Source organism: Phyllostomus hastatus, unplaced genomic scaffold (genome assembly GCF_019186645.2).
Source record: "Phyllostomus hastatus isolate PE091 unplaced genomic scaffold, TTU_PhHast_1.1 phas_scaffold_501, whole genome shotgun sequence".
Taxonomy (NCBI): Eukaryota; Metazoa; Chordata; class Mammalia; order Chiroptera; family Phyllostomidae; genus Phyllostomus; species Phyllostomus hastatus.
The window spans coordinates 46,754,836-46,870,314 of NW_025334033.1; the positions used below are offsets into that span (position 1 = coordinate 46,754,836).

The window sequence follows — 115,479 nt, forward strand, 5'->3', positions numbered from 1 at the left end:
ACTTACTTTGAGTAGTGCTGATTGTGGACGGTCTCCGGACGGCAGGCAACAAGACTGGGGATGCAGGGAGGAAACAGAATTGTTTTCATCCATTTTTCTCACACAGAAATAATAGCCCAAACACACTCACCACGCAGATCTGCAAAGCTCCAGGACACCAGCACTGAGATGCATGGTGCCCAGGGAACGAAAAAGGTAGACATGCTTTTTTGTCTCATGTCTTACATATTTGGCTAAGTTTCTAGAACAATGACTCCATTTAAATATTCTGGTCTCAGAAAGTGAGGTTGCTCTTAATCCCTCACAGATTAAAATTTTGAAGGAAAACTACTGGTCCCATAACTTTCCTTTGTGCAAAGATCTGTGACCTTGTGATGACCATTTTTGTGTTTTGTGACTGAAGAGGCGGTGCTAGGAGGGAACTGGCTCCTAAAACCCTCCTCAGCACGCAGGAGCTCTGAGGAACGGGAAGGGAGGGTACAAATGACCAGCTGGGAATTTTTACCCCTGATTTGGACTGACTCCCTAGGGAGAGAGGTTGAAATCCGTGCGCATAGTGGAGCCTGAGAAGTGTCTTTCCTGGGGCAATTCCTACATTATGGGCCGACTGACCATCTCAGCAAAGCTCAGGACAGTCATATCACTGCAGGTCTCCTGAAGAGAAGGTGGTTTCATTTCATTTATTTATTTTTAGAGAGAAGGGAAGGGAGGGAGAAAGACAGGGAGAGAAACATCGATGTGTAAGAGATACATCAATTGGTTGCCTCTCACACGCTCCCAGCTGGGGACCTGGCCTGCAACCCACGCGTGTGCCCTGACTGGGAATCAAACTTGTGACCTTTTGGTTCACAGGTTGGCATTCAATCCACTGAGCCACACAAGCCAGGGCATTTTTATTTTTATTTTTTAATATTTCATTTATCTATTTTTGGAGTGGCTTCATTTTAAAGAACTCACTGCAAGGTTACCCTGCAGCCCCATGCCCAAGGGGGCCTCTTTTCACACAATAGACGGGCACCATCATTAATTAGTCTTCTGCAAAGAAATAATTTGTATATAATGTGACTCCGTTTGTCCTTATTTTGGTTTTTCTTAAGTTCTAATTTCCCATAACTGGCTTTTCTTAAAGTGTAGGCCATACTTCTGCTGGACAGGCCAGAACTCTGCGTGCACAGCCCCAGCATGTCGCAGGAAGGACAGTCACTGGGAGGAGACATGGTGCCCGGTGCTCCCGCAACCCACTGCCACTCCTTTCCCTTCACAGGCCTCTGGTCTGCAAATTCTAGCTCAGAGGCACAGCTCCTGTGGCTGGCTTTACTTGGAAGTATTCAGGACAGAAAGAGAACCCAGCATTTTACAACACTGAGCTTCATTTCAAGTGCCACTTTCTTGTAGATGCTGAGAGGGAACGGACTAGGACGAAGAGATAGATGACATCTTTGGAGGAGTCGTCAGGGCCTCTCTACTGCCACTTGTCCTCAAAATTTTGCATAATACCAGCATTGTGGACATCAGGTCAGCGGTCAGCAGGTCACTGGCCCTGAAAGAAGACACAGTTATGATGACAATAACAGCTCTCTTCATCCAGTGCCAGTGGCCTGCTTTATATGTATTTTTACTAATCCACACAGTAATACTGCAAGATAAGCCTCATCTCAACTTTGTGTATGAGGCAATTCAGGTTCCGGAGCCTGTCCTGTGTCACAAAGCAGAGATTTACCTGAGCCTCTCCGGCTCTTCAGGCCACCTTCTTTCTGCTGCTCGAGGCGACCCTGGGCCCCCACTTTTCAGCCCACCACAGAGCTCACCTCTCCCTGACTCACTACTTCCACTATTCTGGGGCCACTGGGCTCTGACTCAGAGCACAAGGGAAGGGGGTTTCTTGGCATTAGGAAGGTACACAGGGCTCAGCTGGAATAAATATGCTAGTTCCCTCTCTGCTGGGATGGAGGGGGAACAGCAGTAGCAGAAGTGCCCAGAAGTGGGCAGGAAAGGCCGAAGGGGCATGAGGTTACAAGAGGCTGCTTCTCAGTCTCACCCTCTGAGCCTGCTGCCGCTCACAGAACAGGGTCCGTAGTGTGTCCTCAGGGGGGGAGGAACGAGCAGCTGAAGCATGCCTGGAAAACCGGGCAGCTGGACCTCTCCTAGCCCTTGAAGTGACACTGAGGACCGAGAAGAAGGAGGTCTCTGTGACTGTGGGCTCAGCAGGGGTCGGTGTCACGGATGGTTTCCCTCTCCCTCTGCCTTTGCAACAACCTGGGCTCCCGAGCCTGACTGCTCATGGGGCTTAGCAGGTTGGTCAGAGAGGGGAAAGGAAGGAACACTGGGGAGGGGAAGGTGCAAAGCTCTGGGGAGCATCCCTAGCGCACTTGGCGTGGGGGGCAGGGACTGGGAGTTCCACTTGATGGAGCTTGTGAGGCAGTGATGCGCACCTGAGCGGGTCATGCCTCCCACAACTCTGGGTGGTGCCATTCAAGTAGACTACCAGGCACACCATGGGCTGCAGAAGCATAGGAGTGGAATTGGCCCTAGGCACCTCCTAGAGATCATCTTAGAAAGGCTTATCATTACTCTAGATTTGATGGCGGGATACCTGGAGATTAAGTCCCATCCAGGAACCGAAGAGGTCATCTGCTGTTGTGAAGTGAGCTGCTACTCCTAGCAAGGGCCTGGCCAGAGATCTCCTTTCTGGTTGTCAAAACCTTGTCCTTGGCTTTCTAGGCACCCAGGGCTGAAGGGCCAGCGTCCTTGATATATCACTGCATCAGCATCCCAAAAGCCAATCCCAATTAAACACAAAGTCTAAGTGGTTTCTCTGGACACAATAGCTGATTCTCTTGAATGAAGACATAGGTTGGCCTCTCAGCCCTGCTGTTCCAATAATTCCCAACTCTTGTGAATTTGACTTCTTTCCGGAGGAGATTCCAGAGGCAGGCTTGCTGTTGGTCCTCTGCCTTTTTGGGCTCCCATCCTCTTCCTGAGTCTCCGTCACCCCTGTTGTCCAGTACACCAAGTTCAAGATCAACCTTGCCAACCCCTCCCTCCCCCCTTCTGAGGGGAACCCAAGAACTCACTTTTCCCTGAATTCTTCATTGCACACGTGTTCACCTGAAGGACGGAGGGCTGAAAAACAGTGTAGGTGTTTAGCAGGCAGGGGGGCTAAACATCTCCCTTCAGGGATACCTCAAGTATACCTGCCAATCTTAGGAGGAAGTGAGCTGCCGACCGTACTCTGAATCAGGAGAGAGGTCAGTGGGTCAGATGTGGCCACTGACTGGGCTCCGCTGGCCTCACAAGAAATAAGAGCACCCTGATTCCGCAGGAACCCAAGCCTGGGACACCCTCACCGGTCTCTCCACAGAAGGACACGCTGGGGGAGGTGTGGGGTTTGGATTCTGGCCTGAGCAGGACCGATTTGCCTTTGTGCCAGTCCTTGCCCCTGCAGTCGGCCAGACCTGGAATGAGACAGTCTCCACCAGCTGTTCTACCTACTGGGGCTGGGCCCGCGGCTGTCACATTGGCACTGACCAGCCTTCCACAGCAATGCTCAACTTGGCAGTCCTTGCCCGTGAATTCCAACCCAGGCAGCTGCTTGAGGAACAAAGTGCTGGGAGTCTCCTTTGGACAGGGAAGTTGAAAACAGATAATGATAAAGGGATCTGAGCTGTAAGCTGTTTCTCAGAGCTGGTTCAGGAGAGAGATCTTACCAGCACCTTGTAGCCAAGGAGAGCACGGCATTGTGAACCAGTTTTCTTGGGCCTGCAACCAGGCAGATTCCACTCAAATTTATTCCTTCCTCTTCTGGTCCTTACAGTTTGAAAGGTCTTCCGTTGTTGAGTCCCTGTCTTCCTAAAACCTGATGACCTTAGCTCCTGCCCTCTGGTCCCCTTTTTTCTTGCAGTTTCCCGGGTGTTGATTGGTCCTCTCTGAAAGTCCTCCAAGGGATTTATTGACAACTCCTGGTGCTGAAACATCAGGACAGCCAGCATTCGGCAACCAGAGTTGCTGAAAGGTACAGGGACAAGTCACTCGTTCATCTTCGTGTAGGTCCCATGGCTGATTTTGTGAGGATGGTCCAAGCTCAGCTGGCCGTTTTTCCTTTGCATAAAGCTTTTCCCTCACGCCCTGCCTCCTCACATGCCATTTTCAGTCCCTTGTGACTGCTGGGTGAGGAGTCATGCTGGGTGAGGGTGGGGAGATCAAGGTAAGCACCACCCCTCCCCCAATTAAACCACATCTAGGAACAGCAAGATGTGAGGAGAGCACTAGCCTTAAAAGCCAGAGTCAGCCACTATCTGGCCGTGGGCTCTCCATCTCTAAAAGGGGCTGGACTGGATGATGTAGCTAACCACCCCCACCTCCTTCAGGAGGTCAAAAGGCTAAATTAGGCGTGAGCTCATCTATGACCTCCCAGTCTCCCTGACCCTTGCGCTGGCTTCCCTTCCTGGCAGATGTTTTTACTTGAAAAGCTGGTTCTCCCGAGTATAATTCCATTGCCTCGGTTCCATCAGCAATTCAAAACCTCCCTCTCTTGTATGTCTCTGCCTGCCCTCTCCAAGTGCCACGAATGTGCTCTTGGATCTCTATCCCAGATCTGTCCTGAGGGTTTAGTGGGCTGGGATGAACTCTGACCCTTTTCCCCTTAGCTAAGCCCAACATTGCAAAACATTTCTCACACACACACACACACACACACACACACACACACACACCCCCCAATCCTGCATGGAAAACTCTGGTCAAAACTTTCCTTCAGCACAACACAGAGCATTTCCGTGGCTTGCCACTCTGCTTCTCAGGGCTGGCCCAACTCCAGATGGGGGATTTCAGCTCAGAAGGCCAGAAAGGCTTGCTGTCCCAGCTCTGAGGTCTGGGTCATCTCCAGCACCACCATATTAAGACTACAGTTTACCACTCCTCCCCCAGCCACTGCAGACTTGCTGCCTAAGCAAGGATCTGCAAGGCCCCACTCAGCCAGGACTGTTTTCTCTTTCTTTTTTTTTTTCAAGTTCCCAGCTCTGTCTTTAGATAGTTGGCTCCCCAGTTGGAGTTGGTGTCCAAGGCTCCAAACTCAGCTTTAGTCAAGTCCACTCTGATGGGGATAATTGACTTTTTCCCCTGTGGTTTCAGATTAAGGTTTGCTAATAGTCAATCCTTCCTCCGTAGAACTTTCTATATTCCTTGGCAGACCCCATCCAAGAACGTCTTTTACGTGGTGTGCACGTTGCTGTCAACAAGCAATGAGACCCAGAAAGAGAGGATGTGCTAATGAAGCCAACACCAGTGCTTTCTGGTCCCTCCCTTCACACTGTGCCAAGACAGGCATTCTTTCCCCGTACTACAGATGAACTCGGGGCTCTAAACTGTTACACGCTTGCCAAAGACCATGGCTCACAGACTGGTTCTGGTGGGCACTGTGGAGGTATCCCGAGAAGGCATCTAGACAGCCCATGGAATGGGAAAAATCAGATTTTAGAGTTAAGAGGGACCTTCGCATTTCAGTTTCCAAGAATTTGAATAATTTGCCCAAGACTCATGTAGCTACTCCACTGAAGAGCCAGTATAGAATTCATTACTTTTGCTGGTACAAAGCTATTGCTAGCCTATTTGCAGGTCTCTCTTAGGAGGAAGAAAAAAGAAGTCAGCCTTAAAAACTTAAGGTAGGGTCTTGGAGAGACTAAAAATGTTAGAAAACATTGATCTGAGCCTTGGCTGTGTAGCTAAGTTGGTTGTAACATCATCAGGATGTGCAAGGTTGCCAGTTCGATTCTCAGTCAGGGCACATACAAGAGTCAACCAATGAATGCTAAGTAAGTGGAACAACAAATCTGTCTTGCTCTCTGCCCCTTCTTCTCTCTAAAATCAATAAAGAAAAATAAATAGGGATAACTGTAACTGAACAATGAAAAAAGACAAAAAATAATAATATAAAAGGAGGAAACATTGACTCTGAGATATGAGGAGAATATAAACAAAAATGGTGCTAGGGGTGGGCCCCAAATGGCATGACCTCCCCAGGAAGCCGAGTTGGGAGTCTGTTTCCCCGTGAAAGCCCATGCCAATCACCAACAACCACGCACTCACTTGTTTAGGTCTATCTTTAAGTGTGCTGGTGTTCGGGTGATTATGTGATCATTACTTAATGGAATTTATGCATTCAAGAAAAGAGAATTTCTCCCAAACCAATCTGCATTTTTATTGATGTGCAATATTGTAAATTCAGGCTTTTACTTGGGGATTGTGGAGTGTTGGTGACCAAGTGTTTCAGATGCCAGCCCGCACCATGTTCAATGCCAACCCTATGGATCTGGAAAGCTGTCAAACCACCTCGCATTGAATTTCTTCCATTGTGGTCTTCCTCATCTCCTTCCCTCCCAGTTTCCCTATGCCATAAGAATGTCTCTCATGCCCAAGAATCCTGGGTTTGCACCCAGATTTCTTAGTATTTTACTGACTTTCTCTGGTGTGGGGCACTAACAAAGCCACATAGTGGGAGACTTGCAAGCTAGTGTTCTGTACTGCAGCTGAAATATTCCATTAGCTCATGGCTCTGGGCTCCAGAAAGAAGTCATTTCCCAACTTCAGTAATTTGAAATGCTAGATATCCCACTTCCTTCCAGCGGGACGTCTCACAGATAAGCACAGCCGGACCCTGAAGCACTGCTTGAGTAAAACCTGACGAGTGACGGAAATTGAGCAACTCCCCCTGCTTGCTCCTGGCCACAGGAGCGCTGGCCCCATGTTTACCTTTGTCCCGAAACCTCCATTTTCAGAAGCATTTTACCACCTTTGTCCTAACAGTAAAATGCAACTAGGGTACCAATGGCTCAGATTTTCTTTTCTCACACACACTTTTCCTCTGTTGTGAGCAGAGAGCACTGTTCTTTGAAGAAATTCAAAGTCACTTCCAAGCTACTTGAGTTCATGTTATTTCACTCCAGAACGAGCACTCGAGGGCAACAAACGCGCACTCAGGCTGCAGCACACCTCCTGGGAGAACCACACACCTCGCCCAAAGCCATTACCCCGCTGCTGTGGGCAGGTCGGGACTCACCGAGCCTCTCTTCACTGGAGTACCTCCGCCCTGGCACAGTGTCCGGCTCAGGGCGTAAGGTAAGGACAGGCTTTCTTTGGAAGGTCTGTTTTCCTCACAAGAGTCTTGGTTGGTAAGAATTTCTCAGTAAACTGAAGGAGGCAGCTTTACAGGCAGGATATATAAAGTTTTGGTTTAATTATTATTATTATTATTTATTATTTATTATTATTTTTTTTAAGGAAACAGGTTTTCAGTGCCTGCCCGAGACAGCACAGGGAGAGCAATCTGATATTTGGGAACATCAGAACACATCATTTCTTTAGTGTGTCATGTTGCTGCACTGCCTTCCTCCCTCAGTTCCAGTTAATAAAAGGGTCAATGCCAGGATCTTGCAATCCCAAGACCATCTAAGCCTGGTAAAGGAGACCAAGTCGATGATACCTCTCCCGACCATACATTTTGTTGTCCAGATGTGACCTTTGTCCCAGTTCCAAAAGTGACAGTGACCACTGGCAGGGATGTGGAGTACCAGTTTGTCTTTTTGTCTTCGGCGTGGCTTTGAATTAAGTTTCTAACTAGGCAAGAATTAAAACAGGAAAGAAATGGAGGAGGAGAGGTGTCTAAGCAACGGAGTCTTCCCTGGCAGAGAAGAGGAGGCCGTGAGAAGCGAACAACAGGTTTATTTGCATACACACAGGGGAAGAGTTAGCATCGCTGGGTGGGCCTGTGAGGGGTAAGGCTTCAGCAGAGGAAGGCACCTTGACAAACAAGGGGCTCCCGGCTCAGTAAATCAAGCACAGTAGCAGCCTTCGTTTGCCCCTTGCCAACTACTCATTTAACTCATTTACCCGCTGCCCTAGAGACACAGGAATCACAAAACCAGGTGGAAAATAACGTGAAGAGAAACGGTTTTTTAGGTCTGGACCAGCCACTTGAAATTTTAGGTACAGGATGCAGAAAGAAACATAAGAGGCACTTCTGAGCAGCTCTCAATTTAATCAGTGCCACTGTCCTGCTAGTAAAAATACCCATCACACAAGAATCCGGGGATTAAATGTGCCTCCGAAGTCGGAACATCAATTCTGTAAGGGGTCGGACAAAGGGACCCTGGAAGTGGTTCCTGCTAGGTTTCCAGGACCATGACCACAGAAGACAGATTTCTGGAAATGAGAGCGGAGTGGCTACAGAGACAAGCATTTCTCAGCCTGCTCCTGTGGGGCCTATTTCCTGGCACGCCGATTCTGGGGTGCTGGGAAGAGTCTCTCCCGAGGATTAAAGGCATCCTTATTAAAAAATGATCTTTCTTGGATACTAAAGTTGAACCAGAATGAACCTTGACTTCTGAGTATCCAAATGAGATTAAGGCTGTTAACACGAAAAGAGTGAGTTCTGTATTTGGGAGCAGTAACTGCTAAGTGACTAGTTCACAAGAGAACTTGAACTATTTCTTTATTCTCCAGGAACATATGCAGATTATCCTCAGAGAAGTCAGGAAAGGATACCTTCTGATTAATTAAAACAGAAAGATTGGGTATGCTGGCTAGGAAGGGGAAGAGAAACACACACTGAATGATTGTATTTTTTTGTTTTTTTTTTTGTATATAAAGGATTAAAAAATTCCAATTTAATAAATTTTGGAAAAGCAAATGTAAAATGACTTGGGTTTATAAAACCAGAATTTACAATAATCTGTGAATAGTCAACAACAAATCATAAAACCATTTTGATTACAAATCCAAATAATTCTAATGGTTACAGAATCACTTTTCCCACTTCCCCCGTGAGATCACAGGTGTTAAATTGTAAGCACCCCCACCGCTACTCACACCCCTTCCTCTCCTTCTCCAAAGGCAGTGCTTTCGCACCCAAGTCACCTCACCCATACCGGCACCTCTTTCCCTTCCCAGAGCTTAGCAAAATGGTGTCTCCTTCTGGCTTAGGTCAACAACCTTCTTTCATAAATAACCTCTCTTCTCTCAGTGCCTATGTCCATCCCAGTCTTCCTTCTCCACAGGTTGTCTCCCCTTGGTCCCAGTCCCAGTAGGACAGGCCCTCCTCTGAAAGGATCAGTGAGGCCACACTGGTCACACCACGGGTCCTCCCTACGCCAGCGCCGGCCGGGCTGCCAGCTGGGCTCCCAACTCTCCGGCACCTCGGTGCCCAAGAAAGTTATGGCACTCTCCTCTCTCTCTCCCTCATTTCTTTGCCAGTATTCTGCCTTTTCATGACATCCACAAGATATCTGGTCATTCCTGGTTCTTCTTGTCCTGCACAACCCTCCACTGACAACCAAGTGACTGACTATCACTGCAATGCTGCGGATCTCCTGGTCTTTCCCTCCTCGCAATCTTTTATCTACCTCCATGAAACGAAGTCTCTCCTAGGAGCCAAGAGTCTTAAACCAGTGACCCCTCTTTCCACACCCTCTGCTTCCTGACAGACCTACTCAGTAAGGATCTGTTACTTCAGGATGCCCACTGCTCTGCAAGATCCGGTCAGAACACCACAGCCTCTGTCAACAGCAAGCCTGAGGGAAGATGCCAGGCCCGCCAATGCTCACCAATCACGTGGGGTTGAGTTAAATTAATATAGTACCATACTCTGTTCTTTACTATACCTCTTAACACACATATAACATCCCCTTTAGTAGTTTGAGCACAAAGCTCTTGAGAGCTGTCTTTTCCCCTTCTTTCAATACACTTAGACGCTACTGCATGTCACCAAGGAAGCGCCTGCAGGCCTTCTGGGTGCCTCTTAGAACTAAGCATCTAACTGGTTAAAGTGTTACCCACAACTAGTTACATTTTATGGCCTCCATACAGTACGTTTTGCGTTTTGCTGCGTTGCTCAATTTGCAATCAGTGAAATTTATCAGGGATCTATGTTCTCTTGAATCTGATCTTAAGTGCTAACCTCTCATCAGCATTACAAATGCTCCCCTTTCAGTCTGTCTACGTTAAATGCTCAATGTAGAAGTGCTACTGAGAGAAAACATGGAAGATTTCTTTAAGAAACGAACCATGCTTTCCTTTCCGGCACAGCCAATGGGCTGAAGGCCCGTTTCCGGTCTCCTCTCCAGTCTTTCGGCCCAGACCCACTACTCACTGGCGGCAGCACCGGCCTTTGCCGGCACTAGTCGTTACGGCCAGAACAGTGAAGACCAGAACACCTACGGCACGTAAACAAGGTGAGATGGCAAACAACACGGGTCCACAGACCCTTCTCTGATGGAGGATGAAGGAGAGGTCTGAAACAGCGAGCTCGTGCGTGCCCGTGCGCGCGCACACACAAGAACGAGTCCAACGTCTCAACAAGGGTTTACTTTAACAGAATCTGCGTGGGTGCCTATGCTTACGTTTTACTAGAAAGGAGTCACTTGGATTTTTCCCTTTCTTAACACAGCACAAGCCAATGGCCAACTAAACATCAGACCCATTGTTAAATAGAAGGGAGCAGCATCAGACACAAAATTCAGGCCCTGGTTTTATGTGCCTTTAATACTTTTTTTTTTCCTTTCCTTTGTGTTCACTAAACAGGCTTAAAATTTTTTTTTTGTAAAGCTCCTTTATGTAGCTTTTTTTCCCCTTTGTATTTATCATGTTTTTAATTTCTTCTCTGAGGAGGAATTCTCTGAATCTGTATCTTCCAATTCGACTCGGTGCCTTTTGAGGCCACTATGGCCACGAACAGCCCTGCTGCTGTCCACGCCTGGGGGGTCAGCGGGGTCCTCTCTCGTTCCAGCACTGGGGGTCTCACAGGCCATTTCAGACCCACAACAATCTTTGTGTAGGAGTGTCCCTGTCAGGGACAAGTTACGGTCAGTGTCTGAACACCCTGGGGAAGAGCAGGCCACTGCTTCCAGCTCCCCAAAGTTCTGTCCATTGTTGTGGAGGTGAGGCGGGCGGGGGTGTAAGCGTCCATTGTTGTGGTTAGCACAGATGGTTTCGAGGCTCCTCTCTTCACTGTCATCAGCCTGGGTCCTGGGACAGTTGCCAGTCTCACTGCTGAAAGTGGAGCCAGACGCCTTGGGGACAGGAGAAGAGGGCGGCTCCTCAGCCCGGCTGCTCAGGGCCTTGCTCAGGGCCTTCCCATTGAGCTTCTTGGTTTCATAAGAGTGTTCTATAGAGCCACCATTGTTAGTGTCCTGAGAGGTGTCCTCTGATGCCTCTGCCCAAGAGTGGCAGCTGTGCTCATGGCCTGGGGCAACGCTGGGATTTCTAGAAGTCTCTTCTTTCAAAGCATCCTTGTTCTGGCCTTCAGGGGGCAGGTCTTGGTTCCTCGGGGCCATGGCGGTGTTTAGACAGGCTTCCTTACTGGAAGAAGGGGCTGGGTTGTCCTTATGGCTGGTTCCTGCTCTCCCTTCATCTGCTTCCCCAGATACCAGGGAGCTCTCTCCATCTTTGTTTGAGTAGGAGATATAGGAATAGCGGAGCCACTTGTAAGCTTTATAAATCTTCCGCTCAACTGACTCTATGTCCGACGTTGGTGATGCCCGACTTGGCTGAACCTCCAGAGCAGAAGTGCTCCGCTCAGGGGAGGACGTGGGGGAGGAAGAGAGGTCATCCACTTTAATCTGGGGATAATCATAGTTGTCTTCGCCAATGTAGGTGTTGGAGGGCTTGGGTGGGGCGCTGGGCCTCTCTTCTCGGGGTGTCTTTTGTCGGCGCCGCATGGCATTCCGCTGCCGGGTGGATGCTCGGCGTTCATTCAGCTCCTCCTCGTCCTCAGAGCTGCTGGAGCTGCTAGAGCTGCTGGACTCATCTTCAGGGCTGGGAGACCGGGGACGGGGGAAGAGATCTGTGTCCAGTTCAACTTCACAGGCATTTTCTTCAGAATCAGACTCATTGGAAAGCGCCAGGAGGCGTTTGTCCTGGTAGCGCCGCAGGGCTGACAGGCGCTGCTGGCGAGAAGCAGCATCCTCGCACGTGGGTGGCGGCGGAGTTGCAGCCACTGTGTTTGTGGTGGTGACCCGCAGGGGCCCTAGGTGGAAGGCGCTGTCGGCAGACTCATCCACTGTGGGAGGAGGGGAGTGGGGCAGCGAGGCCGAGGACTCGGAGTCGGTGTAGCCCGAGCGCTCGCTGACCCCTGCGTGCAGCTGGAGGATGGTGCTCTCACTCAGGTCGCTGTCCGAGTCAGAGCTCCAGCCCTCGATCTCACGGCGCACCAGAGAGTCAAAGAAGGCCATCATCCGGGGGTCCTCCTGTACAGACTGGTTGGCGTAGTCATGCGACAGGCCACTCCCACTGTTCAGCACAAGGCTGATGTACTCTTCGTGGGTGTAGAGGCAGCGGGAATCATCCTCAATCCGACCGTCCAGGTCTCCGGTACATCCTGGCTGCTTGTAGGGGCTCCAGATCTGCACAGAAGGTGAAAACAAAACCAACAGAGCTGACTGGAAGGTACTGTAAAGCTGGTCATGATAAAGAGCACCAAGGCAGAGCTTCCCCAGGCCCTTCCTGTCATTTAGCCAGGACTTGCCAAGCAACTTTAGAAATACATTCTTTATCAGACTGGATTGTGTTGGGCACATACGAAATCCGAGGCTTCTAAAGCCAGATGTGGAAAAAAACATGGTCTGGAACACAGCATTAATCAGGAGACCTAAGTCCTGTCACTAGACCCAGGACAATTACACACCATCTACCCCACAACCTGCCCACCCTTTTAACTTCCTCTATCGGTAGTATGAAGGTTACAGTGAACCCCTTCATAATCTCAGAGGACAGAGGAGGATTTAACGATTGATCAACGTGTTCAAAACTCTCAGAAGACTGGAGCTGTGCAGAGAGGCACCACTTTGCCGAAGTGAAAACAGACCCAGCAGTCAGTCCTCTGCAACAGTTAATATTTCAGCCTGTAACTCCACTTCTCTCCAACTGCAAGATTTCTATTTTTAACTAATGGGAATCGCTTACTGGAGCTTGATGAGAATAGCCAACTGCCTACACTGCAGTTCCCTCTTGAACATACAGGCATCAGTTTCCCAGGAAACTGGGTTCTCTTAACCGGGGAGCTGCTGGCTTGCTCTCCAGCTCCTCTATCTCCACAGGAAGAGGCAGGACCTCCCTCCCCAAGGCCGCAGCTCCATCCCCTAACATCCCTCCACTCCATGGTCAGACACATGGGCTCACAGCCAAAATGGGGCTGAGCTAGGATTCAAACTCAGGCCTGTCTGAAGACAAAGCCCAACTTTACTAGTTGAATAAATTATACAAAAACCAAGAACAAGGTAATTAAGCTGTCACCGCAAATGAGTACGATTAGCTTCACCTGACTGCCAGACTGGTGCACAGAGCAGCACAAAAAAGCTTGGTTATAATCAGCCGGTAGCCATGGCAACTGAGATGCAATTCCAGGGGATTTTCTTGGCTGACAGGCTGGTGTCTATCTTTAGATGGCAACCAACCCAGAAAGCAGTGGCTCTTCATTCCCTACCCTCTATTAAGTCGATGGCTTCATTTCCCCAAAGCTAGCCAAGGACAAATTCACTTCCATGAATTCACTGAAGCCTGCTAACTCCATGCTTTACTTCAGCTCCTGGGTGGCAGCGCCTCTTTGGAGGATCCCAGTTCAAGAGGGGCTGAAGAAACCTTCTGGGTTAACTCTCTGCCAATTCCCAACTCAGATTCATTCTTCCTTCAACTTTGTGTCCTGCCCACAACTCCTCAGACGTACTCCCTTCGTCAGCTTCATCATCTCACCCAGAGGAGTTCTAATACAGTGTTGCTCCAACTTTGGAGCGCCCGAGAATCACCTGAAGAATAATTACAATGTCGACTCCTGGGCTCTACCCACCCTTAGAGACTCTGATTCTAAGTCATGGGTAGGTATCAGGGTTCTGCACTTAAAAAAATATATATATTTTATTGATTATGCTATTATAGTTGTCAATGAAGAACCCTGAAATGGGACAAGCACTCAAGGAATGAGTAAGTGGGGAGACCAACTTTTAAGAAACACTGGAATACAGTTAGTAGAAAATAAGTAGCTGAAAATAACGGATTTTCCTAAAGAGATTCTCAAATTCTTTGTGAGATTCAATGTTTGAGAAACACTTTTTAAAAATTTTTACGTATTTTCTAGAGAGAGGGAAACATTGATGTGTGAAAGAAACACCTATCAGTTGCCTCTCGCATGCCCCCAACCAGGGACCTGGCCCACAACCCAGGCAGGTGCCCTGACTGGGAACTGAACTCTCCCTTCACAGGCTGGTGCTCAATCCACTGAGCCACACCACCCAGGGCTGTCTGAGAAACATTTAAACATGGCCTTCAGCAATGAGCTCAAGCTATAAATGACTATCTCTGAGAACAGATGTCCAAGAAAATAGAAGTTCGGTGGCCTAGAAAGGAAAATGAAAAATGAGGGATCCTAAAGGCAAAGTCCTCAGGATGTTCTGTGGTCTTAGCCTATAGTCTGGGTCAAATCTGTCACTTCCCCAGTTTAAAAATGGCAAAATGTTACTAACCATGTAGTCTAACATGAAGCTAAATCTACATGTACTTCCCAGTAACTCAGAATTTGCTAACCCAAGGACAAAATATTAATGGCAAGATACCGGTCTAACCATCCAACAACCTAGTTTCTAGGTTCCCGTCTACTGCCCAGGGCCCTCCGTCTTCACGTCAGGAGTGAAAACCACAGCACTGAAAGCCAGCTTTTGTTCTGACTCTGGGATATATTCAGCTGAGGTCGACTTTCATTCCTGAAGCTGGGCGTCATGGAACAAAATGCTGGATCAGGAGGCAGGAGACTGGAGCGTGGGTTCCCACTCAGCTCCTGGTTAGCTAGTGACCTCGGGTGAAGCTCAGCTCCCTCATCTCAGCAGCGAATAAATGAGTGTTATCCACTCCTAAGGTTCAGAGCAAAACAAAACCCCCATTATAGATTGCCAGTCTTCTGGCCTCAAGAGCCTTGCCGCACAAAGCTGCGGGAGCAGGTACAGCAGAAAGAAACTCCAGCCCCACTACTTCACATGGCCCTGGGCAAATAACTTCACTCTTGAAAGTCTCCTTTCTCATCTGTAGAAATGAGAATCATTTCCACAGTCTATGCCAAAGCACCAATAAATGTGGTGCTTCTCTTTCATTTAGCAGCTGAATACCTCAAACAGGAGGTTTTAAAGCCATCCTCAAAGAGACTTTTGAACATCAGAAGTACTGACGGTCCCTGTTATGTCAGTCCTCCCTCATCCATAAAATAACAATTTCAAGCATTTGTGAAATTGTTTTTTTTAAAGATTTTATTTATTATCTTTAGAGAGAAAAGAAGGGAGAGCAAAAGAGAGGCAGAGAAACATTAATGTATAAGTGAGAGATATGTTGATCAGTCGCCTCTTGCATACCGCCAACTGGGGACCTGGCCTGCAACCCAGGCATGTGCCCTGACTGTGAATCAAACAGGCGACCTTTGGTCACAGGCCTGAGTTCAATCCACTGAGACACATCAGCCAGGGCAAACTGTTACTTTCTTTACAGGGAAAATTAACAACTCAGAAGTGAAGCAATCAAAATACAACTTCCTGTGATATGTTAAATGTATCAATAGCTAGACACGCCTCCCCATAGGGCAAGGTTCATGAGAAAAGAAGAGGGATGAGCAGCTCTCTCTCCAAGCCCACTGCAAAATTTAGCTCAAGAGGCTGCTGAGGAAAAGGATGCAGCTCAATTCTTATTCAAACATCATCAGAATGGAAAGCAATTAGGTAACAAGTGTTCTGATCTACACAGGTGACCATGACACGCTTGAGGGAGCAGCTCTAACGCCGTCTTCTCTTTGGACTATTGTAGAGCTGGCCAAAAAAATTAGGCTGTTTTTCCCGTAAGACGGCTCTAATAGGCACTTAGTTGTCTATAATTTCGTTTGAACCAGTTTTGTTAGATTGCACCGTGACAGGTGTCTTATCAGCATGCATTTTAAATAAACTTATCAAAATTGGTGAATTTTTGTGTAGCCATTTTAATACTGAAGATGAAAGAAAGTGACATTTTTGACATATTATGCTTTATTATTTCAAGAAAAATAAAAATGTAATTGAAATGCAAAAAAAAATTTGTGCAGTGTACGGAGAAGGTGCTGTGATTGATTGAACATGTCAAAAGGGGTTTGCAGAGTTTAGTGCTAGAGATTTCTTGCTGGACGATGCTCCACAGTTGGGTAGGCCAACTGAAGTTGGTAACGATCAAACTGAGACATTAATTGAGAACAATCAACGTTCTACCATGCGGGAGATAGCCAAATACTCAAAATATCCAAATCAAGAAAGTTATGGGTAAAAATGAAAAATATGTCTTTTATTTTACAGGAAAATCTAAACAGACATTTTGGCCGACCCAAACTTAACTTAGAAATATGTTTACCTACCAGGAAGAACTACGCAGATAAGGATCTAAACTGCTACTCAAGTGTTCTCTACATTCTGCAATCTGGCTTCTGTGACGGTCCGGACCCACCTCTGGCCTACCTTCCCAGCCTTATTTCTTAGCCCACCTCCCCCTTGGGCTCTTTACTTTGGCCAAACACAATCATTTCAGCCTAAACAGGTCCCACACTTTGCTGCTCCTGAGCATTTATTCATAAGCACAATTTGGAACACAGTAGGTAATCAATAAGTATTTGTTGGTTCAATGAAGTAATTATCTATTCACTCCATTTAGAATGTTCTTCCAACGTTACTCCTCTCCTTCCTTTTGTAGTCTTCATTCTGCAAAGTCTAGTTCAAATATTCCATACACCGAGATTATCCCAGATGGGAATTTTTTTTTTCTCTTCTCACAGCACTTTTTAAATGTCTTTTGTATGCCCTATTGCATTTTCCTTTACCTTTATTTCTTGTCTCTCCTACCAGATCATCAATTCCTGGGAAGACCTGCATTACCTTTCTTTGCCTTTGTGGTCCCCATAGGGACTAGCGCAAATAACATGCAGTAGTTCCATTGCACATATGGGGTGAATAAATATTGGTCTTTGAGAAAAAAATGTCAGCATTTGCCCTATCTTGCCTCCACTTATGTTTAACTACAAACTGAATCCCTGTTTTGGTAAGTGCAGGCATTCACGAGGATAGAAAACCAGTTCTGGGTGAGAAAGGCTGGCCCTGACAGCAGGGGCTCTTCGACTCTGGGCGAGAAAGGCAGCAGTAAAGGACAGGACAGGGAGACACGGTGGGGTGAAGTGGAGAGAGAGGCACAGAGAGAAAAGCAGGCGTCAGGCTAGACTAGACTAGAACATGGTGGGCTGACGCTCTCTGAGCCACTGATCCTCTCAGAAATAGCAAGTAGGAAAGTGACACTTATTAAAAGCCAGAAACTGAAAGGCACAGGTAATTCACAGGCTCTCTTCTGGTTGGCAAGTCATGGTTAGCACACTCACTTGACAGGTGGGAGACAGATTCAGAGAGCTGCCTCGGGGTACCAGCTGTACTGACTTAAGGTTTCAAATGGCTGAATGCGCCTTCTAGTGGGACAGGATTCAACCCTAGTAGAACCTGGAAGCAGTGAGCTCTATGGTTCAGTCTGAATAACCTCATAGAGAAAACACTTTCTTCTCTTTCTCCTCTGAGAACTTGGCTAGTTTCCAAACTATGACCTCTAGGGTAAAGACTCCAGTTGACTAAATAGTAATTGGGGAGACTCAGCGCAGAAGCATCCCAGAGCGCAGAATCAAGCAGGAATCTGTTTTCTAAAGGAGATGCCCAAGTGGAGCTCTCTGAGAAAGAGAATGACATCAACAGACCTGGAAAGGACATGTTACCATGCCAACCCAAAAGTCACAGGCCTAAGGAGGAGGGAAAGCAATGCAAGGGACAAAGCCAATTCACTGACTGCCCAAGTAAAGGACTGCTGGGATGATCCAATCCAGCAGGAACAGCAGGCTGCCTGCTTGCTGCCTTCCCGTTAGTGTGGTGAGGGTGGCAACACCCTGGGAAGCTAGAGCGCTACCCTAGCTCTACCTCTAATTAGCTGTGTAATTAACTCCAAACAGTTAATTTATAACATAAATATCATCAATAAAAAGAAAAAGTCAGTAAAAATGATCTACAAATCCTGTCCTAGCCTTACAAGGAAATGTGTGCAAATCATGAAAGTCACAAGACCAACAAAATCTAAATACAGGAAGCTAGAATAAGGACACATGGGCATACGGACCCATACGCTTAACGTTATGTTTCTGAAGGCTTTCTCTGCCTCAGATACAACCTGGCTTAACTCTGGGTTAAAAAAAAAAAAAGAGAGAGAGAGAGCAAAAGAAAATGAAAACTACCATATCATCACAAACCAATTTTCACTTCCCCCCTGAAATCTCCCTCAGGTTTTCAAGGCCATTTTAAGGCAGGGAAAAAGAAGAATTTTAACTTATGTAGAAAAGGGTGACTAGCAACCGAAATGTGAATAATGGGCAGTGAACCACCCTTCTGGGGTCTCTCAGTTTCCGGCTCTAAAAATATCCCTTGGCAGGGTTAAGTTCATTCAGTCGATGTGCAACTGATGTAAGTGGTTAGCCTCAATGGCAATCACACGCAGTTATTTTTTATTATGTCCTGAGACAATTTAGCTACGATCCTGGCAGTCACTTAGTTGCCTCTGTGTCATATTAGGACAGCAATTAATGCAAAGGGAACACTGAGTAACTGAGGGGATGGTGGCTTCTTAACCTCCAGATGAGGCTTAAAAAGCAGAACTTATCAGACTCGAGATCAAAGGCCATCGGAAATGCAGCAGCATACAGGTGTCTGGTTTCAAAGCCTGCCAACTGTTTTAAAAATGGTCCTGAGACACAGAGGAGAAGGAGGAGGTGATATGAAAACAGAGCGGAAAGTGATCTGAACCTATTGGCCCTGCGGTGATGCGGCCATGAGTAAAGAGGCTGCAGGAGGGTGCTCCCCAGGCCCAGGAAGGGTCCTAGAGCCCTATCTCTAGGGCTCCAAGGACAGAAAGGGAAGCCACTGTTTGTTCAAGCTGCACTGAGGTATTTGCCTGGGTTTGTCATGTGCCTGTGACAAACCTCTTCTGACCACCAGGAAGTTATCTTCCACCACTCAGCAGAAACAATTGCTGTTTCACACTGATGCTTTTTCAAAACCCAGTTCTTTAGAAAGGCCTATAAGTATCTTGTGAATTAATACTAACCAATATATTAGAATAAATGACAATACATTTTTCTTATATAAAAAAAAAAAAAAAAAGAAGGCCCTGAAAGGAGGGGTTTCAATCATTCCTTTTCAACATCAATTTTTCAATATTTTGTAATATGTGAAAATAATCGAGAATTTTGGTAGAAAATTAGTATGGTCAGATACGAAATCTATATACATTGTTTTGGTCTCTTCCAACAGTGAACTGTAATAATTTCTCTGAAAGGACAGAAGGGGAAGGTGCCTCACCTTGATAATCTTCTCTACGCCAGAAGAGCAGATCATGTAGGTGTGGGGGTTAAATCGAACCTGGTTGACGATAGACCGATGCCCTTTCAGCACCATGAAGGCTCCGTTGACCACCCTCCCGATGCCACCTGGGAAGACAGAGCAAAAATCAAATAATTAGACCAATAAAGCATATAGGTTCCCGTAATGGCAGGCAAACAGCTCTGAACAGGAGTCAAGATTTTTTTATTAACTATACCACCAGCAGAAAGCTTAATCTTACAGATAAAGTTGCTATGGAAAGAGGGGAGGTGAAACATCTCTCAGCATATGTGCTCTTACCAAGAGCCTTTATTTAGCCTTTAACCATTGCCCACGCCCACCCACTGTAATTCCATTGTCAATGAAGCTACAGCCACTTAAAACATTTCCCAAGATTTTGATACCAAGATAGAATCCAAGTGTTACCTTAGAAAATGCCAGTCATGAGCAAAAATGAGACTGAACTGCTTGGGAACAATTTGGTAGCTGAGCCAGGGACAAGCAGAACCGGAGCATATAATTACTTACATGCACAAAAACACCTCTAGTCCATTTGCCCTCAATTTCTATAATGCAGATAGCAAACAAAACAGCAAATATATAAAAATCACTGGGAAAATAGTGAAGAATCTTTCTTCTCTTATTTAAAAACTCTGGTAGCAGGGAAGAACTAAGGATAAAGGGAGGAGATTTGGGTCACTTTTATAATAAGCGTAGCCCAAATATTGAGAATTTGAGCGTGTGGGCCTTAAAGATACCATGTGTGGATTAAAATCAAAAGGCCACTTGATGGAAAGCCGTACTTTAAAGACCAATCTTGTAGGCTTTCTTCTGCAATGACTGAGAAAAGTACCAGAGGCCTGGAACCTGCAACACAGAAGAAGATGTCATCCTTCACGAACTTGGGAGAATCTCAAAGGGTCAGCCTCACTGGTAAGGACATCACAGTCACACAGAACACATCCACTCAAGTTCTGATCAAGGCTGCTTCTGAGCCACCATCCACAACAGCTCAATACACATATGCCAACCTGTGACCCTGGCAAACTGGCAAATACAATGCATTCGGACCCACACAAATCATGCTCACTTAATTAAGCAATAAATACCTTCTCAGTCCCTACAGGAGCATGGCACTACCAGGGCAAAGTATGGTGTGGGCTCCACATGCCACACCATCGTACAGGCTCCCAGCCCCACCTTGTTTAGATGTGCATTCCAAACATTTGTCATCTCAGTATTTGGGAGGAACATGGCCAGAACAAACAGCCCTTCTCCAGATATAATCGGGCTCTGAGGAAGGTGTCGTCTGCTTTAGGCATCCTGACAGAACTCTTCTTTTGCCTCAGTGAAGATATCCCTCTATTGTCATGTAAATATTTTAAAAAATCTAATAGCAAGGTTTCAGACTGTACTGACCTGTTTCTTGGCAGTGCCAACTTAGCTAATACTAGGTGTTTACTCTGCTTGGTGGGTGATAAAAATGTCCTTTGCCAACCACCTCCTCTAATATTTGACATGACTAATACTTGAATTATCCAAGATGGAAAATACATTTGAAGCTATTCATGTCTCAGCCCAATATCAAGTTTGCTGATAAGCTATAAAGGAAAAGAGAGTGACCAAGACATAGAACTGGTTTGTTTTTCACGAAGAAAAACAAAATCAGGAAAGGCAAAACACGGGGGTAGGATGACACAATGGGACCCCTAGGCAGGCTGAGTCCCCTGAGTTCCTAGGCTGGAGTGGGAGGGGGGAAGGTAACCCGAGTCTCTCAAAATAAAAGGGTCCCATGGGGATGTAAAATGGTTGTTTCAATGCAGGGATCTCACCACGCCCATGGAGTACCTTCAAGTCCATTTTTGTTCTATATGAGGTTGATTCAACAAATAGTATTTCTGCTCATGGACTCTTCTGAATTCTGCATTTTCTAACATCATACTCCTATCCATATCCTGCTTTGGGGTGGTCACTAGCAAAGAAACTTTGCGTTAAACTTAGAACAATCTCTTGTGCTTAATCCTACTCCCTCCAAGAAAAGGAATCTAAGTGATTCAGAGAATTTAAGCAACCGCTTCCATGTCATATAGCTAGTAAATGGCAGAGCCAGGACTTGAACCAGAGTCTGTTTGGCTATAATGTTTAATATCCTTTCCACTACATCGGTGGCCTGAAAAGTGAAAGGATTTGAATAGGAATGGAGTCAGAAGCTCATAACTGATTTCTAAACCTTTCTGGCATAACTGATTTCTAAATCTTTATCATACAGGTTGGTTTTCTGTAAGTCCTTAATTCAAATGAGTGAAGGGGCAGATTCTATCCAAACGTATCTGGAGTGCAAGCTCTGTAATATCACCATAGGACATTTCATCACACTAACAACACTGAGAGTAGACCATGAGAGTAGAACTGAATCTCTTGCGTACCTAGAACCTGGGGCCACAACGCCTAAACTAAGGCAGGTGCTCGGTAAGCACTTGAATGCACAGTGTTTCAGGGAGGGCAATTCTAGAATAAGTACCTCTGAAGGAAGACAAATAGAGGGTCCTATGTCTTAAAGAATCAGTTACAATACAACTAAAGTTTATCAACTGAACCAATCTTTCTGTCAAAGGTTACTTGGAACACAATTACAGTAACTTTCAGATCTCAAGAATAACTAGTTGAAGGGTATCAATGCTTGAAAATTCTAGGCCATGGAAAAATTGTTTTTGTTTCTATTGCTCTTTCATGCACTGCGACCTTCTTTGGTTTCTCTTCTTCTTCTTTTTTTTAGAAGTTTTTTTTTAAACTAATGACTTTTTAAAAAGATTTTATTTATTTATTTTTAGAGAGGGGAGGGAGGGAGAAAGAGAGAGAGAGAAACATCAATGTGCGGTTGCTGGGGGCCGTGGCCTGCAACCCAGGCATGTGCCCTGACTGGGAATCGAACCTGCGACACTATGGTTCGCAGCTCGCGCTCAATCCACTGAGCTACGCCAGCCAGGGTGGTTTCTCTTCTTGGTAGCAACTTTAATATAAGGTCTTTTCTCCTTTTTTCCACCCAAACTGGTAACTAGGAAATCTGAAAAAGAGGAGGAAGCCAATAGACTGAAGAGACTGATCGTGTAAACAGGCACAGGAAGAATTATTATTTCATTTGTTGAAGGTAACCAAGGCTATATACACAAATCACAGCAATGAAAGGGCTTCAGAGTAGTTCTCTATAGTTCCTTTCCTGGTTTCCAGGTTTCAACTGATTGAGTACAGCTGCTGCTATACAGTTTAGATACAATGACTTTTAAAGAATGAACTTTTATCAGCCCTGGAGGTTTGAGTAATCAGATAGACAGATTTCCTTATTCTGAAATGGCTAAAGGCAAAATGCCAGTTATCAGTAAGAACTCGGGGCCTACTCTCCTCCATTACTTAGCCAGACCCTGCCCATCAGCAGAAGGATCAAGCTGGGAGAAGTTAGGCAGAAGTTATTTCTTCACAAAACCAAATAACCTATATACTCGCTTGAGGATCATCTCTAAGACTGTAGCCAGGGGCCTGGTGAGGATCAAACCTCACCCCATGGTTTACTGAACAAAGTCACGACCTAATCACTAATAATGAGTGCCAGCGAATAAAACAGCACGCATCCAGGATAAAGGACCTTATTCGTCCTTGCGCTACCATTTATTTATACAGTTCTGTAACAAACCAATGGTCATTTCTCTGGGCCACCTGTCTGTCTGGCTAAGTCAAACATGTTAGCACTACTCTGCAGGTTTCTTTAATAAGTTAAGGCCAAAGTTTCCTTATCGCCACCTTTCCTCTGGTTCAGAAGGGATGCTAGGGAGGTGGGCAAGGCTATAAATCACTTTACCTACTCTACTGCAAAACTGCCAAAATAAAATTTTGAGGCAGCCTGGTAAGATAGATTCCAGCATCAGTGACTGACTCACTCACTCACTACCTTAGGGGGATCCCAGGAAACATACGGGACTTGGAGGAAACTCCTTGCTTAGAACCCCGAAAAAGACCTTTCTGAAAAGCCAAGGATAAATGTCCCCCCAGAGAAGACAAGGGGATAAGTGTATAGGTCCTCATTTCCCTTCCCTTCTTTACCTGTGCTCCTCTTTTCACAACATTCAGCCAGAGTTGTCCCCTCAGGCCTCTCAGGGGTCAGGACACCACTCTCATTTCTTGCCAACTTGTTACTTCTATCTTTCTCAATTTAATTTGCTTCAACAAAGTCCTCCAAGAATGACTGTTTTCAACTCAAAAATTAAAAGCAACCTGGTCACGATTTCCTGATGCCTTAGTCTAACGGCATCTTATCAATCCTGCTACAAAGTGGTCCTCAATGGCACTTGGGGCTACAGAACAGGACACTGCTCCCTATCTCCCCCAATCTAATCTATCAGGAACTCCTGATGGTTTTACCTTCAATGCATATCTAGACTCCAACCCTTACTACCTTGGCTCAAGCCACCACCACGACACAACTGTATTATACTATGTGACTCTCCTGCTGGTTCTCCTCATTTCTCTTTGGCAGCCCTGTTCCTGCCGTCTACCCTCAACTCAGTAGCTGGAGCGATGCCGTTAAAATCAGCCAGATCATGTCACTCCTCAACCCAGCATTCTCTAACGGCTCCCCACTTCACTCACAGTAAGAGCCCACATGACTGGACACCCTGTGCCCCATTTACTCTATACTTCAACCCCTACTCCTCTCCCACTCCCTCTCTCTGCTTCAACACACTGATTTCCCTTGTTTCTCATACACGCCAGGCCATCTTTACTTTAGAGTCTTTGTACTGGCTTTACCTGACATGTTCTCCCAGATTTCTGCATGGATAACTAATGTGACTTTCTCAATGAGGCCTATACTGAAAATCCTATCTAAAATTGCACTTCCCCGATCACGGCCCCGAATGCCACTTCCTATCCCCCTTATTCTGCTCTACGTTTCCTTTTCCATAGTACTTCTAACCTTTTAAACATACTATATAATTTATTGTGTTTATTGTTCACTGTCTGTTTTCTGCTCTAGAGTGCTTAAGCTCCATGTTGTCAGGGACTTTTGTTCTGCTGTTGTACCCCAGGCCTACAGAACATCATGCAGGTTTTCAATAACTGTTGGGTTGGCCAGAAAGCTTGTCTAGTTGTTTCTGTATGATGGCCCTAGTAATGCTTAGATGTCTTTACCTTCATTCAAAACAACTTTGTTATATATTGTGACAGCTGTCATATCAGTGTACATTTAAAAAAAACTTACAAAATTGGTGAATTTTTGTATGGCCATTTTAATATTGAAGATGGAGATATGAAACATTTTCTGCATTTATTATGCTTTATTATTATTATTTTAAAATATTTTACTTATTTACCTTTAGAGAGAGGGGAAGGGAGGGAGAGAAACAGCAATGTGTGAGAGATACGCTGATCAGTTGCTTTTCACATGCCTCCAACTGGGGAGCTGGCCGACAACCCAGGCATGTGCCCTGACTGGGAATCAAACTGGCAGGCTGGTGCTCAATCCACTCAGCCACACCAGCCAGGGCTATGCTTTATTATTTCAAGAAAGGCAAAAATGCAACTAAAATGCAAAAAAAATTTGTGCAGTATATGGAGAAGGTGCTGTGACTGATCAAATGTGTCAAAAATGGTTTGCAAAGTTTCGTGGCCCTATTGACATTTTGGCCAAGTAACTCTTTGCTGTGGAGCTGTCTTATGCATTGCAAGATGTTTAGCAGCACCCTTGTCCTCTATTCACTAGAAGCCAATAGTGGGAGATAGCTAACATATTCAAAATATCAATATCAACCAAGTTATTGGTGAAAATGAAAAATGTGTCTTCTATTTTATGGAAAAACTAAATAGACTTTTTGGCCAATCCAGTATCTGGTGAATGAATGAAAAGATGTGAGTTTAATAGACTGCAGAATATAAGCAAACAGGAAAAAACCCAGACTCTATTAGTGGGCTCTTATCCAACATGTGGGTTATATCTTTCTAAGTGTTTCTCTTTCTCCATCTTTCTGCTGTCCATTTGGAATTCCCCTCCCTCCCTCCCTCTTTCCCTCCCTCCCTCCCTTTCTCCTTCCATCCATTCTTTCTCTCTCTTCCTTGCTAGCATTTTTACTATAGTGAGAATAGAGAAATAAAGGGGCTAAAATCCTACCCCTGCTTCAAGGTCCTCTGAAATGCTAATTTCACGAAAACTTTACTGATACCCAAAGTCCTTTCAAGCCCTATCTTTTTTATGGGCCTTGGAACCCATTTTTAAATTTAGAGTACCATACACACATACACTTTTCTCACCCATCTTAAATTGGAAGTTCTTTGAAGGCAGAAAAGTGTTTACCTTTCAACTGCCCATATGGCTTTGCATAATGTTTTTTTAAAAATATTTTAGTGTTGTTTTATTACAGTTGTCCCAATTTTCCCCTCTTTGCCCTCCTCCCACAGTCAGTCCCCACCCTGCTGTCCATGTCCATGGGTCATTCATACATGTTCTTTGACTAACCCCTTCCCTTTCTTTCCATCGTTACCCCCGCCCCCTCTCCTCAGGCAGCCGTCAGACTGTTCCATGTTTCCATGCCTCTGATTCTGTCGTGCTCGCTAGTTTTTGTTTATTAGGTTCCTCTCAGTAAATAAACAAATGGAAGTAGATGCCCTCATCATTTTCTTTCAAACAAGTCTTGAATGAGAAGGCAAAAGCTGTTATCTACTGAAACAAGGTTTGTTAAGTGATCTTAAGGCAATTAATCTACTTCATTCCTAACTCCACTGGTAGAATTAAGAATCTACTGGTTTAAGAGTCAAGGGACTAGTGGCTACTTCCAGTCAAGATGGTGGCATAGGCAGCCATGGCCCGCCATTCCTCACAACCACATCAAAATTACAGCTAAAATATAGAACAACTATAACTCAGAACCATCAGAAATCGAGTTGAATGGAAGTCCGACAACCACAGATTTAAAGAAACCACTACTCTCCAGACTGGTATGAGGGGGCACAGACATGGAATGGGTTGGCCCCTCACCCACGTGTGGTGAATAAAAATTTGGGAGGGATATCTTGGTGGCAAGGAGTCCCAGCCGCACACCAAGACAACCTGCCCAGGGTTCCAGTGTCAGGAAGATACACAGGAAGATAAGTCCCCACTGGCTGCAAAAACCAGTGGGGACTGAATTGGAGAAAGAAACTGCTGAAGCCCCAAGCAGTTCCTCTAAAGAACCCATACCCAGACTCACCTACTCTGACTCACTCCCTCTGAGCTCCAGCACCAGAATAGCAGCTTGAAAGACACCAGTGGCATACAGGGAGAGACTGAAGTGTCTGGCATTGGGGCAAGCAGAGGCCATTGTTCCTTTGTTAAACCCTCCCCCAACAGACCTGGCAAGCTGGTGTCATATCTGAGACTCCATCAACCCGGCTAACACTGCTGGACCCGTCTTGGAGATCACCAGACACTCTGCCCCACCCAAGCTGCCTTTCCATATGAATGGTTTGTCTAGGCTCATGCTTCACATACAGGGGTATCCAACCCATGGCCTACATGTGGCCCAGGATGGCTATGAATGCAGCCCAACACAAATCATAAGTTTACTTAAAACCTTTTACTTGCCCATCAGTTTTTGTTAGTGTTGCATATTTAATGTGTGACCCAAGACAACGCTTCTTCTTCCAGTGTGGCCCAGAGACACCAAAAGGTTAGACACCCACCCCTGCTTCCTAAATCCTCTAAAACAAGCAGCAACTGCCCTCAGTGGGCCCCAGGCCCCACACTAGCAGCAGCCAGCCTAGAATCACAGCTTGGCTTCACCTGGGAATCTCCAAGGCCAGCACAAGTAGCAGCCATCTCAGATGGCTTTACATCTCAGGCAGGGTGGCCCCGGGCAGAACACAGGTGGAGGCTGACCTTGGCCTGCACCACCCTGGGAATCCCAGAGCCTTCATACTCAGTGAACAGCTACCAACCATGTTGAAGCACCACCTGCACAGCCGATCCTCCACGGAGGGCGGAGGTTGGTGGTCCGTGGTCACAGCCAGTTCTTACAGCTGACCGGCCTGGGTAAATCCCTCTCATTGATCTGCCAACCGCAACCAAGGCTCAGCTACAAAAGGAGGGTTTTCTCACTCCACACAAATGGTGCACCTTGAGTTTGGGTGATAGGGGAGGCTCTGGACCCTATAGGACCCTATAGGACACCTACTACATTAGACCACATTACCAAGACAGGAAGTCAAAGCAGTTCTACCTAATACATAGAAAACAAACACAGGGAGGCTGCCAAAACGAGGAGACAAAGAAATATGGCCTAAACGAAAGAACAGATCAAAACTCCAGAACAAGAGCTAACTAAGTGAAATGGAGCTAGGCAATCTAGCAGATGCAGAGTTTAAAACACTGGTTATGAGGATGCTCAAGGGTCTTAATAAGGACCTCAGCAGCATAAAAAAGACCCAGTCAGAAATGAACGATACACTAATTGAAATAAATAACATTATTGCAGGGAAACAACAGTGGAGTAGATGAAGCCGAAAATCAAATCAGTAATTTGGAACATAAAGAAGCAAAAAACAATGCAGAACAAAAAGAAAAAAGAATCCAAAGAAATGAGGATAGTATAAACACCCTTGGGACAACTTCAAGAGGTCCAACATTCACATCACAGGGGAGAACAGAAAGAGTAAGAAATTAGTAATCCATCTGAAAAAAAAATACTGAAAGAAAATTTCCCTAATTTGGGGAAGGAAATAGACATGCAAGTCCAGGAAGCACAGAGAGTCCCAAACAAGATGGATGCAAAGAGGCTCACTCCAAGACACATGATAATTAAAATGCCAAAGATGAAAGACAGAGAGAGAATTTTAAAAGCAGCAAGAGAAAATAAGTTAGTTACCCACAGGGGAGTTCCCATAAGATTATTAGCTGATTTTGAGAAATTAGCAGTTTCTCAAAAGAAACTTTGCAGGCTAGAAGGGATTGGCAAGAAATATTCAAAGTCATGAAATGCAGGTACCTACAGCCAAGATTGCTCTATCCAGCAAAGCTATCATTTAGAATCAAAGGGCAGATAAAGAGCTTCCCAGACAAGAAAAAACTAAAGGAGTTCATCATCACGACCAAGCCATTATTATATGAAATATCAAAGGGACTTACTTAAGAAAAAGATCAAAACTATTTACAACACAATGGCAAAAAATACAAATCTATCAACAATTGAATCTGAAAAACAAACTAAGCAAACAAGGTGGACAGAGACAGACTCAGGGATCCGGAGAGTGCTTTGATGGCTGCCAGAAGGGAGGGGACTGCTGGGGAATGGGTGAAGAGCTGAGGGGATTAAGAAGTAAAACAAGTGCTGGTGAAGTTATAGAGAAAAGGGAACCCTAGTGCACTGTTGGTGGAACGCAGACTGGTGCAGCCACTGTGGAAAACAGTATGGAATTTCCACAAAAAACTAAAAATGGAACTCCATTTTGATCTAGCAATTCCACTGCTGGGATTATACCCTAAGAATCCTGCAATACTAATTTAAAAGAACCTATGCACCCCTATGTTCATAGCAGCGTTACCTATAATAGCCAAATGCTGGAAATAGCCTAAATGCCCATCAGCAAAATAATGGATAAAAAAACTGGTACATTTACCCAATGAAACACTACACAGCAGAAAGAAAGAACTCCCACACTTGCGACAGCATGGATGGAACTGGAGAGTATTATGCTAAGTGAAATAAGCCAGGTGGTGAGAGACAAATACCATATGACCTCATCTACAAGTGGAACCTAATCAACAAAACAAATGAGCAAAAAAGAACCAGAGACATGGAAATAAAGAACAAACTGACATTGACAAGAGGTGGGTGGGAAAGGAGGGAAATATGATGTGCAAAGGACCCATGGACAAAGACAATGGGGTGGGGACTATTTTTGGGTGCAGGGGCTGGACAGGGCAGGGGAGAGCCCTGGGGGGGGGGGGGGCAATGCAGACAACTGTAACCAAACAACAATAAAAAAAATAAGTTAAAAAAATGAACAATGGTGGAGGGATTGCCTGAGGGAGTGGGTGCTGGGTGGAGGGAGGCAAAGAGGGAAAAATCAGGACAACTGTAATAGCATCATCAATAAAATATAATTTAAAAAAAAGAGTCAAGAGACTACCCCTGACCAGTGTGGCTCAGTTGGTTGGGCACTGTCTTGCAAAGCAAAGGGTTGCTGGTTCAATTCCTGGTCAGGGTACATACCCAGGCTGTGTACAAGAGGCAACCAGTCGATGTTTCTCTCCGCCTCTCTCTCCCTCCCTTCCCCTCTCTCTGAAAAATAAATAAAATCTTAAAAAAAAAGAGTCAAGGGACTACTCTTTTCCTTGCTGTCTCTAAAAGAGCTGTCTGAACACCCTTTAGCAATTTCAAAAGGCCCAAGTGAACAGTCCCAAGGTCTCCGAGTTTGAAACCATAGAGGGAAGTACAATCAGGGTACTGACAAGACGGAAGGAGCAGTGGCTGTCTCCTGGGGGTCACGGACCACTAAGAGTTAAGAAAAGCCAGATGGGATGGCCAATGCTGTTAGCAGAGCTCAAAGAGCTCCACAGACAGCAATGCTTAATTGCACAAAAAGTCAATTACACTAAGTTCTTCTTTCATCATCTGTACTTCACATGTCTTTGCAACCAACTACTTGTACCAATTAAAAACAGTTGTTCTCCTAATTACATGGGGGAAAAGCAGGTGCCCAGGCCTAACTCTCTGAAAGTCAGCACATGTGTAGAGAACGGGCAGAAACAGAGCATGCACACACATGCAGGCCCCTGAAAACGCACTTACAGCTGTTCCCAGCACACTGGCAGTGGGGGTGGCTGCAGTGACTTGGCAGTGAAACTGCACATTTTGCCCTCCGTTCAGGGAAACATTTGTCATATAACTTCCCCCCTCTTAAACTACGGAGTGGAGAGCAGCTTTCATACAAAAACAACATAACCGACCATTCACAAGGCACCAGAGAAAGGCAATGTCTTGCTCTAAGGAGTTTTTCAGAAGGAAGTTAAAAGGGAGAAGTTTTCTTAATAAGGAATAACAATCACTGAGTGGCTACTGAGTACCCTCACAATATCCCTAAGAAGGTAGACATTACTATTGATGTTGTTAATATTTTTATTTTACAAAGAAACAGAAATTTGGCGAGAATAATTTTTTTCAAAGCCTCCAACGAAAAGATGAATGGATCAAGAATTAAAAAAAAAGATTTTAGTTATTTATTTTTAGAGAGAGGGGAAGGGAGGGAGAAAGAGAGGGAGAGAAGCATTAATATATGGTTGTCTCTCGTGGACCCCACACTGGGCACCCGGCCTACAACCCAGGCATGTGCCCTGACTGGGAATCAAACCGATGACCCTTTGATTTGCAGGCTGACACTCAACCACTGAGCCACACCACCCAGGGTGGATCAGGAATTTAAACCCAGGCCTACCAACTCAATTACGACTCATGGTTCTTTCTATAAATAAGACAGCCTTTGAGTAGAGGCTCATCTCAGGGGAAGCAACTCTATCTGTGAAAACCCTAAAGCCCTTCCCAACAAGAATTAGGGGATGGGAAGGAGAAGGCAATATGAGTATTTTCCACAGACACCCATCTCCACCACACGTTGCCAAATCCATTACTTCCACCCTAAGTTACTAGGGAAAAAATGCTTTAGAAATATGGATCTATGGGCACCGGTCTTATTATATACTTAACAATAACAATGTCTTACATTTGAAAGCACACAATTTTAAGAAAGTTTCTAAAACTGTTAAATCATCTCATGATTTGAGGCAGTGCGGACAGAGGCAACTTTACAGAAGAAACTGAGGCTCAGACAACTGCTGTTAAATAACCTCCCTAGACTGAATCACTGAATCAACTAGTTGGTAGCAACACTGGACTTGAAACCAGGTATGATTTTAAGTCTAATGCTCCTTCCAATACACCACACTGACTCTATACATCACTGGCGATCTATTTATTTTACTTTCAGAATTGTCACATAAAAACAGATGCTCTTCCTACCTACTTCAGAGCTGTGAAACATATTCTGATGGGTTTTTTTCTTTGCCACAGCAAAACTGGCAGTTCTAGTCTTTCTTCTAATTTTTAAAGATATTTTTAGAAATATCTTATTTGACATCAACTAAATAGCAAGCCTTATCTTGCCAGGTAGCAAGTTCTACGATGGGTTTTAGATCTTACTTCTCAAAACGGTTTTCTCAGCCCACTAGGAAGCTCAATGAGAATTACTTAGCCAATTCTTTAAGTCAGTACTGTTTATACAATAAATACATTTCATCTGTCTTCTGTTTATATAATAAATAAAATTCATCCCTCTGGAGTGCATGTAGAAAAAAAAATCCTCCAGGGACTGTCAGTTTTTCTGAACAGAAGGGCGAAGAAGAAAAAGACACCCTTGCTTTTGGCCCACACTTAGGACTTCTCTCCATATAGTTCTCTCAGCATTTGGCGTACACTGTGAAGCACACAGCAGGCATTCAATAAATGTTGATTGCTTATCATCTGATTATGCGATTAAGGCATATAACAACAAACCAGTTTCCCTGTAGCAGACTGCCTTAGTACCTTCGGTTCAACTGACGTGCCTAGAGAGCAAACTCAGCCTCATTCCATACTGTTTACGCCAAAGAGACAGTAGATTAGATTAGAAATTTCCCGACAGACTTTTCATCATCTAAGCATTCAAAGGTAGAATCCAAGAACTACATCTAGCCCTCTTATGTTATGTTTGGCTTGCTGAACCTTGCCGAATATTTTTTGAACTATGAATTGCCAACATTGAAAAACAGAGATCACATATAAAAATGAGAAGTGCTAAGTATCCCTGAAGTCAGGATGAAGGGTAGGGCTGTAAACAGGATTAGTGAAAGGCTGTATAAAGAGCAGTTTCACCATCCCACCCCTCCCCCAGCACACAAAGCCAGGAAACTACCCCTTCCCCACACACAAGCAGAGGTGTAGGGGTTGCCAGCTGAAAGAGATATTGGACTGGGAACAACAGACACAGCTGGGGTGGGATTAAACAAAAACCTGTGTATACATGTGAGATCCATAGTTCTATTCCCCTATCTGGCTCTTGGTACCATAATTCAACTGCCAGGTAAATAAACTCCTGATAGAGATCAAAGATTGCTATTCAGGGGAACTGGCTGATTTCAATGGTAGAAAGCCAACAGACAACAGCCAAAACTGAAAATTCAAAAATATTATGTGTATGTTATAGGAAGAAAAAGAAACTGTTGCATTAAAAAGCTTTGTGTGTTATGTGATTTAAAATTATGTGCCTATATTACTTTAATAATAAAAATACTTAACTATAAAAATATTTAAATAAATTAAAAAAAAACAAGGAAGGATAGCAAAATGTATGAACAAGAAAAAAGACAAAAATGTGGGTAAGTTGTCATAATAGTGGCAGGAAGGCTGAAGCCTCAAATAAGCAAAGGTTTGTTAAAAATAACCCAAAAAGGTACTTTGGTTACATGCAGAGCAAGATGATGATCAAAGAGACAGCCTTACTGTGATAGACTGATGATGTAATTTTAAGGTTACACAGAGAAAACAAACCCTTCAACCACCAGTTAGTGAATCTACAAGAGAGATAATCATAAGGTCCTACCCTTGTGCACAACAAAAGCCAAGCACCAAGTAGGGGATGGGGATCCAGGACCAACCACAGCCCATGTGGAAACCAGTGGGTTTCCAGCCAACTCTACGTATAAGCGGTCATGGGTTCTGTGCCTTCCAAAAACAGCTCATGTGATCCTGAGTGTACTTTCTGAAACACATGTGGCACATTTAATTATCAAGGAACCAAAGATTTTCTCTGGTCTAGTCAGTCTACATCTGTTGAACTTATTCAGTTAATCCTTAAACAGAGGTAGAACAAATCTAGGAGAGAAACGAGTACATCTGGGAAACTGACAACTATTTTTTTTTTTTTTTGAAGTACCGCTAAATAAACTCGGGGCTGCTATCTCTGGAGATGGAGACAGGAACATGAGCGCTACCTTCACAGGAGTAAAAGGCTACTGGCGGAAGAACGAGAATAAGGCCCTTCCCAGTAAGCCACCAGTCGGAAAACTGTGGAGGCCCCTGACCTGGGCCTGACACCCATGCAGTACTTGAACACCACCTCTGTTCTCATCTGAGGAATTTTAAAGAGATTTGAAAACAAGCATAAAAAGTATAGCTTAATGAAGTTTTATGAGGTGAACACCCTCGTAACTAACACCCAGGCCAAGAAATGGAGTTTTCCTGGCCATTCAGACGCCCCTATGTGCCTCATTCCAGTTAAAACCCCTTCTGTCCCCCTAAAGTAACCATTATCCTGACTTCTATATTACTCACTTCTCTGCATTTTAACACATTTTTATTTATCCAGGTGTGCATTCCTGAGTACTTTAGTTTTGCCTGTTTTTTGTTTTGATATGTCTCTTAAGTGTCTTAAACAACAGGTTTCTTCCTGTCCATCCTTCCGTTCCATTAGAATATACCTGTTGAAGAACATGGGCCTAATGGTTGGACTCTGTGGGTTGTATCATCACAAACAGTACAATACGCCCCTTGACTTCTGCACTTTCTGCAAACTGAAAGGTGGGTCCTGAGATCTGATCAGATTCAGGTTGGTTTACTTCCCAAGACTAGGGGTAGTGCTGTTTTTTTCCATCAGGAGCCACACAATGTCTAATGGCCTCTCTTTTTGTGACATAATTCACTTCAGGTGTTCAATATCTAGATGCATTAATTCACTGAGGGCTTGTAAATGATTATGTTAAAATTCTATAATTTCTTTTTAAAAATGTCTTTGTTTTACTTACATTTTTGAAGGGTATTTTCCCTGGATATAGAATTGGGTCAGTTTGTTTTAATTCTTTAAGAACTTTAGACATATTCAATTACATTCTGACTTCCATAATTTGGCCACCAATCTTATTGTTGCTTATTTATAGGTAATTCATCCATCTCCTCAGGTTGCTTTTCGTCTTCTCATTATCTTTTGTTTTCAATAGTTTGACTTATGATGTGCCTAAGTGTGTTGTATTTCTCCTACTTGTTACTAAGTTTCTTGAATCTGAGAATTGGTGTATTTTATTTGTCTTGGAAAATTCTTTTATCTTCATATGTTGCTTCTGCTCGTTTTCTCTCTCATCCCTCTGGGACTTCAATTTCAATGTCAGATCACCTGTGTTCCGCTTGTCTCTCACACTCTGTTCTGCTCTTTCCACTCTTCTCATCGTTCTGCAATTTGGTTATCTTTTACTGGCTTGTCTTCTATTCACCACCAAACCTGTGCTCTGGAGGTTAAACCCATCCAACAAATTCTTAGCTCTAGACATTTTAGTTTTAGAATGTCTACATTTTGTTTCCTAAATAAATTCTAATTCTGTTGAAGTTCTCCATCTTTTCATCAATTTAGCCCATCTTTTCTTCTATTTTCTTTATCATATATATATTTAAAGTCCCTATCTGTTAACTTAAGTTTCTGCATAAAATTGTGGGTTAGCTTATACTTTTTTTTCCCCTCTCAATTACTGGTCACATTTTCATGCCTCATAATTTCTTATTGTTTTTTTTTTTTGGACAATGAGTATAAAAGAACAGTAACACTGAGTTGTCCCCCTCCAAATTTGTATGTTGAAGCCCTAAACCCCAATGCGACTATAGTTGAAGATGGAGCATTTAAGGATGTCTAATTAAGGTTAAATGAAGTCCTAAAGGTAGGATTCTAATCCAATAATACTGGTGACCTCATAAGGAGGAAGGGACATCAGGGACTTGTGTGCACAGAGAAAAGGCCATGTGAGAACAGTGAGATACAGCCATCTATAAGCCAAGGAGAACCCTCAGGAGAAATCAAACTTGCTGGCACCCTGATCTTGGACTTCTAGCGTCCAGAACTGTGAGAAAATATACTTCTGTTTTTTAAGTTACCCAGTCTGTGGGATTTTGTTATTGCAGCCCTTACAGACTAATTACAGGAACTAAGGTTGATTTCCTCCATACAGCAGCTACCCATTCCACTCTTGAGAAAATAAGGTAAACAGCTGATCATCTTCAATCCAATCAGTAGGAACTACTAGGTCAGGGCTGGGTTGCTTCTTTAGCTGCAATAAGTCTATTTCTGGTTTCAAAAGTAAGACCTGTAGAGTGCTAATGACGCCTCTTCCTCTAATTGGAGTCTGTATCCTAAGTACCAGGAGATGGCGGGATATTTCTTCACCTTTCTGGTCCAGCCCCATTCTCGAGTGCAGCCCTCTTGGGCTTTTGATGGAAAGTCTGGCAAGTCTTTGTTCTTCTCTGCTCAAAATGTTTTGTCCTTTGGAGGTTTTAAGCTTTGCTCTTTATCTTTCTTTTCCATGTAGCTTCAAAACCTGACCAATGCCCTGTGGGATTGTCTCCTAAGCATTGTACTGTGTTAGCCAAAAAGTTCATATGCCTTTTCCCATAAGATGGCTCTAGTAGTGCTTAGCTGTCTTTAACTTCATTCAAAACAATTTTGTTGGACTATATTGTGATAGCTGTCATATCAGTGTGCATTAAAAAAAGTTATCAAAATTGGTGAATTTTTGTGTAGTCATTTTAATACTGAAAATAGAAGAAAATATGCAACATTTTTGGCATATTATGCTCTATTATTTCCAGAAAGGTAAAAATGCAACGGAAATGCAAAAAACAAACAAAAAACGAAAACAAAAAAAGCAAAACAAAAACAAACCACCCAACAACAAAAAAACTTGTGCAGTGTATGGAGAAAATGACTGATCAAACATGTCAAAAGTGGTTTGTGAAGTTTCATGCTAGAGATTCCTTGCTGGATGATTCTCCACAGTTGGGAAGACCAGTTGAAGTTCATAACAATCAAATCAAGACACCAACTGAGAACAATCAATGTTCTATCATGCAGAAGATAGCCAACATACTCAAAATATCCAAATGAATAAAGTTATTAGTAAAAGTGAAAAATGTGTCATTTATTTTCTGGAAAAAACTAAACAGACTTTTTGGCCAACCCAATATTACTGTGGGAATTTCATTCTACCTTTCCGGCCCAGCCCCCTAGCAGCCAATGCAACCCCAGCACTAAGCAAATATGGCCACCAAAAACTGATTTCTTTCGACCCCAGCAGAGTCTGTTCGTGGCAGCCCAGTCTGCAGCCCATGCACGCATGCCCCTCAGAAAGAAAAGGGCCAGCACCTTGAGCTCAGCTAGGAAGGGCTCTTCTTCCCTCTTCAGAACTTTGGCTCTTCTAGCACACTTCTAGCTCTCTGGCATCTTAAATATGGCGTTTGTCATTTGATTTTGTAGTTATTGCAGTGGGAGCTACTTTCTACACCCTGTGTGGAACCTGAAGTCTAACATGTTCTTTCTTCAATAAAAATTTTACATTACTCCTTTTTCATCTCTGAAATAAAATTTCCACTTTATGCCTTAAAATTTCAACCTAATTTTTATGAAAACTCTATCATAGTTTCACCAACAAAAATATAAATACAAATTTAAATTTTTCTTTATACACTGTGACTTGAAGCTTCTAACTATTAAAACTTTAGTCTTGGATTAGCATTAACACTACAATTATTAATGGAACATAATTGATCAAAATAAACTTCTAGTAAAGTTTTATAAAAATTACATATAATGGCAGAAATTTATTATAAATTCATAAGATAAGGGAGAAATTATGAGGGGTTAATTTTGGCTCTGTGATTAAAGAATACTCCAGATATTCTGGCACCTTGTTGGGTTTTACACCTCAGGGCAATGCACCACGCTAAGGTTCAAAGAGTCAGAAATCTGTGGAGTATTTTTGATTTTCTGATTTTTGTTGTTTTGGGGCTTTTTTTTTTCCCTGTAAAGTGAGAGGACAAAGGGACACGGGAGATAGAAAAGGAGAATTGGTCCCCTCTTAGGAATGTTGATTTTGTGAAAGAATACATATGCAAATTAAGAATCTAGAAATGGATTCCTTTAAACCCGCTGTGCCTATACAACCCTTGGGAAGTCCAGGTACCCATTCCCCAGTGTTAATGTTGGAATGCTAAAGTAGCTACCAGGTGCTTGCCAATCCAGAGGTTACATAATCATCTACTGAGAAAATCAGCTGAACAGTAGCTCATACCCTAAGTCAGAACAGAAATAATAGGAAGAAGAAAATATCAGCAAGACTACTGCTAATTCTTCCCCCCTTCTCTGTTTATACAAATATGAGAAAGATTCCAGAGAACAGTCTTGGGAAAAGGGGGTTATCCACTTTCTATTTTAAAGACATGTTGACTTAATAATTAAAAGCTTTTCAAGATCTGGTAAAAGATACAATTAAGCCCAAAGATTATTTCTCAGCTAATCAACCTAGAATTTATGGGGGTTATGAGACTCAATGCAGAACTACCTCTGGTGCTAGAACATCACTTCTGGTTCACATAGGCGATGCTGCCCCATCTGGTTGTGCTTTCAAAGGTAAGCTGATTCACTCATGCTTTCCAAATTCCAGCAGGGGAAAGGCCTTTTGCAATGTGTTTAGTAACTAGACACAGCAATAGGATAGTTACACCAAAGGTGGGCCTCAACAAGTTTTGAAAGGCAAATGTAGGTAACAATATTGTTAACTCAGCACCAGGCAAGCCAACAACTTCCTTAAACTGAGCACTAGACACATTCTGTACAATATACATTTGGTACAGTCCTCTATAACTTTCCCAATGCCCATTTTCCAGTTTGATACCATGTATAACCCAGAACAGATGTCTATATTAAGCTGTCCTGAGAATAAAAAATATACATTTTTCTACCAGTAGAAAGCAACCAGTAACATGTTAGTAACATAACTAAGCATGTGAGGTCACTATTATTAAGAAGAGTAAAGAATGACCTGCCCTGGCCAGGTAGCTCAGTTTGGTTAGAGCATTGTTCCAATAAGCCAAGGTTGTGAGTTCCACCCCTGGTCAGGGCACATACAAGAATCAACCAATGAATTCATAAATAAGCGGAATAGCAAATTGATGCCTCTCTCTCTCAAAGCAAACAAATCTAAAAAATATATTTTTAAAAAAGAAGAATGATCCATGTTATTTGACACATCAGCTGGCCTGGATCCAAATTTATAGAAAGCTGCAAGGTTTTTTTCCAAAATACTTGTAAATGCAGAAATATTTCCTCATAATTTCTTTGATGTCTAGGGTTGGCCATCAGTCAGTCAAGAAGGAAAATTTCACTTTAGTTAACATCATCAGGGAGGCCAAAGGAAGAAGCCCTAACAGCTATTTGTAGAGCAATAAGCAGGGACATGCAGATAAATAATAAAGGAAAAGAATATAAAAGCAAGATAAAAAATTCCAGGTGTGAAACAGGAGAGAGAAAAATGGACATAGAGGGGATCTATGAAGTCTAAAACGAAATTTATGGAAGGAAAAAACTGAGCATCACTATGTCAGATATAGTTATGTATGCGGTTATAGTTAAATCTGGCTTCTAATTTTTATTTTAAAATTTCCTCCACTCATTCTTCTGATAAACGTCTTATTATGTTGGAAGAGAAACATCTTCCCCTGTTGCTACAGATCTGCCCCCTCAGAGCACAGCTCGCCGAAGGGCGGTGGCGACAGCAGCAGCAGCAGCAGCAGCAGCAGCAGCTTCGCACCCGGACATACTCACCCGCTTCGGGGTCGGCGGGGATCCTCCACATGTACAGATTGAAGTCATCGGAGCCTGAAAGGATATACTGTTGGGACAAAAAATTTATTATTTATATATCAACTGATTCATAATATATTTATATTTATTTACCTATACAGAGAATGTTTTTAAAAATAAACAAGACAAATGGAGATATACTCATAAGGTACCACACAGCAAACACTGTCTTAAAAGTGTTTGCCAATCAAAAGGCTCCTTTGCTGAAACTTAGCAACAAACCAACCCGATTCAAAATGGTTGAAGGGCTTGACCAGACATTTCTCCAAAGAAAATATACAAATGACCAATATACACATGAAAAGATGCTCAAAATCACTGATAACTGGGGAAATAAACATCAATACCACATGGAGATACCACTTCACACCCATTAGAATGGCTATTACCAAAAAACAAATGGAAAACAAGTGTTGGTGAGGATGTAGAGAAATTGGAACCCTTTTGCATTGCTGGTGGAAATACATAATGGTGTGCCCACTGTGGAACGCAGTATGGCAATTTCTCAAAAAGTTAAACATACAACTACCATAACCCAGCAGACTTAGGTAGGTGTATATCAAAGAATTGAAAGCAATGACTTGAGACATCTGTACACCAATGTTCGAAATAGCCAAAAAGTGGAAACAACCCAAATGTCTATGAATGCGTGAAGGAACAAAATGTAGCACATACATAAAATGAAATATTATTCAACACTAAAAAGGAAATTCTGACATATACTACAACATGGGTGAAACTTGAAGACATTACGCTAAATGAAAGAGGCTACATACAAAAGCAAATATTGTATGATTCAACTTATGTGAGGTACCTAACGTAGTCAAATTCAGAATAAGAATGCTAGTCGCCAAGGATTGGCGAGAGGGAGGAATAGGGCACTGCTGTGCAACAGGTATGGACTTTAGCTTGGGAAGACGAGAAAATTCTGGAGATGGAGAGTGGTGACAGGTACACAACAATGTACATTTACTTAATGCCCAAGAACTGAACACTTAAAGATGGTTATAATGGTAGGTTTTATGCTGTGTATATTTTACCATAACTTTTCAAAACAAAAATGTTTAAATACAGAGAAAAAAAAAAGAGCTTCCTAGAGATCTTTTACGCCAGACCAAGCATCTGAACTTCCCACCTGTCAGCTGACGTCTTTGAACGGGAAGCCACTGCCAACCCTGCCACGAGCCAGTGCCCGGGACATACGCAGTCCCTTTGTATGTGGCAGCTTTGAACTACTCAACCTCAAAAAGATAGGCTAGATGTATTCTAATTAGGACTAAAAAACACTAACAGCAACAGTGAGCAATTCTGAGAGCAAATAAGCCTTATTTACTTCCAAAGATTAACAAAAGTGTTCTACTTTAAGTTGAGGTCAGCATTACTACTGCTGTCTGGCTCCATCTGCTTATTTCCCTAGAAGAAGAAAGGCTTGTCATTTTCTAAAAAAATTTCTTAAGAAAGACACTGAACAATTTCAAAAAGTGCAAGTCCAACATATAAGCAACTAGATGCCTAATGTAAATACTTGACTAAATACTTCGTAAACATGAAAAATCAATTTGTCAGTCAGCAAGATACCTGAGAAAAGGAGGCAAAAAATAACAATGCACATTTAAAGATGATGAAAATCGTGTTCATAGGACTCAGCAAAAAGAACTGGTTCAGTTTCCTCATATGGCCACTTTTTCCTATGGTCTGAATGTGCCCCCCTCCAAATTCATGTGTGAAATCCTAACGCCCAATGTAATGCCATCAGGTGAGACCTTTGGGAGGTTATTAGGTCATGAAGGTGGAGCCCTTCTGAATGGGATTAGCATTCTTGTAAAGAAAACCCAGCAGAGCTTTCCAGCCCCCTCCTGGCATGTGAGGAAGTAGGGAGAAGCCAGCCCAACCAAGCTGGCACCCTGATCTTGGGCTTCCAGCCTCCAGAGCTGTGAGAAAGAAATTACTACTGTTTATAAGCCACCTAGTCTGTGGTATTTTGTTACAGCAGCTAGAACAGACTAAGACACACGTGGAGGCTCATTTAATTCTAAAATTCTATGATCACCCTGTGAAGGCATGGTAGAAGCCGGATCAGAGCTGAAGTCCCTAAGCTGCCAGCCTATGCTTACTTGGCAAATCACTACATAAACATGTTCAAGGCAAGGAGACTCAAAGACTAACCCTGTTATACTTCAATTAAAAAAGTTTCCTTAACAACAACAACCCTCCACTTGATTAAAAAAAATGAGAAAAGGACTTGAAAGATATTTTTCCAAAGAAGAAATATATAATGGCTACATATAAATGACCAATAAGCACATGCAAAGATGCCCCATGTCACTAATCACAAAGGAAATGCACATCAAAACCACAATGAAACACCACCTCACACTCATTAAGAGAAATACTGTGTAGCTCAGTTGGTTGGAGTATCTTCCTGATATGCCAAGGTTGTGGGTTCAATCCCTGGTCAGGGCACATACAAGAACGAATCAATGAATGCATAACTATGTGGAACAACAAATCAATGTATCTCTTTCTCAAATCAATGAATTAAAAAAATAAATTATAAAAACAACAAAACAAAACATAAAATAGGTCCTCAAAGAATTCTCTAAGACAGAGTTTCACACCTCTGTTCAGAGCAGCATTATTCACAACAGTCAAAAGGTGAAAGCAGCCCAAGTGTCCATCGGCAGATGAAATGTATAAAGAAAATGTGGCCTGTACATACAATGGAATATCATTCAGCCTTAAAAGGCAGGGAAATTCTGCCACACACTACAACATGGATGAATCTTGAACATTATGCTAAGCGAAATAAAAGTCACAAAAAGGCTGACACTGTACGAGAGCACTTATGAGGTTCCTACAGTAGTCAAACTCACGGAGGCTGAAAGTGGAACCGTGGTTGCCAAGGGCTGGGGGTAGGGTAGGGAGGAGAGTTCATGTTTAATGGTACGGAGTTTCAGTTCTACAAGAAGAAACACTTCTGGAGATGGATGGTGGTGATGGTTAATGAACAATGGGAATGTACTTAATACTATGAAACTGAACACTTAAAAATTTCTCCAAGAAAGAAAAAAAGAAACAAAAAAGAGGAATCCTCATTGCTCTGACCTGAATAACTCCCTGCAGTTTCCAACACTACACTGGCTGAAGTTAAGAAGCTGGAATTCAGAAGCCCAAGAGCTTTCCTCTGACAGCCAGTTTGGCAAAACCACCTACTAGTTGGGGGGAAAGATTCATTTTAACTAACCAAGCATTCATGCACCAGGCACTTGGGGCTTACAGTGACATACAATGTGATACCTGTGTTCCCAAAGAGCTGAAATCAAGTAGAAAATATGCATGTAGGTACACAACTACCATACCATGAAGCAGAAATTACTAGGTGCCTTTATGAGAAATAAGGTGCCTGGTGATTCACAAGAGGCGAGGATAGACAGATATGAGCACCGAGCCAGCCGCAGGTACAGTTGTGGTGCAAAGAGGGAAAAGGAGCCAAGGTAAAACGATGGTGCTCAGGCAGACGGCCGTTTTAAGGGGACAGAATGCATGGTGTAGCTCACTCCTCGATGCCTATTCATATCCCTCAGGCCTCACTGCTCTGTATGCTCCCCAGGACCTCCAACTGCCGATATCCAGGTCTCTTTTTGCCCCAAGGCTTCTCCACAGCCTAGCAGGCTGCTCTAGAGAATGAACATTTCTTGGGAACAGGCTCAACCAATGACTAGTATCCAACCAATATCCCAGCCGCCTTGTCCCAGGTGGAGTAACCCTGAAGTATGTCTTCTATACACCGCCCCCTCAAGATCAAACCCAACTGCCCACAGCAGTAGTTGGCTCACTAAAGCACTCTTCGTTTCCCTATCTCACATGTCCATTTCTCTACTACTTCCCACATTTCCAAATAAACAACTTGCACCTGAAAACTGAACCCAAATTAAGACACATGGGCAGGGTGCAAGGAGGAGTGGGAATTCTTTTATAAAACATAATATAAAAGAACTGTCCACTAATCATTTATATACATGCATATATGATAAATATTATTCAACAGCTTGACATTTCATGCTCTATGTTTAAAAGAGGCTATAAAACTTCATATAGAATTCCTGCTACCCTGCCCCCACAAAACTAAACAAACAAAAATAAATATTAGAAAAGAGTGAGCCAAGGGTGGGCTTACGGAGGTTTTACTATTTCATTGTGAAGGATCGGTGCTTTCCCACTCAGCTGTTCCCCAGGGAAAGCCATGAAAAAGGTAGAAGGGGACTGACTCCCAGATGGAACACTGACTCAGAAGACTGCCTTAGAAGGAAGAAAACTCCCACCGAGTTAAGGCCTTTTGGAGTTAATATGACAGCTCCTAAAATATGTAGAAAATGCATACAATGTCCAGGCTTCCTGTCAGGGATAAGGGCAACTGCTCACTCTCTCTTCCTCTTGGAACTACCACAAGGGAACAGTTCGGCATGATTCCAAGAAGAGGGTCTTGAGCCACTGCCGGCTAATCAGACCATTTAAGTGCTCACACACACTGGAATCACAAAACTGCCCTGAGGAATGCATTTATGACGTGTCATGGTTGTCTGCTGGGCCTCTTCCAGCTTTTAGAGTTGGCTTTCCAGGACAATGCTGACTATGGGAGACTGAAATAAATGAATCTGTTCCTTTACTCATTAAACAAATATTTATCAAATGTCAACTACATGTCGGGCACTGTTCCTGAAAAAGATATACAGAATTGATCAAAAAAGACCCTGTCTCTACCCTCGTGAAACTTAACTCACATTTTATTGGATGGAAAGAGAAAAAGAATTATATACATATATAACGTGAGTGAAGTGAGTAAAGGAAAAATAAAATAAAAAAGAATGCATATGTGTCCAGTGGTGGTAAGTGATACAGAGGAAAAAAGTAAATAGGAGGTTAAGGCATATAGGGAATGTAGGGGTGGTCAGTTCTGTTTTACTTTTTAAAAGATTTATTTATTTTGAGAGAGAGAAAAAGGGAGGTAGAAAGAAGCATCGATTAGTTGCCTCTTGCATGCCCCCAACTGGGGACCTGGCCCACAACCCAGGCATGCGCCCTGATCGGGAATGGAACCAGCAACCTTTGGATTCGCAGGCTGGGGCTCAGCCCATTGAGCCACACCAGCCAGGGCAGCTTCCGTTTTATATAGGGCAGTCACAGAAGGTCTCTCTGATAAAATGGCATTTTGAGCAGAGCCCTGAAGGAAATGACGGAGCAAGTTTGTGGCTATCTGGCAGAAGAATATTCCAGGAGAGGGAACAGAGTTCTGGGCTATTTTAAAACATAAGGTAGCCAAAAGAGCTCTTCTGTTCTCCCTCCCTCACTTCTTACTTTTTAAAGCTCTGTGGAAATAAAGATTATTTCAAGTGGGCTGAGTGCAGAGATACATTTAACATCATCAGAGCAGCTGAACAGATTCCTCTCTTCTAAAGCTGTGTTGGAAGGGTTCGTCTCCTCCCAGACTTGAGTTGGAACCTCCGGCTGAGGCCCTGCTAATGGTCAATGCTAACGGCATTGCAAGTCTTGATCAGCCATCTTACAAATATGTAAGTATTTGCTGTTGGGAGCAAGAAAACAAAGACCACATAGCACCAACACTCACCACTACCAAAGGAAATTCAAACTACGTAAGTATAACCAAATTCATAAAGCAATAACAATTTGAATTAACCAGAAAAATGAACTTAACCTCAAGCAGTGGAACTGGAGGTATAGGTTTCTCTCTTTCTTCCTTTTTTTCTTGGTATCCAATTTTATTTTATTTTTTAAAGATTTTACTTTGCCCTGGCTGGCATAGCTCAGTGGATTGAGCACGGGCTGGGAACCAAAGTGTCCCAGGTTCGATTCCCAGCCAGGGTACATTCCTGGGTTGCAGGCCAGAACCCCCAGCAACCGCACATTGATACCTCTCTCTCTCTCTCTCTCTCTCTCTCTCTCTCTCTCTCTCTCTCTCTCTCTCTCTCTCTCTCCCCCTCCCTCCCTTCCCTCTCTAAAAATAAATAAATAAAATCTTAAAAAAAAAAAAAAAAAGATTTTACTTTCTTTTTAGAGAGAGGGGAAGGGAGGAAGAGAGGGAGAGAAACATCAATGTGTGGTTGCCTCTTTCATGTCCCCCACTGGGGACCTGGCCCACAACCCAGGCATGCGCCCTGACTGGGAATCGAACCAGCAACCCTCTGGTTAGCAGGCTGGCACTCAATCCACTGAGCCACATCAGCCAGGGTGTGGTATCTAATTTTAGACAGTACCTGCACATTCTTACCCAGGCAATCCAGTGTTGGGTCTGCAGCTGACCTGGAGTAAAGGGCCTGCCTCTGGCCTAAATAACAGGAAGGCCCAGCAGCCAATAGCCCTTTATAAGTAGGTAAGCTAAAGAAACATAATCAGAAGAATGGCTGCCAGAAATTCTAAATTTAACATTCTTATTCCCTCTTGTGATGTAGGACTTCACAACCAACATTCACAATTAAAACACCACCATGAAAAAAAAAGTGAAGATTACTGTTCAGTTTGAGAAAAGCAAAAACTAAGTTAGATGATATTAAGATTGTGGCCTAGTGAAGTATGTGTCCTAGTGGGAATATGAATAATACATTACTTTTTCTTGGGTTTTTTTCTTTAATCTCATTCTTACCAGTAAAGGGCAAATCAAAAATTAAAAACTTACTTTACATGAGTCTTTTTAAAAAAAGACCTTATTTATTTATTTTTAGAGAAAGGGGAAGGGATGTTTCTAGAAACATCGATCAATCGAGGCAACTGGGGACCAGACCCGTAAGCTAGGCAGGTGCCCTGACCCGACCGAACCAGCAACCTTTCCTGTTGTGGAAAGATGCTCAACCAACCAGGCCTCACTGGTCAGGGTGCTTTACATGAGTCTTTTACCTTTATATCCTGAGACAAATAGTGCCGACCTCCAAAAAAAATGAGAAAGGAATGTTTTAGGTAGTCCATTAGACAATAGAAGTCCCATTTCCCAAAATGCTCTGGGTTGTAGGGTAGGGGAGAGGGGAGGAGACCCACAGGCTACTTAATATCTGAGATTGGAAGATATACTCAATTTTAATTTGATTTTGTGGTAAGATGGATGATATCAATGCAAAAATGAATATAAGTTGTTGTGTGGATCCACAGCATCCATAATCCTTCCCACCTGGAGACAAAGGTTAAAGGCTGGCCACACTCTGACCCACCTCAATTATTTTAAGTAATATTAGCCTGAGGCCAGGGCATTTTATCTAATCCACTGTCGGAAGGGAGATATTAGCTTGTTCAAGCATAGAGATAGAGCCACAACTGCTCCTCCCAACAGATTTAAAAAGGAACCACCACCAACACAAAACAAAAGATTACCGCATTAGCACTGGGTCACTTGTCTCATTTGCCCACATGTCCTCTGTCAATCCATGACCCATTATAGAAAAGTTACATCATACTCCCTAGTCTCTAGTAGATTGCTATAATATGCCTTGCACTGCCTCCAAGAATTCCTGTCCCTTTCCTCAACTGTCAGCAGTCTCAAAGTATACACACTTTTAAGAAAGACCTTTATTAGATGAACCCCCAGAGAAGCCCATGCTTCTAAATACTTTGTAGTCGTCCAGGAGTGTAAAATTTTCACCGGGAGATATGTCAGCCTCTTGGTTGCCTTCAAAGGGCCAAATTTTAATTGTAGGGCTATATAAATGTAACTCTTCCTTAACGGTTAAGTGAGAGCTCCGTGCTGCTGCCGAGTAGAAACAAGGTGCCAGGCTGGATAAAACAAGGTGGAGGGCCGGGTTTGGTCCTCAGGCCTTGTCTTTGCCACCTGTGTTGTAGTCACTGAAGTCACAAGAAAATCTTATCAACCTGAAGGTGCAAAAAAGGATCTAAATGTAGCCTGTCATAGCAAACTGTTTACTAAATAGAAGCTTGCTGGAAAAAAATACTTAATAGCCATATTCAAGCAAAGCAACTATTTCTCTCTCCCTAACACCTGTATTTAAACCTTAATGATTAAAACAATCCAAAGAAGGTACAAATTTGGAACACAGTTAACTCCCCATTAATTTTATTCTAAGGCTTCATTTGGCTTAGAAATATGGATATAACATTCAGGACTTCCGGCCAAGATGAGGTGTAGCTAGATACACTTTGTCTCCTCGCACAGCCAAAAGAACAACAAATTTAAAAACAAAACATAACCAGCCCTGGCTGGCTAGCTCAGTGGATTGAGCGCGGGCTGCAAACCAAAGTGTTGCAGGTTCGATTCCCAGTCAGGGCACATGCCTGGGTTGCAGGCCACAGCCCCCAGCAACTGCACATTGATGTCTCTCTTTCTCCCTCCCTTCCCTCTCTAAAAAATAAATAAATAAAATCTTAAAAAAAAAAAAACATAACCAAAACTGTCAGAAAATTGAACTTTATGGAAGTCTGACAACCAAGGAGTTAATAAGAAATATTCATTCAGACTGGGAGGAGGGGTGGAGACAGGCAGCTGGGAGGAGAAGACGTGTGGCAAGATGGTGGCTGGCAGACTGGGCCATCCCACATTTGTGCGCTGATAAATCAGGAGGAACAACTGGGGAAAAGGCACAGAAAATAAGAAGCACAAATGGTAGGTACAAGCCCTGGCCGGTGTGGCTCAGTGGATTGGGTGCCATCCTGCAAACCAGAGTTGCTGGTTTCATTCCCGACTAGGGCACATGCCTGCATTTCAGGCCAGGGCCCCAATAGAGAGTGAGTGAGAGGCAACCACACATTGATGTTTCTCTCCCTCTCTTTCTCCCTCCCTTCCCTTCTCCCTAAAAATAAAAAAATAAATAAAATCTTTTTAAAAATAGTAGGTACAAAATAGACAGGGGGTTAAGAATAGTATAGGAAATGGAGAAGCCACAGAACTTAAATGTACAGCCCATGGACATGAACTAAGTGGTCGGGGGAATGCTGGTGGGAGGAGTGGTGGAGGGTGGAGGAGAATAAAGGGAAGAAAAAAATGGGACAACTTGAGTGCGGGCTGCAAACCAAAGCATCACAGGTTCGATTCCCAGGCAGGGCACATTCCCGGGTTGCAGGCCACGGCCCCCAGCAACCGCACATTGATGTCTCTCTCCCTCTCCCTCCGCGTCCCTCTCTAAAAATAAATAAAATCTTAAAAAAAAAGAGGGACAACCTTAATAATATAATCAATAAAATATATTTAAAAACAGAAATACGGATGTGTTTCTTTATATATGTATATTTATATAATTCTCCCTATGCCCCCAAAATCCACATTAAAAAGAGGAAAAAGTTCTACAAGGCAGGGACTGGTCATCTACCTGTATAGTCCAAAAAATAACCCAGAATATGTCTTAACAGGCTCTTCACTCTCTCTCAGTATATGTCTGTGTGTAAGAGTGAGTGTGTGTATGCACTACATTTGATAATCGCCAACATCTGTTGATGGAAAAGGACCATATCAATCAGTTACTATTCACTCAGTACTGATCAACTAGTTCTCTCCAAGGCTCCTTGGATAATAATTAATTATTCTCCAGTAAATGGCATGCCTGTCTAATTAACGGTGCAGGCCCTGACAGAAAAACCAGATGGCTCTCTAGCCTAGATCAATAATAGCAGAGAGGCAGTAATTTAACATTTATATCAAACACAGCTCTTGTTTCTCCCTGACCTTTTGTCAGAAGGGGGGAAAAAGGTGACTGAACAATTTCCTGATGTGCTCTCTAGAGACTCTTCCAGAAAAAGGTTTGCCAACGGGTATATAAAATGACTTTAATCATATCATTTAGACCCACTGCCTGCCACAAATACCATCCAAAGCAATCAGGGAAATTTTTTTGGAAATGGCCCAAACCATAGACTTTATTCGTGGTAGGAAAAACAAGAATTCCACTGACTCCCAATAAAAGCACACAAACATGTTTCCCCATAAGATTAACACAATTTTTTGCATGTGAAATTACATGATTCTTGCTTCTTTGGACCATTTGCTATTTCAGTTCCATTAGGCCCCTGAAATTCTTTGATTTATTAAAATAACTAATCTTTATGGGTTCTGAGTAGGAAAAATTCTATTAATAATGAAATGCTCCATTAAAGACAGCCAGTAACAGTCAAATAATTAGTTAAGGAAAAGAAAATATTTTTAAAGATTCTATTTATTTATTTATTTATTTATTTATTTATCGAAAAGGAAAGGGAAGGAGAAAGAGAGGGAGAGAAATATCAATGTGTGGTTGCCTGTCACGTGTCCCCAACTGGGGACCCAGCCCGCAATCCAGGCATGTGCCCTGACTGGGAACCCTTTGGTTCACAGTCCTGCACTCAATCCACTGAGCTACACCAGCCAGGGTAGGAAAAATATTTTTTAACGTTCCAATCTCCAACGGCTGCATGTAACAAGGTAGTCTGCATTACTTAAACATAAATTTGTATTTGGTTAAACTCTTTTGGAAACCTTGGAAAGATGAAGGGCCACCAACCAAAAGGCCTTCAGCAATGAACATCTCCTTGTGGGCCTCGGCTTTCGTATGTGGAGACTGGGAAGTTGGGAGATGGTATCATTTCTCCTGGTCTTCACATGAGTATTTATACTTTTCATTCAAGCATAGGGGTATACCATTCAGAGGAAGAGATATTACTTACCTTTTCTGAAGATACCTGAAAAAAGGGCAAAGTGACCAAAAGTAAAATCTCTGAGGAGGATGGGGCAGGCAGGGCAGGAAAGGTTCTGTTCCCCTTCGTTAACATCTACTAGAGATTCTTAGCAAAGCCCAGGCTCCTTGCCAGGAACTATAGATTAAAGGAGAGCTGTCAGGTTGTATCACCAGATCTTATCAATTCTGTTTGCTCTCAAGAAGAAATCAGGTGCCTAGTGTTCCTTTCCAGCCAAACAGTTATAAGCCAGACCATGTCAAGGAGGTCTGCATACACTCCAACATGTTTTAATCTTTCTAAGTTCTAAAGCTGTATCAGCAAATGGACTAAAAGATGATAAAATTCATGAGTAAAATCTTAACTCAGGATTGCTAATACCTGAAACCCCTAGGTTTCAGAAATTCCATAAACTCCTTAATATTATATACAAAGCTAGTATACATTTTTATGAAATGTTCATAGCTTTCAAACTTTCAAAGAAGCTTGGGATTCATTAAGAGTTATAAATGACTGATTTCAAAAAGAAGCTATTTTCATGCTGCCTCTTCTTTATAAAATAAAGTCTCCTAAAACATTCACCTAAATAACACATACAACAAGGAATTCCTCTGCCACAACATTCTGTATTCAGATCTTCCTCACCAGCCCACGGAAGAGGCTATCACCACTTAATCAGCACAGCACAGGTGGTGGCGTGCCCATGAGGAAGAGGGTGCAATCACAGGCAAGACACCGAGTCTAGTCCTGTTCCTGCTGCTGATTGGATCTGCCATTTCAAACTACTGCAGGCCTCAATACCACATGGAAATAAAACCTGTCCAACTAAACCCAAAGGTCACTGGGAGCATTAATATAAAAGAAAGTGCTTTAAAAGCTAAAGGGCTAAAAAGATGACATAAAGGCAAGGAGAAGAAAAAATTAGCTTCAGTCGTAAAGCAAGTCATAGGATGGAACCTAAGGGTTGAGTTTCCCCCTATTACAAGTGTGCCTTTGCCCGGGATGGAGTGTCATCCCGTACACCAAAAGGGTGCAGGTTTGATTCCAGGTCAGGGCACATACCTAGATGCAGGTTCGATCCTCAGTAGAGGCACATGCGGGCCGCAACCAAACGTTTCTCTCTCACACTCGCTCACATGCATATGTTTCTCTCTCTCTCTCTCTCTCTCTCAAATCAACAAACATATCCTCAGGTAAAGATTTTTTAAAAAAGTGTGCCTTTATTTCAGATGAAGTACATATGGACTGCCAGGCCCCAAGTGAGAATAATAAGGACTGCATGGAGTTATAAAAAAGTAAAGTTGTAACTGTATAAGGTGCTTCACTGGCCTGGAGCACGCTTACTGGCGAATTCCTGAACCTTTGCTATACCCATACAACATCAACACAGAAAGGCTGAACGGTGATGTAATGTCTGAGGCCAGGCCATGGATTCAAGGCCTTTTTTTTTTTTGAATCACAGGGTATAAGTCAGCTCTTCTCTCCAGGGAATGAGATAGAATGATTTAATTATCAAGATTTCGGAGGCCTTGACATGAAGTTCAAAAGACCTGTACAAAGCAATCCACTTGGCTCAAATATCAGTGCTCAACTCTTTCAAGAAAATTTTATTATACTTTTCCATTCCTCTGTCAGCAAGATGTTGGGACAGGCACTCAGGAAGACTAAAGCTAGGCATTAGATGAAACTAAAGCAAGAGAAGATTTTAAAATTACCATGCTGTCCATTTCCAGGCAAAACATACCTGTTAGCCTGAAAGCCTTACTTCCCAGAAGCCTGAGCAGCTCTCCTGGACTCTCATAAGCTAGGACAACACCATTTGGAGAACTGTGGGAGGAAGGCAACAAAAGCCGAGTGCTGTCTTCCAAGTGTGTGCCAGAAAAGCTAGCAGGTGGAAAACTGGCCTTCTTTTTTAACCCTGGTAAGAGGTTAGCTCACTGAGTAATACAGAGGGGAGTGTGAAGCTTGGGAAAAAGAATGTACCCAAGTCAGACTTCAGGGGAGAAAACGAAAGAAAAAAAAGAAAGAAAAGTCCAAGTATGACAGAAAAGGAGAACCTTTGGGATCATGCAGACTCGAGAGAAAGGGATGCTCTTTTACTGCAAGATTCCTTACTACATACTCCAAGACAGAAGGTGAGCTGGCTAGAAACGAAGAAAGTTCAAGGCTTTGAGGGGGTGGGTGCTAATTAATTCTGTTTATGTCCAGTCAATCTCATATCCCTTATGTCACCTTATTTCATGATAGAAGTTATTAAACTTGAATAGTTAAAAAATTACACTAGAAATAAACAAACCATGTATTTTTAGCCAACAGCGGGGAAGACATCGTAGCTATATAGGGCTTGGAACAAAGTCTCAAACAGGGCACTGTCTGGCAGTCATGGGAATGTCTGCCACCGCAGCTGGCACCGAGGAGATGCGCAGTAACTATCTGCTTTCTTATTTTAAAAGACTGCGGTGGGGGGAGCACGTAGTTAGGAAGGGTTTAGTAGGAGACAGAAACAAAAAACTTGCCTCCGCTCACCGATGAATTAGTGACACAGATGAAACTACAATGAGAGAAAAACATCCTGCTGAAGCATGAAGTGTCAAACTCTTGGCTCTTGAGCAAAATAGGTATGTATAGATTTGGTTTATCTATACAATAAAGGATGAATTTCTTGCAATACTTAGAAATCAGGAAACCTCACATACAAATCTCTACTTCCAAGTTTTCCTTGGGAAAAAAAAAAAAAATCAGAGGCCCTCACAGCAACAATGGGCTAAAGCTGAGTCACAGCTTCAGGCAGGAGTCATTAAGATTTAGACAGGGTGGGCTCTCAACTTGGCCACAGTCCCCACCATTCCCTGTTATGCTTCTAGCCCAATTCCCTCATTTTTGCTGCTTGCCTTGTTACAGCTGGCATTAAGTTGTGGCTGTATAGTGCAAAGAAATCTCTACTGAGAGCTAAAAAATCTGGGTTCTAGTCCTGGATCAGTTACAAACTTGTATATGTATGTCTTAACTTGTGTACCTAACCTTTCTGAGCCTGTTTTCTCATCTGTAAAAGGAAGGTTTATACAAAATGATCTCTAATAGTTCTATAATTAGAATTCATATGTAATGGTGGCAATGAGCATGGAGGAAAAAAAGTAGGCTCAGTTTATTTCACAATTTATTTCCTGAATCCAACTTCTTGAAATGCTCATTTCATTTCCAGGCTAATGAATTATCTAGTGAACATCAGATAGTCTAAAATGAGGTATGTGCTCTCTGGGACAATATCTGGGTCCATTTGTGTGAACTGACAGCCAGAAGACTGTCTCAGATAGATAGGTCACTTAGTGCCTTTCCTAACAGTGTTCATTCCTATTATGGAAATTCTCAGATTTATTTCTAGGATAGTTACCCAGCCTATGACTAAACGAAGACTTCCAGAGCACAGGGCCTCGGGCTGTGGGTGTTCTCCGAGTATATAAGAACAAGATCAAATACAAAGACCAATATATGGAAAGGGTAGGCTTTTGAATTTGAAAGCAGCAAAAAAAAAAGATCCTGTCTAGACCAAAGACCGTATGTGTCAGCCCTGCAGATCACAATGTAACTGTGGCAGCTGCTGCTTCAGCAAAGTGTAGAAGGCCAGAGCCTACAAATCACTGTTGAGAGACACGTTCCAGGAATAAGACATGAAGTTTGGCCTCCTGTGGCACACTTAGACAGTATAAGCTCAGTAGATTAATTTCACTGAAAATCCATTATTTAATTCATCCTCCTTAAGCCCCTAGAAGTTGAGCAGGATAATGGTATTTATCAATTCTGATTTACAGTTAGAGAAGCTATAGACCCAGAAAGCTAAAACCCACGCATTGACCAAAGTACTCAAGATTCACTTCAATAAGTATTTATTGTGCCCTCACTGTATGCCGTGCACTGGAGACAAGACAATGATGAATTAGCTACATTTCTTAGTCTCCAAGGAGTGAACAACACAGGCAAACACAAATCTCTGTATTTCCTATTTCCTAGGTTATATAATTTTGATAATTTATAAGGGGAATATGCACAGACTTTAAAGACTTCAACTCTAAAACTGATCCAAAGTTAGATTCAATGACTTTGTTTCCTCCTTTATCCATAGAAAACCACGTACCCTAACCAAAAAACTACCTAGTTTGTCAAAGAGGATATATTACTCATAAACTCTTCCCATAGGACAAAAGTCACAAATAACAAAATAGTCAAATCTGAAGAGGGAAAATCAAGTCATTCAAAGTTATCATTGTATAAAACCCAAAAGGCAAAAAAACAACTACCTCTCGTCAATGTACATAACCAGGGGCATCATAAAATACCTTGTGCAGCTCTGCGACTGGCAACACCTGTCCCAGTGTATCTGGGGAAAACGGGTAATTATAATTTAGGTCATAGGTCCTTAAATAAGGGCAATCCCTCCGCCATCACCCCTAACCCCAGGGGACATGTGGCAATGTCTAAAGACAATTTTTTGTTTGTCTAAGGGATGGCCGGGGGAGGTATTACTGCATCTAGTAGGAAGAGGTCAGGGCAGGGATGCTGCTAACTATCCTATGGTGCACAGGACAATCCCACAAAATGTTGATAGTGCTGAGGTTAAGACACCATGGTCCAGGTCAGGGGTGTCAGACTCATTCTCACCGGGGGCCACATCAGCCTCTCAGTCGCCTTCAAAGGGCCGAATGTAATTTCAACTCAACAGTTAAGGAGTAGTTACATTTATAAAGTCCTAAAATTATTTTGGCCCTTTGAAGGCAACCTCGAGGCTGTGGCCCCCGGTGAAAATGAGTTTGACACCCCTGGCCTTGGTGTTCTACATATAGGTAGAAGCTTTTCTTTGGAGTCTTTTAAGGACTCCAAGCAGTCAGGTTTTCACTACTGATTTGGAACTTTTTTCACCTTTCCCTCAGCCCCGTTTCTGGTAAAAAGCTATAACCCATTACATTTAGTGTCTACTCTTTGTTGTTCAGTGAGATAGGATCTCATACATAAATGAGGTTGACAGAAGTTGGATAATCAATAAAAGCAAGGAAGAAAGGAAAGAAGACAGGAAGAGAAAAGGGGGTACTTCTCTGTTATTACTGCCACAGCTAAATGAAACGAAATCAATCATTCTATAGTGCAGGCAATTACAATGATCTGTTCTATCATGAGTCTGATCATCTCTAGAAATTGCTTCTTCCCACCCAAGAAACAAAATGCCTTTAAAAACAAAGTCATTAGCACTGTGGCCTCTCCAAGGAGACAATGCTTATATAGCTGAGGCCACCTAGTGGTTTCAAGTGTGGACTGCAGCTAAATATGCCCCAGCACTCCCACTTGAACATAAAATCTGGATTTGGATACATAGTCTCTATTTACAAAAGGGGAAATCCCTAGCCTGGACAATTTAAAAGTTATTCACAATTTATTTCACATTCAACTCAATTCAATGAGCATTTATTGTGCTCCAACTACATATACTAATCTTTAAGCTAAGACATTGGGGAACCTTTAGCAACATCAATCTAGGAAGAAAAGTCCTAGCTACTGCCTTCAAAAAGCAGGGACTTCACAGGTTCTCAGAGAACTGCTTCTTTTATGCCCCAGGCCCACAAATAACTTTAAAGAGATGAAGTACAGCATGTAAGAATTACATGTCAATATCTGACATAGTTGAGGGACCCAAAAAGAATACTAAACATTAGCAGGGGAATAAGGTTTCTCTTTTTCCAATTCAAATGTGAAGTTGCAATAAGATTTGTTTGAGGAGAACAAAAATCTATTTGTATATTTGATCAGTCCTTCCTTGTATTTGTCTTTATTCAGCTTGATTACTCAGACCAGTCCAACTGGACCACTCACTGACACCCACTTCAGAGTTTCTACAGCCAAGACAGACAGTTAAGGAAGCAAGTATGTTTTTGAACTGCCAGCTCTAAGTCACTATCAGTATCCCAAGTCCCAGTGAGACTGTGACACGGCTGGAAACTCACAGCCTGGGTTCTCTTCCCAGTTGTGATGCTGGCAATAAAAAGAAAAAGTCAGCATCTGGCTTCCTCTCAAACAAAGACACTCAGCCCACTTCATCCAAGAAAAAGATGCCATCCCAAAGGGCCATTCAGGATGTATGTCTCTTGGGCGGTATTAATACTTAGGGTGTTTCATTCATCATTGCATTTTAATGACATTTTTAGTAAGTCTTTTTTTGGCAGGCTAATTTTCCATGGACTTCCTCCTGTCTTTTGAAATGACACATTCTTAGAATCTTATAGAGTCTGCTCACAAACTTGGCAGAGTGAGGGTGCTCAGAACCATACTGGGGCCAGCCGCGGTTTATGGTGTGTGCCTCACGCTACTCAATGGCAGCTCTGATGGAGAAACTCAGTATTAAGCCAGAACATCCCCAGACACTGTTTTCGCTCAATTGTTTCTGACATGATGCTAAAGAGGAATAAAGACCAGAAACAGCGATCTGAGAGGAGAGCAAGAGTGTGGGATGCAAGAGGCAGAAGGCACTTACCTGGTCACGATCTCCTGCAAAACAGCAGCTTTTCATGGTACAAGAGTTGAAGTAACCCTGATTGTCAAACTGGAACACAGGCAGGCGGGAGTGGATGTCATAGAGCACAGGGGGCAGGCGACGCCTCAGGGCCAGGAGCTGTGTCCCGTTGCTATTAAATCGCACACTCATGGCACTTTGCAGTGACAGGTTGCCGCCATAGCGCAGGAGAGAACTGGAAGGCAGAATCACAGGATCCAGGCATGAAACAGGTTAGACAAAAGGCCGCTAAACACACTGCTCTTGTTTCTTCCCAACATGTGCCCAGGTTCCCATCCAAGCTTGTACATATGGATTTCCACAGAAAGATATTTTTATACGGTGGGCTTGAAAGTGATAATGAAGATAGAAATGGCTCCTGGATTACATTAAAGCAAGTGATTTAACCTGCCAGTTCCCCTCTTCAATCTCCAAAAGGTGAATTACCAGTGAATCTACAGGACAAGGAAAACACAAGCAACTTGAAAGAAGAGACATATTAAAATGATTCACTATTTCATTTACCCAAGCTAACTATAGAAGCAAATAGATACTCCATCAAGACCCTGGGAGGTGAGCCATGTCAACACTGATTGCAATCACAGGTGGTATTTAAGGGACATGTTTACCATATGCATTAGAGACATAAAAACCATTAGAAAGGGTAGATACTTTATAGTTAATTATGAAAAAATATTCAGAATTAGTGTTGATACTTTAGTAGAATAGACTAGTCTGCTCTAATTCTATACAGCAGACAATTACAATGATCTGTTCTATCGTAGAATTAGTGCTGGATTAGTAGAATTAGTGTTGATACTAAAGAGCAGATACTTTATAGTTAATTCTGAATATTTTTCAATAATCACTTTATTTGTCTTTATTTTTCAATTTTTCATCAGCTCACAGAAAATTTTTATAATCCATGGCATGACTCAAAAGTAAATGTTAAAGAAAAAATTTTAATTAAATGCAGAGCAAGTAGTTACAACAATTGGAAAAACAACATGACTTGTTTCCTTTACCACATCTGTAATTGAATTCTGCTTTTGGGACTTTACACTAAGAACTGGAGACACTGTTTGTCAGTCATTTCAAAAGCAATTATTTGGGGCTTGAAAATATATCCTATGAAGAATCTAAAAAAATATTATAAGATTTAATATTGAAAGAAGATGACACTTTTTTTTTCTTTTTGGCAAGAGTGATGGGGGAAATTGAAGAAAGGAGCTTCTGAAATGACAGTGCAGAGGCAGCTGCTGACCTGGCCTGATCATAAAAACAGTCTGTGTCACCACTAGCCAGTCAGTCCTGTGTCCCCCAAAAGTCTTTTCACCAGAGAGAAGAATACTCTGCAACTACAGCCACGTGTGGAAACAAGTCTCGGGTGGACTTTAATCCTTACGATTGGAATGGCAGGAAAGAGAATAATCCCTGCAGAGAAATGTTCTTATAAAGATCCTAAACACAGGCCACAGCCACTCATGCACCAAGAATGAATGACAGGGCTGTTAGAGCCCAGGCATTTCCTTCACAGGGTGCCCTGGCTGCCACAGGCATGTGGTGTTATCTAAACACTGAGCTCAAAAACAATGAGAGGCTTTCAATCCAAGAACAGCGTGGAGTGTGCAAATAAACCAGCATCTGTACAACTGAAGAGGAGTTGGGGGTGGAAACAAGACTCAACAAAAAGAAACTTAGCCAGCCCTACCAGCCATAGCAGCAGGGGTCTGCATCAGCTCAGGCAACCCTGATGGGAGAGCTGGGGCCTCTGGCAAACAGGAACTTCCTCTGCAGATTCTACTCAGGCCTGTAGGAGTCTGCCCAGGACAGGAGTCTGGGCCCATCCCATCCACAGCCAAGCTCCTTGACCATTGCTCCTTGTCTGCAATCTGGACACTCCACAGGGGTCTCCAGGAGAGTCACTAACTTTTTTCTTGTCTCTGTGTCTGGGCAGGGAACTCCTATTTCTCACACAGAGAGGGTAGATACATAGAGATCTTACTCCTAGAGTGTTTAGGGTGCCATCTAAAGAGTAGCAGCTACTAAAACTGAATACTTCATGTTTGAGGGCAAAATTCAATTCCTTCCAGAGGCATGAAATGATACAGAAATCCAGAAAGTGAGCTATGTTAATGGTGATTTCTAGGCAGGGGTTCTGCAGCTGGCTCCTCCTGGTACGAATGGTAAATATGACCTAGTTCGTTAGAAAGAAAAGGCTTAGAAGCAGTTTGCCCTCAGTGACAATGTCAAAGATCCTGTAGTTTACGGTTCTAAGTGTAATGTGCATGAGAGATCAACTGGGATTTTTAAAAAAATGTCGATTCTCAGGATCCACCCCAAAGATTCTTTGTTCTTTTTTTCTTTATTCTCTCTTTTTAAAAATAGATGTAACTAATATACTATCCTTTTAGAAAACCTTCCCTTAGTTTTTATTTAACTTTATTTTAAAAAATTTTATCGTTGACACTATTACAGATGTCCCCCATTTCCCCACACTTTGCCCCCCTCCACCCAGCACCTTCCCACGCCTTCACCACATTGTCGTCTGTGTTCACAGACATATGCATGTACGTTCTTCGGCTAATCTCTTCCAGTCCCCCCACCCCTCTGAGGTCTGTTAGTCTGTTCATGCATCCACGCCTCTGGCTTTGTCTGTCAGTTTATTTTGTTCATTAGATTCCACATATGAGTGAGATCATATGGTATATGTCTTTCTCTGTGTGGTTTATTCGCTTAGCACAATATTCTCCACGTCCATCCATGCTGTCACAAACAGTAAGAGGTTCTTTTTTGTATAGCCATGTAGTATTCCATTGTGAAGTGTACCACAGCTTTTTTACCCACTCATCTACTGATGGACACCTGGGCTGTTCCCATATCTTGGCTGTTGTAAATTATGCTGCTATGAACGTACACGTGCATACATTCTTTCTGATTGGTGCTTTGCCCAGATATTCTAAATCAGCCATTTTCACTCCCCCCCTTCTTAAATCCTCACCTGAGGACATGCTTATCTATTTTAGAGATAGGGGAGGGAGGGAGAGAAACACGGATCAGTTGTCATCCCCCTATGCACCAACAGGGGATGTAACCTACAACCTATAGCAAGTGTCCTGACTGGGAACAAACCTGCAACCTTTCAGTTTACAACATGATGCTCCAACCAACTGAGCCACACCAGCCAGGGCAATTTTCAACCTTCTTCATCTCCTGGCACACATAAACTAATTGCTAAAATTCTGCAACACACCAAAAAATATATTTAGGTATACGAAAAATAGGTATAAGTTTGATTTACATAAAACCAAATAAACAAACAATAATAGCAACTGCCTACTATTTTTGCTCCAAAGTGGCTTTTTAAAAAAATCAGGTGCCTATACTTGTATATAAGGATTTCTAGTAGCAAGAATTAACCAATCAAATGCTACCTTATTATGCTACATGACTAATAGTATACAACTTTATTATATGATCTATGTATTTATGGTTCAAGACAGGGCATTCACACAGGAGGGCTCTTGTTGTATTGGCTGTTGCTATTTCTTTAACTTGATGTTTTAAGGGAAAAGAGGTCAGTGGCCCTGATTAAACAGTCAGGTACTGCATATTTTAAAAATTCTTGCAGCACACTGGCTGAAAATCACTGTTCTGGTTTAATATGGGAAGTGGGGCCCAGGAATCTGAATTTAACAAGCAACCCAAATTAATCCAATGAATGTGACTTTCAAACCATACTCTGAGAAACGTGGTTCCATTTTGGAATTCTGGAGCAGAGGAAGTGGGGGAGGTGGGGAGAAAGCCAGATGCAGAGAAAGATTACAGAGACTGAATGAAAAGCCAACCACACTACACGGCACGTTTTACAGCCCCATGTCTATTAACATAAAGATCTCTAATTTCTTTTAGGATTAGAGTTCCAATCCACCCACAATACCTGAAATGGTTTTCTCCTGTGCTCCACATATTCCCCGAAGAAGTTATTTCTCCTTTTCTCTTAGAGAACTGAGGACACTTGGATGTAACGTGAGTGACTCAATCCTAACTTGCTTTCTGGGCTCTGATCTTGCTAATGGAGATGCCACTATCTCCACTCCTTCAGAGAAATGGCCATCATTACACACCCAAATGAGATGAGCAGCATCTTGAAATGACTAGCAATAAGTTAAAATGAGATCAGTCAAAATAAACCTATAAAAAAATCAGAGCAATAAATCTATTCCCAACCTATCTTCGACCAAGGATTTTTCATAAAATGTAGTAAGAATGGGGTGGGAGATGATCCAAGGGTCGGCATGCAAAAGACCCAGGATGAAAAGCAAGAAAACTTGGAATATCAGAAAGGTATTCTTCACCGGTGTGGTTTCCTGGTTTCTGACCCCTCCATTCCCAATACTCAATTGGGTAAATAGATCATTTTAAAGAGTACTGGCCAAGGCTAAGGGCTTGAAACAGAAGAGAAACAAGCTGAAGCTCTTTCCAAGGAAAGTGACTGGGAGTGTTCTGTCCAGCAGAACAAGGCAGAACATCCATAAATGTTCCCAGATCAGGCTCCACAAACCTAGATTGAATAAACCCATGGTTAAGTAATATTCATCTGATGGTGCTAATAAGGTTCCCCAAAGCCCACTGGCATGTACTTCCCCTCACTTCTATGTGAAAGTTTCATTAAGACCTGTGAAATGCTCGAAGACACGGCATTGCTATTCCAGATCACAGACGTCAGAGTTGGCATCATACAACCAGAGAGGCAAAACTGAGGTCTACGGGAGGGGGAAAACCTCTCCTCTCCAGCTTCTACTTTAGGGCAAGATGACCTATAAGGCATATCAATCAATTTGTGCTTCCTAGAACACAACGCATAGAAGGAGAAATCCTAGATTTCACTAGAATCAGGTAAAAAGTACAAGTTCAGGGGGTCTCAGCCCACACCAGTTCCATTCAAGTGTGTCCAGGGTCCCAATAATCTCTTAACCACTACTTTTATACGAGTAGGAAGAAGAAACTGGGCTCTTCCCCCCCCTCCCCCCCCGCCCAATACACTCCTCAGTTCCAGGATTTAGACACTTCTCTAGAGGAAACCAGAACTGTTAGACAACCACCGTGAAAAAGACACATCGTGATCTGTGACTGAACAAACGTGCTTTCCCTAGAACACGATTCACTGCCAAGGCTCTCTGGATTGAAATACAGACACAAGTTCAGTGTACATGGTAACATTTCCTTCCCTTTTCGAAACATGCAGAAATTTAGTGTGAGCGAGTCAGCAGAGGCCTTGATTAAATTTCTGAAAAAGAGATCTTTAGGTAACCAAATGGCATATCCAGTCCCACCACAAAGCAAACACGGATGATAGGCATGTCACCTTCCAGAACAGGGACATGCCCAGAGTTGAAGACCAAGGGTCCAAGTTTTTTATTTTGCCCCAAAGATACCAAAAGTCATGCAGAACTAACTGAAATTTCAAAATGAATTAAGAGGCCATGCCATAAGAGATTTGTTTCAGAACGCATATGAATTTTCCACAGATGTTAGGAACTCAACATTTAGTCGACTTAGTTAATCAAGATGGACTGGCACATTCAAAACACCCCTTTACCCCAAGCTGCACAAAACAGAAGTTTCATAAGCAGCCACTTAAACCTTCATCTTAAAATTATTGCTGTTTCCACCTTCTGAGAGATGGTTACACAGCATCAGTCCTCATATCGGAGTGTATAAAACTGGGGAGGGAAAGCACAATGAGTAATGCTGGGCAGGAGGAACAAAAAAGCGAGAGGAAAGAGGGAGAGGCCAGTTACTACAACAACAGTGAACACTGCAGAAGAAGTGGGGGCTGTGGGGGGGGGGGGCGGGAGAGCATATATGCAGATAAACAGTCCCTGATACAAGGGGAAGAAACTGGGCTGTGTGTGCTCACTATTCGGGTACAGGGTCACAAAGCCAGAGAAATGTTAAAGAAAGAGGCAAACTCTGGAAAAATTCCCAAGCAGAAGAGGTTCTAAAAACAAAAATCACCATTTGGTACCTTCTCTCATACAAAAACAAGAGAGGAGGGGACATAAAGGAACAGGCAGAGAAGGCCAAACTGCAGACCAATGAGACGCGATTATATATAAGGAAGACAGCCTGTTTCATACGGGAGCCACTCACTGAGCGTGCGTCCAAAAACCAAAGTCACCTCTAGCTGGCGGTAAATAAATATCTTCAAATAATGCCTCTCAAATGTTTCTATAGTAATCCATTTTATACTTCATCTCAATATACCCACACTTATCTAGCACAAATTTATTAAACAATATTTACCACCTACTATAAGCAATGCATTGATTTTCTATTCTGTATTTGTTATATAATAAATTCTTGTGACATCTAGGTTGATTTCATAACCCACTGGATCACTGAAAGAGCTTCCTACCTTGTTTCCTTGCTTCTCCCCCCGCTGGACCCATGCTTCAGTTTATCCTGAACAAAACAGCTGAGGGATGATGAACCACAGTGAGACCACATCATTACTCTGTTGAAAATCCTCCAGTGGCTCCCTCATTTCAACCAGAGTGAAAACCAAATTCCTTACAATGTCAATAAGGCCTCAGATAGCCCCTCCCTATTCTTATCCCTCGTGTCTTTGACTCTGCCTCCCAGAGCTTACCCTACTCTGCTTCAATGACACGACACCTCCCTGCTGTCCCAAGAACAGGTCAGGTATGCTTCTCCTTCAGGGCCTTTGTACTTACAGATGTCTGCAGCCCAGATGTTCCTCCCCAGATATGAGCACTTACCTCTTAATTTCTGACACCCTTTGCAAAAATGCAAATTTCCCCAATACCCCTGTCTCCCTTGCCTGCTTTATTTTTCTCTACTGCATGAGTCACCACCTTACATATCACACATTTGTAGGTATCTTATTTTATTTCTTCTTTTTCCTCTCTCACTAGACTATAAACCTGTGTATCTTTCCCCTGTGTATCCCAAGTGCTTAAACAGTGCTAGACACATAACAGGAATTCAGTAAATAGCTGTTGAATTAATGATCATGAGCAGCAGTTTGAAATACCCTGACATAGAACATTTAAAAAGCAAATCAAACAAACAAACAAACAAACAAACAAACAGGCTCCACCAAGGTTCTCATGGCTTCAGACAGCGGCCTGCCCACAACACCCAGTCCTGAGAGGCAGAGCAGCATAAAATCAGAGAATAGCAGGAGGCGTGGAGATCCAGTCAGCGTCCTCTTCCACAGGCAAAGAACCATGGCTCAGAAAGTGAAACGATTTGTCAGTGACCACCCAGGCCTCCACCTCTTCATGTGACACTGCTGTACACCCTTCAAGTGAGTTAAATTCATCTACTTGCTAATAAGCAGCCACTAAGAAGGAAGAGTTTGGGAAACAGGATGCTTAAAAGCGACCTGTGAATTTCCTAGGTTTTGAATACACGCCCTACCCAATTATGTTTAAAAGGAAATAGTGTGAAACATTCGGGCTGATGAATGTAGTGAGACCCACAAGAAGATATATTATTCAGAGAATAGGGTTTAGGTATTTTTTAAATATCTTTCATTTTATTTTCCAAGTTTTTCCATGATGAACATGAACTTCTCCTATAATCAGAAAAAAACCCTGTTATTTTAAAAAGCCATTTCATACATACTCCCCCTTTAACTGGGACCACAAATGAGAGCTTTGAGAAAAGAGCAAGACTAGGGAATTTAAAGACCTGCTTAATGGAAACCTGAAATAACATATCTTGCCCCCAGAATTCTGGTGCAGATGCTAAATTTGAAATTAAATCATTACTTTATATTCACATAATGATAGTCAAATCAAAATTTTCAAAGGACTCTGAAAATGTCAGTGTTCCTCACCATCCTCCTCAATGAGGGCAAGTAATACCCGTCCTTTGATAGGTTTTTAAGTACCAGACAGGCCTTGATTAGCAATGGACACAGTCACCAGGTTAGGTCTGAAACTACACTTAGTTTGATCTACCATCTCACTTCCAAAGCACCCATAGATAAATGGCAAAGTTGTATTATTACAAAAAAAAAAAAAAAGATTCAAAATACAAAGTATTTTATGCAGAATCCAGAAACATTAGCAACATTCTCGGAAAATCTTCCAAACAAGGGTAAATTCATGGGTAAAAGAAGCCAAGAGTATTGAGAATGTACAAAAAGTCCCTATCTAAAATATGTGACTAACAACAGTTAGAATATAAGTGGTCAAACCTGTGATTGCAAAATAAAAAGTTCAAGTTATGACTTCACTGAAGGAATTATGTCACTATAGGTATCCTGGAAGAAGCAACAAGGTCTTCATTAAATTTATTTCCAAAGTGCTTGTGTGTACACTGTGTTATCTAACGCGTACAATGACCCCATGAGGCAGAGAGTAGGGGTGACATCATTCTCACCTCATAATGCAAGAGACCACAGATGACACATTATACAACTTGGCCCTGACTACACAACAGATGAGCAGCAGAAACAGGACCAGCAGTTTTTCTGCTCCTTGGTTCAACAAGGTGTGACAGAACACACTGTGGAGATGGATTATTCCACCCGGCAACGAGAAGAGCATCAGATGACAATGCGTCCGGGCTGGAAGGACTCAAGTCATTCACTTCACACAACTCCCTGTAGTTCAGCAACTCATTCACCCATGCAGGCATTTAATGAAGAAACACTTACTGACTACCTGCTAACTCTGCTAGGTATGGTGCTAGGCACACGGACTCAAAGATGAAGAGGAAGAAACCATCATGACTAAGGAGACGAGAAAGCTGTCAGTGTCCTTCTATTACATGAACAGTGTTTCTAACAGGGGGACGTGTTCTGTGAGAGACACAGAAAGAATACCTCCACCTGGGAGACAGGAGTGGGAGTGGTCATGTCTTTCTAGAAGAAAAATCTAAGCTGGCTCTTAACAGAGAGAATCAGAGAATTGACTAAAGTTCTTACCTGGCCAAAGAAACGAAATAAATATGGGTAGGTTAATATATGGATAAATTCTCAACACATAATGATGAGTAAAAAGTCGAGTTGTAGAATAACTGTAGAGTTCTACAGTATTTGTGTGAGAAACACACATGCATAGAGAAACGCCATATACTTTCTGTGGGTACATGTATAGGCACATAAAATCAAAGCAGCAGCTCTGGAAGCATATGCTATGAACTCCTAACACTCACCACCTGCAGGGGAAGGGGTAGGGCATGAGAACTGGAAGAGGCAGGTGGAGGGACTTTAGCCTTATCAACAGTTTTAAAAAGAGAACATGTATTTTTTAGCTTTTTATTTTGAAATAATTCTAGATTCAGAGGAAGCTGCAAAGAAATGTACAAGTAGGTCCTTTGCACCTTTACCTAGCCTCCTCCAATGTTACCACCTTGCATAACCACAGTTTACATCAAAACCAGTCACAATGCACTAGTTTGTGCATGTTGGCCCTATGGGACTGCATCATGTGTAGAGCTGCCTGCAACCACCATCATAATTAAGACACTCATCTGTACCATCACACCAAGACTCCCTCATGCAGCCACATCCACCCTCTACTCCTATCCCTAACACCTAGCAACCACTCATCTATTCTCCATTTTTACCATTATATTATTCCATAAATGTTAAGTAAATGAAACCACGCAATATGCATTATTTTGAGATTAGCTTATTCACACAACATAATTCCCTAAGGCTCATCCAAATTGTTGCACATATCAACAGCTCAGTGATTTTTATTGCTAAGTAGTATCCTATGATAGAAATGTACCAGTTTTTAAAAACTATTTACCCATTGAAAGACATGTGGGTGGTTTCCAGCTTTTAGCTATTTTCAATAAAGCTACTATAAACAATGATGTGCAAGTTTCTACATGAAAATAAGTTTTTATCTCTTATATAAATGCCTAAGAGTGCAATTGCTGGGTCATATGGTAAATTCATCACCAGAGAATATCTTTTAAAAACTGATTTTAAAGAGAGAGGAACAGGGTGGTGAGGTGGGTAGAGAGAAACATTGGTGGGATGCTTCCCATGAGCCCCAACCAGGAATCAAATCCGCAACCTAGGTATGTGCCCTGACTGCGGATTGAACCTGCAACATTTTAGTGTATGGGATGATGGTCCAACCAACTGAGTCACCTGGCCAGGGTGCTTAAGTTCAGCTTTAATGTATAAAGGCACTACCAAACTATTTCTCCAGAGTGGCTGAACTATTAATAATGTTCCGCCAGCAAAGTTTGAGTGATCCAATTTCTCCATGTCTTTATCAGCATTGCTTGTATTTTAAAACAGTGAAACTAAGAGTCAATCAATGTATTTTAAAACAAAAGGAGACAAAACTAGATTGTTCTTAGCCTCCTTATGTATGTACACAACACTGCGCATGAAAATTTTTGTAACCTGCCCGCTGCCCCAAGGAAGTCAAACCTGAATCTGCTCAAGCCCCTAGATCCAATGCTAACTTACGAACAAAACGGGAGTCAGAGAGAGCATGCTCAGACAGTGTAAGAGTGCAACCGATATAATCTAAACTGTGGAAAATTCCATAAGATAAATAATCCAGTTTGTTTAACAAATAAATTGCAAGAAAAAAAAGTGAGAGGCAGGAGTACCTGTAGATTCAAGGAGCCTGAGAAGCAGCATCAGCTAATTGCTTTGTATGGACCTTATTTAAATCCTGATTCATTAGAAGTAGTTCATTCATGAGGCAATTAAGAAAATTTAAACACTAATTAAATGTGAAATGTCAAAGAATTATTGTTAATTTTAGGCGTGATAATAATGTTGTAGTTATATTTTTCTAAAAAATTATTTTATGTGGAACCTAATGAACAAAATAAACTAACGAGCAAAACAGAAACAGAGGCACAGATACATGGAACAGACTGACAGCTGCTGGAGGCGGGGAACAAGGAGGAAACCAGATGAAAGGTGAAGGGAGAGGCCAAAGAACATACACGCAAGACCCATGGACATGGACAAAACGTAGGGACTGCCTGAGGGAGCTGCAGGGGGCTGGGTGGAGGTGGACAAAGGGGAAAAATTGCAACAACTGCAATAGCATAAATAATAAAATATAACTTAAAAAGAAAAGATAAAAAGAATTATCTTCTCATGGAAATTAATTTGGCAGTCTCTCACAAAGTTTGACATAGGATTACCGTATGATGCATCAATTCCACCCCTAGCTATAGACCAAACAGAACTGAAAACAGGTACTCAAGCAAATACTCATTCATGAATGTTAACAGTAATGTTATTTAAAGGTGGAAACAACTCAAATATTTATCAGTGGGGGAAAGATAAACAAAATGTGGCATAGCCAAATAACAGACAGTGATTCAGCCACGAAAGGGAATGAGGTACTGATACATGCCGCCACGTGCACAAATCTCCAAAGCATTACACTGAGTAAAAGAAGCCTGGCAGAGGCTCACGTGATGTACGAAATGTACAGAACAGGCAAATAAATCCACAGAAACAGATCGACGACAGCAAGGAGCCAGGCAAGGAGTGGGGAGAAGTATCCTGGGGAGTAGCTGCTAAATGAACAAAGGTTTTATTTTGGGGTGACGAAAATGTTTTGAAACTAGCTAGAGGCAGTAGTTTCACAGCACTGTGAGTGCACTGCTACTTTAAAATGATAATTTATGTTACACAAATTTGACCTCAACTAAAAAATAATTACTTTTAGAGATACATATTAAAGTATTTACAGAGGAAATAATATAGTATATGGAAATTGACTTAAAATAATTGGGGAGGTCACAGATGAGAAATAAATGATTTTATGGATTAATTATTGAATGGTAATTTAATAATTGGAATTATGATAATTTAATAGTGGATGATAACTATAGTAGAGTTTATTTCCTTATTTTACATTAATATATATATATGAAGTTTTTTGCCACAAAAAGATTTTTTAAAAAGATGACCTGTTTAAACAAAGATTTTATTTATTTTTAGAGAGATGGGAAGGGAAGGAGAAAGATAGGGAGAGAAACATCAATGTGTGAGTGGTACATCGATTGGTTGCCTCTCACAAGCCTCCAATCAGGGACCTGGCCCACAACCCAGGCATGTGCCCTGACTGGGAATTGAACTGGTGACCCTTTGGATTGCAGGCCAGCGCTCAATCCACTGAGCCACACTAGTCAGGGCTAAAAGATATGATTTTAAAGTAACAAAGTCCACTTGATTTAGGGACTTGATATCACCTCCTTCTGAGTAACAAGACTTGGGGAATTTTAAAGGAAGGGTAAGTACATGCTTCCGCAACTCCTACCCACACACCAGACATTCCCCAGATGCTCTGGTCCAAAGCTAAGTCTCTGATTATAAAAGGCATATTTCAGCTTGATGAGAAGGAATGGACACAGGGAAACTACAGTCTCAAAGTCAAAGACCCTGGGTTTGAATAAACACAGCAGCAACTTCAACAAGGACCTCTGGGTAACCACAGCTTCCATCCTGCAGGATAAGCAAAGTTGCTAAATCACCTAGGTATCTGTTTTAAAATGGCAGATTCACAGGACCCACCAACCCAGATCAACAATTCCACCTCTGGGTCTACGCTCCAGGAAGGAGCACTTTACCAAGTTCCCTAGGTGATTCTTATTTTGTTTTGTGTTTTTTTTAACTCTACAATTTTTTAAATATAAATATTTTTTATTTTTATCTTCACCTGAGGAAATGTCCATCAATTTTAGAGAGAGGGGAAGGGAAGGAGAGAGAAGAAACACTGATATGAGGGAGAAATATCCGTGTGAAAAAGAAACATCCATCAGTTGCTCTTGTACCAAACCCACAACCTAGACAAGTGCCCCAAACAGGGAGAGAACCTGTGATTTTTCAACCAACCAAGCCACACTGGCCAGGGCTACCCCAAGTGATTCTGGTAACAGAAGCCCTGCTGAATTCCAGTGGACAAAGCTGATTGTAGAGCTCCACCTTGTGGCCCAAAAGCTAGAAAGCAACTTTGTCAGAATCCCTGGTTCCCCTGCATACTAACTCTAATCCAAAGCTTTTAAAGTCCAGCAAGAACCCTTATAACCAACTCCAGAGATTTATTCCTTACAGACATTTTGATCCATGCCATTACACAAGGGAATTATAGGTCCACAAAACATTACAGAAAGGTAGTTTTGAAAATATAGACTATTTTGGAATGAGTAGAACACTGCATTCATTCAATATTTACTAAGAGTCCACAACATTCTAAGTACTATGCTAGGTACTAGAAATTGAAGATTAATAAAACATGGCCCTGTCTTTAAAAATCCACAGAAAGTCCTGGTCAGGTATTCAGTTGGTTAGAGCATTTTCTCGATACGCCAAGGTTGCGGGTTCAATCCCTGGTCAGGGTACATACAAGAATCAACTAATGAGCCCTGGCTGGTGTGGCTCAGTGGATTGAGCGCTGGCCTGTGAACAGGGGTTGGGGAAGGGGGGGTCACCAGTTCGATTCCCAGTCAGGGCACATGCCTGGGTCGTGGGCCAGGGCCCTAGTGGGGGGGCATCAAGAGGCAACCACACATTGATGTTTCTCTCCTCTTTCTCCCTTTCTCTCTCTCCAAAAATAAATAAATAAAATCTTTTTTTAAAAAATCAACTAATGAGTACATCATTAGGTGGAACAACAAATTAATGTTTTTCTCTTCCTTTCTTTTCCTCTGCCTAAAAATCAATTAAAAGAAACACACAGAAAAACTAGGACAAGTGCCTCCTTTCTAAGAAGCAATCCCTGGGCACTGGGAAAGAAATCAAGGACATAACACTGACATAGCTGGATACAAGACAGAGTCATATTAAAGATAACCACTGATGGGAAAAGCAGTGACAGAGACATGCAACGTGAATGTCACAGACTGAGTCCTTTAAAGAGGCTCTAAATAGAGCAATCCCTTCCTCTAGAACACAGGTGGCAAACACAAGGCCCAGGGGATGAACCCAGCCCTCCACCTTGTTTTATCCGGCCTGGCACCTTGTTTCTAGCTGGTGGCAGAGCCAAGCTCTCATTTAACTGTTAAGAGGTTACATTTATACCATCCTAAAATTACATTCGGCCCTTTGAAGGCAACTACGAGGCTGATGTGGCCCCCAGTGAAAATGAGTTTGACACCCCTGCTCTAGAAGTAAGGGAAAGCTTCATTCAACACATACTCTGTGCCAAAATTGTGCTAGGCGCTAAGGACACAGTGAGTCAAGGAAGAAGCTTTAAGAACATGTAACAAGGGTGTTTTCCCTGATGGGCTACCATTTGATCTTGGAACTTGAGGGGTGACTAGGACATGAATAGACAAAGAAAAATCAAGAAAAAGGGGAGAAATTCTCCTTTATGTGCTCATATGTGGAGGAGGAATAAAAGATGGGACACTGGCAGCAGAGAAGGGGCAGACTGCTTGCTTAAGGAGCTTTAATACAGTATTTTATCCATTTAAGTAAGTCATAATACGGTCACTCCAAAAACACATTTTCTTGGAGCACCCCACCTAACGTGGACACGACCGTGGACAAAGATAACGAGAAGCCACCAGAGCTCCTGGGTAAAAAGAGCACAAGTGATGTTTAAGGACACGCGCCGTGTGCCGGAAGCGAGAGGGGAGGTACGAAGCCAGTGCGGGACGGGCGGGCCTGAGGGGAGCAGGGGTGTTAAGAACTGAAAACAGAGGCTCGGCACTAACCGAGCACGGCTGGTCACAGCAGAGGGACAGAGGGACGGAAGGGGTTTCAGACAGGATGATTATAAAAGTGGTGGTGACATTGAAAAAAAGGAAAAAGAAACATAGTTTTAGGAAGAAAAAAAGCTTTTTTAAAAAGGTTGCAGTGTATGGAACACTTGCCTGAGTACTGTGTATGTACACATGGGCAGTAAAACTGGGTGAGGGGAAAAAGGTAAAGAAAGGACCAGAAGGCTGAGCAGAAGACATGCCCCCCCACCCCCAACGTTCTGACAACCAACTCCAATGACCGCTAGCTTTTCTCCTGCAGTTTTCTGTAACACCATCTACACTGCCGGGTCCTCCTGACTCTCCGCTCCCTCTTCTGTCCCTTCAAGTCACTCGCTAAAGAGGAGATACTGCTACACAACAACTGGAATGTAGGGAAGGAAAATACACAGTTGAAGGTAAGTGACCTTGGATGCTCTTAAAAAAAATGTACTTTTAAGATATAACATGTAGTAAAGTGTACTAATTCTAAGCATGCATATAGCTCAATAAATTTTTGCAGAAGTATACACTCATGAAACTACCACAGATACAGAACCGCGGAAGTTTCCCTGTGCCTTCCCAACACCCTACCCAGAGGCAGCCACCACTTGGAGTTCTGTAACCTGTCTGTCCTCAGCAGCACACGGGTGGAGCCACACGCTCTTTTGTGTCTGGCTTCTCTCATTCAACATTATGGCTATGAGAGTCAGCCAAGTTAACGTGTGTTTCTGTAGTTCATTCTTTTCATGTCTGTGCAATAGTCTACTGTGTGGCTCTTTGGAGGTTTACTTATCCGTTTCTTCTTTGTTAGACATTCGTGGTGTTTCCAGCTTTGGGCTATTATGAATAAAGCAACTGTGAATATTCTTGTACATGTCTTTGGTAGAAACATGTACCCATTTCTCTTAGCTATACCTAAGAGCGAGACTGGGTCATGGAGTCACGTGTAGCTTTAGTCAATACTGACAGACAGTTTTCCCAAGTGGTTGTACCAATTTACACTCACCTAAAGTGCATGGGAGTTTCGGCTGCTCCAAACCCTAGTCAACAACTGGTACTGTCAGTCTCTGACTTTCCCCATTCGAGGTGTACAGCGATACTTCATTGTGGTTTTAATTTGTACTCCCCTCATGAGTAATGAAGCTCTGAGTACCTTCCAAGTGCTTATTCCACTATGTGGATATCTTCTTTTGTGAGGCACCTATTCGACATTTCTACTCATTTAGAAAATTGAGTTTTGTGTCTTACTTACCAATTTGAATTTCTTTGTATACTCTGGATATGAATTCTTGTTCAATACATGTGTCATGAATATTTCCCCCCAGACTATGGCTTGTTCTTTAGCTCACCTTTTACTTACTGGTGTCTTTGATGAACAGAAATTCTCAATTTGAATGAAATCTAATTTGTCAAAAAAATGTCCATACATAGCACTTTTGGGATTTTGTTTAAGTAATTTAAGAAATCTTTCTGCACCCCAATGACCTTGCATTCCAAAAGGAAGGGGCCCATGCCTGGAGAAAGTCTTTAAAGTTCCAATACACACCAGAGCACAAGTGCCTTCTCCAGCCTTTCAGGTCACACCCCGGGCTCTGTTTTCAGACCTGTCCAGCTCTGAAGTTGGTCCATCTCTGAGTCTTTGGACTTTCTGCCTCTAAAAGTTAAACTTCTTTTTACTGTCTCCTGGTAGGCAGAACGGCATGAGCAATGTGCCGTTAAATGCAGCGTGGCACAGATGGTCTGGCTTGTTCAGAGGCAAGGAGCTACACTTAATTTAGTCTCTACAGGATGGACAGTGGACCTAGAGGCCTCCAAAGCCAGGCAAGGTCCCAAGAGCAATTTCTCTCTGATAGCAGGAATGTGCGCTCATTGCCCCGTTTTACGTGTGTTGTTTCCACAACATGCAACGGCGTCATCTTATGAGTTAAGTCTTTACAGGAATTCCTGGTTTGCCCTAGTTTTATGATTGAGCAGGAAACAACCACTCTCTTGACTATTCTTGTCAAAGCAAGACACCATTACCTGTCACAGAACTAGCAGTCCCTGACAGAAAAGGGCAGAGACAAAAGATATGAGGAGAGAGGTGGTGCGTGAGCAGACAGCTAAAACAGGAACACAAAGTCTGAGACGAGAAGAGTAACAGTGGGGGACTGCACTTTTCCTAATACTTCAGGCGTTAAAGGGTCTCAGTACTGAAAACTGTTCAGAGGCCAGTGCAACAGTCTCACAAGATGTAGTGGGGATGTTGGCAGTGACAAAGGAGAGGACGGTTGTAAAAGAAAAGACATCAGCAGAGATAAGCTAAATGAATAAGCGAAACCTTGTCCAAACATGCAATGTATATTTGCATAGGTGAGGTTCTGTCTCTTATGCAGTCACTTACACTCAAAGTTCCCTACCTATGGCCCACTCATTACCACTGAAATTGCTAAAGCAGACCTTTGCCCGGCAAGTAATGTAAATGAAGAAAGCACACTTGGATTAAGACATTAAGGAGTGGCCCTGGCCAGTGTGGCTCAGTTGGTTGGAGGGTTGTCCCACAACCAAAATGTTGCAGGTTCAATCCCCAGTCTGGGCAAGTATGATCCCTGTTCCAGGTGCATGCAGGAGGCGACTGACCGATATTTCACTCTTGTATCTCACATAGACATTTCTCTTTCTCCCATCCCTCACCACCCCTCCTCTCTCCCCCTTCCTCTCTTTCTGAAAGCAATGAAAAAAAAAATGTCCTTGGTGAATAGTTTTTAAAAAGACACTAAGTGGTGGAACCCAAAACACACCCTAGGGTTTAAAGAGGAATGCATGACTTGGTTTCAGCTGACTGTTGCCACATAAGAAATAAAGGTCCAATGATAACAAATCTTGTCACTTTTTCAAGAGATACTAGAAATTGTGATTTTTCTGTGTAACTTTCCAAACACTATTACATCATGTAGGCCAAACAAAATATCTCTGTGGGTTGACTCTGACCTATAGGCAACGGGTTTACAATCTCTGTTCTGAAGCTTTGCAGCAAGATAAATAGCACATGCAGGTTTCCAGAGTTAGAAGATCAAGAAACTTGAAAAGCTAGCAAGCAGACAAGGGACTGGACCAGGAGACAGTAAAAAGAAGTTTAACTTTTAGAGGCAGAAAGTCCAAAGACTCAGAGATGGACCACCTTCAGAGCTGGACAGGTCTGTATTGGAAAAACCTGAGAGGAATTATTACAAAGTTCTGTTGCAAGGAGGTGCAGATCAAAAAAAACTAGAACATAAAGGGATCCTAAATGATTAAAAAAGAGTGGGGGATATTACTCACACACACACACACACACACATACACACTCTCTATTTTACCTCTGTGCCTTGATTTCCTTATCATTAAAATAGAAATAACAGAACCTACTTCAAACGGCTCTCATGAGGATTAAATAAAATTATTCATATAATTGTCATTATCCCTAGCAAGTAATGCTTAACAAAAGTTAGCTATCATTTGTTGTCATGGAACACTGAGAGGTTAAGGTAACTCGCTCAAGATCACACCTGGATTTTGTACCCAGAACGTATGGCTTCAGATCCTTCACTCTAAACCATCAGGTTCTTCAGCCTCCAGTACATTGCTGGGCTAGATCAGTACAATAAGGACATCAGACCAGATGCTAACTCAAGTCCCTACTAGAGCTGACATCTTATTCTACCAGCCAGCCTTCTAACCAGCTTATTTCACAGCAACAGTAAGAAAAACATAACCCTGCTCACACTTCTACAGGTTACCAAGCTAAAGGAGGGAAGTACAGCTTAGGCTTGGGGTAGGTCAGAGAAACCATTCTAGTACGGGACAATCCAAAGGTTAAGCCAGGAAAAAGCCCCCTTAATGATCCTTGGTGATTATATTCATTCTAGGAGGCCAGTAGGCCTCTTGAGTAGGCCCAGAATTCACTCACATGAACAACCTCTTACAAGCTAGAAGTCACCTATTAGCCTGCTAAGAAACCACAATAAGCTCTAAATCTAGAATCTTTAGAACACCAAACTACTCTTATCCTGTTGGGGGTTAAGGGTCTCCATGAGAACCTAGGAAATTCTCTTTCCCCGTCTTTGGGGGGTGAGGAGAATGCCATGTGTGCTCATTCAGATTCACAAGCACACGCCATTTTACCTGCAATTATAAGGGGTTCACAAATTCCCTGAAATCTTTCCCTAGACTTCAAGTATCCCCAGTTCCAAGCTTTCCTCCCAGGAGATTCAGAAGTGCCCCAAGATCTGGGTTGGAGTTTCCAGGCAGCTGTGTTCAGGAGACAAATCATGTGCTGCGAACGCAGCATAATGAATCCTGCATGGGAAAGACAAAGGGCCCTTTCTTCCTCCCCCAGACCAACTTGTACTGAAAGAATTCAGACAGAGAAGATCTGTAATTTAATCCCCAAACATCAGTGGATGGAGAACAGGACCCCAAGAATATTTCATGTCCCTTTTCTGACTCCTACCCATAAAATCACATGGAACTTCCGAACAGTTGAAAGTAACAGGTAAAACCATGCTGGTCTCCAGGGTACTGTGCTCTTCCTCTTATAAGAAAGGAATCAGTCAAGACTGCCAATTAGCCTTATTAGATGACTTTTCCCTAGTATGAGCTTTGAAAACTAGAGGTACCAAAGAAACCATATAATCTCACCCACAACTGAAGGAGTAACCAAAACAAGATAATATTTCCCTCCCATAAGACAAGCAATAGTTTAACTGTTGGTGAGAGTCTGGAGAAATGTGTGAACTCACACACAGCTAGTGGGCTTATAAATCATTAGTCTTTGGTGGTGGTGGGACAATTGGACAATTTTTATGAACCATGTGAAAACATATACCCTTTGATGCAGCAACTCCCTACAGATATTTCTGCAGAGGTAGTTGAAGACAGATGGGCAACCAGGTTCAATGCTGCAGTCTATAACAAGAAGTCCTGACTGCTGGGTGTAATCATATAAATGAAACATCATGTAGCCATTTAAAAAGTTTGCTCTGTCTGGCCCTGACCGGTGTGGCTCAGTTGGTTGGGCATCATTCCCACAAACTGAAAGGTCGAGGTTGGATCCCCCATCAGAGCACATGCCTGGGTTGCAAGTTCAGTCCCTGGTCAGGTCATGTACAAGAGGCAACCAACAAACTGATGTCTCTTTCTCACATGGATGTTTCTCTCCCTTTCTCTCTCTCCCTTCCCCTCTCTCTAAAAATAAATTAAAATATATTAAAAAAAAAAAACAACAGTAGGTCTATAAGTGCTGATATGAGGAAAACTCCAATATATAATTTTTTAAAAGTTGAGAACAGTGGATATTATGCATGATTCCTTTAGTCTAAATTTTTAAAGGACATACATACATGCTATTACATGTAATAAAGTATGTTCCCTATTGGGAAATGCCCTGCCTCGTTTCAGAAGCTGTAACCCCCCATAGCTAAGGCTGAGTGAGTGACCTTTGGATCATAAGCCACTAAGGAGACAAAGCTTATCTCCCTGGCAGGAGCACTGCCTCTGCCCATTTTACTTCACCCTGCCTGGCCCACAATGCATGATCAGTTAGCCAATGACAGGTAAGATTCCTCAAGGGAGGGACAATCTAAGACAGGCATGATCACGGGGGGCCCCCAGGGAAGGACTTGGGGGGGCTATAGCAAAAGGGGATGATGGACCCTCACCCCTCAGGTTTGACATAGCCTGAGTCCTCATTCAGTCTTCAAGAAGTCTCCTCATCTCTTGGCTGCCTTACTTCCCCCACCTGACTTAAGCCTGAAACTGACAGGGCAGTGCAGCACTGTGCTGGAAAGGGCGGGTTCCCCAGGTGATCAGACCTAAGAAAGAATGCATAAAATCCTGTGAAACCTGCTTTGCTAAGAATGCTCTCAATTAAATGATAAGGGTCCAAGCAGGAAATGAGTTGGTTTCCCAAAGTTTTGTAGTCCCTTAGCTAACAGACCCTGACTCAGAATAAGCCCTTGTAGTTTGTTGTATGTTATCCAGTGTTTGATCCTTACTGCCTGACAATAATTGATGAGCTTTACCTGTATTCCTGTGCAAACTGAACCCAATAAAAGCCCATTGAGGAAAAGGCTCTTGGCCCTTTTCCTTTGAGAGATCGGCCACCTTTCCTCCCCAAGCAGATCATATCTTAGTAGACTTATTCTCATCCATAGTGGCCAGGGGGGTGGCCTGTGGGCAGAGCCCCTCCCACAGTTCCCGAAAGATACGTAAGAAACTGTTAACTGTGGTTACCTTTGGAGATAGTGACTAGATACCAGGAAAAAGAACCATACCAATGTACAAACATTTAGAAAACATACCAGTAATATAGATTTAAAAAAAAAAAAAGCTCCCAGGCATCTGGGGAAACCTGGGGCTGAAGACAGAAGGTGACGCTGAAGGCAGGCTCTCGCTCCTAATTCATGTATTTGCCTAGAATTGACCTCGTTGAGAGTCCAGACTCCTCCTCTGCAAGCAGCATGACTTCTCACACTGCCTGTCCCGGAAACACAGCTTCCCAGGCTTCAGAGACACTAGTGCATGTGAGGAGATGGCCAACTGAGATCAGCTGCCAGCAGTTTCTCACAGCTCTTGCTGGCTGATCACATTACCTGACAGTTGAGGTGGGGAAAAGTGTTAACACCTTATGAATAAAGAAGCTCACCTCTGAGGTTTCCGAATATCCCAGAGTCCTACTCCTTCCTTTGAGTTGGCTGTGGCCAACAGCCTGGGCTCCACAGGGTTAAACATGACGCTGTGGAAGGCTGACGGGTAGTTTGCCAGGCAGAAGGGCTCTGTGAAGAAAGAAACTACTATCAGTCCCTTTGGGGCGCCTCTGGGCCAGGGACAGGCAGACAAGCAGGAATGTGAATACGAGCAGGACCACTCTCTCCAGTGACCATGCCAGCGGGCTGGAACCCCACCTTGGTCACCTGTACTCACAAGGCTCCCGCAAGTCCTAGCACACGCTTTCCGCACATAGAAAAAAGTAACTGAAATATATATAAACAAACCTTAAGCTATAGTATTCAGAAATACATAGAGCACCTATTCAGATCTTGTGATAAAACAGAGACAGTCACTGTTAAAAGGAAGTAATCTGCTTTACAGTAAGTACAACTGAACTCCACATGAGCTGAAAAAATTCACGACTAATTACTGATAGGCTTATTATACCTTGATCCAAATGTATGAGTTTTAGAAATTAAAGTATTAGAACCACCTAAAAATTTAATGAAGAAAAAGCAACACAGTAAGACAAATGAAGCCAAGTAAAAATAATAGTTTGCCCTTCTGGTCATATTGTTCCCTAAATTGAAAAGAAAATAGTCTCCATCTAGAATTTTATTATTTCATCCCCAGTATTGGAATATTTTAACAACAACAACAAAAAAAGACACCTCACACTTGAACCTGCATCTAGCCAGCTCCTAATCAATTTCACCTAGAAATCCAGCAGCCCTTGACTATATTAGCTAGCTTCCAGTGAGGAAGGAATTACCTGTATCTGGGAGGACATGCTCCTATGGAAGTTGTTTAGAAGCACTAGAAAGCATTCCCCAGTCTATAATTTCCATATGTGACACTTCATAGGTGCCTGTATGGGGTGGGACTCAGTTATTCCACCCAGCGTGTGGTTCTGACAAAGGAGAATTTCACCTGCCAAACACGTGGTGACTCCACCACAGCTGTTGCTTTGCAGCTACCTTACCTGGCCAACCCTAAGTACAAGCTTCTCTTATAGCCTGAACCTCAATAATGGCACAGCCCAGCATGTTAAATGCTTAGAATATAGAATAATAAAAAGGCCCAGATGCTACCAGACAAGGCAATCAGGGAAGTAACTCTATGTACACAGGCATAATCATGACAAAGCTTCACCAAGGGTGGGGACAGGGGTGGCACTGAGGGTAGTACTGGAGGAAAGAACCTTTGAAGATAGGCAGAATTATAGAGAGAAATCTCCCTGCAGGAAATGAGCTAAAAAATGCATTTCCTGAAGAACTTCAGAAAAATTCGACAAAACAACTCTTCATTTTACACTTTGAAACTCAAAGAATACATTTGGAAGAAGAACGTACCCAGATAATTCCCCGTAAACAGAGTTTATTTGCTGTCATTTTAAGTTCCTTACATATAGTTAAGGTTAGGTTCTGTGGTTCTTTCAGCAAAAAAAAAACAAGCCTAAAATTAGGATTCAAAAAAGTACATAACACCCCCTTCTCTGTAAATAACCAAGAATGTGTGCATGTCAGAACCACACACAGAGCTGGCTCTTGCTTGCTAAGCTCTACAATGAGGCACCACATCTTCTGTTCCTTGGGGCCACTAAATACCAAGCTATTGAGGTGTTTACTATAGGCACAAGGGTTTGAGGAGATTCACAGGTGGCTAGAAAGGACTGGCAAGGGGCCTCACTTCTGACCACTTAGGGGTAGGGTGGGACCTCCAGAAACACATCTGTGCCCCTATGTGAGAGTTTCTTCTGTTTACTTCACTCCCACCCAGGTTACTCAGATCACAAATTGAATCTGCAGTGAACTTGACATCAAACCCTTCAACACAATCCAATGGCTTTTTGCACAGTGACCTTACCTCCATGAGGGGACTCCCGAATGTCCCAGATGAGAACCCGGCCATCATCTGAGGAGCTGGCAAAAATGTTGTCATTCACTGGGCTCACCGACAAGCCGTACACTGCATCTTCATGAGCAAACACATCCAAGGTCTCACTGCTGAGAGACAGAGAGCAGAGAGAGAGGCACACAGGCACACACACACCCAAAGACGGTGCAGAGTCCGAGCCCTCTAGTTCCTAGGGTAGGGTTCCCCCTTGATTTGCAGGAGAAAGGCAACCTAACTAAACTGAAAGGATATTACATTTCCTTTAAAGGTACGCATTCAACTTTCAAGTGAAAAAATAAATGTACAATTAAAGAGACTTTTTATAGGTTTCAGGGTAAGGTTGCTTTTTGCACTAAATGAGCACATTTAAAAATGACTCAACAGATGAGTTTTGTGTTTTCACTTACTACAGAATGCCTGTGCTTATGTACAGATCTGGGGGTGCCACTTGATTTACAAAAAGGAAAAGTGTTAAAGCAGCCAGGTCTGATGCTAGCTGGGTGAAAGAGGGGCCCCTGCTGACAGTCTGGCACGGTGATAAAAAGCTCTGAGGCCAGGTTGCCTAAGTTCAGATCCTGGCACCACCCAACTTTAAGTTTCCTCATCTGTAATTGAGATCATATTGCCTCACAGAATTTACTGTAAGGGTTAAATTGATTAACACATACAAAGCACTTAGGATGGGGGCTGGCACATAAATCTTACCTATTATTGTTATGTTTCCTTCCCTTCCAACTCTAAGTTTTCACCTGAAAGCTTTATTTCATAACAGCTTTGCATATCTTTCTTTTTAATCAAAATTTTATTTTAAAATTATTACAGAAATCTTCTTCAGAAAAGGACAGCTTGTTTCATGTTATTTTTTTTTTCTTCAAAAAATAAAAACTACTTTGGGCTGCTTTTCATATGAAAAAGAGTCAATCACCTTCACATACTAACAATCTATTTACCTTTCAACATCATGGAGGATGACCTGCTCATCGTTTCCTGTAAGGGAAAATAGAAGACACGTGATCACTCCAAGGAAATGATCCCTGTCCACATTACAGTTCAGTATTTTAAGGTTTTCAGGGAAAATTAAATATGAACGAAGTCAATGTTAATACAAATTAGGAGTTAATTAGAAAAAAGATATTAAAAAATAATTAAGGATAGGACATTCTTTTAAAAACATAATAACAACTAAGTATAACATAACTTTCCAAAATGTATCGCCCATTGTAATGTTAAAAAAAGAAATCTGTGGCCAATAAGGAAAAAGTAAATGATCAAGGACAAATCAATCTGAGCTAGCTTTTTTCTTTCTTTATTTTCTAAACAAAACATTCATTAACTGTGAGATCTGGAATAGTACCTGCAAATTTTCTATGCCTCAGTTTTTTATCTGCAAAATAGATACAACAATTGTACCTACCTTATAGGTGTATTGTAAGGATAAGAGCACATTTGTAAAAAGCATTGAGAACAGAACCAAGCACTGAATAAGCCCCCAGTAAATGTTTACTACTATTTACATCCTCGTCATCTCTTATAGCATTAAAATTTGATGACCATGTGATTCTAAATAATGAGAAATTTTTATCTACAATTTTTGTCTCTTGCATTTTCTTTATCACATCAAGAAATCTAAAAATACTACATTCATGATTATGTGTAGTCCCACCTTCAAATAGTTTATATAGCCAAAAGAGAATAACATAACCATGATAGACGGAAAGTAAAAAACTTCCATTTTATGCTGAAGGCACACCCAAAAGTTATTTCAATAGAAAGCAAAATTAGCGGTGGCCCAGGTCATCTTAGATCCCTGGCTCTAAACTCTATTGTGGGTACTTGCGAAGTAAATCAAATCCATACTAAGGCCTTCTGGGTAGCAGGCACAGGAGAGGTGCTGGGGACGTGAGAAAAGAAAGATTCTTCCAAGCCCTTGAGGAACTCACAGTCTAACCACACAAATAATTAACAAGACAAGTTGTCTTGTTATAGAGATCTGCTTAAAATGGGGACACAGATAAAGGAATAATTGTTTCCTTCAGGAGCAAGATGAAGTACACGGAAGAAGGGGAGAGTGTTTTAATGGAAAAGGATACATTTAAACAGAAACTCAAATTACTCAAAACTCTTACCAATGGGAGCCTTAGGGGAATTGGTAGGGACTGGACAATTAATGATGACCCATGAGGACTAGCATGAGCAAAAGGTACACAGGCACCTATGATGGCAAGTGGTTTAGTGGACTAGAGTACGAGATGCAAGGGGAGGGAGATGAGGCCAGAGAGTAGACTAGGGTTTAGACTGTACCCTGTGGACACTATAGTCAAAAAGATTCACATGGTTAACCCTTTGTTTTTACACTCATAGACACAGATAATAGTATGGTGACTAAGAGAGGGGAAGGGGAGTGGGGCGAGGGAGAAGGTAAAGAGGAGATAAATGGTGACGGAGGAGACATGACTTGGGGTGGTGACGTATGATACAATATACAGATGATGTATTGTAGAATCATATATCTGAAAACTATGATTTTATTAACCAATGTCACCCCAATACATTCAATAAAAAGAAAAGAAAAAAAAAAGCCCTTTATTTTAAAAAGAAAACATGCATAAGCAATGAATTAAAAGGGGGATTAGAGACTGGTAACAGAAATGACAGAAGGACACTGCAATAGTCCAGGCCAAAGATGAGGACCTGAATCAGGACAGCAGGTACGGGAAGAGAACGGGAACTAAAGAGGGAATGAGAGGTTTTCAAGTCTAGTTGGTGACTGACAGAATGTGCACATGAAAGAAAGGCATGTTTGAGGATGACTTCAAGATTTCTATTAGGCTGAACCATGTGAAACTGTCATTTTTGTAAGTTGAAAATACTTCAATGTCAGCAGATTCTTCAAGTTAACCCTAACAACGTAAGTCATTGAGTAAATGGGGATTATAACTGAGAAAGGGAATCCAGGGAATAAGAGGAAATGTTTGCACAGGGGCGGAGAACTAATCATCTTGGTTTTAGGTAGGCTGCATTTAAACTGCTTCTGGAACACACAGGGAGACACTCAGTGGGGAAATCTGCAGCTCAGAGGAGCGGCTCAGGACTAGAAGCTGGCTGGTCAGAAAGGAGTGTGTGTGGTTAGCTGATGGAAGCCGTCACGAAGAGGCTGGCCTGAGCGCAAGCCACTCCGGTTACACCCTAACACAACGTTTTTCAAACAGGAGCCATCCATAGGTCCTAAGATTGATTTGAGCCACAACCTTTAAAATCCTTAAAAATGAAATAGGACAAAACAAAAAAACAAATGAGAGTGTACCACACATAGTAACATTAAGTGCTGCTTCACATATGTGTGTGTGTCTGTATAGCAGATTACAATGTAAAAAATATTCAACCAAAAAAAAAGAGAAAAAGAGTGAGAGCCAAAGAATGAAAGAAAGGGAGGGCAGGGCAGAAGTGGGGGAGAGAGGAAAGGAAAGAAGGGGGAAGAAGGGGAAGGAGGGGAAGGAAGGGAGGGAGGGAGGGGAGAGAAGGGGAGGGGAAGCAGGGGAGAGGGTAGGATGGAAGAAAGGAAGAGGGAGAGAGAGGGGGCAGGGAGGAAGGGAAAAGGAGGAAAGTAAGGTGGGATGGAGATTACTCTAATACATGTGCCTAAATTGCTGAAATGCAGAAAAGGCAAGCTATGGAAAACTGAAATTCTATAGAAAAATGAAGTAAAGAAAAATAAGGAGTTATTTTAGCACTCTTTTATGTAAAACACCAGCCACAGTGAATTTCCCCATGTGGAATTCTCCCTTCTTACCTCCAGAGAATACTTTGGTGTTCCCACTGTTGAAAGCCAGGCAAAAAATGTTGGAATGATGCTCTCCTTTCAGCTGTATGGGCTTGACTCTGGAGTGGATAGCTTGTTCCATGTGCCATAACAGAACCCTGCGATCATCTCCTCCTTAAGAGGGCAGTAAGAATCTAGGGTTAAAACAGCTCATATTTCAAGGGTGACTCTCAGTTTTGCTAGCTTTGAGTCCCATCTTTCCCCAGACTGCATCTCTCCAACTCCATGAGATTCTGATGGGACATATAAACCCAGGGCTCAACCCCCTTAACCATCGGTAAATATATGGCCCCTAAGCCACTCATTTTCCCCTAGGAATTAAATCTCAAACAGACAATACAGAAAAGGAAAGGAATAAGCACTGATATTGAAATTCTCAAAGCCACCCTGTTCCTGACTTTGCAGAGACCTAGTTGTTTAAATATTTCTTCACTTACTACCTAAAATTCTTCCATTAAGGACTTTTTTTTGGGGGGGGGGTGTCATTCAACAGTACTTGGGTTGGTTTCTAGTGCTTTCAACAGAAGAACTTAAATGTTCGTAGCATACTAGTTTTCAAAGCACTCTCCTTGATGTGATCTCCTTGATGGTGGGACACCATACAAATGACAACTAAGGAACTGCCTATCTGTCACAGTAGCAGAATCTAGACAGAATCTAGGTCTCATGAACCTCAGTCCAACTCTTTCTTCTGCATAACTCTCAAAAAATCTGAATTAAATGAGCTGTATTACACTGTGTGAGTCAGCTCCTACAGATTAAGAATATTTATATTCTATGTATTATGTATTCTTTATATTTGAAGACACATTAAAAATATATAGAAGGATGCTAAACACTGTTGACAGTGGTTACTACATCCAGGGAATAAGATTAAAAGAGGTAGAGGACAAACTGTAGGGTTTTTACTTTTACTTTATATATTTGGTACTGCTTCACTTTAACAAGCTTATATTATATTCTTAATAAAAATTTAAAAAAATCTTATCAATGTGTGGTTGTCTCTCATGCGCCCCCTACTGGGGTCCTGGCCCACAACCTAGGCATGTGCCCTGACCAGAAATCAATCTGGAGACCCTTTGGTTCACAGGCCGGCACTCAATCCAAACAAGCTATGCCATCCTGGGCATATTCCTAATAAAACTTTAAGTTACAACAGGAACAAATACAGGCAGCAAACTGTAATAAACTCTATACCTCTGCCTCCCCCATTCCATTCAATACAACAGACACAAATTGCAGCACATCCATACCACGCAGAGACACACACATAGCCATTAAATAGGTAGATCTTTAAGAACTTGGAAACATGTCCAGAGGTCTTGGTTAAGGGGGAAATGAGGTGTAAAATAGTATGTGTACCAACATCCATTCATTAAAACAAATTCTTAAGAAGCCTCACAATAGCAGGAAGCTTGTCCATTTTGTTCACTGCAAAGTCCCCAGTACCTAAACAAGTGCCCCCGTAAGTAGATATTGATTGAATATACTTCAACTTGCATACTGGTGCTTTTTAAAAAAAGATTTTATTTATTTTTAGAGAGAGGGGAAGAAAGGGAGAAAAACATCTATCAGTTGCCTCTTGCACACCCCAAACTAGGCACCTGGCCTGCAATCCAAGCATGTGCCCTGATGGGGGATCAAATCAGCAACCTCTTGGTTCACAGACCAGCACTAAGTCTACTGAGCCACACCAGCTAGACCATATCTGTGCTTTTATTTGCATATCTAGATGGCTATATAAGAAGTTTTTTATAATGGATACCACATCTAGGCTAGGGTTTTGAAGAGTTTTTAAAAATGTGTAAAATATATATAACATAAAATTTACCATTTTAACCATCTTTTAAAAGATTTTACTTACTTTAGAGAGAGGAAAAAGGAGGGAGAAAGAGAAGGAGAGAAACATCAAGTGTGTGAGAGATACATGATCAGCGGCCTCTCGTGCACCCACAACGGGAATGGAACCAGCATCCCTGCAGTTCTCAGGTGGAGTGCAATCCATGAAGAGCCACACCAGCCAGGGCCCATTTTAACCATTTTTGAGTGTACAATTCAGTAGCATTACATATATTTTCACTGTTAAGTGGTGCAACCAACACCACTATCCATTGCTAGAACTTTTATATCATCCTAAACTGAAACTCTGTACCCTATAAACAATAGCGTCCACTTGCCTCCAACAACCACCACTTCACTTGAGGCCTGTATGAATCTGACCACTCTAGGTGTCTCATGTAAGTGGAATCACACATTTGTCCTTTTGTGTCTGGCTTATTCGCTTGGCATAATGTCTTTAAGGATCATCCATATTGTAACATGTATCAGAATTTCATTCCTTCTTAAGGCCGAATAATATTCCGTTATACATAAACACACACATACATACCACATTTTGTTTAACTATTCATCAATGGACATTTTGGCTACTGTGAATAATGTCGCTAAGAACATGGATAGACAAATATCTGTTCAAGTTCCTACTTTCAATTCTTTTGAGTATATACTGTTGAGAAACTTTTGTTTTCATTTATAACTTTCTGTACTACCTGACATTTTGCCATAAACATATTTCCTTTAACAATTTAAAAAACACTAGAAGATAATAGTGATCAAATCATACTCATTCTTCCTTCTCTAGAAAAAAGTTGCCTTTGCTCCTTGGGTTCCTTTGTTTCTTGAATCCCTCCTTCCTTCCATTGTTGGTCAACATCAAGCTCTGACTCCTTGAAGTTACTTCCTTGTCTACCAGACACTCCCTTACATGTGGTTCACAGTGTTCTGGGTTTAAGGTTTGCCTATTTCAACTATGAGTTTTCTGGCCTGGGGCAGTGTTACCTAAATTCTGTATTTCTACAAGGTCATGAAAATAAAGTTTTTGGTTTTTGTTGTTTTACTTTATTATTATTTTAAAAATCCTGACCCAAGGACATGTTCATTGAGAAATATTTCTTTGTGCCAAAGTCTCTATAAAAAGTGAAAAATCAAAAGATAGAAGCCCATATATTTCTTCTACTTACTCGTGTTTCTAACCTAATCTCCCTGAGCCTGAGTTTTACCAAATACAAAGTGAGGATCATAATAGCTCTACTACCATGAGTTTTATAGATTATAAAGCCAAGTACCAGAGAGGATAAGCCAGTACTCACTTCCAGGCAGTTACTGCCATAGGGCAGCGATTTCCAACCTTTTTCATCTCATGGCACATACAAACTAACTACTAAAATTCTGTGGCACACCAAAAAAATTTTTTTTGCTGATCTGACCAAAAAAAAAAAAAGGTATAATTTGTATTCATTAACACCAGATAGCTGTTGTTGTATTGGCTGTTGTCATTTTTTAACTTGACAATCTAAGAGGTAAAAGGTCAGGGCCCCTGACTAAATAGTCAGGTATTGCATGTTTTAAAAATTCTTGCAGCACACCACCTGAAAATCACTGCCATAGGGGAATGCAGGCTTCATGTTGCCAGGTCTTCCAATTTTTCAAGAGAAGATAGCACTTGATTTTGCAGGCTGAATGGAGTCCTCAGTAAAGGCTGTATCTGGCCCAGGGGTAAATCAAGGTTGGGTGATTTGCCCAAGGTCACAAAGCTGGGGTCCTATGGCACTCCCTAAGTCAGGGAAGTGCACCTGCAAGTATGAAGAGATAAGGCAGGAGTGTCCAACCTTTTGGCGTCTCTGGGCCACACTGGAAGAAGAGTTGTCTTGGGCCACACAATTCAATACACAAACACATGAAAATTGATGAGTCAAAAAAAAAAAAAAGGTTTTAAGTAAATTTACAATTTTGTGTCAGGCTGCATGCAGCCCATGGGTTGGACACCCCTGAAAGGGGACGGTAGCATCACATGGATTTTCCCCTTCACTGCAGAAGCAGCCAAAGGAGGGATAACATTTACAGATATTACCTTCTCCTGATACCTTGTCCTTACCTAGTATTCTTGTTCTAAAAGCAGAGTCTATTTATATACCTATTATCTCATTTTTCCACATGTCCAATTAGGTAAGTAGGGTAAAAACATTATCCCTATTTTAAAGATGTGAAAAGTGAGCCCTGGCTGGTGTGGCTCAGTGGATTGAGTGCCAGCCTGCAAACCGAAGGGTCGCTGGTTCGATTCCCAGTCAGGGAACATGCCTTGGTTGCAGGCCAGGTCCCCAGTTGGGGGCACTCGAGAGGCAACCCTTTACACTGATGTCTCTCTCCCTCTCTCCTTCCTTTCCCCTCTCTCTAAAAATAAAGATGTGAAAAGTGAGGCACTGGCTTGCTTCAATGATGGAAGCCTTGACTCCTAGCCTTAAGAACTTTACATTAAATGGGAAGCAGGAATTAAAGTAGCAACAGCACCCTAACTAACCAGCTGGGATACCATGAAATAAAATGGTTTCTCTAAAATCAGGTGACGAGTAGCAGTGGAACTGAGCAGAGGTAGGGTTTTAAAATCCTATTCCAGCACACCAATCCCAAGATAATGTCTCTCATTTCTGAGAGTAGAAAAAGAAATCCAGAGTTAACAACACCAGGATCACAATAAAGCTGGAAGACACCCAAGAGATCACCCTGAACACCCCCATTTTGCCAGTGAAAAAACTAAGGCAGAACAAGGTAAATTCACCGATCCAAGAATTGAATGGACCACACAAAAACAAGCAAAGCAAGTGAGAGTTTCTGGCATCATAACTGGTAAGTCCTCTAAAACCAAGTGAAAGCCTAAAATCAGGAACACCCACCAGACCCAATACTGACCAGCAAAATATCCAGGGAAATGAGGGGAAAACCTGACAATCAGGATCCACTCAAATAGAGAGAGACCAAATCCTGAAATAGCCCCATACCTTCCTGTAGCTGAACTGGTCAGGCAAAAAGACAGTGAAAACCCAATCCAGTGAAAAGAGGAATGCCATGACCTGTTGTATTTACAGTTTTAACACAGCAAACCAAGGTGAATAACCACTTGGCGGAAAGCACATGGTTACAGTGTGTTGGAAATCATCTTAAAAGTTCCAAGTTAATTCTTTCTTTGCTCATAGTAGCTAATCCCTTCCCTCCTCCCAGTCCTTGGCCTAGCCATCGGGAGACAAGAGAAAAAGAAAAAGAGGGATAGGGACTCTAATCATACAGAAAGTGTCAGGAGTTGCATTTTACCAATTAAGAATTACGTGCAGAAATTCAGTCATAACAAAAGCTACACTAAAATATTTAATTCCAAAGCAAGCACATACCTTACAAATTACACAGACAAAATCATCCCAACTCACAAAATCCTCATTTCTTCTGGGAACCAAAGGGACAGCAGCTTCAGCCTTGGTTCTCTCAGCTTCATCATCCCAAAATATGGAAGCCAGGGAATTGGTCTCTTCTATTGAACAGTTATAGACTTTACAGGGTGTTTACTTAAGCATCTACACATGCAATTTCCCACAACGCAGGAGGAAACCACAATGCTAATTACTGTCAGGATGCCGACCGACGACAGCTGTGGCGTCTCAGGACGTCCTATTCTATCTCCTGCCTCAGAAGCAGAGTGGGACTGAGATCCACAACGTCTGATTCTAAAGCCCCTGCAGAGGCCAATGGATGATTTCAGACAGCAGAGCAACAATTTTAACAATTACGTATTTTAATGTGTATTGGCAAAACAAACAAACAAACAAACAAACAAACCCACTAATATATAAAGCCCATGATTTGGGAAGGAAGGGAAGGGTAAAAAAGTGAAGAAGAATAAGAGGTACAAGTTTCCAGGTATGAAGTATATAAGCCATGGAGATGTATACTCAGGGAATATAGTCAATAATAGTTCGATAACTTTGCATGGTGACAGATGGTTACTAGGCTTAGGGTAGTGATCACATAAGGTATATAAATGTCAAATCACTATGTTACTCACCTAAAACTAATATACTATGTGCCAATTATTCTTTAAAAACTTTAAACCATAATTTCATAGATATTACATAATATAGTTTCCTTCCAAGCATTGTTTTAAGGGATGTCAACGAAAAAATGTTTAAATAATACCATAGCAATACCTCTTAAATATGACAAAAGTAAAAAAAAAAAGTAGAACTCAAACTTCTGAAATTTCAAATAGTTTACTAGGCACCTTTATTACCTATCTCTTTAAGGGAGGGCCTCTATATATCTAAAGCTGGCATTTGCTACCTGTTTAAATGCAAATGGTAACCAGGGATCAATCTCAAGAGGTATTAGGAGAATGTTGTAACAAAGGTGCAACCTAATCAGTTGTGATGTAACCAGCCTAATGAAAGACTACGAAAATGGCCCCCCAAAAAGATGAAAAATTCAGAATCACTAATAATCAAGGCCAGGTATGCGAGAACTGAAGCAATATAAATTTTTTAAATGACACCATTTTTCACATACTAATTGAACTGGCAAAGATTAAATAATACTCAGCAATAGCCATAATGCAGTCTCAATGAACTGGTACAAATATAAATTAGTTCAACCATCTTTAAGGGTAAATATATATATATCTCAAATGTATTTTATAAATATTAAAAAAATCATATCCTTTGACCCAGAATCCCATTTCTAAGATTTTATTCTAAAGGAAAACCCTGCTTGGTGTGGCTCCGTGGACTGAGCATCAGCCTATGAACTGAAAGGTTGCTGGTTTGATTCCTGGTCAGAGCACATGCCTGGGTTGCAGGCCAGCAACCAGTCAATCTTTCTCTCCCTTTCTTTCTCCCTCCTGCCCCTCTCTCTAAAAATAAATAAAATCTTTTTTTTAAAGGAAAAAAAACAACCAACTCAAATTCTCACGAAGGTTTAGCTACAAGAATTGTAATGAAAGCCAAAAACAAAAACAAACAAACAAAAAGCAAACAAACCATGTGAGGGAAGTCGTTAAATTCTGACATAAGCAGGCCCTGGACAGGATACCATGTTATGTTATGACATGATATGTTGTCACAATATCATGCTTTAGAACAGTTGTTCTCAAACAGTGTTCCATGAACCCCAGGAGAGCTGCAAAGTTGAAACTATTTTCATCATAACACTGAAATGTTATCTGCCTCTTTCACTGTGTTGACATTGCGTTGATGGTGAAAAAGCAATGGTGGTTTGCAGAACTACTGGTGTCTTAGGGCTAATGAAGGCAGCACAGCAAACAGTACTAGTCATTAGTGTATCCTTAACTGCCACATGCTGGCAGTAAAAAACAGATGTCAGTTTCATGCAGGAATGTCCTTGATGAAGCAGTAAAAATAATTTCCTCACACTTCAACCAGAGCACGCATCTTCATATTCTGCATGATGAAATAGGAAGTACACATGAAGCACTTCCACTGAAGAGCGAAGGACAGTGGTGACTTTGTGGAATGCGTGTATGTGTGATCATTTATATTGCGAGCCAAACTGGCTGATTTTTTCATGAACGCCATTTTTACTTGAAACGACTGACAAACTACGGTTATTCAGACTTGAGTACTTGGCAGACACTTTCTCCAAACAAACAAGATGAACCTGTCATGTCAAGGAAAACAACTGGTAGTATTCGCAGCCAGTGATAAAATTCAGAAAACACCTATATTCCCAACAGCTCGAGCAATCATCTTCCAATACTTAAAAGCTTTTCTGATGAGATTGATGGTGATATTAACAAATAAGATTTCTTAAAATATATAATGGAACATGTCAAGATCTGGAAAATCTGCCTAACTCAGGGAATCAGTGTCTTTTAAATGATGGATGTGTCATGGTTATAAAACAATGCACAGAGCTCTTCTAATCCTTTTAAACAACCGTAGGAAGCAGGTATTATCATCTTTATTGTCCAGATGAAACTACAGATAAGCTAAATTACCTCACGGTGCAGAGCAACCAAGAGTGTGAGCTGGGATCCGAATCCAGGTAATCTACCTCCAGCGATTGCTCCTTACCATGACACAACGCTGCCTCTCAAACACAACAGGGGCCACACAGCAAAACTGCCAAATTAAATTGCATACTGGAGGATACTCAACCCATTTTAAAGGACAAGCCACTACTCGGCTCCAGCCAGTTACTGCCATACAGGAATGCAGGCTCCAAATGGCCCGATGTTCCAATTTTTCAAGAGAAACCAGCAACCTGAGGAGGAAGGCTTTAAAGGCAAAGTAAAAGATTTTAATGTAACAGACTATGAAAAGTTCTCTGATATGGTTTCATATTGTATATTGTAACTAATCTTTAAGAAACTTCCACTTGTTGCCTTGGCTGGTATGGCTCAGTGAATTGAATGCCAGCCTGCAAACCAAAAGGTCACTAGTTCGATTCCTAGTCAAGGCACATACATGCCTGGGTTGCAGGCCAGGTCCCTAGGTGGGGGTATGCAAGAGGCAACCGATGGATGTATCTCTCGCACATTGATGTTTCTTTCCCTCTCTCTAAAAATAAGTAAATAAATTTTTCAAAAAGAAAAAAAAAAAAGAAACTTCCATTTGTTGAGTTTTGGCAGAGTAACAAAGTAGAAATACAGTTATTTGATTTGGCATTAAAATACTCTTCCTCTTTTTCTAATTACATATCTATAAGGCCGAATTTTCTTTATATACATCGCTAAACCACTATTTCACAACAGAGTAAATGTAAATATCTTCATCATGTCTATTACGACATTAAAGAGATTTGGAAAAATGTTCAGTGTTACTCTTCTCACTATTGTTTATTTTAGAAGTTATTTTTAATTAAAACATTATTAATGTAAATTTTATTACTGTATTCTTAAATAACCTTTAAACTTTATCAGCTTTAAATTCTAATACAATAAAAATCAGTAAGGTGCTCTCACCCTCGTGAGAGGAACATTCCCGTGCTTTTCACTTCCTCCTCTTTTCCCCTCACAGGCACGCATCTCCTAAACCCCAAGGCAGTGGTCTCCAACCTTTTTGGCATCTGGGACCAGTTTCATGGAAAACAATTTTTCCATGGACCAGGGGGTGGAGGGGGTGGTTTTGGGATGAGTCAAGCTCACCTCCTGCTGTGAGGCCCAGTTCCTAACAGGCCTGGACCAGTATGGGTCTACACCCAAGGGTTGGGGACCCCTGCTCTAAGGGACCCTAGGAGATTTGCAACCAGAGGAGCAAAGAGCAGCGACAGCTCATCCCCAACACCTCCCAGGCTAACAACCCCCTGAACCAGTCCCCGAGGCCCCCTTTTCTGACCCTCCAGTGAGCTGACAGCAGCCCTGCCTGGGCTCACTCCTTTCCTATAACGTTTCTAGGGAGCCAAGGCAGCCTGTCAAGTCTCTGCCCTGTTGCTCCTTGTGTCCTAGGCCCTTTCTTGTTTCACTGTCCCCAGCTTTAATAAACATACTCTTAAAAACCACCTGGAAGAAAAAAAAAGATAAATATAACCAACATAAACTGAAAAACTTTGAGGTCTTCCATGATTTTTAAAAATGTAAAGAGGTGCCAAAGCTAGAGAGTTTGAGAAGTTTTGCTTTGGAACAGAAGTTCTCAACCAGAGTGACCAGAGTGATTCTGTCCCCCAGGAGAATTTGGCAATGTCCAATTTCTGGCTGTCACAACCGAGCAGATGCTACTGGCATATACTGGTTACAAGCCAGGGATAGTGCTAAACATCCTACAATGTGTAGGATAGCCCCCTGTAACAAAGGGTTATCCAGCCCAAAATGTAAGTACTGTTGAGGTTGAAAAGCCCTGCTTTTCAAGAATATGCAATGACCTATGAAAATGTTAATATTATGTAATAGAAAAGTTACAAAACAGCAGAGATGGCCCAATTTCAATTTTATTTTTAAAATATGTACATATGCATATAAAAAAGGCTAAAATATGTCCCATGTATCAAAAATGGTCATCCTGAGTAGGTGGAATACTTCTTACTTTCTTTAAATATCTTTTTCCCAAAATTTCCTATAATTAATACATGATATTTTTAAAACTTATAAATAAGTGGGAAGCCTGTCTTGTAAGTGCCAAATTCTAATGACTTGTATGATTCAACAGGAAATTCTCAACAGTAAAGTATGGAATTAGTGAAATGAAATGTCAAAGAACAAAAGCTTCTTAAATAAGGCTAGAGGAGTATCAAAAAACACCCCCAAACACACAAAAAAAAGAAAAAAAAAAAAGACCCTTCCGAGAGGAAATTAAGGTGGTGCTGCTCCTAACCACAGACTGTCTCTCTGTCCCATCCCTTTTCTCTTGCCATAGACAGCTAGAAGCTGTCTATGCTAGGAGCACAGACAATATGCTCCCCCTGGTTATATCACACTTGCTCTTCGTTCATTCTGAGCGGGTTGATTTTTTAAATTTTTTTCAGTAAGAACACTGCCTGTCTGACTTTTGCAGAATTCCTTGCATAAAGAACACTGACAACACAATAAAGGCTTCTTGTTGCTTCTTGGTCAATCCTAAAAAGATTGAACCAATGCAGGCCCCAATGCTTTTTTAGTCCTTCTAGGAAGGCACACGATACCCACCCCCAAGCAGGTATAAACAGAGATGTCAACTCTGAAATGAAATCAAGGCTGCTTGAAGCTGGTTGCCAAACATGTAAACTTCGGTTTTTTTCTTGCTCGTATGTCTAAGGCAAAACACATGCCTCAGACATCTATGGCAAAAAATGCAATGTGCACTTGGCCATCAAACATCATTACAGCATCTATAACAAAAGAAACATTACAATCTCAGAGGCTCCACTTAGTCACTTGGACTTAAGGACTAACACAAAAGGTACAACTGGAGCCCTGGCCGGGTAGCTCAGCTCATTGGAGTGTCATCCTGTATACCAAAAAGTTGTGAATTTGAACCCCAGTTAGGGCACACAGCTAGGATGTGGGTTCAGTCCCCGGTCGGGTGGATACGGGTACAGGGGGCAACCAATCCCTGTTTCTCTCTCACATAGATGTTTCTCTCTTTCTCTTCCCTTCTCTCTTACTCATTTCCTCCCTCTCTAAAATCAATAATAAAACATATCCGTGAGGATTTTAAAAAAAGATACGACTGGAATTTAAATACAAGACTTGAATGGAAATTCAGAATGAGGGAAGTTGTGTAACAAGATCTGACAGGCATCTGGATTTGCAAAACATTCCTCCTCCTCCTGAGTAATGTTCTTGGAAGGAAACAGACTTTCCGAAGTCAGGAAGTACAGGCAGGCTAAGAATTAAAACTGGAGACCTGGCCAGAATGACAGTCCTGCCTGCCTCTACCCTGGAAAATCTCTACTTACTCATCTGTAAAATAATGGACCACCACCAACTTACCCAAAACAACCATTTTGCCCTGGCTGGGCTACTCAGTTGGTTAGAGCAGGGTCGTTCAGATCTGCCAAGGTTGCGGGTTCAATCTCCAGTCAGGGCACATACAAGAAGCAACCAATGAATGCATAAATAAGTGGAACGACAAATCGACAAATCGTGTTTCCCTCTCTCTAAAATGAATAAATTAAAAAAAAATACTATGTTCAAGGACAATGAAACCTCCTATCAAATGTACTGGCAGAATAAGCCACCTAAAGAGTTTAACACTTTACCTGAGTAAGTCCCTTACAAATGCAAAACCTCTTAACTTTCCCTACTGAGGGACCAGGTCAGAAGACCCACAATTTAACCCTGACTGTACTACTTAACTAGTAGTGAGCTACTGGGCAAATCACTTTACTCTTTGCTCCTTTTCATCACTAGGCCTTTCTAGCAACAGAATTCTATGATTCTACAGAGAAAAAACATCAGTAGTATAAGATCACAAGTGAGAATGGTGAAATCAGGACTAACCTAGATTTCTTAAACGTCTTTAAAAAAGATTTAATTATTTATTTTTATAGAGAAGGGAAGGGAGAGAGAAACTTGGGGAGAGAAACATCGATGTGAGAGAGAAACATCCATCAGTTGCCTCTCCTATGCACGCTGACTGGGAATCAAACCTGTGACCTTCCATTTTGTAGGACAATGCCCAAACAACTGAGCCACAGTGGTCAGGGCTTAAACTTCTTCAGTGATGACATTCCACGACGTGAAAGACATTCTAGAACCAACTGGCTATATACCTGAAAAACTACAATTCCTGAAAACCCTTCTCAGGGCCAGTCTACTCACTGGAGGAGGCCAAATTTTACACCAGACTAAAGTGCTGGGCAGATGCGCAATACTAAGCCTGTACCGTGGTTTTAATATCAACAGCGTATCTACTTTGAGTTAAAAATTCTTCAGGAAAAAAACTCCCAACTCAGAAGAGAATCATTCCTCAAACACCTTTCCCCAAATTCAACTCTGAAAACTAACAACCTACAGGAAGACTTAAAAAAAATAAATGTACATATGAACAACAGAATAAGATTTCTAAGAGGAGGTACACAGAAAAAAAGGGGTAACTTAGTTTTTGAACTTAACATTTTCTTAATAGTTCCCCCCCGCCACACACACCTTCTAATAAGACAAGGAATGGGACTAACAGACCTTACAGTCTCTCAGGTGAGCCTTAAAAGTCCAGTACCTTAAAAGTGGCAGCTGAAAGTGCTCGCTTCAGCAGCACATACATTAAAATTGGAACGATATGGGAGATTAGCAGGGCTCCTGCACCAGGAAAAAAACAAGTGGCAGCTGAAAGACGGGACATGGAGAGAAAAGGAGGCTTGGAGGATTTTCCACCAGAGGCATTCAATGGTGAGAGGGAGGAGTTAAGAGACTAAAGCTTTGGATTTTCCTGAGTACTAGACAGCTGGGATATTATGAGTAAGTGGCCGTGTAACTTATCATCCAAACTAGGGCCTTTGTAAGAATGGAAGGAGCACTAGTAATTACACCAAGACAATGGAGAAATTGGGACCGTCTCAAGTGAACCAGGATATATATGGTCACCTTAGTTATGAAGGATCCCAGCAGGCAACGAGGCAGGCAGGGGACCTACAGAGTTACCTTATCAACCATATAAAGTAATCTTACCTCACCTTATCAACCAGCAGGAGGCCCAGCAGAGGCAAAAGGGAAGATGGGAATCTGCCTTTCCACCGCCATCATCTCTGCTATTTGGATCTATTTAAACCTATCGATGTCCTCAAATGCCATTTTCTTGTTGATTCCTACATGCCCCAGCCCTGGAACATTACTTCCATTTTAGAAATGGCCCGAACAGGAAAATGACACTCAGAACACACGGACTTGATCTCCGAGGCGTATCAACTCTGAATCCTGAGAGGTACATGATAGAATCTCGGTATTCAACACTGCAGAGTGCAAGGAGTGAAGAAGGCAGCAAGGACAGTGTGAACATGCAGGTGTGGAAACAGCAGCAACTACAACGACAAAAGACCATTGTCATGTCTTTCCTTAAATCCCTCAGGAAAATCGTTGTGAAAAGCGAGGGGAACCTAAAAGCAGAACCCACAGAGCAACCCTCCTTATTTACTCTATCAGTGAACAACCTTAGAAATAAAATGCCTTCTTTTTCACAGAAGAATGAAGTTGCCAGTGACAGAAGTAAATTTTACTGGAGAGAACACTACACTTCCAGGTCATTAAGGATTAAACAGGCTTATCATCCGATCTAGGAGTTATACCTCCTTTTATGACACTGTGTCTGTGGAAAAGTGCTTCCAAATAACTTTCCAAGTGAGTGCGCCCTGGGCAAATAATCTCACACTAGGTTGTTTAAACCTTCTTCTAAAAAGCACTTTATTTTGAACCACATTATTCATCTGTGCCTCAGGCATATTTTCTCCCCATGTATAATTATGAGGAAAGATACATATTTGTCAGTTGAAATTCAGCCAAATGCACTCAACCAGCAGATATCAAACTCAAATTACAGGCTCAGTAAATACATATATATTGTTTGTACTTTTAGTTGGGCTAATGGAGAAGAGGAACCAACCTAGTAATCAGAGTATACTTAGTTTTTTGGTTTTTTAAAGATTTTTAGTTATTTTTAAGAGGAGAAGGGAAGGAGAAAGAGAGGGAAACATCTATGTGTGGTTACCTCTTGCTTGCCCCCTACTGGGGACCTGGCCTGCAACCCGGACATGTGCCCTGACTGGGAATTGAACCAGCAACCCTTTGGTTCGCAGGCCAACGCTCAGCCCACAGACCCTCACTAGCCAAGGCCAGAGTACACTTACTCTTAATTAGACTCAAGTACGTGAGTTTAATACAATGTGAGGTTCATCACATGATTTACGTAAGCAAGTGTGGAACACACAAAATGTAAAAAGTAGACTTTAGAAAACTGCCAAGACCAAAACCCAGGTGAAGTCATTTCTAGCACCAGGAGAAATCTGCCTGAGGGGTGCATACAGCAGCTGTGACTGAAACAGTGCTTGCTGGCTCCAAGCCAGCACGTCCACCCCCTCAGCACCACCCCCATTCCTGTTTACACACGAAGGGGGAAAAGCAGTTAGCAAAGGATCCGAGTGACAGCATTAAGAGACAAGAATGTAGGAAAAGAGTCAAATCCTTTTAAAATGCACGTAACATTCTAAAAATTTCAGAGCAGATAGCAGCATGTCTTTGAGCTCATGCAGACCCAGGCCGCAAATCCAGCTCCACCACAAACTACAGGAGTTCCCACAAGTTAACTACTCTCAGCCTCAGTTTCCTCATATGTAAAGAATAATAGTACTATCCTTACCTTAGGCAAGATTCTTTTAAGTATGAGATGTGATCATTCACGTAAACGTGCCTAACATAAAAAAATGCCCCCAAATAATATTTGATAAAGAATGTGATCAAACATTAGCTGTTTTTATTATTAAACATTTACTTTACAAACAGCAATGTCTCAACTGAACATCAAGTGAGGCATCCTACTTAATTTGATAGACACTGGGGAGCAGTGGAGATGTTTGAGGGATCAGCAAGGGATGTGAGAAAATGAGAGTTTAGTTTTAGGAAGCTTTTATAATGCTGGCAGTGGTGACCAGTAAGTTTAAAGCCGAAAAGAACAAAAGCTTAGGAAGCACCTACTGTAATAAAATTTTCCACAAAGACCAAAGTAATAAAAATCTTTTTTTCAGCCCTAGAATTATATTTCACTTCATTTTAACCAGAAACAATATATAGTGATATCCATTTTTCCGATGAATGTCCTACCTGTTCTCTATATCACAGAACCCTCAGCAGTCATTTATCAATGTCCTTTCTTGATTCTTCAGCGCTTAATTATGACAGCTAATACAAAATCTTCAAGTCCCCTTGTCTGTCTAGACTACCGATTGTACTGACCATTTTCCAAATGGCAAATAAGACATATAAAGTGCTTTAGTAGGGGGGCTGGTACACATTACAATTACATGCTAAATACATGTTAAAACAATAATTATAGTTATTAAAATTAAAGAAACACACGTAAGTTCACATTAAATATTTTAATGAATAAATAAACATGATATTTGTGTGGGACTAGTTAACTTCACAGCAAAACACAGAAATACGATTTATCATCTAAGAGGAGCAACTAGAGTTGTATACGTGCTGAAAAATTGCTAGCATTCAGCTTTTAATTCTTTTAAAAGGATCCAGAAAAACTGGCCTGCCCTATAAGAAAACAAAAAGGGAAAGAAACATATAAAAAGGCAACTTAGAAGCAGGCCCCAACCCCCAGGGGCTCTCCCTCTCCTAAGCACTACTGTGCCTTTACTTCCCCCCTTCCCTCCAGGCCAAGCGCCCTTCTTCCACCTCAGTAACTTTCTAGATAAGCTTTCCCTTGTAATTGGGGGGCAAGGTGGGGGAGGGGTGAGAAAGAAAGAAAAGGAACAGCCCCTGCCTGGGAGCAATGAGCCGGAGGGTCATGACTGTCAAAGGCTAACCGGGCGACTCTGGGCAAGTCACTTTTCCATTGCTCCATTCCTTTTCCATGACACGAAGACCTTTCCTTCCCTCTGACTCAATGAGGAAGAAAAGAAGATATAGAAAAGGTCACCTAATGCAATATTTCCCAAGCTTCAGTCAATCTTGATCATCTTTTGATTTTTGTTTTAACTGCATAACATATACACCACTATTTTTCTTTAATTAATTTTTAAAAATTTAACCATACCTTAAGCAATAAAGCCATTAAAAATAATATTTTATACATGCTAATTAACTTTTCTAATAGGTAAAAATAAATATACTATTTTTAAAATCCTCATTCGAGAATGTTTGATTTTAGAAAGAGAGAGGAAGCAAGAGAAAGAAACATCACCATGAGAAATATTGATTGGTGAGTTGCCTCCCATACTTGCTCCTTCTGGGGATGGAACCTGCAACAGAACCTGCAACGTAGCCTATGTACCCTGACCAGGGATTGAACCCACAACCTTCTGGTGTATGGGATGATGGTCCAAACTACTCAGCCACCTGGCCAGGGCTAAATGTATTAACTATTGAAATTTAAATATTCATTCAAGGATCACCTAAAATCAGCTTACATACCCAAACTCTGGCAAGTAGTAACCTAACCCTTGTAACTTAAAATCAAAATTTTTAAAGGACAGAGAATTAAGTAGATAAGAACTGTAACTTCAAAAAAACCCAGATATGTAGCTTCATATTCTCACAATAATCTAAGGGTAACTCCTAAAAGATTAATATTCAGTCCTTTAATTATAAGAAACAATATAATGTAGGGCACCAAAACTGAAAACAGAATTGATTCCTTAATTCCCATTTGAATTAGGATTTTAGTACCTTTAACTCAAAAAGGCTTTAATTCCAACCCTTGAGTATATAAATCCAGACTAAAACAATGAGAAAAGCAATTACTTCTTTCTTGAAACCACGAAAAAGAAAAAAAAAGATGAAAATCAAACACTTCATTAGCAACAGAAGTGCTCAATACGTAAGAAAATAAATGCATCCACTTCTCAACTCAGGATTCGGAAAGCAGTATCCATTAGTGTCTCAAGATTTACTGGGCAAAAAAGTTTCCCTCATCTGAACAATTCCAGCTGTATCTGACAACCCAAATCTATCAGTTACCAGTGAATGAGCACACACCTGCACGTGGCTGACACCTCCTTTCAATGTGGTGACTGAGGGCTGCCGCTTTCAGGAACTCTTAATAATAAAAAATGATTTGGTGTAAGTCAAGTCAGTGATGATTCCTTGAACAATATGGTCATAAAGACAACTTTTTGATGTGTTAATAATGTCTAATGAGATTGGTGGTCATCAGTTAAACCTCACTAGGTTATTTTTAAGCCGAAGTGACAAACCGGGGCAGAATTCTAAATTTGCCAATCTTTGATAGATGCCACTTAGCTGACTGAAGAACAAGTGGGAAAAATAATGTGTATCTATAAATATCCATGTTACCTTATCCTTATCACATGATTTCTATAATTTATCACAGCAATGTTCTCCAAGGCCATCTCTCTGAGCCTTGTTTCTTTCCGACTAAAGCTCACAAGCAAGAGGATTTTTGCTATGTTAAGTACCATAAGCCAGGGGAAAATAAAATATCTGTTGAAGCATCATAAAGCAGAGGGGGAAAATTAAAAAGGGTCAGGTGCTGTTACAAACCAGAAGTAAATGCTCCTAAATGCTAGCTTATTGAGAGCATGATTTATACCTGATTCATCACTGTTCTTCTCATAGCTCCTGTCTTATAAAGAGTATGACTCAAAAACTATTTGTTGAACCAATAAATAGACCAAAGAATAAAATTTAAAACCTTCAAAACAGAAGAAAGCCCAGAAGAAAATTCGAGAATTGATTCCCTAATCACCTTGTCAAAATGTTAAGTACTAAGACAGCTTTTCAAAGTCAGAAATCTGTCCAACCAAGAGCCATATTCCTCCCGATAAACTCACCACTGGACCAAGAAATTCATTCTAATTAAACTCATGAGAAGTTTAATAAAAATCAAACTTTAACTGGCTAAAGCCAAACACTTTACCTATAGGTAGTATGCTCTTGCGTAAATTCATTTACAAAAAAAGATTCTATAATATAAAATGTGATATAACTAATGATTGGGCAACAGGAAAAGATCATTAATTAATGGGTTCAAATTAAGCATATAGTTATTATCATAGCTGTTATTTGATGCTTGAAGATATGATTTGATGACTATACTGGGACTGAGCTTATTCACAAAGCATTTTTAACAGTTCACTTCATTGAGATCTTTTTCAATTTTTCACATTGTACTCTGCCACATACAAATGTTAGATGTTAATGGTGTCAATTTCCTAAAACAGCAATTTTCAACCTCTTTCATGCCATGGCACACAAACTAATTACTAAAATTCTGTGGCACAATAAAAAGTGTATTTTTTGCCAATCCAACAAATAAAGAAATAGGTATAATTTTGCCCTGATCCATGTGGCTCAGTTGGTTGGGCATCGCTCCGCAAAGCAAAAGGTCACTTGGTTCGATTCCTGGTCAGAGTATGAGCAGAGGTTGCAGGTTTTGTCCCTGGTCAGGGTGCATTCAAGAGGCAACCAATTGAAGTTTCTCTCCCTCTTTTTCTCCCTCCCTTTCCCTCTCTCTAAAAATAAACAAATAAATAACATACTTTTTTAAATGTATAATTTTGATTCATTTACACAAGATGGCTATTGTTGTGTTGGATGTTGTCTTTTTTTTTTTTAATTTGACAATCCAAGGGGAAAAGGTCAGTGCTCCTGATTAACCAATCAAGTACTACATGCTTTAAAAATTCTTGCTGTGCACCAGTTGAAAATAACTGTCCTAAAAGCTTTTTGTGAGCTTCAAGTTCAACAATAACAATAACATTTGCAACAGCAGTAGCAACCAGAGCAACAGCATAGGCGAGGCCCTTGTGCTAAGAACTTTACAAATATTTCATTCAGTCCTCTGTGAATGAAATGAGGTACTGCATGCACAGAGGACTGTGAGGTACAACCCTGTGAGGTATTAGTGTCCTTATTACATGGATGAGGAAACAGAGGTTAAGTGACTTGTCAAAGGTAACCCAGTTAGCAAGCAGTTAAGCTGATGTTCACATCCCCCGCCCCCAGCGCCTAACTCCAGGGTTCAAGCGCTTAATCTCTCTATATAGCTGTGGATACTTGAACGATCAATACAGAGACTCACGTCAAATAGCTATCAAACTAAATAGTTATCCCAGTTATAAATAGAAGGCAGAGTTATAATCCAAGTCAGATACACACAGAGCATTCTGACTCGTCTCTCAATCAGATCCCAAAATGTTCATTTTCTTCCCAAAAAGAAAAGACAAATGTAGCAAACATATAAAGGACTCCATTCTAGGGAAAAGAAGAAACAAGAGGAGCCAGTGAAGGCAATGGAAGGTACTAGATGCAACCCAAAACTTAAAAGGTAAACCCAGGATATCCCCTAGATATGTACTAACATAACATCCATGATGTTGTTGGGATGTCTAGTTCTTGCAACTAGAACTTCAACATATATTGCTCTCCATCCCTCAAAAAAAACTAACGCATAAATATTTTAAGAAGAGGCTGCAAGCATCAAGCACAAACTGTTCCTTATAAAAACTAATGTTCATTCAAACCCATGTAGTTTACAAAGTACCTTTACATATAACATTTCACCGAATACTACTACCCTGTTAGGTAGTGAGAGCAATTTGTTATCCCCATTTTACAGATGAGGAATGAAGAGATTTACCTTCAGACTACTTGTGACTGCTCGAGCCTCCAACCCCTATCATGTGGCACCAAATCCCAGGTTCCTTCCACACCACACTGTGCCTCCTCATTCCACATCAAAAGGTCGTAACTATCCTGTCTGCCCTGTTTGTACAGGCTCATTACTGATACTGTAAGAACAAGTGTCATCTAATAATGACACCACAAGTTATAAAGGGAAAGAAAACAAACTCAGCATTTTCTCTGAGAGGCCTGGCACTCTGTTTAACTCCCAACCTAAACTTTGCCTAATGTAGTTCTCACACCAGCCCTTCAGTAAGTGCTGATATTCCCATTGCCCAGTTCAAGAAACAGACCCAGAGAGGCTCAGCAATTGGCCTAAAGTCACACGTTAAATGACACAGCAGTGATTTTTACCATGTGTATGCTATGCCACACTGCCTTACATGCTATTACAGTAATGTCCTTTTCTGATCAACAGCAAAGAAAGTTACTATTTAGGTTAAAATATTTTAATGCTTTAAAAAGTAAAAAAACCATCCTGCCACTTGTTGCTGTCACAATCTCACTTAGCTGATCACCTTTTCTCCCTCCTGATTTTCTCTGGTTTACTCTTAATATCTGCGGGCTTCACTGTGCCCTGGAAAGAGCTAGCTGTTCGAACAAAAGCAATGACGTAGCCTTAACAAATAGCGTTTTATAAAGCCACAGGAATCATGCACATATTATTTTTGCCCTAGGTCTAATTTAATTCTGTCAAGTAGTATGTGTCAGTTAGAAGAAATAGGAGCCTGAGCAGTTAGGAAATGAGAAGAATGAGCAAACTATGAACAATCATTATAACCACCACTTTCTGAGGACTTTAACCAATCCAGACAAGATATAAGAACAAAATGCATAAAAGTAATCTCATTACCATCCTAGAAATCTGGCCACCCACCACCTTACCATGAAGCATTAGGGACAGACAGCATTAACCTCAAAATACTATGTGCCTTTCCCCTCAGGTGTTAACTACTAAAGAACAATGACAGATAAAATGTAAACATGACACTATAAATAGTTTTAAATACAGAAAGATTGTAGAGAGACACCCCAGAACAAAATTTAATTAGCATTAACAAGTTAAGCTGTATTTCTTATTCCTAGAGGGGGCTTCCTTATCTGAAGCAAACAGGAGGAACATTCTGTTAGCCCAAGTTGTAGTCAATGGAATTTGAATAGCTAAAAAGGATTTTAAGCAAAATTCTATGTTCTGGGAACAAATAAGAAAACCTAAGTCTATCTGAGCTAAACTGGAGGGGTGGGTGGAAAAGCCAGCTGGAAGGACTAAAAACAGGGTAGCAGTAGATAAAAACGAAACAGGAAGAACTGAGCTACAGGAAGTATGAGGGGAAGGAGGAGGAATAGGGGCAAAGAAGGCTGGAATCCAGAAAATACTGCTGGATATGGGCAAGTCAGACCTAGAAAAGGAAGGAAACAAATGCCTAGAACCAGGCTTGTTAGAGCCTGCCCTGCGGAAAGGACCTCAGCTTCCACAGACTAAAACTAAGATAAAGTAAATAAACTGGTCAAGACTAGAGAATGCAGAGTTCATTTAAGACACGGAGGGAATTCCTGAACAAGGATCACTATAACCGGTAGAGAACGGAGGCAACTTTTTAGAAAATGTTAACTTTAAATGGGTAAATTGTATGACATGTGAATAATATCTGAATAAACCTGTTATATTTAAAAAGTGTGTTAAATTGGGCAATGTACGACTATACTTATGATTTAATTGAAATGATTAGTTCAGTCTATAAATGAGCGCCCCTCACCCGGCCCCCAGTCCCTAACCACTAGGGTGAGTTTACTTGTGTCTGGGAGCATCTGCTGGACTACATTAGTCTGGAAAGGAGACAGGATTATTATGAATACAGAAGCAGCAGTTGAAGAGGGAGGAACTGGGAGATTTTAGAGACCTTCCCTCATTTTGCCTTCGGAATTTTTGGCCCGGTGGGGCAAGAAAGCTTTTGTTTGGGGTATGCCTTGAAGTGGATGATCAGGTTTCTTCCGGGGATTATCTAGGGCCAAAATCTACCTAGTCAAAGAGAAAACGATCTGGGATGAAAAGTCAAGTCAGTTCTGGAGAAACCCTGAATGTTCACCATGAAATGATCACACGTCTCATCTCTGCTATCCTCAAATTGGACTGCATACTCCGTGTCACCTCGACTGATAATCACGAAGAAAGGCCGATGCTTTGCCATGATCCCAGAAGTTTCTGGCGAGCTGCCCACTGACGTAAATTACAAAATCATTCGGGGACCAGCCTGGGTGAAGGGAAGCGCCACGTCCAGCGCTGGACTCCCTGCTCCTCTCAATACAGGAAAAGGGACGAGGAGGGCAGAAGGCTAGCGGGAACACTAGATCGATCACCCGTATTCGCCCTCCTCCGTTTGGCTGAATTTCGGGGAGCCGCCCCCAGCGTACCTCCATCCCTACTCGCCCGCCTTGGGTCCGCGAGACTCGGGAGGAGGAGGGCGGCGGCGAGCGCCCCCTCGAGCCCCAGGAGCACCTCCCCCGGGGCAGCTGTCGCCGCGGCTGGCCCGGCCTGGGCCTCCCCGGGAGCAATAGGCTATCGATTCAGCTGCCTGTCGCTAGGAGCCCCGGGAGAGCGAGGCCTACATCGCCCGGCCGGAGCCCCGGCCTCGATTTCGCCACTTTCCCCACACCGGCGGCGGAGCCGGGAGCAACGCAGCCCAATAGGGCGGGAGGGAGGAGGAGCGGAGACCACCTGCAACGGCAGCAGCGGGGAGGGGTTTGCGGGCGCGGGGCTCCCGCCAACTAGTCTCCAGGGGTCGCCTAGTCGCCACCCACTGCCTCACAAGTTGCGCATTCAAGTTCAGGCCGGCTCCTTTTCACCTCCAGAGCCCTCGACACTCCCGAAACCATAATAAAAACATGACGAAAGGAAATGGAGCTGGGCCCGTAAGGGCGCCGAGGGGGGCGGCCAACTGCGACCCACCGCCAGTCACTTCCCCTCTGCTCAGCCAGCCAGCCCCCAACCCCTCCGGCGGCCAGCCCTGTCACCGCCCTGCCCCAAGGCCCCTGCCCCCAGGACACCGGCGAGGAGGGCTCGAGCTCCGCCTAGCCTCGGGCGCGCCTCGGCCTCCTCCCCCTCCAATCCCCAAAATGCCCCCACACCTTTTCAAGTACGCGGAGGAAGAGTTTCACATCAAACTTTGTCAAGCGATAACCTCGCCCCCCTCCCAACCCACACTTTCGGGGCACTCGGCAGGAGAGATCACTTTACACTTGGGATGAAGAGAATTAAGGATCTGTCAACCATTTTGGGTCTTTTTTATAAAGACATCCTCTCCTTCCCCTCCCTCCCTCCCCTTGCAATGGTTTTAATTTGACACCAACCCTTCCCACCGCATAAGGGGGGGTTAGGCGGGAGGAGGTGGGGACGGAGGGCAGGAGGAGGGTGGTGAGGGAGAGCGAAACGGGGAGGTTGGAAAGGGGCCGGGAGGCGCGGGGAGGGGAAGGGGGTTGATTTACCTGAGACCAGCCACTGGCCTCCATTGTTGGAGAATTCAATGGCATTGACACAGCCGAAGTGGCCGAGGAGGTCCTTCTTGTAGAGGTTTCTGCAGCCTCGCAGACGTCTCCGCTGAAAGTCCTGAGTGAGCAGGGGGTCCCCATGCAAGCCCCGCTGGGACAAGAAGCCCACCACTGACCTCATGCTGCCCCCCAGGCCAGCTCTCCTCTTCATCCTGGAACCGCCGCCGCCGCTCGCGCCGCCGCCCCTCCCTCGGCCTCACGCGCGGCCGCAGCGCTCCCCCCACCCAGCCCTCCCCCCGCGCTGCGATCCGGATGGTTCTTTAACCAGCCATGGCAGACGGAGCGAGGTGTGCAGACACTCGGTGGCGTTCGCGGCTTCCTGATGGTCCCCTCCCTCCCCTCTCCCCCGCTCCTCCAGGCTCCTCCCTCTGCTTCTCCGCCTCCTGCAGCAGCTGATCCCCAGCTGTGGCCGCGCTTCCGCGGGCCGCAGGCGCCGGGAGAACGCGGGCGGCGGCTGCCCCTCCCCCGCCGCGGGCTGGCCGGAAGAACGCGGGCGGCGGCTCAGTTTTCCCGCCGCAGCTCCACCTCGCGCAAGGACCCAGGTGGCGCTGGGCGGAGGCGCCGCGGCACCCCCCTGATCGCTGCACTCTGTTAAGTTGAAGGCGCGTAACAATCAAAGTGGCTGTGGGGCTGCGGGCTCGCCTTGCTCCCCCGGTGGCCGGCGGCCCATCGCCTACTGGAGGCCCAGTGCCGGGACGAGTTCAGCTCCCGGGTCTTTTTTTTCGGTCGGGAAAACGCAGCCCGAGGGGGCAAAGAGATGAGGGAGGACTGCGGGCGGAGGCTCCGGTCGTCTTCCCTCAGTTCCTCTCCTGCGGTGGCCCGAACCTTGTCCAAGGGAAGGGACCCAGGAGTTAGGACTGGACTCGGGGTAAGGTTGCTTGGGGATTTTGTGGGTGCATCCGTTCCCACCCCCACCAAATAAATTTTTAACACTGCCCCCCTTAATTCTGTGCCCTAATTCTCCCTTCAGCCATTCAGGAAAAAAGACTAAATTGTACCGTCTGGTAGATAGGTAATAGAGCGGTATATGGGAAAAAGGGTGGGGGAGGAGAGTTCTTAAAGAAACGAAAAAAATATGCCCAAACCGAGTGGAGTAAGCTCTGAGAAACAGGAAGTACTTGGGTCCATTAGTTCCAAGTACATTTGCAAGACACAAGAAGCGTTATTCGGAAATAGGAATGTGCATTTTATTTCTTTGGGTGCGGTGAGGTCCTCTTCTGGGTCTTAAGTGTGCGTCTCTGAAGCTGTACAGCTGTTAACCAGCTGCTGGTTGCAGGCCAGAAGTAGCTGCACTTCAGTAGGCTAGGAACGATCCTTGGCCTTGACCCCAGTGAAGTGAGTGGAGTCAAGTGCTTTGGAATTCTACCAGATACAGCAAAAAGCCCCCTTTTCAGTGCATTGTCCTTTTCCTATTAGCTATCCTGTCACTGAATGGTAATAAGCTATTAGAATAGGCGGGTGTCAGTTTTGCCCTTTGAATTTCACAGGGATGACAAATGCATCCTCTGTGCTAGAGATGGCATATGGGTAGTCAGTCGTGTACACCACCATAAAAGATGAGCTGAGCATGGAAGAGGTTGGTTCACCCATCAAGAAAAATCACCTACTTCTACTTTTTGGACAATGACAATGATAAGATTACTAATGTACTAATGACAAATATGCAAATAAATGTTCAACTTAAAAGTCAGTATTATCACAAATATTGCTGAAGTTAATAGCAATTCACCAAATTCCAGAAATTATGGTTTAAATGGAACATTATTTTACCAAATAGGAAAATGGATAGTGCTTTAAAATTTTTTTTTATTCTCAGGATGCTTCATCATGTTTATTCATTATAATAGCTCTATAAGAATCAGTAGTATACCATCTTGGTCAAAGATTTAAAACACTCAACATCTTTGTGTATCAATAACATAATGTGTAATTAATCATTTTGTGACTGTATCATAGTGTCCTTCATTCTGCTATAAGCTCTTTGAGAGCAAGGACCATATCTGTTCTGCCCAGGGGTTCATACATCCAGAGCCAACACATGCCGGCATTTAGTGGCCACTAAGTACGTTAATGAACTTATGGAGTGGAGAGGAATTTGGAAAGGAAGGTAATGACTTCAGGTGTGGGATGTGTTGAGGTTGAGGATCTGTGCTTCATTCCAGTGGAGAAAAGGCCAGTTTCCCATCTCAGTGTTTCTTTGCTTGACATACTCATTCCGCACATTAAAAAAATGGAGTCTCTGGCTCCTTTCAATTCATAGGACATCATTTATACCTATCTGATTTGCCTGGGATAGGGGATAAGGGCATAGTAATGGTGTGATTGAAGTGGCCTTCACTCTGACAATATTTAAGACACACTCTCCCCTCTTCAGCATTTATCTCTTCTCCACAACTTTATATGAGACTTGATTTTCCCCAGTCTCTGGAATAACTGCACCATTTACCCTAAAAATAGACCAGGACCTGGTCACATGCCAGTCCAATTCTAGGATTTTGCTGGAAATGTCCTTAACTTGCAGTGACCAGCCAGGACAGGTATGTAGGACTACTCAGTCTGTTCCCATCCTACAGCTAGTCTGGATGCTCTTTGTAAGAGTCCATGAAACCTTTTTCTCCTCATTCCCGTAATTAGGTTGCCAGATAAAATACAGGATACCAAATTCAATTTGAATTTTAGATTAACAATGAATAATTATTTTAGTAGAAGTATATCCAAAATATACTAAAATAATTATCGTCTATCTGAAATTCAAATTAAATTGGACATCCTTTATTTTTATTTGCTAAATCTGGCAACCCTACCTATAATATAACTCAAGTTTAAAAGATTAAGCCCCATGGTATCTACTTGCTTTTATTAAGAATTTAATATACTCCCTTGGGTCATGTATTGCAAACTAATAATATTGTACATAACTATATAACACAAACATTTAATCAACTTCACTGACCATATGAGTGCGGCCTTTCTGATATGGGCATTTATAGTGAAAAGGCCAGTGTACTTAGCTTAAAAATAGCAAATGGAAGTGGACTCCTGAGTAATCTCTCCACTGCATAGCATGTGTGGAGGAGGGAGAAGAGTGAAAAATTCCTGATTTTCTTACTGAGGCCAGAAACTTCTATAAATTAACATTCACACTCAGGAAGCCCTGTTTTATTCATTCATGCTGGAAAAACTACGATATTGATCCATCCTTTCTAATTGTTCCACCAAGGATGAAATACTGACCAGATGTTGAGTTCCCCAAAATTCATATACTCTTTGACTTCTCTTTTGCTTGGCCCTGGTATCACTGAAAAAAGAGTAAAAAACCTTTAGAAACTGACTAAATGCTAAGGAAAAATCTCAAACATTAGAAATTGTTTTTTAAAAGGCTAAGAAAATACCCCTGGCTGGTGTAGCTCAGTGGATTGAGCGCGGGCTGGGAACCAAAGTGTCCCAGGTTCAATTCCCAGCCAGGGTACATTCCTGGGTTGCAGGCCATAACCCCCAGCAACCGCACATTGATGTTTCTCTCTCTCTCTCTATCTCCCTCCCTTCCCTCTCTAAAAAATAAATAAATAAAATATTTAAAAAAAAAAGGCTAAGAAAATAAAACAAAGAATAAATTTAAAAATAACTAAGAAAATACCAAGCCTCTTTTCAAATATTTACTAAATCTTAGCATATTAAGAACTACTTATGTATACTAATATGCTCAGAATTTTTGCATTTAAAAATCCTTTGAACTTTAAAATGAGCTGCTAGCCCTGACCAGTGTGGCTCAGTTGGTTGGGCATCATCCCTCAAGGTGAAGAGTCACCTGTTCAATTCTCCCATCAGGGCACATGTCTGAATTGCAGGTTTGGTCCCCGGTCAGTCACCTACGAGAGGCAGCCGATTGATGTTCCTCTTGCATCGATGTTTTGCTCCCTCTCTTTTCCATCCCTCCCCCTCTCTCTAAAATTAATTAATAAAGTCTTAAAAAATAAAATAAACTGCTACTCATAAATAAGAGACATTAATTCAGACAAATAATACATATTTGACACATACTTTAACTGTATTGTCATTTAAATTTTAAAGGATAAATTATTATCCCTTAATGATGTGGGAGAGAAGCATCAGTTGGTTGCCTCCCACATGTGCCCCGACCCGGGCTTGAACCCACAACATTTTGCTATATGAGGCGACCAACCAACTGAACCACCTGGCCAGGGCTCTCATTCATTTTTTTAAAGGGGGCATTTTTCACAGGTCTTGATGTGAATACCCAGGCTGTGAAGTAATTGAATTTAGCAGTTAGATTGAATTCAGAATATTTGTTACTAGAATTTTCAAATTACATTCCAACTGACTTTCCAGACATTTGGTTCAAGTTTGCCATGCATAATTCTTCATGATGAACAAAGAAATCTAGTTTGAAATAACCTTTATGGAGTGGAAACTGATAGAAATTCTCAATGGTCAGGATTTGTCATGTGATATTTACTCAGTAATATTCTTGTACTATTCTATGCCAATCACCTGGGTTTTATATATTTGAAGTTTTCTTGGCAGAAATCATTATGAGCCAGCTGTTTTTACTTATTTTTAATTTTAGGCTTCCGCATGAATAACCCCTGGTGAATGGCACAAGAAACTGATGAAAAACAGTATTGTTTAGTGTAACAGGTATGTAGTTATGTAGCCAAGATTTCTTTTCCAGAGATGATCCTATGGATATAGAATGTTTATTAAGCATCTTCAATGTGCTAAGTACCTTTTAGAAAATAACATTGTATAATAATTCTTCCCCAAAGTAAAATATGTCCAAGGAAAAGCAAGAAGATTCTTTGATACGGAGGTCAAATTTAAATGGTCTCTACAGGTTCAGTGGTGATCAATGACAGGTTCCTAGGAAATGAGCTGACCACAGCATGTGTTTCTATCCTTCGGAATGAACTGCATGAATTCATGTTGTAAATATAATCAGCATTACTGACTAAGATCCCATTTAAATTGTAGCTAATGATATATCTGGCTATCTATGAGCTTGCTGGAAAATAAGCATTATTCAAATCACAAAATTATAAAGCCCATGAAATTTTAGAAATCACCTGGTCAAATCCCTTTACCACTCATATTACTTTTGTTTTGTTTTATTTAATGCAAGACTCAGTTTATATTTATTGAATAGTATTTTTTTTTATCCTCACCTGGGAACTTTTCTTTTTCATTGCTTTTAGAGAGAGAAGAAGGGAGGAGGAGGAGGGAGAGAGGAACTTCAATTGTGCCTTCCGTATGAGCCCAGACCAGGGTTCTAATCCACGACCTAGTTATGTGCTCTGACTGGCGCCTATCAGTTACAGGGCAATGCTCCAACCAACTGAGCCACACTGGCCAGGGACGAATATTATTATATAGTTGGCTGGGTTTATTCCAACATGAAACTAATTTTCAGTCCCATTCAATTTTATTGAAATTCAGCTGATTTTTATTATTTTTCAAGGTATACAATCAGTTGCATTTGCAAATTAATCAGAAGCTGTTATACTTTTAACAAATATATTTAGAATACACCAAATATCTTTTATTTGGAATATTCTTAAACACAGTTGAAAACTATTCCTGAGGTTTTATGTGTACAAATATGAGTATTTTTAGAAGCAACATCTCTACTTTTTGGCAAGAAGAACCCCACCAAAATAGAAACACTTCTAAATATCATTTTTCAAAATACTCATTTGCAATCGTTTTCAAAAAGCAGTTTTCTGACTTGTTGCACTAATAACTTTATCTTCAAGGAACAGTTTAAAACACTGTTTTCTAGTACCTATAAAGAAGTATATTATTGATAGCCACTTTATCATCATCGAATAAATCAGCAAAATTTGAATGCACTTGTCTTTTTGTAAAAGACAAGTGCAAGTTATTTATAGGTTCTGACAACTATTTTAATGCTCAGACAAGAAACACCAGCAAGTCCCTGAGTGAAGCCAAATACCTTTGTCATTCATCAATCCATGTTTCATCACAGACCACTGCAGTATGAAGGTGGTGCTACATAAAAATCTTTCTTCCACAAAAATGAACATGTTGACACTATCCCTTAATCATGAAAAAGTAATACTGGCAGGCACCACCATCAATTCATTTGCACTATGGAACTCCTGTGTGTCCCTCAAGATACCAAAATGAGCCCTGGCTGGTGTGGCTCAGTGGATTGAGCACCAGCCTGTGAACCAAAGGGTTGACGGCTTGATTGCTGGTGGGGCACATGCCTGAGTTGTGGGCCAGGTTCCCAGTGGGGGGCACACAAGAGGCAACCACACATTGTTGCTTCTCTTTCTTTCTCACTCCCTTCCCCTCTCTCTAAAAAATAAATAAAAATAAAAAGATACCACCAAAATGACTCATAACCAGCTGGCATTCAGACTAACTAAGGATGCCAATGTCCATCTGTATATTAAGTAGTAGTAAAGCTCAATTTCTTAAAAAAAATTTTTAAATTAAAAAATATGCAAATAGAAGGCCCTGGCTGGCGTAGCTCAGTGGATTAAGCGCGGGCTGTGAACCAAAGTGTCGCAGGTTCGATTCCCAGTCAGGGCACATGCCTGGGTTGCAGGCCATGGCCCCCAGCAACCACACATTGATGTTTCTCTCTCTCTCTTTCTCCCTCCCTTCCCTCTCTAATAAATAAATAAATAAAATCTTTAAAAAATCCACAAAAAATGGCAGTCTTTCTACTGCCTTTATATATATATATATATATATATATATATATATATATATATACAAATAAAAATCTAACATTTTCTTTTAACATCCCAATGGACTATCCATCATGCACACCCTGGATGTGCCCATCCTACCCCACTGTGGGGGCCTTTACATTAGAGGGCAGGGCAGCTTTGGGACCCTTTCCACTTCATTGCTGAGGAACGCAAGGCCTGGACAGGTACCGTAGATCGAAGCCAGGCAGGCCTAGGTGAGACAGGGCTTCCTAAAACAGCTCCATCATTTGTTAGCTGGTGCGGTCTTGTGCAGATTATACAATCTCTGTGCTTCTGTTTCTGTTGTGAAATAGAATAATACCATAAGGTGTAGACCACACCTATGGGACTGATGTGAGGATTAAATAATTTTGTTAGTATAACCGTAATACCTTTTCTAAACCCTCACAAATTATGCACACTCCCCCAACCCTTGCCCTTAGCCTTGACCTCCCCATCTACTTCACAAGAATCATGGAGGCCATCAGTTGGAACGCTCTCAATTTCAGGTCTCCCCATGGCAAAACTCCTCTTTACCTAAGCACGGTGCTTTCACTGTATTCTAGAACCATCTCATGTTATCTTCCAATGGACCTCATTCCATCAGTTATCCCCTCTTCTATGTATTAGCCCACTCTGATGCTACTGGCCCTTAGTCAGCAAATACGTTCAAGGATATCCCAACATTGAAAAAAAATTTAACTTAAGTAATAAATTAAAATTCGTATTTATACCCTCCCCCAATTTCTGAGAAGAAATAACAGTTTGTTTAGTACTTAATTATTTTAAACTTCAATATAACATAGTGTTCCATAGTTGACAAACATTTCTTGAGTCCCTACGTTGTTCTATACACCAGGGAAGTAGCAGTGAACAAGCTGGATATAATCCCCTGCCCTTTAGGAGCTTACCTTCTAAAGGGAGTGGGGCACAGAAAGTCAATAAGGTAAACAAGCAAAATATATATGTTAGATGGGGATAAGTATGTTGAGGTTTAAATAGGGTGGCCAGAGAAAGCATCACTAGGAAAAGTGACATTGAAATGAAGATTAAAAGGAGGTGAGAGAGAAGCCCTCATGGATATCTAGGGGAAGAACATTCCAAGCAGAGGAAATATAACAAGTGTAAATGTCCTGAGGCAGGAGAATGTTTGCCATTGAGTTATAGTTACAGTACCCATATATGGGCCGTGTTAGTTACTACTCATTCAGTCAAGGTCCTATGTGAATATAGTGAAATGAAAAGACTAAATCATAAATTTAATCAACACCAGCAATCCTTATGTAAAGTAACAAGGAGAATCAGGGTAGAGATTCTTTTATGAATATGCATAAAAAGCTAGAAGAAAATAGGCCTAGCTGTTACTGTGTTTATTTCTGTAAGTGGACACTAGGTCATAATTGACATATGTAACCATTGTCTTCCACTATTCATTTATTATTGCCTTTGCCCTCTGCTGGAATCTCTTTTTTGGTTTAGGTTCTTTACCTGGTGGGATGAGCCAGACTTCAATTCCTGAAGGATCTAAATCCCCATTAGGGTCCTGCCTTTTTCTAGTTGCTCTAATTTTGTGTTAATCTTTCCTATTAAACATGGAAGTGCTCAGAGGCTTTCCCAAAGAATCTCTTTGGTTCCAGAGAAACTCTTGGGTACCTGTCCCTAGTGTCTAACAGAGACCTAATTGGTAATTAGGACCAATCACCTCACCTGGTTGAGTAACCCGTTCTTGGCCGTTAGTTCTGTGGCATGAGGTACCCAAAATGGCTAAGTGACATCTCAACTACCCAGTCAATGCAAATATTATGCTTCATGGTAGAAGCATTTTCCTTTTGGGAACTAAGCTCCAAACCATTAGAACTCACAGTTTCAGGAATGGGAAATAAAAATTCTGCAAGTAGATTATTAGGTATAAGAATGAGAAAACCCACTCTCATTTTCAACCCTTGATTTGTGGACTAATGCATTCTGGCTATAGAAGAAACAGTACTCTATACTGAAGAATGCAAAGTGGGGTAAAAGTAGGTTTACATCTGTGAGTATGTAAAACACAG

At 42.2% G+C, this 115,479-nt stretch overlaps 1 protein-coding gene across 3 annotated transcripts; it reads right to left on the reverse strand.

The window, feature by feature from the left end:
- Positions 1-8,456: 8,456 nt before the first annotated feature.
- On the reverse strand, positions 8,457-106,966 carry DCAF5 (DDB1 and CUL4 associated factor 5). Of its 3 annotated transcripts, none has more exons than XM_045822543.1 (9): positions 106,626-106,966; positions 83,498-83,641; positions 80,658-80,694; positions 79,678-79,814; positions 77,747-77,876; positions 56,344-56,557; positions 39,129-39,195; positions 19,419-19,546; positions 8,457-12,392 (listed from the first exon to the last, which is right to left on the reverse strand). In XM_045822543.1, the coding sequence occupies exons 1-9, from the start codon at positions 106,837-106,839 to the stop codon at positions 10,632-10,634; spliced, it is 2,832 nt and encodes a 943-aa protein (XP_045678499.1). In that variant the 5' UTR covers positions 106,840-106,966; the 3' UTR covers positions 8,457-10,631. The 3 variants fall into 3 exon arrangements, with proteins under 3 accessions (XP_045678499.1, XP_045678498.1, XP_045678500.1); XM_045822542.1 differs by having other exon boundaries at positions 79,678-79,817; positions 106,626-106,964; XM_045822544.1 differs by having other exon boundaries at positions 79,678-79,817; positions 106,805-106,938.
- Positions 106,967-115,479: the final 8,513 nt, after the last annotated feature.

What these genes read in the sequence shown, in the direction of transcription:
- DCAF5 (XM_045822542.1), bottom strand. Translation starts at nt 106,839, where the DNA reads ATGAAGAGGAGAGCTGGCCTGGGGGGCAGCATGAGGTCAGTGGTGGGC. An exon ending in AGGCCAGTGGCTGGTCTCAG is followed by an intron (nt 83,642 to 106,625) that starts GTAAATCAACCC and finishes TGCCCTCTTAAG; the next exon opens with GAGGAGATGATCGCAGGGTT. An exon ending in TCGGGAGTCCCCTCATGGAG is followed by an intron (nt 77,877 to 79,677) that starts GTAAGGTCACTG and finishes CTTTCTTCACAG; the next exon opens with AGCCCTTCTGCCTGGCAAAC.